Source organism: Ambystoma mexicanum, chromosome 6p (genome assembly GCF_040938575.1).
Source record: "Ambystoma mexicanum isolate Mex_15411 chromosome 6p, UKY_AmexF1_1, whole genome shotgun sequence".
Taxonomy (NCBI): domain Eukaryota; kingdom Metazoa; phylum Chordata; class Amphibia; order Caudata; family Ambystomatidae; genus Ambystoma; species Ambystoma mexicanum.
Window position 1 is genome coordinate 482503172 of NC_090935.1, and position 144179 is coordinate 482647350.

Below are 144179 nucleotides of genomic sequence, written 5' to 3' on the forward strand. Positions count from 1 at the left end.
GCTAAGGTCACAAATTGAGAGAAGCACCGAGAGCCTGAGGGGGGAACTGCATGCGACGTCCAAAGACGTATGTGCCGAACTTGCCGCAGTGCGCCGTGTGCTCACTGAGCTCTCGCAAACCCTTAGGGACATGCATGGACGTGAGCAGGCAGACACATCATCCGTTGCAAGTTCCGTCCAGGGCAGCCCCCAACGTAGATCTGGGAGGACCCGGCGCTCCACAGGCAGGGGTGCCCCTGATACCCGCAGAGGGGGCATGCAATAGCGACAGCCCACTGACAATGAGCATCTTTGGACACTGGTGTTCGGGGGGGAGGTAGGAGGGTGGAGGGGGTGTGTTGGGCTCACTTGGGTGGCGGGTCGATAGGGTGTTCAACATAATATCACATATGCCATAAACAGTGCACGATCAACCAATGAGATGTGTGGACATTGATCTTTGTGTACTAGGCCATCATAGGCGTACAGTCCATTTTGTGCATGTTCCAGACACACACAGTGCCACGTGTCCCGTGTCCATGTATCAGCCACCAGGCATGAGTGCTAGAAGCATACATCAATGAGATGCTGACGAATGTCACGGGCCTCCGGTGCCTCGCAGACTCCTTGAGGTGCTGCCACATCCCCACCCTCATCATGACCATCATCCGGTGCTTGCAGTTCTGCGTCAGGGGGCATGGGCACATTTCTACATACGCACATGTTGTGGAGCATGACACATGCCATCACCATCTTTGCAACCTTCTCATGGCGGTACAGGAGTGCCCCGCCAGACCTGCTGAGGCAGCGGAAACGGCCCTTCAGTAGGCCGAATGCCTGCTCAATGACTACACGGGTACGTGAGTGGGCATGGTTGTAGTCCTCCTCATGCTGGTCCCGTGGGTTCCGGACTGGTGTGAGGAGCCATCTCTTCAGTGGATATCCAGCATCACCTGTATGTGGACGAGAAACGTAGGATGTGGAATGCCATTGATACGTACGCACACCCCCCCCCCCTTCCTGCCAGTACATTGCCAAATCACATACCCCACATCATCATGCATGCAATGAGACTCACCGAGTAGCCAGGATCTGTTCCCTGCGTGTCGCTCCATGTAGCGTGGTATGGTAGAGTTCCTCAAGACCATGGAATCATGGGTTGATCCAGGGAATCGGGCACAACAATGCGTAAAGATCCTGTTGGAGTCACACACCATTTGTACATTCAGGGAATGAAATTGTTTTCGGTTGCGGTACTGGGCCTCCATGGCATGTGGGACGACCAATTCAACATGGGTGCAGTCGATGGCACCAATGCAACCCGGTATGCCGGCAAGTGCATGGAATCCCACTTTTGTGTTGGTTATTTCCTGCTCCGAGCGTGGTAGAGAGATGTAGTCGTCTGCGTGCTGCAGGAGGGCATCGAGCACTTGGAATAGTGTCCGTGAGAACAGTGGCTGAGAAATGCCATGCAACTGTCCGACTGTGTGCTGGTAGGTGCCTGTGGCCAGGAAGTGGAGTACAGACACCACCTTTATTAGGGGTGGGATGGCTGTTGGGCTATCTATCATGCTGACTAGGTCAGCCTGTGTCATGTCCACAATGGCGGCTATGGTGTCCCGGTCCAGACGGTAGAGGGTGTGGATCTGCTCATCAGTGAGGTTGAACGGATGTGCTCGGAGGCGTGGGATTGCGGGCTGCCTGCGTGGTGGTAGTGGCTGTGCTGCTGGGCCTTGCTGGGCCTGCCTTGGCCTCCTCCTCCTCCTGCGTCTCCTCCGTGCGGCTGGTTGTAGTTGTTGTTCGTCTTCTTCTTGGAGTCGGAGCACTTGCAGTGCTATCAGGTCCCCCAGGGCCAACATCGCGAGTCCTGCCGGTAGCATTTCGGTGTGGTTGTGGGAGGAGACTGGGTGTGCAATTTATGTGTTTCCAGGCTGTATGGCCTCCACCTGTGGTGATTGATTCCACCTGTGCAAACTGCTCTCCCCTTTGGCCGAGCATGTCCCGCGCACAACGCTGCAAATCGGGTAATTGTATCTTGCTATTGCATTCATGTATTTGTACCCGATGGCCGTGTAAGATTGGTTGATATGTTCATTCTGCTGTGGTCCCATTGTTTCCCATACTATCTGTGCAGTCGCGAACGGACTTGTGAAGGGTCAGTGGAACGTAGTACTCGAGTAACGGTGGGCCCTCATGCATCACTGTACCGAGTTGCAACGACGGGCGTGGCTTCCCATTTGTGGGTGAAGGCAGTTGCCATTTTCACACACAGCCGCACTCGATGGAATAATTAGTGATCTCAAACGGCCACAGATGCCTTCTCGACGTGATGTTGCAAATGAGGAATTCGAAGGGCGGCGCTTTCGGTTTCCAGCTAGCGGCGAGGAGATGCCCACAGGTCTGACTGCAAATATAACGTTCTATTGTTCTATGTCCTTGAGACAAGGCCCATGGCGAGGGAGCAATGATTGATATGAATAGTTTGGGATGCGCAATGGCTACGTGGGCGATGAGGCCGGCCATTCCCAAATACATGTTACTTCACATCACTGGATTTACGGGCTGGGGCACTGTGGATTTAGCAGGCTGCATTACGCACAGACTCAATGGATGTTTCTAATGTCATTTGAGTAATCATTCAGGCGTTTTGATCCCGGGATGAGGGAATGATGAATGGATGCATGGGCAGGTGATTTGATACAGAGTTTGCCATGTACAGGGCTTCTTGGGATCTATCCGCCTCCCCTACGCTATGTGATGCAGGGCTGCCATAGTGGGACCATCGTCTATCTGGCCTTGTTGGGCCCTCCCTGTCTCGACGCGCCCTCAGACACTTGTGTCCATGCACGTTAACATTCCCATCTGATGGATTCTGTTTTGGCAGACGCATGCACAGGTACACTCGTTCGTGATGGTGTTTACACCTAGGTATAGATGGTTATGAGTCGCAAGTGGCTTTGGGGTGGTGATGATCCTTTTGAGTGGGCTAGCATGCATATGGCTGTGGATTTCGTGTGCTCATTGAAGTGAGTTGTTCGAATGTAGTTCTGATGGCCATTCTGTTCTTGTTCTTTTCTTTTGGTTGACAGGTATCTCCTCCCCTTTTGCCACTGCCATCTGTATGCCACTCCTGCAGATGGATTTTACTCCCGACACCTGCTGCTTCGTGTTAATCGGTGGAGCAGCATTACGATCTTATGGGACGATCGCCAGTGGCCCACATGCCCTTACGCAGTACTGGTGGCTCGGAGCAACATTTCGGCCTTTCAGCTGGACTAGTGCCTCCCCATTGGGACGGCCCTGCGGTTGTGTGCGCTTCCATGTTGCCTTTTCGTACGTGAATGTGGCTCTGTGTACCATGATGGAACAGGGCGTCACACAAGTAGTGGCTGGTCATTTCTTGCGGATGCAGCCCAAAATGGTGAAATGTGTTTTGGAGTTCATGGCCTGATGGCTGTATGGGCTTGGTGATTTTGTTGTGCATTAAATTTCTATTCTGATTTGGCCCGTGTAGCGTTTTTCTTTGCAAGTGATGTGGCATGTGCCTATTTGTGGGGCGATGTATTGTGAGGAGATCTGCATTGGGTTCCTGCTTCGGGGTTTAGTTGCGTGGTACTGTACTGGGCGCGTTTGCCTACTGAGCCCGTGAGGTCAGGGATGGGGGCTGCCTATATGACAGTTTGAATGTTGTCATGCTCAGGGGCGGGGGATTGGGTTTTGTGTAACAGATGGCGGTCAGCCAGGTGGACTGGTGGAATGATGTGATTTTCGGAATGTTGCTGGGCACAGGTGCCTGTGTTTGCGTGCGTTTCTTGGTGGGGGACTGTGGTCATGTCCATTGGGATGGCTTCTGTATTCGTGCCATCTGTGACCTGCAGCTCCCATTGGCCCCTCTTGTGTTGCTTTTGTTCGTTGGCATGCATGGGTGCTTTGTACATTTCAATGGTTGCATTGTGACTTCATTGCACCTACAGGGAGTTGTACTTTGTGGGCAGGGAGCGGTGTACAGGCACTCAGTGGGGCCGTTTACGGTTGATTCGCGATGCCGTACTTCTCGCCATGGCGGAATGGTCCATTCCGCCATGCCTGATGGCGTTAGGTACATGTCCGCTAGGGTCGGAATTGGCGTACCGTTGCACCATGGTGGTGTTTGCGGTTTGGCATGGCGCGCGCGTGCTTAGTGCAGTTAGCGTTGGCGTTCACTACGGTGTCGCTAATGGCTTCGTACTTTGCGGTGACGGGTCATAGTCGCACCGAGCGCTATTCGATGGCGGTATTGCATTTCCGCCATCGTTTTCCCCTTTCCGCCAGGGTCGTAATGAGGGCCATTGTCTTGCGGTGCGGCGTGCTGTCAGAGAACTTTGGACGCGCCGGTGGTTGGCTGGAGGGAAGCATGCTGTGCGTCAACAATGTTTGCGAAACGCTGCCATGGTGTCTCGGAGGACAGTGCGCCGGCGAAAGGGTCTGCAAAATGTAACGTACGCCATGTGTTGGCCGCATCCATCAAAGGATGGAAAAGGTGGGGGAGTGACAAGTGGTTAATGTGACATATGTAGGTAGGTGGAAGAAGACAGAGGATTGGCTGCTGTATTGGTGTGAATAGCGCGATTTTCCGGGTACCTAGACAGCCGACAACTTTGTGTGGGGATTTTAGCCATCTGTTGTAACGGCACAATAGCTTCTGCCGAGAGCGGTTTGCGGCGGCCTCTTTCCGTGGTGAGTGGTGGCAGGTAATTTTAAGAAGGGGAGTGAATTGCACATGGCATAGGGTGGGTGGGAGCGCGGGTGCCTGTACTATGCGGATGGATTGCGGTAGTTGGGGACATGGTGGCATGCATGGGTGCCTGTAGTTGCAGTGGATCTGTTGAAGGATTAGACTATTGGGTGCATGGCCGAAGCCCATAAGCCGGACCCCATGCTCTGATGAGCCTTGGGCTTCAGCTCACCGACCGCAACTATGCATGTGCTACTCTGTATCTGGTAGAGGGGGGTGCTTGCATAGTGTGGTGTGTACAGATTGGTTGGAGTAGGGCTAATGTAGCGAACACTATGTAGGTAGGTTGGCAGTGATACCATACTTTGTGAATGGAAATGGTTACAGATAATAATACAGGGTGCCTGGCTAGGCCCTGATATGCCCAGGGGGGTGAACGTATATTAAAAAAAAAATCATTGCTTGTCGGCTCGCGATACCCCACGGACAGTGTTTCATCCTTCACCTCCATCCTGAAGAAGGCCATCCCAGTCACCTACGTCCAGTCTTCGTACCCTGTGGCCGAAACACTACAGTGTCGATCTATGACACAACTCCACCCCTTGCATACTTGTACACACCTGTTGTTGTGTTTTTTCCCTATGACAATACCCATGGACCAACCGAGGTCCTGGGCTGCATTCACTCTTGTGTTGTAAACCCTTGTTAACTGTGTATCCAAGAGATCTTGCACCATCAGAAGGCTTGCACCCTCCACACTCTTGAGGGTGGTACCTAGTGGCACACCTACATGTCAAAAGTACAACTGTCCGTCTGTCTGTTATCATGCTAACAATTGATATATTTTATGTATCATCACCAAAATTCAGAGATTAAACTAAAATTATCCTGAATCTCAAAAGTGTGGGTCTCCCATCCTGATTTTTTGGAAGTGGTTATGTCCATAGAATGTGAATGAAAGAGCGCAGGAGTTTTGGTTCTATATTGGCGACATGTCTGCGGCGAGTGGTGGCAGGTGAATTTCAGAAGGGGAGTGAATTGGTTATGGCATAGGGTGGGTGGGAGCACGGGTGCCTGTGCTATGCGGATGGAAGCGGTGGTTAGGGACATGGTGGCATGCATGGGTGCATGCAGTTGGGACGGGTTTGGTGAAGGATTACACTATTGGGTGCATGGCTGAAGGCCATGCTCTGGGGAGCCTAGGGCATCAGCTCACACACCGCAGCAAAGCATTTGTGACTCTGTATCCGGTATAGGGGGGTGGTTGCATAGTATGGTGTATGCAGATTGGTTGGAGTAGGAGCAATGTTGCAAACAGTATGTGGGTAGGTTTACAGTGACTCATTACTTTGTGAATAGAAGTGGCTATGTACGTACTATGTGAAGGAAAGTGCACAGGGGTGCAGGAGAGAGTGTTGTGTTTGTACATTGTGGTAAGTGTAGCAATCTTTCCTGTATAGCTGTATGACTGTGTGGAGGTTGGGTAGGAATGCTGGTGGCAGTGCTGTGTACATGGATTGTTGTAGTTGGTGACATGGTAAAATGGATGGTGCCATTATGTAGCAGTGAGAGTGTTGAAGGCCTGGACTTTTGGGTGCATGGCCGAAGGGACACACATGGCAGTGATGCATTTTGGATTCTGCAACAGTTAGTGGGTGGTGCCCTGACGCAATAGAGCAGGAGAAGTGAAGTGCCATACGTGCATATTTGGTTTTGCACGTGAGGACACTGTTACAAAATGGTGAGGTTTTTGATGTGTACATGGCGATGGTGGTGTGAAAGGGCATGCAGTGTGGGCACTGGGTGCTGGGTTTGCATACTGGCAGTATGGAAGGCGATATGGTAGAAGTGCACCTTAAAGGTGCTTGCTTACTATGCTGTGTGTTGATTTGTTGAAGTAGGTCCAATGTTGTGAAATGGTTGTGGGTAGGACACACACAGCAGTAATGCATTTTGGATTCTGCAGCAATTAGAGGGTGGTGACCTGTGAAGAATGGGTGTGGAGCACATTTCAGACGTAATAGAGCAGGAGAAGTGAGGTACCATGCCTGCATGTTTGGTTTTGCAGGTGAGGACACTGTCACAACATGGTAAAGTTTTTGATGTGTACTTGGCGATGGTGGTGTGAAAAGTCATGCAGTGTGGGCACTGGGTGCTGGGTTTGTATATTGTCAGTATGGAAGAGGATATGGTAGAAGTGCACCTTAAATGTGCTTGGTTACTATGCTGTGTGCTGATTTGTTGGAGTAGGGCCAATGTTGTGAAAAGGGGAAAAGGTTGTGGGTAGGTTGGTAGTGACACAATACTTTGTGAAAGGCAGTGGGTAGGGGTGAGGGAGGCTGTGGTATGTTTGTGGATGCTGCTAAATGCAACCTGTTTTCGTGAATGGGTGCTTTATGGTGTGAGGGAGTTGGGTTGAAGTGCCGATATGTATGTTACGTTTGTGCACAATGTTAGCTGCCCACATGGTTGCATGCATGGATTCATAGTGTTGTTCTGGGTGTGGGGGACTGTTGTGTGCATGGCGAAAGGTGTACTGGGTGTGCTGCAGGATCATTGTGGATGCTGAAATAGGGCATCCTGTAGGAAAGGTTTCTGGTGGAGGGCCTTTGGAAGCAAAGGGAACATGTTCTCAGAGTGTTTAACTGGAAATATGGAGTTGTGTACAGATATGATAGTGTGCAATGCCGAGGTTCAGTAAGTGATAGGAGCAGGCGTTTTTGAAAATTGCATAATCGCCAATAGCGGCCAGTAAGGGAGTGTTGGAAGATTCGAGTGCAAAGGGAAGAAGTGTTGTGTCTGCTTTACTGGGGCGTTGTCCTAGCTGTAGCTGGGAAAGCGCATGTGCCACATCATGGCCTTCTGAGCATGGAGCCTTCGCAAATGGAATTGTGGGGATTCTCCAATGAGGATTCAAGGGTGTGGTTCACCGGAAGGGGCGGTGACATATTTACCCAAAGTTGGATGCAGTGAAGTTGGCAGAGATGGACAGATGGTGAGTGCTTATAGTCTGTGATACCTTTGTGCACGATCTGCACAGGTATGCCGTCGAACGAGGCTTTGATACTGACTTTGAGTTGGAAGGAGTGTGTGCTTTTTGGGGCACAGTTTATGAGTGAGGTTTCGGGTGCATGGATCTCCTTTGCAAATGTGTGGCCTCTGTTGGTACTGTAGATGTGGTGGTCGTGCATTTTGGAGGACCACATTTGGGGCACATGTCGTGCTCACGTTTGCTCGCTTACTTAAAAAAGTTGATGTCAGCTGTGATGCAGATATTTCCTACTGCAAAGGTGATTTTCTCATCGATGAAACCAAGAGGACATTGGGAGCATGCTGGAGTAATTTGTCCACAGCCAGAGGTTGGGAGATGTTGGATAAACAGAAGCAGGTGTAACTTTATGTGCAGTGCTGTGATGTTCTGCACCGACTATGAAAGCATTAATAACCAGAAAGATTTCTAGTGATTCCAAGGAAATGGAATTTTCTTACTTCTATTGGCAATGTTGTTGTGCCTGCCACTCTGCAAAAAGCTTTGCAGAGAATCCTATAGCAATGTAAGATAACTGTTCATCTTCAGTCCAGAATAATGTCAGGAGGAGAAGCAAACAGACAGTGACCAATAGAGAGAAAAACAAGAAAAAAAAATGTATGAATGCACGTACATAAAAAACACACGACAAAATAAAAATATGTTTTAGAGGCAATCCTAAAGATACAATCCCGACCCCTGTCTTACATTCCCACCCCCCCCCCCCAAAGCTCCCTAAAGCCCTATCCCCCTCCAGTTTCGAGCATGGTAATGCCACTGATTCCACTGGACTTTGAGGATTAGACGTGGCAGATCCAGCTGTTTTTAGGATGGCACCTATAGCATTGGTACTGTGGAAGCTAAGCCAGAGGGCAATGTGGTTGCTAGTTGTGGTGTGTACACAAAAACTGTGACAGAAGGTCTGTTTGTACAGATACATGTAGGAGGCTATGGTGAAAGTGTGCAAGGTAAGGGGCATGCATCCCATTTGTATGCATGCACTGCACACACTTGCTTAATGTTGCTAATATACATTCCCTGCTGCTTTTGTGGGATCGCTTTTCTGACATTTGTAATACATGCATTACAATGGGAAGACCATATTGTCAAGTGTACAAGGTACTTGGCAGGCATCATGTTGTTATGAGTGCAGTGTGTGCATCCTATGATATGATGTACTATGGTATTTGTATCTTACCACCATACAAGTGTGTGAAGGCACGCAGAGGAAAGGGAGGTGGAACGGAGACCACACAGAGACATTGATTCCTCTAGGCCAGCTGACATTGAGAGTGCGCAAGTGAACGGGAAGGGGGAGGGCAAAGTGCAGTACATGATAACAATAGAAAATAGAAATACATTCAACTACGCCCGGTGCTGGCAAGTGCAAGGCTAAGTGTAGACATCAAGTGATGGCTGGACAGTTAGGATTCTAGAAAACAGGGCTCAAGTGTGGTGGTTGGCAGAAAGCCAGTACAGGGGTCGCACTGTAGGAAGGGAGGTGGACTAGGACACAGATTATAGGGTGGGTAGGAAACCAGTACAGAATACTTTTTAGCCAGCAAGTGAGTAGGGGAGAGGAGGGGAACAAGAAGAAGCATGTGGAAAGGTTTTCAGGTGCTTTTAGAGCCTACAATGCTTCTCCTCAAGGTCCACAGAGACAGAGAGATTGTTGCACAGGGAGGTCCCAGCAGAAGAAACACATCTAGCACCATCTGGTTGCATGTAGAAGCAACTGACCCGGAGGGAGTAGGAGGCGGATGAGGGATGAGCTAGAGAAAACAGATATTTAGGAAGTGAGAGTGCAAGGTATTGCAGTCCAGGGACTAGACGGCCTTCTGCATAATGCAAGGGGTTATATTTTATTGTTCACAGCCACTGGGAGCTATTGCAGCCATTTTAGTCGAGCAGAGATACGATCCCTGCCGTTCAGGCGAAGGATAAGTTGCGCACTCCTCTTATGGATGAGTTGCTGAGCGCGCAGAGTGGAAGCTGGCAGATTAAAAAAGAGCATGTGTCAACAGTGCAGCGTACAAAGAACCACACCCGAGCAGGAACTGACCTTTTGGAAAGTGACTGTAGGTTGCTAAGATATATTCAGTGGTGGTTTTAGTGAGTTCTTTTTACGAGTTATGTAGTAGGTGGGTTAGTGGGGAACAATTTGCATATCATTGTGGGTAGGAAAGAACAGAGTTCCTGTTTCGCTAGTATAGTGTATGAAATGGGTAAATGAAAACATTGCAAGCACATACCAACAAATTGCCACTTCATGGTAGGAGAGGGGAAGCACATCAGTTTGCGTTTTAAACACATAGTGAATGCTTAGAGGCAGATATCGTGCGCAGAGGCACTTATAACAGAGTTCGGACCATACTGCCAAAAAAATGTTCATACATTTGTTTTGTGGTGATTGGTGCTTATGTGGATGAATGTGCATGTATAACTACTGGAATGTTTCACTAAACTTTTCACTGAACGTGTTTCCCAATAACAGCACATGTGCAGGCTGATTCTGTAACGGTACATATGAAGTCTTGTGGAGAACTGTCATTGTAAAATGGTGAAGTCTTGGAGGGCATTGGTGGATGTGTGTGAGTACTTAGCAATATCTAATAAGGGCGTGGCGGGAAGAGGATAGTGGAAAGGGAAGAAAGACTGTTCATGATTTACTGGGCCGCGCCTCTCACAATACTTTGCGAGGCGCAGGTGCTACATTCTGCGCTTTTGAACATGCTGACCAATCGAAATGCGATTGTTGCAATTGTCCAATCAGGTGGTTAGAGTGTGTGTCACAGGAAAGGGCTGCCATATTTGGTTTCATTACTGTGTGTAGTGAGGCTGGCAGAGCTGGCGAAACGCACAGTTTTCTTAGTGGGTGATCACTTTGTGCTAGATCTGCTCCAGTATGCCGTGGAAAGAGGCCTTAATGGCAATTTTAATTGGGATAAAGTGGACACTTTGTGGTGAGGTGTCCCTGTCCGTACGTACGACCATTTGCTTGCAGAATGTCGACGAGCGGCCACTTTATGTAATGTCCACGTTGTGGTAGTGCACTATGGAGCATTGCTTTTTGGTTCCATAGTGTGTACCATCAACTCAAAAAGATGATGAAAGAAGTGCAGCACATTTTTGCCAGTGCAAAGGTGCTTTTCTCATGTATACCACCAAATCCAGTATATAATTATTCCAATGAATGTGGTCCGCCGCCAGAGGTGGAAGGCGTCTTATCAACAGAAGCATGTGTACGTTTTTGAGTGCTGCTGGAATGTACTCCTGTGAGAATAACAACATTGGTCATTGATATGTGCACGTTCTCAATGGAAATGGCATTTCATTGTAGCCCAGTGGCAATGACATTTGGTTTTCCAATCTAAAGGCTGCACTGAAGACGCTATTGTAAGAATATGAGGTGCTGTGCAACAAATAAAAACAATTATAAAACCCCGAAAAAAGAGTTGTTACTGTGGAAGCTGTTTTAAAAAATTCAATAAATAACGGCTCTTTTAAGAGCCACAACTACAAAGGACATCCCCTACCCTGGTTAACATTTATTCCCCTTCTCCCGCATGCGCACACCTGTAAAAGTCCATGGACATCGGGACAGTTGGAGGATTGTACGTATAACATTTGCCCCTTTTGCATATGGCCATCATATATGTGGGATTGTGGAGGAGACGGTATTGCGCAAAAAGCTTTCTGGGTGTGGAGTTCATGCACAGACTGTGGTATACGATATATTTGTCGACCTACATGCAGAGGGTGAGCTTATGGCTATGTGTTGTACACGCCACTGCGTATGCTTTGTGGGTGAATTGTATGTACATTACTTGACAGTGAATGGAAAACAGAGTCTGGTGGGAGTTTTGTGCAGTTTTTGTGGGTTTGTACATGTATCGAGCACCTACACTGCAGTGATTGCTTTTTGTTTGTGTGTGTGAGACTTTGGTGACGCTCGATCCTGACAATATTATTGTTGTTGATTGTGGAGGGACAAATGCACACCATGTAACACAATTTTCAGTGGCGTTAGTGCTGAGGGAGGTAGTAGGTCAGTTAATGCTTCTGTTTCCGATCTCCTGCATAATTTTGCATCCCAATATGCAGACACCCATGTAGGCGCGTTATTTTCTATTTTGTCCAGAAATGGTGAAAGCGCAGTACATTGTGAAGAACTGTATTTGTGTCTTTTTACAAATTGTTCCATCGTTGTACTGTAGAAATGGGAATCTATTGTTTCACAGCATGAGCAGTTTCCCCCACAAATAGTGTTCTTGTTGCTATTACTGCATTTCCGTATTCTGCACGCTCTTTACACATTGCCTTGCTGCCCTTTTTGGAAGTATAGGAATAATGTTTGTGCTTGCTGTTGCGCACTTGCGCTCTTGAAAACGCACTGTAACACGCACAACCATCTGTTACAACAGCCACCAATGTCTACCTGTTAGCACTGCAGTGTTTTCCACAGTACCACGGTTCCTTCCATTTAGCACACAATTGTGTGGAGGGTATACGATGCGCGTCGCACTGCCTCCCTTCATTGCCACTTACATTCTGACACTCTACAAGAAGCTTTATATCATAATCAGCCACACAAAATATTGCTAAAGGGACGTTATGGTGTAGCTGCGGTACTACAAACATGGCATCATTTATAAATACACTATGGTTAAGCAATGTTTGGCTTAGAGTGCCCTACTAAAAACCTATGAAATTCACTAACAAAAACGCTGTTAAAGGGACGTTATGGTTAAGTTGCACTAGCAAAAACCTATGAAATTCAATGGAAAAACATTGTTACAGGGATGTTATGGTTACAGGTAAAACAGAAAAGAAACGAAATTTGACAGTTATGGTCAGCTAAGCAACCATAACTCGTGCCACCAGTGCACTGCAAGGACTAACACCCATGACATCAAAGATGCCATCACAAATCTCATTCATGACATCACTGATGACATCACATGTGTGGCTCCCTCTGTTTTGTTCACTACCCTAAGTAGGCCAGGTGCTTTTCTTCGCTAACAGTCAGGAACAAACAATTCAAAAGGTTCTACATTTGTGTACGACACCCTTCTCATATATTCTTACACTACTTTCTTTATGATTCACTCACATCATATGATACATAAACATATAGGGGAAGAGAAAAGTGTAAAACACAACACTGGTTTCTGTGCATGAAGATAATCAGTTACGTTATGAACAATTTCTGGTAATATTGTCATGATGCCTACCCCCGGAGCACCAGGCCAGGCCCAGCACCCCCGGGAGCAGGCACCATGCCCCCGGGTAAAAGCCCAGCGGCCCATTATAGGGGCTCTTTGGACTCTGTCCTGGCGCATTTGGCGCCAGGCTCATGTTGGACATCAGTCCTGGTGCCATAGGCGCCAGGCTCAAAAAAGAAAGTGTTTGGTGCACTTACCTGATGCAGACCATGCTGCATACTCACCTGATGCAGACCATGCTGCATGAAGACCCAAGCCAAATGAGGCTTAGGAGGGACTATTTAACTGAAGGGACTATTTTGTTACTTGGGTGGGGCTGTAGATGAATACTTACCTAGGACTTCTTCCAAGGCTATTTAAGCCACGCCCGCACAGCCACACGTGCTTCGCGTTGTTCTGCATCCCAGCAGCTGAACGCTCACCGTGTCTGCTCCTGCACCTGGACTCAAGCCACGCCCGCCTCGAACCTGGAACACCTGTAAGGAAAGAAGAGAAGAGAAAGGTGAAAACCAAGAACTTATTCAAACTTCTTACCTGCATCCGGAATCTTCACGCCAGCATTCTTGAAGAAAGACTTCCATTTAAAAGCATCGCTTTGCTTGCTGCAGCGCTGCGCTTCACTCACATGTCCTCGAGACATCTCCCGGCTCCATCGAGGCTGTCAGCACCGGTCGCCACATCTCTGCACCTAGGGGAGAGAAGAAGAGACAAAAGGTGAGCAGAGGGAACACAGGAGGAAAGCCGAATTTTCAGCCATAATACTTACCGGCTTTTCTTGGTGAACCATTCCACATTTCGGGTCGGCGCCGCTTCGTTGGCAGGTACCGCACCCCGGCCCCTATGGGGAAAGGACAAAAGACATTACTGGGGAATTATAAAGACATTTAGAGGGGTCGCCCTCATCACTAACTCACCTGATTTTACCATCGGCAATTTAACCCCTCAACGCATCGCCTTCGTTCTGCACCTGAAATAAAGGACAGATCACAGGTTAGGAAGACAACAGAAAAAGAGGCTCACACTTGAACTTTTGAATCTTCATACTTACGGCGTATCGCTCAGAAAAGTCAAGTGGATTTTGCCAGCGCCATTCTGAAAACCAGTGAAGTAACTGGACGAACGCGCGCCCCTGCACCAGAAGCAGGATGGAGAGTTCATCCTTCCAAACCATAAGGTGAGCTTAAACCAGGGGTTTTGGAGGAAGTCAGAGAAGAACGAAGGAGGATAGGGGGGAGCAAGCACACTATTCTGCAGACAGTTAATCCCCTTTCTCATCTGCAGAAGGATATTCCTACGGGCCAGACAAGCAAGATTTGGGGGTCCTGTTCAATCGGTGGTCCGAGTTCTGTGCATCACGCTTGAAGAGGCCACAGCAACCCAGACTAGACCAGCGCCTCCGTGGGAGCCAGGGGAGCGTTACATACTGCACCTTTTTAGCTTTCTTTAATTCCCTTGTATATGGTCATGTTTGTATGCATTGTGGTGTCTTTATGGTTTCTGTGCAGTAGTGCAATTGTGTCGTTATAAAGGCAATGGTAGCTACTTCTTACATGTTTCACAGTACCCGAAACTCTAAAACGAATGCATTCATGATTTCCCTATGTAACATGGAAAGATTTTGACGGTTACACTTCCATGAGGCATGGTGCCATGGGTGTAATTGTAGGGGGGACAGGGGTGTTTGTCCCCCCCACCCCCAACTTTCATGGCACACCATTTTGTCCCCATTCATTTGGCTGGGGCACCTTTTCTTCAGATGTCATATCCCCCCAACATTTTCAGCAAAGTTACTCCACTGCATGGCGCAGACAATGGCTACGTTTGCACATAAATTCCTTTATGTACAGGCTCCATAAGGTAGGGTATATTTTCTGGTTGGCCCACGAATAAAAATAAAATGGAAACTGATAAATTGATGATTTTAATTTCAAAACTTTCTAAGGTCCTAATGACCAGTGCATGATGGAACATACATGAAAGATTTTGGTGCTTGGGGTACCCAACTCTTCATTAAATTATCAAAAAACTATAGGACGGATTTACACCAAACCACCAAAAGGCACATCTGCACGTCTTTGTCCCACTCATGTTTGAAATTTGAAGCAAAACAATGTAGCGGGTTATGCAGTGCATCTGTTCAATGAATGTACATTTTCCTGATGGTAAAACCATTGTGATAAGTAAAAAAACACCCCTCTTTTGACATTTTATAACCATTGGACGAATTTGGTGCCCGGGCCAGATAACATCTTTATTAGTGGAGTTTTGCAAAGTCAATGGATGTTATGTTTCACTTCGGCGGGTGAGGGGTGGGACTGTTTTTTTGCAAAAGTTGATCCTAAAACAAAACAAAAAAATGTTCAGTGTGCTAACACTGTAAACTGAGTCTTTTCAAAACTTTACCATCTTCATTTCTAATGCTCACTTCATTGCATATATTAGTCATAATTAGAATGTTACCCTTGTCTTACTGAGAAAAGCACATTATCGTAACCTTCAATAACATTGTTTCCTGATGCGAGGTACATCCCCATTGTACTCGTTCGAAATAACCCTATGACAGAGCCGAAAAGGAAAAATAACAGCCTGCTTTGCAAAAAATCAAACATTATGGGGACATAAACTTGACCACACATAATTATATTTGGCAAACATTTCTGTGATAAAAGATTGAATCACTAACTACATAATGCACACTGCGACTGGCGCGCATTTCATGTTTAACAAGGCCCACCCTAGCATTAAAATTCTATCACATACACATATCCGGACAGTGGCAGGACCTGAACATGTGGACATAAAATGATTGCTACATCAGGTACTTCCTTGGAATCCAAGTTACTCCATTGGGATGCAAGGATGCCTGTCTCGTGCAGAATGTTAGGTCTCAGGAGAATGATGACAGCGCATATGCTCAGTTTTGAGAGGCGCAAACACGTTTCAGTGGTGGACTACTGCAACTTAAGCAAATAAAGGCAAGCCCAAACAGCTGCAAAAAGCCTTGGCTGGCTGCTTTGTGACAACACTAGCCCTGGCCCAGGATTAATGTAAATGAGGGTACAGGGTGTTCTCCGAAACAGAGCAACTAATGAGATGCAGATGCACCGATGCTTCTTAGCTGATGCCATTACGTAACTTAACGCAACCTTCCGTCAACTTGGCAGCGTGTTTACTTTCTGCCTCGGGTTCAGGCACACAGCTATTGGTCGCGCTTTTAATAGCCACTGTGCCATGTTACTTAGCAAAGCAGTGGACTAATGCAGCAAACAATGTCACGTTTGCATGGAATTTTGGAAGCATGCCTGCACCTCTGCTTTCTGTGTTAGTGCTAATGTCTATGCATAACGTGTAAACAAATAAAATATTATAACCGTAGCAACAAGGATGAGCTGTCAAACAAACGGTAAAAGGCTTCCAGAAGCCTCTGCATATAAAACACAGGGCAAGGAATCGCCACATCATACAATGACGCACCTCAACTCTTTAAAGGCTTATATTGTGGTGTAAAGTTATGTAAAACGCTGTAACGTGTGAGTAAAAGTCCCATCGGCATACACTTTAGTCATCATCACCAAAGGCAGAAGTTAACTAAGAGACGATACTTATTATCTAGAGATGCCAATAGTTTGCTATACACGAAAGCATGTCAGTAAAAATAATTGGGAACGCGAATAGTGCTTAGTCTATGAATAGTGGAAGGTAGCGGGCTAACATTGATTCCCACTCTCGGTGTTCAAACCCCTGACACAGGAGTACTAAGTAAACATGGTTTTAGAAAGCAGGTAGGAAAATTGTTAAACAAAGGGCCAGCAAACAGTATTAAAAACACAATACTGGGACTGGTGAGTTCTCAATTCAGCCAACAAAATCAGTAGAAAAACTGTAACCGCAGTAACGGTTATTACTACTATGTTCACGATGGACAGTTGTGAGTCTATTAAGGGCGGGGAGGCTCCTTTTATCTACTTCTCTTTGCTTTACTTTTTGACGGCAGCAGGACAATTTGAATATAAATAAAAACTACCACTCCCACAATCCTTAGTTTCAATGCCCCTCCCCCTTCTCAGTACCCGAAAAGGTCAGTGAAGCTTCTTTGGCAACCTTTTTAATAACTATGGAATGGGGGGGGAGGAGAGGGAATACGTGTTTCAGTGCCATTAATTGAATCACAACTGTCCACCATAAACATTATAGGACTGACTAATCAGTATTCCCAGGCATAGCACAGAGGCTTGTATTATGCACACTTTAAAGCAGCGGAAGAGCCCACTGCATACAATGAACCAAGCCCATTGCCGCCTGGCATAGAGTATTGGGCTGGCACAGCCTTGAACATAAAAAGAGGGCTTTGTTGAGTGTCCCCTTTTTCTTAGCAAAGCATCCTTGGTGACATAGGTTCCCTAACATTTTGGTTTACATGATGTCAGGAGAAAGGATAAGAAAGCTGCTTAACTTCCCCCTTTTGGTTCTGAGGCACCTATAGGATCTGTAGAGCGGCAGAACAAATTGGCCACTTTCATTAATGAGCCTGTGGTACAGTCATTAAAGACTGCATGGCTGCTATGGCCTTGAGATTTGGTCAATGTGTGGCCTCTGCACTGAAGCAAGGCCTAGCAGAGAATATGGATGAGGGATTTGAGGATAGACGGGATGACGCTGGGATTCCCTCAGTGTCACGGAAAGTGGCGCAAAAGCGCCACCATGTTCGAATCAGCCAAACACCAGATATGATATGACTGTGGCATTAATAGAGCATCAGTCCCATGTGACCTTGTTACACCACATGGGCTCCCTTGTGGAGGGGATGACCTAATCCTCAGAAGGCTCTAGGCTCATCATCTGGTAGGGAATGGTGGAACCAGTATTGGTGTGGTGCAGATTCCCCTCCTTTGACTGATTGGGCTGACACTCCCCTAAGTGGGGACTGGGTAGACCTTACCCTTCTACATCTGGAGTGGTGGATCGCAAGGTGATCCTATGTTCAACCCCTTTGGAGTTACTCATCTGTACTAAGAGTGGTACGTCCTCCCAAACGTTGAAAGGTTTGACCTGTTTTTCCTTCGAAAAAAGCTCAGTAGCAGCTGTAGAAGTAAAATGAGGACACCATGTAATATGCCCTCTATGATGTGCAAACAACAGATGGTGCCTAATCTAGATCTTAAACTGGCCGTTTTCTTCTCTTGTGATGGGAAAGATATATCCAAAGGGGCAGATAAAGCCTTGGCAACCTGCCAGGTTCATCTCTTGAACAATGTTGGTCCAATTATGAAGGTCCTGGACCTTGCGGGAGAAGTACGTGTGAGAGTGGAGCCTCTGCATCTGGAAGTCATTTTAGACTTGGGCAGGAGAGTCTTATGCATCGCTGGGGACACGAATACCCTTATTATCCAGGAATGCAGAAAGCACATTCTCATGAAAATCGATCCCAAACTGGTGAGTCTAGCTGATGACATCTCCCCAGGTGTTTTGGAGGAAGTACCTTTTGGGGACGGTTCTGTCAAAGAGATTGGTAAGTTTCTTTTGACCTTCACCATGTCAGATAGAGCACAGATATCCCTGAAGAAAATGCTTTCCGGGCCGGTGATCCTGGTTCTCAGCCAGCCGGGCACAAGCCATTACGAGTGGCAATTACAGGTCCTCCCAACAGAAGGTTTGCAAACCCCAGGGGTTCAAACAGCAACCAAAAGACAGAGACACTTTCTTTTACCAGAGATGACAATAGGGAAGGTGATCCAAAAGGTATGCCAGGCACTCCTCATACAATTGTGTGTAGGTTTCATATTCCTCTGGCACACATTCAGGTGGAAAACAAATTCAATATTTCTATGGAAATTGGTTAAAGGTATTTAGAGATCCCTGGGTTTTGGATACCGTAAGGGGATTAACCCATAGAGTACCTGAGGAAACCTCACCAGTCGTATCCTCTGGCCTCACTCAGGTTTGATCAAGAGCAGGAAAAATCAGTATAACAGGAAATAATTCAACTACTAGTAAAAATACCAATAGAGGTTTGGGAATCTATACCTTACTTTTTTATCAGCAATATATTTCTGGTCCAGAAAAAGGATCAGTCTTTTCGACCAGTAGTTAATCTTCGGTCCCTCAATCCTTTTGTCCTGTATTGGCATTCCAAGATGGGGACAATTGCTTTGTTGAATGATGTGTTGAGGCCCAAAGACTGGTTGGTTTGGTTGACGTCAAGGACACACAGTTTACCATCCTGATTGCACTAAACCGCAGGCAGTTTCTATGCTTCCACTGGTGTCAAAAGTTGTTTTGCTTCACCTCCTTACCCTTCGGTTTGGTTTCAATGCCATGGTGTTTTTCCAAGTTATTGCAGCTGATTGTTGGTTTAAGATTCAGGGGACTTACGCTGTTCATCTACTTAGACGATATTCTTATCATGGTTCTATCTCCAGAGTTACTTTAAAATCACCTTTTTTTCAAAGTCAATTTATTGACATCACTTGGTTTCCTCATCAACTGGGAGAAATCGCAGATTCATCCTGACATGAAACTACAGTTATAAGGGTTCATGATAGATTGTGTGCTCTCAACCATTCGACTTCACAGAGAAAAGGTGTATGGCCAAAGCGTTAGCCGGTGCACTCCCCAAGGGCTTGTTTCCTGTCCCTTCGACAGGTGGCTAGGATTGTGGGTCCTTTGCGGCCTTGATTCAGGCAATATTTTCAGCCACTCTACACTACCAGGCCTTACACAGGCTAAAGATTCAAAAGCGTTGCGAAGGAACAGAATAATCCACTTGGTTAAGACTTTCTTCAGAATCACATGATGAGTTGCACTGGTGGCTCCGACATAGACCAAAACATGTCTGGGGATGCTTGTTGTCTCAGTGCAGAAGGGATTTGACCTAGCAAGCTGAGCTGGACTGCCCCTTTTGGGGCAGGACCAAGCCTTATTTGCACATGGTTTTTCCCCTTTTGTAATGGCTTGGCAGGCTGAAGAAGGATAGTCTAGAGGGTTGCCCAGAGCAATGCCAGAGATTAGGATTAATTCCACACCTTCCAGCCATCACCTCTTTCGTTTTGCATTCGACATAGGCATGCCTGCAACTTCGGTTCTGCCCCAGATCTTGTTTTAGAGTAGGATGCCAGTCTCAGTGGATAAGGTGCTCGCTGCAGTGGGGTCTCCACTGGCAGTCTGTTGTTACACAAGCAGTTATGCAAGCACATCAACTATTTAGAGACGCTTGCTATGTCCTATGCAGTGTAGAGCTTTGCCTTGAACAAGTGGAATTGCTCCATCAGACTTTGGATGGACCGTCATTCAGCGGTATGATATGTCAACAAGTTGGTGGGCACAAAGTCCAGGGATCTCTCCGATTTGGCAAAGAGATTTTGAGATTTCTATCTTCCCCGCCAATTGAAGTTATGGGCTGTTTAATTTCTGGGATGTCCAATGTGATTGCAGATTGGTGCAGATCGCACCCTGCAGCTTGGTACACTGGTAGGGACCAGCAGTTTGGCAAATATTGCCTGGAGTTTTTTGCATCGTTCAAGGTCTATGGGGTCCATTGCGGAAAGATCTTTTTGCATTCTGACTCAATGTCCAACTCACATATTTTTTCAGCTGGAAGCCGGATCCGGAGGCATTGGCAACAGACCCCTTCATGCAAGTGTGGGTTAAGTGCATTGTATACGTGTTCCCCATGTTTGCCCTGAAACCCAGGGTTATGTTCCATATCCCGGAACAGACAGTCACACTGGTACTGATCTCCCCGTTATGGCCATCTCAATAATGGTACCCAATGATCCTTCACCTGCTAATAGACGTCCCTTGGCTATTAGCAGCAATTCCTGACATTCTGTAAGGCCAAACGTCTCATTTCAGAGGGCTCCCTACAACGGACCGCTTGGCTGATATGTTGGGCCCCACATGGCATTTCTGGCTCAGCTGCAATATTCATCAAATGCTCATGGGCACCTTTCAATTACATAATTCAGCTTGGATAATATGGGTTCACTGGTGTTACCGAGAGGAATTGAATCCCCATCAGGCCCTTGTATTGGCAGTCAAATTATTTAGCTGTACTTACAGAACTCACTTCATACCGCACCATGAATCTGTATCGCTCTGTAGTTTGAATACATTATGCTCTGGTGGATGGGTTTCTGGTGGATGAACATCCATTGGTTTGTCGATAACTGAAAGATGTTCCTATTATGACACCTCCAACTCAGAGTTATTCCCTGCTCTCGGATGCTAATTTTGTGCTTAGCTGTTTCAAAAGATAGCTAGCCAATGGTCACCCATCACTGAAACTACTTTCAGGTCACATATTTACAGCTTCTGCTGTGTATCTATATTTGTATCACACACAAAAACTACATCTAATGTCATTGATTTTCCTGCTTTCCTTAATAAACAGCTGTGTGTGGTCCACTGCTTATGGCACTAGGAAAAGGCAACGGCTGGTTTGAGAAAATCCCTGGGCTGGTTTGTTTCTTTTCATAAACCCTTTTGCCCAGTTTCATCCCCTACTTTGGCTAGTAGGTTGTGGTTAAGGGTGTCATGAAGGAGGCTGGGGTGGACACAGAGATATTTGTGGCTAACTCTTGTGATGACTCTGACAGATCCCTCACTGATACCCTACCTAAAGTCTCCTCCCTGGTGGCCAGGGAAAGGTAGACGCTTGCTGATCCTGACCTTGGGGGTGGTGTACTGCAGGAGGATCACCTGGGAGGAGAAAGGGCCAGGGTGGTGAGGAGATCCCGTGGGATGAGACGCTTAATGTGTCCTTTGAAAGGGAACATCTTTCTAAATTGACAAAGCAGGTAATGGCTTATTGCCATTATAATATATATGAACTACACATACAATCTGTGGGTCTGGGCACAAGTACTATAACATCTGAACAAACTTTACCCACAGAAAGACCCTTAAAAGTATTTCAGGATAAACACCCCCCTTACTCCGAAATGTATAAGGGAAAGGAATCTAGGATAGCCTTACATAGACTGGCTTCCTCTCTAACTATATATTCTAATAATGTGTCCTTCAATAACTTTAAGGGGACTAAATCTATCCTTAACAATCAACAGTTATTTAAAAGAACTAACTTTGTTGTTGAGGAAGAAGACTGAAGAACTGAAGAGGTATGATGTTTATCTCATGCATTTTAGGGCACATTATTTGAGTTAGATGTGTATTATCAATTGTCTATATTCGATCTTGTGGTCTATTTTAACAGTTTGCTAAATGATTGGATAGGAGTGCTTGTTTGCTTATTTAATAAAATGTTTGTAAATTTATGTTTTAATTTTTTCTATTCGTGTTGAATTTGTGAATTTGTGAAAGGTTTTCTTTTGTAAAACTGTAACCCAATAAAAACAAATACTCAGTGATATGTCTGGGTTGAGGCCCTGTTTTAAAGATTGACCACCCCCCGCCCAGACCTTAGTTAAGAGGACTGTAGAAAAGCCACCAACTGACTGAATAGGACAAAGTGGTATTTAGGCATGTAGATGCAGGCTCTGAATAGCTGAAAGTGGAATGATTATGCAGGACAGATATGCATATATGAAAAATTACCTTCATGGTGATTGAGGTACTCTTAGTTCGGGCTCTCCCTCCTTCACAACTAGTTGGGAACACCTGCATACGCAGGCGGGCCGAAAAGCTGGCCGAAAAAGATAGCTGTCACTTTAAGAGTTTTAGAAGCGGAAGCGCCTACGTCACGCGTGGGTCCCTCCGCGTGCTGGTCCCACACCTTACCCTCACGTCACCAACAGTCCACACCCAGTTCCTGTGGTTCCGCCGAGGTGGTAGAATTTAAGTACACGTGTACTTTAGGGGCTGGCTGGGTGGGTGTTGTGAAGCAGGGAGAGCCCGGACTAAGAGAAACTGAATCACCATGAAGGTAATTTTTCATTTCTCTGTCGCCCTCACTCTCTCTCCTTCCCAACTGGTTGGGAGCAGACTAAAAAGCATTTGAATAAGAAAGGGTAGAGGAGACAGTATGTAGGATTCAGGTAAACTAGTTGCAGGGAACCTCTTTGTTGAATTTTGCATAATTTCTGGACGATGTGTCCATAGTATAGTGCTTGCAAAAGGCAAGCGGGGTAGTCCAGGTATCTGCTTTACAGATGTCTACAATGGGAACGTGCCTGGAAAAGGCTACAGATGCGGCCATGGCTCTAGTAGAATGAGCCTTAAGTCTCTGCGGAGTCCCAAGCCCTTTCAAGTCATAAGCCTTTGAGATACAGGAGACAACCCATCTGGCAATAGCAGCATTTGCTGCTTTATTGCCAGGAGAAGAACCACCATAGGTAACAAAGAGCTGTTTTGCTTTTCTTTTTTTAAATTTAGTTTTTATTTGGTTTTGAACACAAAAGATTAATAACTTACATTTGACATTCGGGTCGTTATATAATCAGACAGTTCCCACCCATCCTCCTCCCTGCCAAATAAACACGTAAAACCAATGCAACCCCCTCAAAAATGATCTGCTTTTCTAAACGGATTGGTCCTTTCAAGGTAGAAATTTGAAGTTCTTACTACATCTAGATCATGCAATTTCTCTTCTGCAGCAGATGCGCGCAGTCTAGGAAGAAAATCGGGAAGACATATTTCCTGGTTTAAGTGAAAATCGGAAACCACCTTGTGCAGAAAGGAGGAGACTGTACGTAAGATAACTTTGTCTTTATGGAACACAATATATTGTTCCTTTGAGGAAGGAGCCTGGAGCTCACCAATTCATCTGGCCAAAGTAAAGGCCACTAAGCGGGCTGATTTCCAAGTTAAGAATTCTAAATCGCATTAAACCATAGCCCCAAATGTGTTTTGATTAGGGCTGCTAAGACGACGTTGAGATCCCACTGAGGTGGAGGTTCACAAATAGGGGAATGTAAACATAAAAGGCCCTTGATGTGCCTTTTAATGGCCTTGTTGCAAAGAGAAAAAGACTCTATTCAGGTAAGCACCGATAGTTGATAAGTAAAGTTTTCACATGTCTACCTTGACACCTGTGGAAACAAGATAAGACATGATGGACATGGCATTATCAATGGAGGCCTTTGGAGGGTTAAGATTTTGTTCTAAGGCCCAGTCACAGAAATGTAACCATTTGCTACGATATTGCTTTATAGTGGAAGATTTCCTGAAGGCCGACATAATAGAAATGTTTTGTTCTGACAAATGCAAGTGGGGGAAGGCTAGCTTTTCAGGAACCAAACCTTCAAGTTGAGCAATTGAACGGACAGGTGAAGAACCTGCCCCTTCTGTTGAGTCAAAAGATCTATCGAAAGTGGAAGATCTAAGGGGGGATTCCCTGCTAACTTCTAAAGACCTGGAAACCAAATCTGGCGAGGCCAAACCAGGCTATTAGAATCATTGTCAGGTTCTGTGACATTTTGAATTTCATCAATATTTTGTGAATTAATGGAAGAGGTGGGAAGGCATAACGTGTTAGATTCGACCAATCCAGATGTAGAGCATCTCCCAGGGACTGAGGACCCTGACCTTCCCTTGATGCAAACTGCAGGCAAAGTGTGTAGTGTTGGTTGTCAAAGAGGTCTACTGATGGATGGTCCCACCTCTGATGGTTTCAGCTCCCATTCTTGCGGAACGGACTGTAACCTGCTTAGTTTGTCAGCCAGGCCATTCTTCTTTCCCTCGGGATGGTACTACAACAAGAAAATGCGATTTTGAATGGCCCAATCCCAAATTTGTTCTGCTAGGAGACACAGCGGGCAGGAGCGTGTCCCCCCTGCTTGTTGATCTAAAACATTGCAGTAGTATTGTCAGTTTGGATTTTCACCACCTTTCCTTGAAGTGAGGGAAGAAAAAACTTTAGAGCGAAAAATATGGCTCTTAGTTCCAGGACATTTATGTGGTCCTTCCTTTCCTGTGAGGACCAAAGACTGTGAGCTGTTAGGCTTTGACAATGAGCTCCCCAACCATACTCTGAAGAGTCTGTTGTTATGACTATTTGGTGTGGGGGAGGTTGAAAGGGAGATCCTGTTAGAAGGTTCTCTGGGGAGTTCCACCAGTGCAGAGTCTTGAACTTGGCTTGGAATTTGAATCTCTATTTCCTGGTGATCAGAGAGCTGACTCCAGTTGAGAGCAAGATGCCACTGGGACGTTCTTATATGGCGCCTTGCAAAGGGAACTAGGTTTATGCAAGAGGCCATGAGGCCCAAGAGCCTTTGAAACCATCAAGCTGTCAGTGACTGGTGGGTGGAGAACCGAACTATGGTTTGTTGAATGGCTTCCACTCTTTTGAAGGGTGGAAAGACTCTGTGCAGAGTAGTGTCTAAAACTGGTCCCAAGAATTGGATCCTTTGCGAGTTGGGATTTTGTCACATGTATGCAGAACCCCAGGCTGAACAGAGTATGGTAAGTAATTTTCAACTTCTGAAGCAATATCTCCGGAGACTGGGCTTTGAGAAGCCAGTCGTCTAGGTAGAGATATAGATAAGACTGTCTGAAACCGAAGGTAGGCTGCCATTGACCCCAGAACCTTTGTGAAAACCCTGGGGGCAGAATTTAGGGTAGACATGTGAACTGGTAATGAGACCTTCCTAAAGTGAATCTCAGAAACTGACAGTGGTGTTTGTCAATGAGGATGTGAAAATAAGCATCCTGTAAGTCTACAGATACCATCCAATCATTTGGATGTAGAGAAGCCAGAATCTGAGGAATGGTTATCATATGGAAAATATCCAGAGACAGAAATTGGTTAAGGTCTGATTTCCTTGGGATCAGGAAGTAACGCAAGTATAATCCCTGACCTACTTCCTCTTGGGGAACCAATTCTATCGCTCCTAGAAGAAGGAGTTTTTGAATCTCTTCCAGGAGCTCCGAGGATGATTTCTGGAGCTTTGGAGGAGAGGAAGGTGGTATAGCCAGAAGGGCAAAGCGGTAACTATGTTGAATAATATTTAGAACCCATTCCTCTTGAGTAGCGGTTTTCCAAAAAGGCAGGATGTTGGAAAGCCTTCCTGCTACTGGGGAGGTATCCTCCTGGATGATGGTTGGAGCGGAAGGTAAGTACATCCCTGGGGAGTCAGGGGGGGGTCAAATAGACTTCTTTTGCTCCTGAACAGAATTAGAGGCAGAGGGAGGGGTCAATTTATTCTTGGGTCTATACTGTCTCTTTTTGGAAGTGTAATGTGATTTAGCAGAAGTGGAAGAACCACTGTTGCCTTGTGTACGTGGTTTAAATGCCTTGAAGGTTTGGTGATATAGTTGTTTCACTGAGATGGAGCTGAGAGTTTTAGCTTCTGTGACATTGGCCTTACATTTCTGTAGGGCTTCATCTGTAGATGGGTCAAACAACGTTTTGCCATTGAATGGAAAGTCAAGCACCTTCTGCTGGATATCCTGGTGAAGGGAAGTGGCAGACAGATATGCGTGCCTCTGCATGCAGGCCGCACTAGTAACTGCCCTAGCAGTTGTATCAGTTAGGTCTTTAATGACTTGAAGCTGTTGCAGAGCTTCTCTGCCTTCAGAGATCTAGAAACTGAACTCATCTGCGGCTTCCTGAGGTAGCATGTCAGTGAAGCTCTCCAGATTCTCCCAGTTAAGGATATTAAATCTCGCCAGAACTGTAGCAGTGTTAACCTGCCCAAGTTGTAAGGTAGAGGTGGTGTAAGACTTCTTACTTTGGGTCTCCCATGTTTTTGCATTTTTGTCAAGCACTGAATCTGGAGATGGAGAAAGGCCTTTACCCTTAGTGTCAATGGCAGCAGAGACTACTGCTGATTGAGCTGGAAGATTTCTCATGAGTATGAAGGGTTCATCCTTTGGCACCTTGTATTTATTGTTTAGGACCTTGGAGATGTGGGGATCGGAATTAGGTTTTCTCCAACAAGCTAGAGTTTGCCCCATAATGGACAATTCCATTGGCCGTAGAACTCTAGACTGCTGTGATGGTAGTTTCCCAAAAACACCAGCTGTATCATGCTTATGCTTTGGGAGGATTTCAAGAGCCTGCATGGCTTTAATGAAAATGTCATGGAACACCTTAGAAGGTGAATTAGTGGTGTTCTCCTCTGAATCTGAGTCAGTGTCCTTTGACATTTTCTGTTCTCTGGGTGGAGGAGCAGGGTCCACATTGTCCACTGGTACCGGTACAGGTTTGGGAGTAGGGCAGAATGGAACTGATCCCTGAGGTAGTACTCGTGACATTTTGTCCTTGATGCGTTGAGCCAAGACTTTGAGGAAGGGCTCAGAAAGCCTTGTTTCCAGCACAGTGTTAGTGATGTTGTTCGCCATTTGGGAAGGGCTAGGTAGAGGTTCTTACAATGTGATAGGAGAAGTAGAAGAATAAGCCCTATTGAGCAGTTGGCTAGGATTATAAATGTTCAACACCACCGGTCTAGGCACCTGAATGTTGGTTAGAACCAGTTGGGGTGCAGGTTGTGATGGCACCAATGTAGGTTGACCCAAATTGTCCTCAGACTGAGGAGAGAATTGAGGCACAATTTGAGGAGTGTGAGCTCTCACAGGAGTGGCGAAAAATTGTTCTGGTGGAACAGTAAAACATTTAGAAGCGTCAAAGTCTTCTGAGTTAGAAATTAAAGTTGAATTGTCTTTCTGGCTCTCTGGTACTGAGCCTGAGACAGAAGCCATTGGAGATTTCTTCTGTTTGTGTTTTCGTGGCGAATTCGGTACTGGACTAGATCTTGAGTGTTTATGCCTCTTATTCGGTACCGGGTGGGTCTTCTGTGACCCTTTGCCACCTGGAGGTACTAACACTTTCCCACCTAGAGGTACTAGTGTGTTCCCACCCAGAGGTACTTTCAGGTGAATAGGCCGGGGGTTTCCCCCTGAATGGTCCCATGAAGACACTGGAACAGAGGAGGCAGTCTTCCCTTGGGTACTGACAGCCAGTGCCGAAACTAGTACCTCACCTGAAGGTAAAGTCCCCCTCTCGGTCGCCTTCGATACTGGTCCCAGCTCGGACATAGAGAGAAGGCAAGTCCGCAAAGACCTCAGGTGAATTCCACAGCAAAATATGCAGGTACTCACCGGGCGATGTATACCCAGACAGCAGACGCAGGCATGGTGGGGATCGGCCGCTGAAAAATGCTTCCGGCAATAGATGCACTGCTTGAAGCCTGTTGCATACGGCGTGCGTAGAGGGAGGCACCACAAATTGAAAAAATCAACTAAAGAATCAATCACTAAGAAAAAAAGGGATGGACAGCCAGAGGAACGCCCCGAAAAGGGAGTTGCAGCGCAGCAAATAATTCCGACCCGCCCACTAGGTGGAAAAACCGGAACTGGGTGTGGACCGTTGGTTACGTGAGGGTAAGGTCTTGGTTTGGCACACAGAGGGACGCACGCGTGATGTAGGCCCTTCCCCTTCTAAAACTCTTAAAGTGACAGCTATCTTTTTCAGGCAGCTTTTCAGGCCCGCCTGCGGATGCAGGTGTTCCCAACCAGTTGGGAAGGAGGGAGAACCAGGACGACAGAGAAATATGGTTTGCCAGTTTCCTTGATGTAAGTTTCTTTGATTGTGAACTAGCAGAACTACCCGTTCTCCGAACGGGTTCTGTAGACAGACATGATAACACAGATCCTGTAGGTTGCTGTTTTGATTTGCTTATCGCTTGATGTGCTTTGCACCCTAATGTAAACTGCACTGAGAATGGGCGCATGTGGCTGGCTGGCATACTCCAAAACAGATGCTGGGGGCATACTGGGCCCTTCTGTGCTCTCCCCCACCTGTTACCTCACCCTGGCATGGTGCAGTTCATTGCATTGCAGTGCAAATATCTTGGAAACCATGCATCTCTTCCTGGACTTTGAGTTTTGTTCCTCATGTTGGGACCGGTCCTTCTACGACCACTTTGATGTTTGGCCGATTTCAGACAAACGTCTCATGTGTGAAGGTGCTGAAATCTGGAGAAAGGGGTGAAGTGTCCAAATGTCATGTAACTAGCAAGGTCCGGATCGTCCTAACAGGTAACTATGCACAATTTGGTGCAGATTAGCGAAGCGGTGTGGAATTGTATAAGAAACAATGCTTTGCCAAGCCACAAACCCACAAACACATTTTGATTTGTGCTGAAATCCAGGGAACTAGGTGTGGTGTCCAAATGTCATGTAGCCGGTAATGTCTGGAGGGTCCTAACAGGTAATTCACAATTTGGTGCAGATTGGTGAAATGGTGTGGAATTGTGTAAGGAACAAAACTTTGCCAAGTCACAAACCCACAGACAAATTTTGACTTGTGCTGAAATACGGGGAACGTGTGGGGTGTCTAAATGCCATTTAGCCAGTAATGTCCGGAGGGTCCTAAAACTTAAGTATGCAACCTTTGGTGCCGATTGGTGAAACAGTGTGTAATTGTATAAGGAACAACTATTTGCCACAAATAAAATTGTGGGGAATGCGATAAGTGTAAAATACTTTCATAGCGAAAATGGTTTCTTCTGTGCATGTATTTTAAGATTTAAGGTTGTGCTTGTACAAGAGTTTCTAGAAGGAAAGGATTGCTGACATGCAGTACTTTCGCATGCGGTCAATGCTTGTGGGTTTAGGCTGCAAGTACCTCATAACCCGATCCGTTCAGCTCATTATCTCAGAGTAGAAGCAGTAAGCATGCTACGTGGATGTTTCCGCTACGTCAGACTTAGTTTATGGGAGTTTCAATCAATAGTAATCATGAGTGGGTGTTATCTGCCTTCACTGTATGTTTAAGCAACCAGGTCAGAAACGCGGATTGAGAAAACATTTCACATGTTCTCCTTATGTTGCTTGTCACACTCACTCAATAGGTGTAGTTCAGTTGGTAAAGGACTGGACTCTCGACCTCAAGGCTAGGAGCTCAAGCTGCAGGTGTGACTGAAACATGAGACAGTATATTTGAGAACTGTGCACCCAGTCTTTACACAGAGGAAAACGAACAGTTCATAACTCTCATCTCCCGTTCAAAGGAATCTGTATATCCGCTCGGATTGCTATGTTGTCAGCAGTCTGTATGGTGTAGAACGATCAGTGGCTGTACAAGGAGCATGTCTGGCTCAGTGGGTAGCAGACGCTGACAATCATTTTTAGTTTGGGCTATTAGGTGGTGCTGAGCGCCAACTATAAGCCGAAACGATTGCATTAAAGCGATATGGAGAAATGGCATACACGAGAGGCTTAAAGCTTGTAGGTGTTGTTTGCTTTTTTTGCCCACCCATTGACTGCCGATAGCAATGCTAATCCCTATGGCCATTACCACTCAGTTCCTTGCCCTCCAGCTTCAAACCATCTCCTCGTGGGAACTCTTTCAGCTCGCTTTAATCACACCTTACCATCAAACTTTGCACTGACGACGTCTTCTAAGAGTTAATGACTTAATTGGATCAGGGAACACCTACTGGTGTAATACTGTACTGTTCACAATTATCTTGTAATTATAGCTCTCTGAAGGATCACTTAAAGGAGCTCCAAAGCTTCCTCCTGAACGTGAGAGCTGCCGTCAAGAGTAGGTTTTAAATTCATGATTTCATCTTGAATCTAACTTGAACCTTCTCTTTCTCACAGAGACTTGGATCCAGAATAATAACCCGTTAATGCACTCAGAATGTACACCTAGTAACTACATTTATATTTCGAAATCCTGTGTAAGGAAACACGGTGGAGGTCTTGCTGTTACATGTAGAAGTAATGTATGCATAACAACCTAATCGCTCCCTGCAACCCGCAGTATTGAAATACTGCCTTCACAACTTACATCTGGACAACATGTAGAATTTGTTATTAAAATATATACCTTCTGGCCCTAGATGGAGTTTTCTCGATGATCACCTACAACCCTTAATAGATCTCTTCATGAACGATGCTAGAACCATAGTCTTAGGTGACTTTAATTTCTGGACTGAATTAAGCTCAGATAGATAGGTAACCTATCTCCTGAACGTATTACAGGACTTTGACCTTGCTCCTATGATTAGTTTTCCCACACACAATAAAAGCCAATACAGTAAATCAGGTATTTTCACGCCCCTCCGATATATTAGCCGCCACACCTATCACATTGTCCTGGAATGATCATGGTGGTATTATTTTCCGAGTACCTGTGTCACTGACACAAAGCAAGCCTTCCACATCTAATTCCCCCAATGCTCGGTCGATGCTGGGCCAAGATTACATGTCATTGCATTATTGGCATAAAGGATTCCAATATACATCCAAATATTCGTTTGGGGAATTTTGATACTTTGAGGATGGACTTCACAGGTGATCTTGCCCCTCCTGTCCTTTTAAGACCACGATTGGCTCTGACTCATAAACACAATTTTCTCACCTCTGACCTAAATATTCAGCATCGTAAAATAAGGAATCTACAAAAGAAATGGTGTAGCTCCAAGATCGAAGATACCCTTAGAGCCCTAAAACAACACTAATTTGCCTATAAAAAGAACATAATTATAGCAAAAAAGTGCTCCTTCAGACACAGGATCGAATCAGCTTCCAATACTTACATACAACTATTCACAGTGGTGAAGGATCTCTGCAAGGATTTCAATGTCTCAGCCATTACCCCATCGCGTACCAATTGGCTTCATACTTTACTGGAAAGATTGAAAAATAAGAACTACTCTATCTCATACCGATCATGTACCTGAGTGGTCACGAGATATTGACCAGAATAATCTTCCATCTACGGCCATTATTGACAACTTTGTCAAGCTCAGTTCTTCATAAATTGGTCATCTGTTGACCACAGTGAAAGGATCTGGATCTCCTCTGGATCCTGTTCCCCCTAAAATTGCAAGGGAAATCTGTCAAATTTTTGCAGATAATATTCGTACAATTTTTAATGCCTCACTCGATTCTGCGACGGTCCCTTTAACATATAAACGGGCAGTTGTTAAATCCTTATTGAAAAAGCGGAACTGTCTAATTTTAGACCCATCTCTTAACTGCCTTTCCTCTATAAGCAATTTGAGAGTTGTCGTTTCTCAGTTACAAAATTTAATTGGATCCTTCAATTTATTGGACAGGGCCCAGCTGGACTTTAGATCAATGCGCAGCACACAATTAGTGCCCATATCAGTCCTTGACAACCTATGAAGTAAGGCAGACAACAAAATTAGAACCCTAATTCTGTTGGCAGGGGAGTTGCTAGGTCTGGAAAAGACCCGGGGCTAAGCTGATGTCTGAACTGTTGGGACTGGGGGCTAGCTAGTCATTTGGCTGTGGCTCCTGTGATTCTATCCGGGGCTACAACCAAAAGATCAGGGGCTATAGCACCCTTAGCCCCCCCTAGCAACGCCCCTGTCTGTTGGACCTGTCAGTGGCATTTGATACCATGACCATTTACTGATGGACAGGCGAAATAAATTGAGGAGCCAGGTGACAGTGCTTAGATGGATTGAATCTTTTCTGGCTGATCAGACCCAACAGATTCAATTGAGATACTTCTTTTCCTCTCCACAGTCATTGGCCTGTGGAACCCACCAGGTCTCTGCCTTGCCCCCTCATGTTTTTAATTTGTATTGTTATCCCTTGATGAATGTTCACCAGCAAGCGCCGGGCTGGACTGGGAACTAAAAGAGGCCCTGGAAATAATTACTGGGGACCAAAAAAGGCCCTGGAAATAAAGTTCAAAGTGGCCCCATATAACACATTTTCAGCAAGCCCAATGCTTTTCCTATGAGAAAATTTGGAAATACCACAGAAAAGAGGCCCAGGTTGCAGAGGCCCACCGGGAAATCTCCAGAGTTCCCTATAGGTCTGTCCACCCCTGAGCAAGCGGGTGTGAAATGTTTTAATTATGCTGACGATACTCAAATCCTTGTAGACCTTAAGGAGAATGACGATGCCACATCTGACAAAATAAAACATTGTCTGTTGATGGCGAAGGCTTGGATGGACACAAACTTTCTAAAAACAAATCCTGATCATAAATGAAAAAAATCAATGCATCGACCCCTCTTGTTGGCCTGATTCATTTGGCAATTGCCATCTGCCTGGGTCCGAAGTTAAGAACCTGGGCATCATTGAAGATAATAAGCTTACACTGAATAACACAGGTATCAGCGATAACAAGATCTTGAAAGTACACTGCCAGGAGAATAAAGAAACTCCTCCCTTATCTGTCCTTTCCACACTGGGTTCTGGTTATGAATTCTTTGGCCATTTCCCACCTTGATTTTAGTAACGTTACATACCTTGGTCTACTAGGCTATATCATATCCAGATTGCAGAGAGTACAAAACTTCATCGCCAGATTATCACTGAAATACATGACATTTGAACATATTACCCCAGCACTGTGCTCTCTCCATTGGCTACCAGTGAGGAGTCACATTTCTTTTAAGAGTATGTGTATTATTTTTAAATGTCTTAAACATCCGACACTGACCCCTGTCTTTGAAATTCAATACTTGTCTATCAGCATGAGCCTCTAGATTAAGAGCCGACAGAAGACTAACCCTGTCTGTATATAGTAAGGACAGGCTGGGTGGGAGTACCTTTCTGATCCAGGCAATCAGACAATGGAACACCCGACCGGTCAAATAGTGTAAAGAATCCAATATTTTACCCTTCAGAAAAAATCGGAAGACCTTTCTCTTCAATCAGTTATTAGTTCTTCTAACACAGCGACTACACTGACTTAGTTTTGGTTCAAGCTAATATTGCACTGAGATACCTGTTAGGTGAGTGTGCGCTCAATAAAACCACCATATAACATAAGAATGTCTTAACCAGGTCTGCCTTCAGCCACTCAATTTATAAGCCCTATTCGTGTACTTCTCTGAAATCCTGTTAGAAATAAGCATTGGCAAACACCACCGTTTTGGCATGTGTATAAGTATCAGGCATTTGCCAGGCAGTGCTATTAGATGCCCAGGTACTTGTACCATTTTGCACCTGCTACCACCAATGGCCAGTTAATACCACTAGGGCAGAGCCTGCCAAGTGCCTTTCCATGCCTACACAAACGCCCAAACCTTTGGCATGGCCAATGCTTGTTGATGGTTGAAGCAGGTCCCAGACTAAAACGTGAGAAAAATGTATCATTGCCATGGTGTTTGACCACACGTATGGCAAACGCAATGCACATGTTCCTGTGCTCGCAGGCATAGGCGACTTCATTGTCTGCATTCAAGGCATACAGTGTATTTTAGATCTGAGTGTATCATGTTCTTTACAAAATGCCAGAACCATTCAGACCGTTGATCTGATTATAACAGGTGTTTTTTTTGTTTAACTGACATGTTATGAGGTTTGCAGTTTGGCTTTCAGGATTTCGGATTTCAAGAGTGTATGTCCTATATCCTGTAGGGAGGAGGTATTGGGCATTTACAATTATTTACTTAATTGGTTGATGTTATCCCACCTGGAGGTGGCACATGTCTTTCTCGCCTAAAAAGATTTTTGAATATTGGTGCTGTTGCTTTTTGTAAACAGAGATTCCTTTTAGAACTTTGGAGCGATATCGGGACACATTTGGGGATCCTTTTCTTACCACACTAAGGTGAGTTACTTTTCTTTCATTGTCAAGGAAAAGGGAATTGCCTTTTCTGTCCCACCACGTTGTGGAATCGTCCCGTTAGCATGCCAGAGGGGTCCCTCTGGAACTATGAGAGAGGAATTATTGTACTGTCAACTTCATGGTCGGTTGGGCCTTTGTTGGGCGGTTTCCATTGGATGTGTTTTGCATAGAAAAACTGCCGCCCATCCTCCCATATTGTTTCCTCAACTTTGTTTTCTATTGAAACCTTACTCATAATTGCATTTATGCAGATGGTGACATCTGTATATTTCAGAGATCGGATTTCTATCCCATTTACTTCCATTAGATATTATAAATAAAGGTCCATCAACTGGCTTTCTGTTTCTAGTCTTTGGACATCTATCCCATTTCCTTCATGTATATATTCTGTGTACTATCACTCAACCTTATGTTATCTTTCCCCTTATCTGTCCCTTCTTGTTGTGGCGTGTGTCTGTTTTATTTCATTCTCTGACTTTCCCTCTTTGACATTTCCGCTTAACTTTTATTTTTTGCATCTCACCGGCCATGGTCTGGTTTGCAACCTGGTTGGGGTCACAATTCACCCAATACAGACATTGTTTCAGCAATTAACGGTACTGATGTCTGTAGTATAAAAGCCCAATAACATAACGAAACCTAATGCAATATCAACAGGCTCCCTGATTCTAGTGTTTGAAGGATAAAGTACACGCACGCAAAGCCATGAGGTTGAAAACCCAACAAGAGCATATTACAAAGTCAGTAAGGGTTTTCTTCGCAGGATGCAGACCCCTCGTCCAAACTCAGAATGTATATGATTGCTTCACTCTGGTTTATAGGTCATGGGGCTGCCTCTTCTTTGGCTAAGCCTTGGGTAACAAGAAGGTTGGAGCTGGGGAGCACAGCGTCAGTTGAGCCCAACTAGCTTCACATGTTTTGCTCATTACTTGTAGATAAGAGGATACATTCTCAGCATTTTTGTTAAAGTTCATTTGTAGGAATCCAGAGGAGGGTGTTATAAATAATATGAGGTGAGGCAGATCTCTTCTTTTATGTGATTTTATTGTGCGAGCCTCCGGGGCAACGGCCTCCGAAGACACCACCACTTAACTTGAATTGGAATGCGTGCATTCCAGAACCACACGTACAAGAAGTAATCTAACATAACATCTCCCCCCATAGCCTTTACATAGAAATGAAAAGGAAAGAAAGGAAACAATCTAACAACACAAAACTGAAAATACTAGGAAAAGGTTACACAGCTCCAGCAGGTGGAACAGTGCACGAAAATCCTCAATAATAAATGAAATCCTTATCAAAGTTCCAGATCACTCTGTGATTCTCCATGATAATGCACATCCAGGCTCAGCAATCTTTGTTCCAAAGTCTTGAACTTCTTTATTACACTCACAGCATGCTGTTGTAGAATGTTCAAAACAAACCGGCTCCTGTGGTTTTGGCTGAAATGTATATTCTTTTATCCTCACCACATCATCACAAGACCACCTCTTGCCATCCTCTAATACTACTGATTTCCTGGAACAGCTTATTACCTTCTGTGGGGACCTGAACTTGGACTCTGCTTTCAACACTTTCCTCGGTTCCTTCACACAAACTAAGTTTTCCACTTCGATATTACTCTCCATTACCCCATTCTTGCAATCATAATACCTGTTATATCTGGTCTGTTTGTCTTTCACTCTCCTGACAATCTCCTCAACATTTATATGAGCGTTATCATTGTTCGTAAACAACCACGCAGGCCTCGAATGGTTGGAGGCTACTCTCCCTCGCATCATAGTGAATGGTTCCACCTCAGTTGTGGAATGTGGAGTGGTCCTGTACGCGCATAGGGCTTCCCTTAAGGTTTCTCTCCATGGAAGTGCATTCATCACGGACAACTGTATAATGTTCTTCACAAAACTGTTCATTCTTTCAACAAGGCCATTGGCCATAGGGTGGTATACTGACATGGTTACGTGTCCAATTGCTCTTTCCTTCAAAAATGATTGAAATTCCACAGAGGTGAATTGAGCTTTATTATCATAAACTATATCCTTTGGGTCACCTTCTCTGTTGAATATTTCACTTAAGAAATGTACAATTCTCCCTGCAGAAATATTGTCTTCAATGACACCCCATTCCACCCATTTAGAGGTGTAATCCAACAGTACCACAGTATAGATTTTAAAGACATCTAAGTTCTCATAGGGTCCCATAATGTCAATCGCCAGCTTGGACCAAACCTGCGTTGGTATCATCACCGGCTGTAGAGGGGTTTTCCTCAATCTCTTAGTCTTGTCACTTGCAGCACAGGTAACACAATTCCTGACAGTTTCCTCCATGTCCGCCCACATTTATGGCCACCAATAGCTGCTTCTCACCCTTTTCTTTGTAAGATCACTTCCCATGTGTCCTTCATGTGCCAGTGATATTATCCTTTCTCTAAGACTGGCCGGTGGAATGACTCGATCACCCCTGTACACATGGGATGCATCCATCGAAATTTCATCTTTCATCTGTGAGTATACACCCACACTTTCATCATAGTCTTTCCACTCATTGCCTATTGCTTTTCTAAGGCTCTCTTGTTCAGGGTCTTCACCTTCTGCTTTGCACTATTCCTCTATTCCTCCTTAGAAATGCTTGGGTTAATCATGGCCACAATGTCATCTGGTTTAGCATTACTTTAATTCTCACCACCTGTCGAATCCCATTGTAACCTAGAAAAGCAATCAGCGACCATGTAAGTTTGCCAGGAGTATAACATATGCATATGTGATATTGCATAATGTCCAGTATCCAGCCATGAATTCTTGGCAAAATGAGATGCAGTGTCTTAGATTGTAGTACATGGACAAGAGGTTTGTGATCGGTTTTAAGCAATATTGGTAATCCCCATAATAGGTTCCAAAAATGCTCCAGTATCCATTTTACACCAAGCGCTTCCCTCTCAATTGCCGAGTAGTTCAACTCTGCATCTCTTAAGGTCCTTGAAGCAAAGGCAATGGGAATTGACCCTCTGGCTTGCACTTGTTCTAAATCACCTTCAAGCCAAATCTGGCTGGCATCCACTGAGATGATTGTTTTCGCTTTACAGTCAAACATACCCAGTGTGGGGGCGTTGTTTTTTTTCTGTCGTCAGGTTTTCACACTCAAGTTTACACCCATCTGACCATATCAATTTTGCACATTTCTTCATCACTTCTCTCATATGCTTCGTCTTCTCTATGTAGTTTGACAAAAACTTAGAATAGTACTCAGTCATACCCAAAAAACTTCTCAACTGGCCCTTGTTATTCGGCTCCGGTATGTTCATAATGGAATTGACTAATTCCCTCTTAGGGGTTATCCCTTTGGCATTTATAGAATGTCCCAAATACGATACTTCCTCTTTCTTTATCTTGCACTTTCCCAATTTCAGTGTGATCACTCTTTCTTGGATAACCTGTAATACTCCCACCAGTTTAGCATCATGTTCTTCTTCAGTTTTTGCTGAAACTAAAATGTCGTCTTAGAAGCAATATACTCCCTTAAGGCCTCCAAATAAATGTGACATGAGTGTCTGGAAGACCACTGCAGCCGAAGCAAGGGCGAAAGGCATCCTCCTGAACATGAAAGCACCCAGCGGGGTGACAAAAGATGTTAAGTGCTTAGATCCTTCCTCCAGTTATATTTGATGGTATGCCGAGGAAAGATCCAATGTGGTGAAATATCTTGCCGGGGCCATTGTTGTGAGTAACTCCCCTATGTTCGGTAGTGGATGTCTGTCCACCCAAATGTTCTTATTTAAATCCCTTAGATCTACACACATCCTTATTGCTCCATCAGGTTTCTTCACAAGAACAATAGGGGACAACCATTAAGAACTTTCAATAGGTTCTATTATCCCTTGCTCACATAACTTGTTGAGTTCCATATGCAGAGCTTCCTTGGTTCCAATGGGAATTCCTCTTACTTTGTGTGTTACAGGTGTCACACCCGTTTTTAGTATTATTTTGTGCGAAAATCCCTTTGGGAGTCTGATGGAATCCTTGAACATTTTGGGAAATTGTTTGGCCAACTCATTCTTAATGTCATTATCTCCTTTCAACACACTCAGAATGGGCACATCGTCACCAGGGTGAATCCTAACTCGAAGGGTGGCCTGTTCTTCCCATCCAACAACAGACGACCCATGTTTTTCCACATATAGTTTGCAGAAAGTCTCTTTCCTAAAATCATAAGTTTCACCCAGGTGTAGCCAATAATGTCTATTGGTGATTTACCATATCCTGTCGCTCTCACCTGTGTACACATTAGTTCTCCAGGATTGCCTTTTAACTCCCCAGTAAAAACATCTATGTCAACCATCGTATACGGTGATCCAGTATCTACCATAATGGTAATGGACACTCCATTGAGGTATGTAGTTCAACTCTGCATCTCTTAAGGTCATTGAAGCAAAGGCAATGGGAATTGACCCTCTGGTTGTTACACTCACCTGGCTCCCACAGAGGCGTCGATCTGAACTGGACAGCTGCGGTCTCCACCAATGTGACGCGTAGGCCGAGATGACAGACTGGACTGGCCCACCTAACTTCGTTTGCTTGGCCCGTAGGAATATTCTTCTGCAAATGGAGAAAGGGAATTAACCACCCGTGGAGTTGAGCGTAAATCCCCCCAACCCTGCTGTTCTCCCCACTGATCACCTTTGATGTCCCCTCTTATAGTCTGTAAGAGGATTCAATTCAGCACTACAGCCAAGTCAACGCCTAGTCTAGAATACTGAATGGAAACCCTTATTGATATATCTTAATGTCCAGTTCATGCGTTCTGGATGACTACCCCTATATAACACCCCTCTCTTGGAATCCCCCTGACCCCACTGAACCAAGAAGTAGGTTTGTTTTGCAAGTTAAAAGGTTTAATTGATAGTTTCAACAATAGGTATATATATCACACTTTAGAATAAATTAATAATTGAATAGCACACTTAATCTGATATGATAAAGATTAACAACGGAGAATCTGGCACTAGCACACTTCTTGATAATCACTAAGGAGTTGACATGAAATGGATAAGATAGCAACAATACTTTTATGGTTTCAAATGGATGCAATGTGGAATGAAATGCAGTACAGAAAATAACTTGATAGGATTTCAGCAAAAGACAATGTAATCATTTTCTTGGACAATTCACCCCCCCCCCCTTTTATGCTATGCAAGGAAATGGAAGGAAGGCACACAGTTCTCAGAAATGCAATCAAATGTGATTCCGTTCACCCAGCAACTTAGACTACAGACGTTGAAAACACAGGCCCAAATGCTTTTAAATGTGCTGGCGATGTAGAAAAAAAATATGCTAAAATGCTTTTAATTCCCTCTAGGAGGTTCAGGGTGAGTGAAATCAAGTTAATATTAGTCCAGGCTCACTTTAGCAAGGATCTAGGAGTAATTGGTAGGTTAAACGAATTTTTGGCAAATGAAAGCAAGAAGCTTCTGTTTTCACACGTGGCGAAATTTGCAAATCGCGGCAAAATTCGCGCGTGCGTTTTACGCGATTGCGGCAAAACTATAGGGAATCGGAATGCGGTTCTAGGTTCGTTGAAAAGCTACGATTCTCAGCTTTCAGAGGAAAGTTACTGCAAGTCTCTACAAACAGTCACGGAGATATGAGCGATTAAATAAAGGTCGTTTTTCAGATTTGAAATTTTAAAGTTAAAAAAAAGACAAGTGCAGCTTGCAACTAGAAAATGACAAGTGACAGCTTTACAAATGACAGGTAACAGTTAGGAGGCAGTTCTACTTAGATTAAAATAGCTTGGATTATATTATCTTAACTAAGAGATTGGCTCTGCACAGTTTTCTAGGTACTCACACTATATTCTTGAGTGAAATGGGCCTCGCCACGGATCTGGTCAGGTTTTAGACTGGACTCTGGTCTCTGCACTTCACAGTGATCTGGGTCAGCTCTCTCTGGTTCTGCTAACAGCGGTCTGGGTCAGCTCTCTCTGGTTCTGCTAACAGGTCAGCTCTACTCTGCTGGTCTGGTCTGGGTCTCTGAAGTTTGATGGAGGTAAAGTATGGATTTTCCCGGCAGAGCTTCCAGCTGCAAATGGATTTGAAGGTCCCTATCTGTCCTATCTGTCCTGTCTGTCTGCTTTTATGTGTTTTTTTTATGGGTGTGTGTGCAGCATCACTAGACCCTACCCCTCTCCACTTATCATTGGCCAAGCTTTCATTTCTCCCCTGATTGGGGGAGCTAAGTTGTGTCAGAGTGATGTCATTTTACAGCCTGCACAAAGTCCACTCCTCCTGTCAACTTACACACAAATCTAGATTTGAACCAAATACATATTTGCAGAGGTACATATTGTTTTAAAATCATATGCACCCCTCACATATCACAGGAGGTATCCCCTGTTCAAACTCTGCTCTTCCTGGGAGCTTGCATTCAGAAATGGCAATATTTTGCACTTTTTAACTGGTTTGCAATACCGGACATTACCCCAAATTTACACACATGTGCGCAAGGAGTATGGACATTAGTTGATGAAGTGTCAGATTTTTCACATGCACACATTTTGAGTAATATCCTCTTTTCCGCTAAAACCCCCCTGAACATGCCACCGGTTCTAAAAACCTCTTAAAATGTGGGCAGAAAAATCACAAGAATTATGGTGTCATTTAAATAATTTTCACAAGTCCGTACTATGAGTTATTCATCTTTTTAGAGTTATGTTCTGGCCCCAAAGGGGTGTGGTTTTCCCCCAGCACAAGGTTGAATTTCTGGTTTTTCCAGTTCTGCCAAGCCAGCTTGCTCTCACAGGCAGTGCCCCTCCTTTGTCCTTCCAGGAGGTAGCTACATTTACGACATCTGCAATAAACCATCTGCCTGGGTCAGGACAGGGCTTTGTTCAGAGCTCCTGTATTCTGTGGGGGCTCCCCTTAATTCAATTATCAGAGAGATGGCATATCCTTAGTGTGGCCAGCAAAAGGCAGATAGGCCTGGGAACACAGCTGTGACTCAAGTTCCACTCCTGATGGGGGGTAGTTGGCAGGCAAAATTGGAATCTCTTTAAGCCAGTTTTTAGCTACATGTCATTTCTGTTCCCCAGTCTTCTGCATTCAAATAAAACTGAACATTTTTACATATGCAGCTAGAATGCTGATTCTAAGTTTAAAACTATGACATTTAAACAATTGCAACCTATGTGACACTCAAAGTAGGTCACTCATTTCTTTTAAACATTTAGATTTGTAGTGTCTTTCAGTCCAAATTTACTTAAACTGCTGAAATCCACAGCTCAGCCAGTCTTGTTATAAACCTTCAAGTCACTTCAGAATATAACTTTACATTGGATCCACCTCTCAGTAAGTCTTTCTTTGGCATGTTTTAGGTTCATTTATTCAGTTTTCTACAAAAAAGTAAAATCTGGTGTTGTTTTAAAACGCCGGCTTTTGGATAGTGGTGAGTACTGGTACTGCACCCCTTTTTGGGATTTAAGAAAATGAATTCCCAACAGTTATGGGTGTGCTTTTGGCAATCAGCATTGCCACTCCCAATGGTTTCAGACTACTGTGTGGGTAGTCCAATGGTGGTTTTAGGCAGCGTCCTTCTGTGCCCATAACATCGGCAAAAATGAGTGGCAGCCTATTCTTCATGCATTTCCCTGTGCATTTTCTGGGAAGCTCTGGCCATCATGATGTTTTCCATGTCAGTACTGCACAGTTTTGAGGTAGGGCTCGGATGCATGGGTAAATACATCCCACAAGTCTCACCTGATGGTTTGAAAAGATGAGCTCTCCATCCTGCATTGAGCGCAGTGGCGCGTAGATAACCAGTTGCTTCACTGGTTTGAAGGAATTGGTGAGTTCCAGAACAATATTGACTCTGAGATTCCCGGCAAGACGCCGTAAGTATGTAGTTCGTAAGAGTTCAAATGCCTGACTTTCACTCTTGTCCGATTCCTTGCAGGTTGCAGCTTGACCCTAGTGAAGAGTTCCTCGTGGCAACCGGTAATATTCTGGTAAGGATTTGTATTATCCAACACAGTTCGATAAAATAATGTCAATATGTAACCTGTTGCTTTCTCCCTTATTTAGGCGCTGAGAGAAAGTATGAAGTCTCGGGGAATAATACCTCCGGCGGTAAAATCAGGTAAGTCTATTGTGGTGAGGAGGGTTCCCCTTGTTAGTCCCTTTGTTTCACCTTGCTGTCCTTTTGTTTCCCCTTAGGGGCCGGGGGTTCGGCGAAGATGCAGTGGAAGCTGCGCCGACCCGTGAAGAGGAATAGTACCCCCGGTGGTAAAATCAGGTAAGTCTATGGGGGATAACTAATATTCCTCTGTGTATTCCCTTGGCTCACCCTGCTGTTCTTGTCTTCTCCTTAGGTGCCGGAGTGCGGCGGGAACATGCAGAAGGATGCGGTGGAATGTGAAGATGCTGCGAAGGCTGGTGAGTTCAGCGCGGCGCTGCAGCAGGCGAGGGGACGCGCATAAAATAACTTCTTTCTTCCAGCTCGAAGGCGCGATGGATCGGGAATTCAGGTAAGGATCAAAGGTATTGCTCTTGTTCTAACCTTTTCTCCTTCTTTCTCCCTTTTTCTAGGAGCTCCAAACTCGAGGCGGGCGTGGCAGAAGGCTGGATGCAGACTTGCAGGCACGGTGAGCGTTACGCTGCTGGATGCAGAATAACGCGAACCGTGTGCTGCTCTTCGGGCGTGGTTTAAATAGCCTCCAAAGTAGTCCCAGGCAAATATTCCTCCACAGCCCCACCCGAGTAAAAAATAGTCCCTAGGTAAAGTAGTCCCTTCCAAGCCTCTTTTGGCTTGGAGCTCTTGCAGCATGGTCTGCATCAGGTAAGTTTTAATCTATGAGCCTGGAGCCTATGGCGCCAGGACTGACTCTCCATATGAGCCGGGCGCCATAGGCGCCAGGACTGCACCCAAATAGCCCCTAGCAGGGGTTGTTGGGCTTGCTTGGGATAACTTGATGCATGCTTCCGGGGTTGCTGGACTTGGTCTGGGTCCCCGGGGGTAGGCATCATTACACTGGTTTGCACTTGTTCTAAAAAACCTCCAAGCCCAATCTGGCTGGCATCCACTGAGATGATTGTTTTTGCTTTACAGTCAAACTTACCCAGTGTGGGTGGTTTGATGTACATGGTTACCCAAGGTCCTTTGTTAACTTTCTTTGCCTCAACTGTGAGAATTTGTATATGTTGGGCATCTTGATCAATAATGGACAACATACTACTATGTCCCTTGCTCTGTTCAGTTGACCTGACCATATACTGTTGTGGCTTGTTTATGCTTTGTTGTGGTTGTGCATATTTCCCTTTTTCTCAAACTTTTCTACACACTTTAGCAAAATGTCCAAGGTGACCACACTTGTAGCATTCAACTGCTGCAGCAGGACAATCTTTTTCAGGGTTGGCATGTTTATACCACCCACACTTTTGGCAGCGATTCTGGAATTGACTTCTGTAACTAGTCTCTCTATTTCTCCTGGGTTGTGTCCTTGAATTTCCCATAGTCATTCTCCTTAATAATGCCACCAAATGTTCTTCATTATCCTCCTTTTCCTTTATTTCTTCTTGGATAGCTTTTACTTCCTTCACTTCATTTCCCTCAAACCTTTCCTTCATGCATCGCTCCCCCATCTCCATTGTCCTAGCGATTTCTAACACTTATTCCACAGATGGGTCTTTGGCCTGCCAAAGTCTTTGTTGGATATGAGGGTCTGCTACGTTGAGCACTAACTGATCTCTCAGATATTCATCGGCTATCCCCGTGAATTTACAAGTGGACATGAGATTCCTCAGGGCAGCCATGTAGGTGTCCACAGACTCATTCTTTAAATGGCGCCTCGAAAAGAAATGATATGTTTCCAAGACAATATTGACTTTGTTCCCAAAGTGCTTGGCTAACTCTCCTAAAGCAAATTTTCTGTTGACATCTCCAGATCCACCTTGAACGCCATCTATTTCTGGGAGAACCCTGAATATTCTTAAACCTTCTGCACCGATGCAATTTAAAAGAGTGGCCTCCTCCAAGTCATCATTGTTCTTTGCCCCTCCAATGGCCCTCAAGTACACCTGGAAACCGTCCACCCATTGCTCCCACGGGCATATGGGATTCCCTGGTTGAGATAAGAACTGAATTGGGGCGGTGACATGTTGCATGGCCATGGTGATGTAGCAGGTACTTCAATCAATGTTCATGCTGAATTGGTAGCACTCCTGTAATATGCCAATGTGTGTGAAATCTAGTGTATCTTTTACTGTCCTTGTCTCCCCATATCACAAATCCCCATATCACAAATGTAACATTCTGGTGCCTACACAGTTTGTTTACCTTTCACAAGCTTTGTTGAATCCCCTTCGTGAGCTCCGTTATGTCTCAATGTCCTGGTTGTCACGGCAACCCATAAACATTTCTCAAGATGGCTGCCATGTTTGGACACACACGAGAGTCCTTTCCTCTAACGTGTCAGTTGATTGCCAGAGCCTTTGATTAAAGGAATGGTTTGGTCAAAATTTTTTATTGCCCCTACGGGTCAGCCATGAGTTTTTAAGCCTAAGTCGCTCGATTTTAGAAAAAATTCCTATGGACCTTACCTGAGTTTTCATCCATTAAACACACGCGAAAACAGGCATCAGAGAGCTGCCATTTTTTGATAATCCTATCATTTCCCCCATCGCCCTGGCTGACCTGCTTTTACGGCACTAAATCATATCCCCCGCCCCTGAGCCTGTCATCAGCAGACGCGTACCGCCCATTTCACAACGCCAAAGCACGTCTCGTGTCAACATTCGCTGCGCTTCAGCTAATGACGTGTCGCCATGGAAATGGCAGGACGCCTCTTTCCTCAATAAGTATAAACAGACCGTTTCACAACACACAGCAGCAGATTTTCGATTCCATTCCTCTCTCTGTGTTACTTTGAGTATTCTGTGACTCGTTTCTGTGCTCTGGTCAGCTACCTTCGTTGCTTGTAGCCCGTGTGAACAGATACCAGTACCACCGCTATCAATTATTTTAGTTTGTTTAACACACAATGGCTACAATAATGCCCTACATGTATGAGCCTGAGTATACCGAGGAGGAACTACTGGAAAGGGAAACACGCGAAAACGATGGGTCTTCGGGCGGCAGTTGGGAGGACGATTCAACAGCTGAAGAGCCTGGACCTAGTCGCATGGACGGTGTTTCTACCTGGTGCACATGCAATTGGTGCGAACTAATGCCAACCGAGGATGAGAACTGCTGCTGCTGTGAAAACTTGGGATGCGTGGCCTACATTTCTGAAGGCGAGCCACGACCGCAATGCATCACCGAGCTGCCAGACTTCAGGGCCGCCTGCCTCACACGGTCCGTGTTGAGGATAATGATGGTGCTTATGCACGGACTTCACGCAACTGTTCATCCTCGTAATCCGAGTAACGAGTAAGTATACTCTGCTTGTCATGCCACTCCTATTTCATGGTCTTCTACTATATCCAAAATTCATATACATATCATTGTAACGCATGAAAGTCTTTCAATAGTGTGCAGTGTCTAGATAGCATTTGTCCGAGCAGAATGCCATTAGTTACAAGAATTGACAACAAACGTTTATTAAACTTATCTTGGTCATTTAAAAACAGTTTGTTTCATTACTTTTCACAGGTGGTACAGGCTGGTGGCCTATCGTTCCTTTACATGGTGGCTTCACGGGAGGCTTGGACACCGCGTTCGAAGAGTGATACCCGCCTGTGCCGTTCGTGCCATAAGAGAAGCGTTCCCGAGTGACAGCGGTCAGTACAGGGGATTTTCTCTCGCTGTGCTGCAACCTGAACTGTACAATGTGTAAAGTTTTGTATTTTTGTGTCATCAAAATAGGATACAAAATAAAAAACCACATATATTTTAACAACGGTTGTTTCGATTTTTTAAATGAATCAAGTGTGTCTCCATTCAAGGATGGACGTCAGACATCTGTGCTCGGAATGGGTGAAGTTCAGGTCGCTGTGAAGCGGGGTGGTCACTATCTAAGCTAACATAATCTATTATCAATAATGCATGCACTAAATAACACTTGTTCAAAGTCTTTCAGTCGGTTATGTCTCTATAAAAGTCACACATATATCTATACTATCAATTAACATTGGATTATACAGGCCTTAGGTCAAGGGTCTTGACCACTATAATACACTGTTTGAAGTGTGGGTCTGTGCTCACAAGAATCTCCGGTATGTGGCATTTGTTATTGATAGGCAACAATATACTGCAGTAGGGGTCTAATGTTAGTTGGGGATCTGCTAGGTGGGCATCATGGCGTGGTCAGTGGTCTGGCACATGAAGAGTATACCTTGCAGGGACACAGGGTCAAAATGACAGTAAGTTTCCACTGGCGAGGGTGCGTGGGCAAGGACACGTTTGTGGAGATGAACGAGCTATGTGCTTGGTTCAAGCCGGTTCACATGCAGGACCGTGATCTCAGAGAGTGATGTGTTACATTTATTAGCTGTTGCAAATACCTCTGGAGTTTTCCAGTCAGGGTGGGAACGAGGGTGTGGGCCATGTGCTCTGCGTGCTGTACAATCGCAGTGAGGCCTGGTCACCAAGATGGAGTGGAAAGGGGGTACAAAAATGGATGCCCCGCATCCTGCTCAGTGTTCCCGTCTACGCGAATGTCATCCAAAGTTAACATGACATAAGGGCAAGGGGCAAACCCACTACTGGAGGCACTTGGTACGAGTTTCTACTGAGAAATAAAGGATGAGAGGGGCCTGATGGCCCCTCGCTCCCACACACTTGCCTGCACGCCCCAGGCCCTCTATCGAAGGCGGTTCGCACCCGGGGATGAGCGCTGGCATGGGGGGCTGTCACGGGCGCAAACGGCCAAGGTGCCAAACAGCATGTACACTTCAAAAGGTATCCCAAGCCCAGTGGCCATCGCTCACATGGCCTCCTCAGACCCCGTGTCTCCAGGCAGGCCTCCCCTGAGGCAGGCCGCCCCCCTGCAATAAACATAAGTGTGTCTCCATTCAGCAGTCTTCCTGTGCCTCATCTGCACGCCCCAGGCCCATCCATCCCACCCCCTCTATCAAAGGCGGTTCGCACCCGGGGATGAGCGCTGGCATGGGGGGCTGTCACGGGCGCAAACAGCCAAGGTGCCAAACAGCATGTACACTTCAAAAGGTATCCCACGCCCATGGGCCATCACTCACATGGCCTCCTCAGACCCCGTGTCTCCAGGCAGGCTTCCCCTGAGGCAGGCCGCCCCCCTGCAATAAACATAATACCACGACATACACACGTCATTCATTCACAAACACACCCCTGTTTCTAATACTTTATAAACCGCTTGAAATGTCTCATGAGAACATCTTTTGTGCTTTGCAAGTCAACTCCTGAACCTTCTACCTGAGAAGCACTGAGATCTATGCTAATCTGCTTGTCGCCGTGCTATCTGTGACTGCTTCGAGCAAACTCATCAGTGTGCTACCTGTGGCCATCTACCTGTTCTCCTCCAACATACTGCTCGGCCTGCTGAATCCAACTGTTTGTTGGTCAAGGTAAGGCCATGTATCCTAGTCATATTTCGGTCATTTGTACATTTCAATCTATTTGCTATTACAGTACCCAATAGAGCTATGGTCATTGGTCTCATTGCTATTGACTTGAGTTTCAATTGTTATGCTATCAATAGATCTATTTATTTGCATCTGTGTCAATTGTCATCGAATTGCATCCTTCGGGGGTCCATTCTATAATGTAAGCATGGTTCCTTTTCGTGCAAGATAGAACATCCAAGGGACGAGTCACATGTTCAGAGTTTAGTCACATAATTAAAAAAAAATCGGTAACTTATGCAAATACTAAGCCGCACATGATGAACTGGTATAGTTCTGGCGACCAAAACAAACCTTGCATTGAGCATGGTATGTTTCATTTACTTTTTTTATGACATTTTTATTCATCAAGGTTTTATAATAATCTTGATATTTACTTTTCAGAATTTTCAACAATGCCTGCCTGTTCTATTAGCGGTTGCCCTTCGAAGACCCATGCTAAATCTGAAGGCACTACAATGCATGTATTCCCGAAAACTGTTGATCGAATGAGAGAATGGGTCAGACATTGCGGATATCCACTGGATGAGCTGGAAAGTAGAGTCCAACAAGTCTTTGAGGACAAGAGTGGTGATCGAAACCGCATCTGCAGCCGGCACTTTCCCTCGAACATGTATACCACATCTTGTGTAACAAAGAAGAATAAACGGCGATCGACACGAAAACTGCTCACAAACGCTATTCCCACTCTATTCGTCCACAATCCGCCACTGGTGAGTCAAGTGTCAGTTTTTAGCTTTAGGCCTTGCAGTAGTGTGTAGGTAGCCGAATGGATTCATTGATATTTTAGGTGTTGTTTCCAATTTGTAATACTTTCGACATTGATATGAGTGTATAGCTTTTTGAATAATGACATTTATCAATATATTATTTTTAGATTTCATAACCCACAAACAGAAATCTATATATGGGCACAGGGAACTGTGCTATATTGCGCATTACTCAAGTATTCTGTCTCCTTACACGGCAATTTTAAAAGTTGGCTTTTCATTATCAAACAATTTACCTTTACAACTTCTTGACTATCCCTTGAATCTGAAGCAAGAACATTCTACTTCCGTCACGTGCTCGCAGTTATCAACCACTTCTAGCGCTTATCAGGTAATCATACTTGGCTATTCCGCTACAGACTTGTTTTATGCATGTCAAGTAAGAGTTTGTATGTATCGTGTGATTATTTTACCAATTGTTTGGTTAGTGCTTTCCAATTGATATACACCTTAGTTGTCATCCCCTGGTGTTTGTTTTCAGTTATAATTAGTGTTATCCATACTAATGCAAGTACTGTCTTTCAGGGAGATGCTGAAGCGTCCACCACATTGACAACAGCCCTAGATGTTCTTCAGCAGCACGAGGTATGGATACTGACAGCTCAATCGACCGTGATCATCAGGACTGGAACACTTGTCGTTTGATTGTTCTACACCATGTTTCATTCGTGGTTAGCCGTTGATATGTACCTGTGCGGTCTACCGCAAGCGTGTGTTGTGTTTTCAATATTGTAATCCTTACTAATGCAAATACTATGTTTCAGGCAGTTGTTGAATCGTCAACCCACGCACTTGATGTGGAGCCTGACATTCAAGTAATTCCGGTGGAAGCGGGACCATGCGGATACGAACCGGCGCAACAGCTTTCGGAAGTGCGCACCACATTGACAACAGCCCTAGATATTCTTCAGCAGCACGAGGTATGGATACTGACAGCTCCATCGAGCGTGATCATATAACGTGATTCCATTTGCTATACTTTCTTCCCCATTAACGCAAGTACTGTGTTTCAGGGAGCCGATGGAGCTTCCACTACAATCACAAGATCTCATTTAGATGATGCAGATGTAAAGAAATCGGAGAAATAAGTCGATTAAATCTGATCATATTTAAATATTCCTCGATTCTTTTAGACAATGCAACATTTGTGGTTATCTCTTTATATGTACCTGTGCCGTCGACACCAAGTGTGTGTTATGTTTACAATATTGAAAACCATACTAACGCAAGTACTGTGTTTCAGGGAGTTGCTGATGCCTCCTCTCCAATACAATCATTCATGGCAGTCCATGCAGAGCCAGAGGTATGGATACTGACAGTTCCGTGGAACTAGGTCTTCAGAGCTCGAATACTTGTCGTTTGATTGTTCTACACAATGTTTAATTCGTGTTGAGCTATTGAGATGTACCTGTGTGTTCGTCCTCACGTGTGTTTTATGCTAACAATATTTTGATACACAGTAATGAAAATACTATGTTTCAGGGAGTCGATGGAGCCTCATTCCGTGCTATCTATGCGGATACAGAAAATATAGTCGTTGCAGCGCAAGAGAAAGGGGAGACATGCGGATACGTATTGGAGCAACAGCGTACAGATGTTGAAGGTCGAGTCAAAAAAGTTGCAAAGAAAAGAAACAAAAATAAGGTTAGTTACAAACAGTTCATAACTTTAGAAAAATGTTTGTGCTGGGACTATTTTATGTTTTTTTCAAGTCAATTGTACTATACTTTATCTTGTGTTTAAACTGAACATCCCTTTTCCAATCTGTCCTCTAGTTACCCGTGGGTCTACGAACTATACATACACAGACAGTGAAGCGAATGAGAGATGTTGCTTGCCAGACCATTTACACTATGGAGGAACTATTAATTCAGACGCGGCATGTTGAGACTCGGGATGCTCATGTCCATTGGACCATTGCTACAGTACGACCGCACCACCGCAACAACATGATACTGGATGTATTGAAGATAGCTCTGAAGTAGTCGCAGATCAATTCACACAATCTACACCGGCCAATAAATTGCCACCAAAAAAGCTGTCAACATTGTTGTGTTCTCCCATCAATGTTGAGGTAGCAGATGTTGAAATGACAGAGAATGAACCAGCAGTAGCATTCACCGACGCATCAGAACCTGATATCGGCGATATTTCTTTCAGTTGTGGTGAAATGTCCTCAACGATGCAGTCCGAAACAAGTGTGACACCGGATGACAGTCTAATGAAAGGAAAATACATAGTATTCGACAGTTGTTTGATGGATATTATAAGTATGCTGAAATGTGGGCATTCTGTCAGAGGGAAAGTATGTGGGAAGCCATTGATTCATGTGACTCATCAAAAACAAGGCAGTAACGTCACAATACATGCCGCCTGTAGATTACATCATACGTTCTCATGGTCTGCACAACCGATGCTGGGGAAACTGCCAGCAGGCAATCTACTGTGTGCAGCTGCATCACTTTTTAGTGGCTCCAGTTTTAGAAAGTTAGAGTCTTTTTTTCAGTTTGTGGGACTCCATTTCATTTAAAAAACGCAGTACTACAAATACCAACATGATTATCTGTTTCCGGCCATTAGCGATGCTTGGAAAATTGAACAATTGTCTCTAGCAAGTACATTCGAAGGCAAACGATTCAGGCTAGCCGGCGATGTACAGTGCGACAGCCCTGGATTTTCTGCCAAGTACTGCACCTACCACTTTCAGGACATGGATAGTGAGAAAATTGTGAGTTCGGTGATCGTGCAGGTAACACAATGTACATCCTCAGTGGTCATAGAGAATCTAGGATTTATAAAATCAGTGGAATATCTACAATCAAGGGGAATGCACATCGACCTCATAGCCACGGACAGACACGTTTCAATTGCCAAGACAATGAGAGAGCAGTTCCCACATATTAAACATCAATTTGATGTATGGCATCTTGCTAAATCAATCAATAAGAAAATTTAGGCTGCAGGGAAAAAAAAGGTTTGGAAAGTATTTCAGAGTGGTCCCAGTCTATCAGCAACCATCTTTGGTGGAGCTCCAAAACTTGTGAAGGGTCAGTGGAAATACTACTTGAAAAATGGCAGTCACTGATGCACCACTGTACCAACGTGCACCGCTGGTCAGAAAACCTACATTTCCACCAATGTGAACATGGCCCTTTGTCCCCAGTGGAGGCACGGAAGAAGAAGTGGTTGAATCCATCTTCACCAACACAGAAAGCCATTGAGAAGATTGTTTTCGATAAAACTCTATCAAGAGATTTGAGGGGACTGACAGAATTCTGTCACACAGGTGGTTTGGAGGTGTTCCACAATATGTGCCTACAGTACAGTCCAAAGCGCTTGCATTTCAGCATACAGGGCATGAGACATAGGACTCTACTTGCCGTCTTGGCCCATAACGAGAATCTCGGCTGTGAACAATCTAGGACTACGGGTAATGTAAGGATGCCTCACTACACTAAGGCCTTTTAAAAAAGAAGTAAGCAATGGGTGATCAAACCAGTTTAGGAGGAAATGGAGTTCGACTTTGTCAAAAGCCTTATTGTTGCTGTATTAGAGAAGCACAGATATGGAATTTTGAACGTATCTGTGCAGAGCACTGATCCATTGCCACCCAACATTGCCACTGTGCCATGTCCACCCAAAGGAGAGCTGGTTGTGAAGTACAAATCCCGGTTTAAATAATTGTAATACGATTGTCATTTTGTAAATAAATGTTATTGTACAGTGTGCATACAAAGTACGCTAACCCTAACCCCTACCTTCACCATCCTGGGTGCCGAACAACCTGGGTGTCATCTCTGAATTCTCTCTCTATTCACCTCATATTGCTGACCTTGTCTATATGTGTATGTATATATTTTTGTTGATGTAACTAATTTTTGCAATCTCTTCTAAATGCTGGGCACTGTTAACCGAGGGGAGGCTTGCGTATTGCAAATAATAAAACAAACAAACAATAAATCTCACTTTCAACTCAACTCCTCGGGTACTTTATACTTTCCCTGACCTTCCCCAAAAAATCAAAAAATTAAAAGTCTCAATAGTAATGGTTCTTTAGGGCTTCAAAGCTCGCAGACTTTCGAGGACAAAATTGGGGGCCTTAGAACGCGCCAAGCGAGCCGTTGCAGATGGGAGAGAAGCCAGTTCGCATTTGCACATTGAGGCGCAGTACATAGATGGATTCGAACATTCAAGTTCTCACAGATGGCTTTACTATGGGATGTTGCAAAGAAAGAATGTATGCTCATTTCTAGTGAAGGTCAGCAGCTTTGATTTTCAGCTCGCGCCCTGAAGAGGCCCACAACTCGCACTGGCAGTATAAGGTTCTATTTTTATCTATTGTTTTTTGACCTTGAAAGACAGGGACCATGCCGAAAGAAATTCATTTGAAAGGGGGGTGGGGGGTGCAATAACGTAAGAGACAATAAGGCAGAAAAGTCTTAAACTAGACTGAGTTTCATGTTAGTTCAGTATACGCAAAATCGTTGTCAAGAGCACAGTGGGATTTACGGACTGCATTACGCAGAGACACAATGGAAATTGAAAATATAATGTAAGTAACTCTTTAGACGCTTTTATACCGGAATGAAGAATTAATGAATGGATGCATGAATAAATACTTTCCAAACCTTTTTTTTCCCTGCAGCCTAAATTTTCTTATTGATTGATTTAGCAAGATGCCATACATCAAATTGAATGAATGAATGAAGAGCTTTGAAAACGTTTGTGGGATTGTCCTTGTAGCGGGCACATGGGCATGCAGGTCCACATTCCACACGCATGTAGACAAAAAGTCGTTTCTCATTGTGTACTAACCCCGATTTATTTTGTTAGTTTTCGCATTGATTTTAGACCCGAACATACTCCATTGCACTAACCTTGAAAGCAAATAGTTTCAGCTCGGCCGTAATAAATAAAATGAATAATATTAATATAATAAAGATCGGCTGGCGAAACTATATAAATGTTATGTTTTCAAAACAGGTATATACCTCCCTTTTGCCACTGCCACCAGTTTCAAACACCGGCAGATGGTTTTTTCAACCGCCAGCTGCAGCTTTATGTAAACATCTGCACCATTCTGATGATCTTATGGGACGATCGCCAAGGGCCCATATGCCCTTACGCGGTACTAGCGGTTAGAAGCAACATATCAACCTTTACGCTGGCCTAGTGCCTACTTGATGGAACAGCCTTGCGGTTCAACGTGTGACAAAAGTGCTTCTTTGAAGGAAAACCAACACCCTGTGTACCATAAAGGAACAGCGCGTGACTCACGATAAGCTTTTACAGATTTGCGGATAGAGATAAAAGAAAATAAATGACTTTCGGAGTTCTTTCGGTAATTGCTGAATATTCTATAAACATTTAATGTCAAATAAATGTACTTTACCTAATTTACTGTGTTGATGTTTGATTTTAAAGTACAGTTTCATATTCCGAATTGTGGCGCGCTGTGTTGTGAGCTGATCTGTGTTGGTTTCCGGGTTCTGTGTGAAGTCGCGTAGAAGACGACTGGGCGCGTTTGCCTACGCAGCACAGAAACGTCACGGAGAGAGGCGGGGAATATGAATGTTTTGATAATGTCAGGCTCAGGGGCAGGGGATATGATTTAGTGCCGCAAAAGCAGGTCAGCCAGGGCGATGGGGGAAATGATAGGATTATCACAAAATGGCAGCTCCCTGATGCCTGTTTTCGCGTGCGTTTAATGGACGAAAACTCGGTTGAGGTCCATAGGAAATTTTTCTAAAATCGAGCGACTTAGGCTTAAAAACACATGGCCGACCCGTAGGGGCAATAACATTTTTTGACCGATCCATTCCTTTAATGTCATTCAAGACGACAAGGCTAAATGGGGTTCGTAATGTAATTTGCCCCCAACGAGCTCCGCAGGGTGTCTGCCCAATACACTCTCACCCTCTGGTCGAGCTCTGGTCTCCGAGCCGCTTCACAAACAGTTTGCAGGCTCCTCCCCGCTCAAGCACTGTCTCGGGTTCGCTGATCTCCCCGAGGCTCTTCCACACTTTGGCAGCCTCGTCACCAATGTTAAAAATAATACAAGGTGAGGCAGATCTCTTCTTTTATGTGATGTTATTGTGTGAGCCTCGGGGCAATGGCCTCCGAAGACACCACCACTTAACTTGAATGGTTCTGGAATGCGTGCATTCCAGAACCACACGTACAAGAAGGAATCTAACGTAACAGAGGGTAATTCGCATTTCTGTATGCTAGGCTGGCTGGCCAATATTGTCCAGATTTGTACAAATCATGCCTTGGCAGCCCGTGAGACGTTGGACGTCTTGCCCAGGGGTGTTGCTAGGTCTGTAAAAGATCCAAGGCTACACTAATGCCAGGACTGTTCAGCCTTTTGGTTGTAGTCCCTGAGATTCTATCTGGGGCTACAGACAGAATACCTATACTATAGCCCCTTCAGCCCACTCCCCCACCCCAGCAGCGCCTCTGCAACACCCCACCACTTCCCCAAATCCCAAAGTTAAAAGAAAATATACTTTAAACCCACACTTTTTGATCTTTGGGAGTCTTACTTTGCAAGATCACAGCTAACCAGTATTTCCTGTATTTGTCGTCTCCCTTCTCTGATTAATTATGCTGAGCATCAACACTGCCCTCCAGGAGGACACTAGTCCGCACCACACATCTGTCCCCTATATTGACCGCCTGCAATGGGATTCTATCAGAAAAGACCTCCCATGTAAAAGTGCAGCCACTAAATACAAGCCACCGCTCCCAATGCTCTGCTGGACTCGTACCTCAGCCGGATGTGTTGGATTAAGTGTCATGCCATTCAAAATTCCAGGCACACACAGTGTTTTAAAACATCAGCGTTTTGTAAGTAATATGCTTCATAGTCATTTATCTTCCTTTCCAGCTTCATAATCTGTGCCATCGATCCATCTCTAGGCCTGCTGGTGCACGCTGCACAGGCCTGCCTGCTTTGAGCTTGTACACTTAACATTATTCAGGGAGCCCCCACCCATGTGGCCACTCTCCTCTCCTCGTCAGAAGCTGTACTAGGGAGCTTTCAGTGTTAAGCCACCCCCTGCTTTTCACTGCCTCGGTCTCCCTTTGTGCCACGTCTGTTCTGCAGAAGGCCACAGGGATTCCTGCATCAAGGCTCCTGTGGTACTGGCCCAACTCACAGGAGGACAATGTGCCGCAGCCGTTTTGATGTATTTTTTCACTGCATTTTCAAGGGGGATGCAGCGTTGTAACGGATTTTATGACACAGCACACTCCAGCCAGGGACTTCTTCCACTGACACTGAAGGTGGCGCACAATAAAAACGCCTTTATATTTTTGATTCATGGATTCTTTCTTGAGAAGGCACCCAACCCATCCCACACCCACCTTAACAAATTCCCAGTGCCACAATGGACCATGAACCAGGCCGGTGTGTAACAATGAAATATTTATTTATTTTTAGAATTCAAATGAAAAATCAGAGAAAAAAAAATGAATGGCAGCAGCCACCCCGTTGAGGCAATACAAATGCAAAACCTTACAACACAGTTAATTCAACTTTCTAACATCATCTACATAAGCCTTTAATAAAAATGGAAACAAATCACCTTTCTTTACAATCACGGATGGCACATAGTTTATGCACGCCCCCTGCAACACTTCCCCCTAACGCCTGCTGACTAAATTCTGTGCGGATGCAAAGCAGTGGCAAGGGGTCCAAAAGAAGAGGGAAAAAATCGGATTGAAAATTCAGCTCACCACCCCAGAATGGGAGGCCAGAAAAGAAAAATGAAAACCCTCAAAATGAGCAAAACGGCATACTATAATTGTACTGGTTACTTATAGATCAGTTTACACTTGCGGTAGGATAGTTAGGACAGAAATTCGTGTGGCTACACTAAAGAGACAAGGAAGCTTATTTCACACAGGCTTTAAACTGGCAAACAGCTAAGAAAATTGGCTTAGCAGTCAAAATCGGAAATAGGTTTTTTGGATGGAAACAAAGATGCAGAACAGATAGGATACTGAGGGGATGGGATGACTCTTTATAGGATGATAGTATGGGTTTTTCTAAAGGAAATGCAAATTGGATTTTTAAAGAAAAGCAAAATACATGGGAAAATTCAGTTTTGGTTGCACGACAGGTTCTACTGATGTTATATTTGAATGGCTGTATCCTTAAGGAAATACACTGCGCGCAAAGGGTGTTAATTTCGAATTTTAACCAGCTTGCACTATGTACCTGCTTATAGGGGAATTAATTTAATTCAAATGATACTAAGGACTTACACAGCTAACTGAAATAATTATAGAAGGAATACGCTAACAGATATGAACTAACACAGGGTCTTCTAGAGAAAGGGTGAACAGAGGATACTGGCAGTTTGGGATATGAGTGGGATTTTAATGGGATTTTAATAGGATTTTACACAGGATGCAAGGTAAAAGAGCGGGATATGCAGTTTTTGGGTACTGGTTGATGTGATACTTACAAGGTACACTTGAGTTTGGTCTCTGGACAGTGGGCCCAAAGATCTGGTCACTGGGCAGGGGGTCAAGAGATCTGGTCACAAGGACAGCTGGGCTCTCCTGAATGGGAACAGCTGGGCAAGGTCTGGTCACTGTGGAGAGCGGGATGGGTGAGCTGTGTAAAGGGCCTGGTCACTGGATTCTCCTAAAGGGGATCAGCGGCCTCTCCTCTTTTCTCCATGGATTATTGGGTATGCCTGGATCTGAATAGGTGGTTCTGCCTGGATCGGGATGGTCCTACCTGGATGGGATCAGCTGCCTATGGATCTGGTTGTGGAGTCTTGGAATCTTGAATTTTGAATATCCCTTGTGTCTCTCTGTCTCCTGCTTGTATAGCCAGAGTGACATCGTCGAATTTTACAATTTGGTGGGAAGTACCCAGGAATTAGTCCTACCCTAGCATAGGCCAGCCTATCGGTCCTCCCACCTCCCTCTGGGCTGATTGGTTCAAGGGAAGTCGCATCACCTTATGTGTGTGCATTTTATGACTCCCTCTGTCTCACAAGCCTATTTTTTACAAAAATGAGTTATGAAACAAAACTTCATATTTACCCTAGCACAATTTTGCCATTTTCAGGAGAAACATAATATCTAAAATTCTGCAAATGGCTAAACAGATGCATACTTCTATTTGGCACATTTTCCCTAGGTTTAATGTCTGTGCCATTTATGCTTCACCCAGAAATGCATTTTTCCTGCCATTCCAGTTCACCACATGTCAGAAAGATGCAGATGGTCTCATTGTGCTTCTCCAAAAATCCCACAAAGTACTAGCATAATATTGCATTCTTGCTTATTTAGGGTGCTGAGTAAAAATGTCTTGATGTACAACAGTTTTTAAGATAAATGGGTCAGATTTGTCCCTTGTGTGGGCAGTCCTTGCACTCCCCCAGTCAAACTGTCTTCCTCCTATGGCAGCCTGAACGAAGGGTTTCCATGACTCCCATTTGAAGCCATTCAGTGGGTTCTGGGAATTAATGTATAGGAAATCACACCTCTGAGGCAAAACACAAGGCTTAACCCCCTTCCTTTGTCCTTGGGAGCAGTTCTGCCTGGCAGTCTGGTAGAGCCTGTAATTATCACACTGTCAGCCCCATAAGAACAAAGCACATGCCCATGCAGCATCAGTTCAATGGTAGGTGTGAAATTAGCCTTTATACCAAACTGGTTTGATAGGAATTCCTGGGCCTCAGCCAGGCTGATTGGTCTTTTTGGGGGGAAAAGAGGATAATATACATAGCTTTACAGCCCCTCTCCCTACATATACAATTGTGTTTATGTGCGAGCCACGTTATTATTTCATATTTAGTTTTCAAAATGTCATTTTCCTGCTTTTTCCCTCATGTTCATTTCACAAAATGCAGTTCTGCCACACACAGTTTTCTTTGCATTTACTTTCTGAACGGCTTTTAAAATATGGTCAGTTTCTGGACACATAGGGCCTCATTCCGAGTATGGCGGTAAGGGATAGCGGCCACCGCTAACGAGAGCTGTGGCGGTAATCCCTTACCGCCATACTCCGAGTTCCCTTTGCGCCATGGAGGTTTTAACACCTGCTTTTAGCAGGTGTTAAAATCCATGGCGCTAAGGGACCTTGATGTTAATTACGCCACCGTAATATACGGTGGCGTAATTAACGCCTTCCTCACTCCCATTATGCCCTATGGGGCAAGAATGGGAATGGGGAAGGGTAAATGGGGATTGGGGAATTACCGCCCCGCCAACCTTGGAATGGGGCGGTAATTCCGCCATCCACCAAGGCGCTGCCGGTCCGGGTACGGCGTCAACCAAGGCGTTAATAGCGCCATTGGTTAGCGCCGTACTCGGAATGAGGCCCATAGATATGCTGAAAATAGTTTATTGGTAATTGACACGAGGCAAGAGAGAGAGGCACGCTGTAGCTTTGTTTTGCAGTGATTTACGTGTGTTGGTTTATTTGAAAAGTAAATCCTAGCCACGCGGACTGAAACTGAATTCTTTGCTCTTCAGGAACTTTCTTAAGGAAAACAATGCCGTTCTGAGAGGCGTTGCCTTATTTTATGGCCATCAAATGACATACACATGCAGGGATGTGTTTTAATGGAGTACAACTGTGTGATGTTTAAAATGAAAGGAGGCACAAGTGTGATGCCGTCTTGAATACAGGCCATGTTCTTGTGCAGCCTGGAGTCATTAAATGATAGAACAGCAATGTAGAGTCTTTCTGAATTTAAGTTATTTTCTCTGGATTCACGTGAAGGAAAACAAAATGCAGCCATTCTTGGGGTGGCTGTGTTCAAATCTCGCCACACATGTGCTCAGCAGACAAAAGCCCAGCCGTTTTTGGGTAAATGCTGAAATGCGGTTTCGTAATGAAGGGAATTACTGCTGGGGCTGGGAAATGTACCCCACATATTCCCCCCAAACCCATGCTCTGCTGTGACTTTTTGTTGATTTTGTTGAGGGGGAGTAGGGCAGAGTGGGGTTCATTTGACAGAGTTCTCTTTCATCTGGGAGCAGCACACCAGGATTTCCTTCCGTCTTTCGACTGGAGGGTATGGAGCTACATTCTCTTTCCTTCCTTCCCTTTCCAGGTCCCCGGGGAGATCCTCACCAGGCTAGGAGGCAATGAAGTTATTTATCTAATAGGAGATAGATAAGAACAGGTTTTAGGATATTTCAATGACAGTATTCCTGGATGATTTACAATAGCGGAACAGTGTTTACAGTTACAATTTTCTGTGGTCTTCTCCTTACATTGGAACAATGACATGAAGCAAATTACTCAACAAGGCAAGGACACAATTTGACTTTTACACCTTGGTTTCCTTTTTCCAATACATCAAGCAACTTACTCAACAGGACGAAGACAGCAACTTCACTTTTACAACACCTTTTTCTTTTCATTTTTACAATAACAATCAAGAAAATACTCCCCGTCATATAATCAGCCACAATATCTGCGCTCTTAATGGTTATGGGGATGGGGCAGTATCGGGCAAGGCCTGGGATGGTGACCTCTTCTCCACTTTTGAACTTCAACTGCCTATGGTAGCAATGGGGCTGGAAGGCTTTCTTTAGGATTGCCAAGGCCCTTGGGGTTACCCTCCAGTTGGGACCGGGCTTGGCAATTGAAGAGATCGAAATTAATGGCGAGTCGGTTGAAAATGTTACTGCCTAAGTAGAAGGCAGAGGGAACACCTTGCACGACCCAACAATTATGCTCTATGCTTTTACCAGGGATAGACATTTTTAGCATACAACTGCTAAGCAGCAGGTTTTTGGAATAGGGAATTTCCAGGCCATATACCCACTGATAAACCTACTCAACAGTGGGAAGGGTCTGGTATTTTGGGAGTTTCCAGAATAACGCATCGCTGATGAAGCTTTCTTCACTATTCAGGCCAACACTGACGAGAACTGTCTCCCTCCCCTCATTTAACTGAATGGGGAGGAACAGCTGTGCACCCTTCTTCTGAATCTCAGCCAGGCTTTGAGCTGGTTTTTCATCACTTTTGACTACAGGACTTGGGACATTCAAATTGGGAATCGGTATAACATTTCAAGGTATTTCCTTCCAGTGTGGAATGCCACTTGAAACTGGAAGGAAGGTTGAATTTCAGGAATGGAGAGGAGTTCCCATCACCAGTTTGTTGTCCTACAGCAATTACAATAATGTCAGGTATTGTACTGTTTTCGAAATGGAACTCAATTTGGTCAGATCCTTGTTCGACCATGTGGCATGTGCCATTTAAACTGACATAGTTGATGCTTTGTTTTAATTTTATTTGCCGGTTAGTCCAGAAGACCTGGTTCACACAGTATCAGGGGAAACAACCTCTGAAGGAGGTTATTTCCCAATAGACAGGGGATTCCCTCTGGTGTCATGACTATTACCGGGTGCTTCACCTTGTGTCGCCCAATTTAAACTTCCAGATCTGCAATCCCCTCGATGGGAATTTCATTCCTGTCGAAGTTTTGGAGTTGTCCAGGAAGAGGGGTGAGCGGGATCTAGTGTCTCTCCACCCTTCCTGAATTTAGCTGCTCAAGGGCCCTTTTGGACAGAAGAGTGGCTATGGATCCGGTGTCCACCAGTGCTAGAAAAAAATGCACAATGTCCTTGCACTCGGATGGGGGCATAGCACCTACCTTCTTTCTCTTCCAAGGGGCTGAGGAAATGGGCATTTTGGGCAAGGTGTGCGGTTAGTTTCTTTATTTTGGACTCCGACACTGTGGGATTTTGGACAGTATTCTGTGTCGGAGTTCGGAAATCTGAAAAGAAAATTTGGCTTGTGGGGAGGAACCCTCATTTATCGTTATGGTCTGGGGTTCAGGGGTGGGCGATTCTGAATCAGTCCCCACACCTACCCAGCCTGGTTTGTGGTCCTTTGGGACCCACTTTTCTTTGGGAGGAATTCCCCCGTCCTTGAAGGAGAAGACTTTTTTCCCAGAATCCTCCAAGGATTCTTCCCCTTCAAACTGGAGGACACTGACTTCCTCCACAAAATGGAACTTTTTGGTCTCATTGTTTCTCCTACCCACCCTCTGTTCCCTGGGTGGCAGATTTTCGGGGGCAGGAGATCTTAGTTCCGGTTCCAGGGTGTCTAGGGGCTTTTCACGGGTAAGGAAGGAAGATTCCTCTAGGACTTTGCATTCCCCTTCCTCCTGTGCCTCCTCCTCTGGAGCCAGTTGGTTATCGGGGTTCTCTCCCAGGCATTGGTCTGGGTTGCCAGACCCTTTGTTTGAGTTATTCTGAGCCACCATGTTCATCTGAGGGTTCTGCTGAGCCCTCAACATGCGACTCAGATCTTGAGTTAGGTTCTGGACCTGGCGGTCTAGTTGGGACACCGGCTTCCGCTGATAATGGGGTCTGGAATCAACTCTGGATTGCTCTGGGGAAGGGTAACTATCCCTTCACCCAGAGTAACCTGGGTATTGGGGGTTTCCCTGGTAGCCCTCCACCCTTGGCCTCCCCTCTCCCAGATTTGGTGGTCTGGAGTCCTGAAAGCGGGGAAGAGTAAGAAGGGTTGTCCTGGATGTTGGGGTTTTGAGGGTACCTAGGGAAAAAACTTAAACCAGAATTTGGGAGATTACTGCCCTTCTGAGGGAAGTTTGGAGGGACGTTTCCTGGGGCCGTACTCACCTGATTGGATCCCCCTCCCTGGGTCGGGGGAGTCCACACGTACCCAAAGATGGGTCTGTTGCCCATGTATCTACGGCTGATGTAATTGGCAGTTAGAGGGCACATTTGTGGGGTACCCTACCTGACTCCCACCTGTTTGTGATTGGTCAGAGGGACTTCTCTGCCTCTGATTGGGTTGGTTTTGGGAAGGTGTAGTTTTAGGAACCCCCATTTCTAGGTCCAAAAGGGGGGCAACCTTCACCTCTGCCACCTTGGCAGCAGCGGGGGTGTTGGTTGGTTTGGTTTTTTTGGTTGGATTTTTGTTTTCTACAGGCTTTTGGGTCCAGGCATCACGAAAATCCCTTACCAGCTGTGTCATGATATATTTTGGGAGTGCAAAAATAGGTATTTATAAATTCCCTACTATTCGTGCACACCAACCTAGTAGTTTGCGCAAATGCCCGATTTAGCTCCTGAACAAATTCTCTTGGGGCCTGATCCTCTCCACACTGCAGATTGTGGGCTGCCTTGCTGGCCTCCTGGGGGTTTCTGTGTCTGGAAAAGTGCTTCAAGATGACCACCTTGTAGATGGACCACTTTGAATGGTTCTGGTCTTCCAGCCCAGCAAAGAAGCTGGAGTACTCTGGAGAGAATGTCCATTTTGCAAATTCTATGTCAAAAGAGGTCGTCATCTGTTCATATAGCTCCAGATGCTCCCAGACAGAATATTTGGCATTCTTTTGTTACAAAGTCATGAAACTTCTAATACCTTTAATCTGTTTAATGGGGTCTTTCACCAGAGTCCTCTTTTGTTTATTAGCCTTCTTTTGTCACTGCACCCGAGTCTATTTGCCCTCAGACTCACAGCTGCTGCTATTTGAGGTGCCCTCATTATCCTCTAGGTGCTCCCTAATTCTTTGAGCTTGCGAGTTTCTCCCAGAATGATGGGGCCTAGGCTCATCTCCCCTGTTGTGCCTTGGGCTCTCAGGATCACTCCCCTTGGACTCCCTCTTTCGCACAGGAGAGTAGTCTTCTGACTCCTCCCTGCTTCCAGGGTTGGTGGAGAACCCCACTTCCCTGATTGGGTGGAGGTTTTCAGAATACTCTTTGGGGGCCTCAATTCAGACTTCTTTTTCTCTGCAAAGCTAATTAAGTGGTTCTTTTGTAGGTGATGTTTCTGCAGGTCTAGCTCCCTGATTTTCCTCATGGGAGCTTTCCTGGTCAGATCCATCAGCCCTGACATTTTTGAATCTGAACATGGACGCTCGCCCATCAGTCTCTTATGGACACTGACCTGCCAGCTCAATCATGCTACGCCTATTTAAGTCTAGCTGCCGCATGGTTTCCGGTTCATGTGAACCTGTAGACATGAAGTCAGCATGCACAAGGTGGTGAATGGGTTTGAGGCGCTTGGTACAGAGTGCATCACACTGTGATCAGGGGTTGTCCTGCCACTCCCTACCTGTTCGGGATCCCTCAAGTTTTGATTCAACCTAGCACATTCTTTTTCTAACTTCCCAAGATTCTCCTTCTCGGCTCCTACCTCTTGATAGTAGGCAAAGGCCTCAGCCTTTTGGTCTGCTATCAGGGCATGGATGACCTCTATTACCTTATCTTGTGCTGCTACCTGGCTCTGGAGTCCACTGTTCTCCCCACAAAGGGCTTCATTGTCTTTATGTGCTTCTTGCATTGACTGGGAACACTGAGACCATTTTTGTTGCAGGAGATACATCTCCCGACTCTGCACATTTTTTGGCTTGAGTGGTCTCTTCTAGAGCACCCTCTACTTGTCTCATGCGCTCTAATACATTTTCATTTTCAGTTTGTAGGTCAGTCAGTTCCTGGAGGTCTGACTCTCTTTTCTGTAGGACTGTTTTTAATTGGCAAACTTCCTTACATAGGGCATCTCTTTCCTGATACAGGGTGCCCATCTGTTCAGTCATGTCATCCCTCTGTTTTATGGTGCCTAACCTCTGGCGTTCATGGTCAAATTATGTTTGGGAATGGAGTTCTTTAATGATCAACTTATTACCCTGCTGTTCCAATTTCTCTATCTGTTTTTGTAAAGTGGTTATCTGCTCTGAGCAGGCTCTGTTATATTTAATTTGATTATTCAATTTTAATTGACTCTCTTCGAGAGAGTCAACCTTTTCCTGACACTCCTCTTTTAATGTTACTAATTTGGCCTCTTGATCTAAATTGTTTTGTCGTTGTACAGCCAACTCTTCTTTGAGCTGCTTGGTGTGGTTTTCAAATTCTACCTCAGAATTTTGGCTCTCTTGCAATTTTTCTTCTACCTGTTTTAATTCACTCTGGGGTTGGTTTAAGAGCTCAGACCGGTTTTGCGCAAGGGTTATACTTTTTTGGTGTTTTTCTTTCATAACCACCATGTGGAGGTATTTGCAGGCAGTGAGTCTGACCATTTTAAGCTGCTCCTCTTTCATATTCTGAGTCATGTACAACTCAGTCAATGCTTGATGTAACAGGCCATGTTTGTGGAGGTGACCTGTTACATCATTTTGGATAGCCAGGCTCCCTGCTCCTGTTCTGCCCATTCTCCTCTAAGGAATAGTTTGGACAGAAGATGCTGCCTAACTATATTAACCTCTACAGTGCTCATTATGAAGAGTGTTCTTCCTTTGTTTAATTATCTATGCAAGGACAAATCTGTACTCTGCTTTTGTCTAGTTTACTTTATTTTTACACACAGGCCTGATACCTAGGGTATACGTTTTGGGATGGTGCTTTTACAGTGTAACACAGGTTTCTAACCATTAAAAGTATCACTACCTTTGCTGAGTTAGCCTGCTGTGTTAAGCTGTCATGGGTGGAAACACTTACTTCAATCCCGGATGAGCCCCCAAAGTGTAACAGATTTTATGACACGGCACACTCCAGCCAGGGACTTCTTCCACTGACACTGAAGGTAGCGCACAATAAAAAAACGCCTTTTTATTTTTATTTGATTCCTGGATTCTTTCTTGAGAACGCACCCAACCCATCTCACACCCACCTTAACAAATACCCTGTCGCAATGGACCATGAACCAGGCCGGTGTGTAACAATGAAATATTTATTTATTTTTAGAATTCAAATGAAAAATCAGAGCAATACAAATTTTAGGGCAGCAGCCACCACGGTGTGGCAATACAATGCAAAACCTTATAACATAGGTAATTCAACTTTCTAAAATCATCTACATAAACCTTTAACAGAAATGGAAACAAATCACTTTTCTTCACAATCACAGATGCCACGTAGGTTATGCACTCCCCCTACAACACTTCCAATAAACACCTGCTGACTAAATTCTTTGTGGATGGAAAAGCAGTGGCAAGGAGTCAGAAAGAAGAAGGAGAAATTGGATTGAAAATTCAGCCCACCACCCCAGAATGGGAGGCTAGAAACGAAAAATGAAAACCCTCAAAATGAGCAAAATGGCATTCTCGAATTTTACTGGCTACTTATAGATCAGTTTACACTTGCGGTAGGATAGTTAGGACAGAAATTTGTGTGGCTGCACTAAAGAGACAAGGTAGCTTACAGGCTACTGAGCAGGGCACTCAAGCAACGTGAACACAGGTGAGAAAATCAAATTTGGGAGGAAAACCATGCACAGGAAAACAGACATGGTAGGATTCCACCTTCTTATTTCACACAGGCTTTAAACTGCCAAACAGCTAAGAAAATGGGCTTAGCAGTCAAAATTCATAAATCGGTTTTTGGGATGGGAAACAAAGATGCAGAACAGATAGGATAGTGAGGGGAAGGGATGACTCTTAATAGGATGATAGTATGGGTTTTTCTAAAGGAAATGCAAATCGGATTTTTAAAGAAAAGAAAAATACCCAGGCAAATTCGGTTTTGTTTGTACAATCACAGGTTCTACTGATGCTATATTTTAATGACTATATTCTTAAGGAAAGACACTGTGCACAAGGGGGTTAATTTCGAATTTTAACCAGCTTGCACTATGTACCTCCTTATAGGGGAATTCATTAATTTAATTCAAATGATACTAAGGACTTACACAGATAACTGAAATAATTATAGAAGGAATACACTAACAAATATGGACTAACACAGATTCTTCTAGGGAAAGGATGAACAGAGGATACTGGCAATTCGGTATATGAGTGGGATTTTAATGGGATTTTAATAGTATTTGAACAGGATGCAAGGTAAAAGAGCGGGATATGCAGTTTATGGGTACTGGGTGATGTGATACTTACAAGGTACACTTGAGTTTGGTAATTTAGACAGCCAGCAGGGTCTCTGGACAGTGGGACCAAGGATCTAGTCACTGGACAGTGGGGTCAAGAGATCTGGTCACTGGGACAGCTGTGCTCTCCTGAATGGGGACAGCTGGGCAAGTGCTGGTCACTGTGGACAATGGGATGGGTGAAAGATCCAATCCTGGAGAAGAGAGGAAATCCCCTTTTTCATGTTGGTCCAGAATGTGTTGCAGCCTGACCATGCAAAACCTCTGGGACTTGAGGAACTTGCTCATTTTCCTCAGGGTCTAGAATGGGTCTCCATCCGCATGTGTTTTTCCACACTAGAAATATCTGAAGTACACTCCGGACCCCCAGAGGTGCGATGGTATGGCTTCTACTGCCCCTTTCTTTAGGAAGGCCCATGCCTTTTGCAGGAGTAAGGATTGGTGTTGCTCCTTCTTTGGTATGGGAGGGATGGAGGGACATTTTCCCACAAACTCCAGGATATGGCTCTACTAATGATGTTTAGCACTCATTAGTGGGTGGTGATGTTTTCCCACTGTGTGACAAAGTTAGATATCAGCTGCCCTACTGGGGTGGTGAAGTGAGGGGGTGGGCGTGTGGACTGTTCAAGCTTGTTTTGGGGTTTGGGTCCTGGAAGAAACTCCACGCTGACCCTGGTTTCTCCTGTATGCCTGGGACCTCCCCTTGTATCTCTCCTGAGAGCCTGTGGTGATGTTTGCAGGATACAGGAGGATATGTATTCCCTTGCAGTTCTAGGAAATCTTGCTTTCCCTGATTGAAAGGACTGGTGGTGTTGTTGTGTTGTTGGAGGGTGCCTAGGGCACGGGCGGTGCCGGCTTTGACAGCCTGCAAGGTTTCATGTACCTTTTTCCCCAAACAGGTAAACCCCATCGAAAGGTATATCGACTACTTCCGATTGAAATTCCGGCCAGGAGTTGGTGGCCTTCAACCATTATTGGCATTGCAACACCTCTCCGTTTTCTATCTGCCGAAAATCAGTGTTACCGAGGTCTAGTGTCATGGTGATGTCATGCTCTGATGCAGCCTCTCCCTCATGCAATAGTGTGAAAGCTTCGGCACATTTATCATCTAGAAGGAACTCCAGGATGGGTCTGATTTTGTACCAAAGTTCATGATCATAACATGAGAGAATCGCCAATGAATTTGCTGCTTTAATGGTAGTGGCGGCAGTTGATATAACTCTCTCCCTAAAGGCGTCAAGCTGTTTTCCTTCCTAGTACGGGCTGACCACATAAGGGATGGTGGAACCTTCGGTGCTGCTACAGGGACAATAGAATCTGGGCAAGCTTGAGTGTGCAACCATTTTGTGCCGAATCTGGTACCAGGTACTTTTTCTCCAGGCGTTTATTTTTTTGGAGGTGCCAAGAAGGGATTTTTAGTAACAAGGAGACCATCTTCCCAGATATTATCTAACATTGAGATAGTTATGACAGACTTTCTGGAGGATTCAAGCCTAGAAAATCTTCTTTTCTTTGCTCCTGTGGTATGAGATCAAACAGTTTAGCTGCTTGTTACATTAGAGAATGAAAAGAACCAATCTCCTCTGGTGGTGAATCTCTTGCCGGCAGGTCGACCGGTACTCCATCGGCTAGTTCTAGGTCTTCAAACTCATCAATGGTGTATGTGTCTGGAGAGATCATCAGTGAGATCATCCTCCTCGATGTCGGTGTCTGTGAGGGTGGCAGTTGGTATAGCGTACCTTGCAAGAGGGTTAGACAGCCGAGGGCAGGCTAAGCCCTTTCTTGAGGGAAATTCTTGAGGGCGCTTGAGGAGGTAGTGAAGGGGAAGAAAGACAATGCTACAACTCTGAAATCAGAATTGGCATGATGAACAATATATCCAGGGACAAATCTCTGGGAGCCGGGGGAGTGTCCATTGGTGCACTTGGTGGTGCAGGAGGAGGAGGCTGAGTCTGAGTTTGTGGAAGACTCTGCTTTGGAGGGGCGGGTGGGGGCATGCACCTTCTCATGGTGGGAAAACACAACCTCCAGAGACTCAACAATTGAATCCTCACCCTGTTGAAGCAGTTGCTCAGGTGGAGCAGCGGATGCACAGGAGGTCTTGGGCGGCACATATGGAGCCAATGAAAATAATGTCTCAGCCTATGTGGGCCTTGGTAGAAAAGCGAAAGTGGATGGCACCTCCCTGTTGATGCTCACTCCTCTTGAGAACGTCAACACCAATGGTTTATGGACTGGTGTAACGGCTGTTGCAGATAAAGGTATGGGTGGTAATGTAGACTGTCTAGTTGTAGAACTGGTCAACGGAGTAGTAATGGTCTTGCTCGTCATAGATTCAGCCGTGGACGAGGTGGTTGACGGTGTCGTTGATGAGGAGGCCATCAAGGAGACAGTCGCCGGCGATGCAGTAGCAGACTGCGCGTCGTCGATGAAGATTATTTCATCATTGATGGGGTCATGCACAAGGTAGTCCTGGACAAGGTCTGTGGGCAACTATGGGTCATCGACAGGATAGACCTGGACGTAGTCGTGTTTGAGCGTCGCTTCTCCGAGTACATAGACGAAGAAGATTTTGGCACTGCCACTGTTGACGAGGTGGTTGTAGGTGTAGACGTGATCATCAACGAGGTGGTCGACGGTGGAGCAGCCGGAGCATGCAACCCATGTCCTTTTTTTGCTCTCTTACCCAGGGAAGATTCCTCATGGGACCTCAACCTCTTTGAAGATGGAGTAGGCTCTAGGGGTCTCTGTTAGGCAAAGTTTGAATGCAGGACCCTCTGGGAACACTACAAACAACTAGGACTACAGGTATAGGCAACCCAACCTTTTGTATAAGCTTGTACTACATGTTTTGGTAGCGTGTTGAGCAGCCAGGCTTATCTCAAGAGGGGAAATGTGAGCTGTAGTGGAGTTACACAAAGATTTACAGTTATATGTATTCAAATAAACTCTGACGCTCAAGGTTTCTTGCATAAACTATTATTAATTTATCAGTCAGTTATACAGCCTTCTTCAGAAGGGAGCAATAAAATAGTAACACACAAATATACTTCAATACTGTTCACTTTGAGTTTCTGAATCAGACAAGACCCTTTTGGGATGGCCCACAGACATAACGTACACCCACAGGTGACTTCAGTAACAAGGGTGCTAGGGACATTAATATCTTACTGTTGGCATTCAGAACACTCTTTAAAAGTTGGTAAAAGGCAAAGGTTATTAGAACATACGAGATTACACATATCTTAAGCAGTGCAGATACTTTTAGAGTTCACTAGAAGAATCATTCAATTCAATAGGCTAAGCCAAAATCAATGGGCAAAAGTCTTGGATAGGATAAAGCACTTCTGGTAAGTCAATGGAAAGATTTTACACAACTTCTTAGGAGTCTTTAATGAAGAGAAGAATCAAATGTAGTGCCACAAGCTGATTAGACTTGTGAGTTGTGGAAGTTACAAGCACTTATACAGTAAGAGGTAAGTTCTCTTAGACTTGTTTTATAGTACCTTGGTAAAGAAGAAAAGATGCAGCTGATGACTTCTGTTCCTGTGCAGCTCTGCAGATCTCACTGTTCTTGGGCCTCAGACATGGGGACAAGAGGGAGGACGTCGGGGGGGGGAGGGGAGACTCCTGCACTGCACTGGGACTGCCAAAACCTGCAACTGGCAAACTTCACTTTCAGCGGCTGTTTCGCGTTTCAGCTACCGCAAATGGCAACAACGCAGTTCCTGGCTGTCAAGGTGGACTGTCCTTGCTTCTGGGGTCCCGCACTCTGCTGAGGGGGCTCAGGCTTGGTCAGTCCTGCTTCATGGGAGTCCAGAGGATCTTCCAAAAGCTTTAGGCCAGCATAAAAGTAACGCACACAGTATGGTGTCCCTCTCCCTGGCTATATGGTCTTCTGCAGCAACTCTGAGGAAATTCAACCTGCTCCGAGATGGGTGTCCCGGTGGTGTACTTTGGAGGTGATTGGTCCCACCAACTCAAAGGGAGAAGTCGTCCTTGCAGGTGCTTCTCTGTCAATGCGAACTTGGCAAGTTGGCACTGCAGCAGGGCATCACCGGGCAAACCAACAGTCCAGGAGTTGCAGCAGGCATCCTCTTCAAGCTCTTCTTCGCTTCCTTCGTTCCAGTGGTCGACTCTGCCTTCCAAACCAAAAGACTCACCTTTTATTCAGTTCTCTCCCATTCATTCCAGCCCAGCTGTCACTCACCCAGCAGGGTGGCGGTCCTTGCCAGACAGTCAACCAGCCAATCACCAGAGAGTGCATTTTGGTCTCCTAGGAGACCAAGCACAGGGAGTTTCGGGTACCTCCCTCACTTCCTGCCTACCTCAGACACTCTGGAGCCAGAGGCGGGATTCGCGAAAAACAAAGACCGGGGACCATTTTGTCAAAGATGGCACAGTGCCATTTTGAAAAAGATGGCTCCCGCGGTTAGCGTTACCGGAGCTGCGAACAGCCGGGGTAAATGCAAACCCTGGTGGTTCGGAACGAAACCACTGCCACCAGCCATTCTGTGATTAAAGGGCAACAGAAAAATGTTACATGAGCATTTAGACACGGGATATATGTTTGTTTGTTTGTTTGTTTGTTTATTTTATTTAGTGTAGCCCTCCAGACCAAGGGGTAAGTGGGCGCTTAAGGACAGGTTACATGGTTACAGTATTACAGTATATATAGAAAATGATTGCAATTATACATTTGTGGCGGTACTATGCCATATGCAGTATGTACAAGCAGGTAGTTACCCCTCCAGCACTCTATTGTAAGATAGGGTGTGCTGGGTTTAGCAGGTACAATGCTAAGTAAAGTCAATTTCACTTTACTGTTCTGGGAAACAGTAGTTTATCATAGAGAAGGTATTTAACCATGGGAAATCTAAAAGACTTCCCTGTGCCACTGCACTGTAGGTGCTGTGTGACACAATGTAAAAGATGATGCCTATGGAGTTTGGCAGACTCCATAACCAAAAGAAACACAGAGGTAAAATTCACACAAAAATACATGAGAGAATGGGAAAAAAAGGGTCACACTGTCTTCCAGGTAACAAAATCAAGTCCTCAAAATCCAACAAAGTTGCTGGCGGTCTCTAAGGTGGAAGGAATTAGCACATTTTTGAGAATTCTCCCTAACACTCGTCCCCCCAGACTAAGGGACAGGAGGATTTAATCCACCCCTGGATGAACTCCTTACTCCAGTCAGTCATACTTTCTGGAGTGACCATCAGCATTTTGGTGATTACACCCTGACCTGTGTTCAATGGTAAAATCAAACCACTGTAGGCTGATTGACCATCTTAACAATTTAGGATTCTCCCCTTCATCTAAATTAACCATCTCAAGGGTTCGTGGTCTGTTTGAATCACACAAGTAGATCTATACAAGTATGGTCTAAACCGCACAATGGCAAAACATTCACATTCTATGGTTGCCCACCTTGTCTCAGGTTCCTTCAGTTTTCTACCGATGAAGGAGATTAGGTGCTCCCTGCCTTTCTCATCCAGCTGACTCAGAACTGCACCTATACCTGTATTGGAAGAATTTGTTTGTACAATAAAGTATTGGCTGTAGTCAGGAGTGCTTAAGACTGGAGCTCGACAAAGGGCTTGCTTAAGTCCTTCAAATGCCTAAGTGCACTCCTCATTCCACCTAACCTTCGGGGGGAATTTGGGTGAGATCATCACATTCAAGGGAGAAGCTATGGACCCATAGTTCTCAATGAAGTTCCTATAGTAACCTGTGAGACCTAGAAAGGCTCTCACTTGGGTTTGAGTAGTAGGGGTGGCCCAGTCTTGTACAGCCTGTACTTTGCTAGGCAATGGCCTTATTTCACCTCCTCCTACCTCATGTCAAAGGTAGACCACTTTACTCTGACCAATTTGACATTTACTTGCCTTTATGGTCAGATTGGCCTGCTCAAGAGCCTGCAATACATATCCTAGGTGGTCAATATGTTCTTATCAAATAGGGCTGACCACTGAAATGTCATCCAAGTATGCCATGCAGAAGTCCTCCATCCCATTTAGAACCTGATTCACCATCCTTTGGAATGTAGCAGGTGCATTCTTTAATCCAAAAGGCATAACCTTAAACTGGTAGAGGCCTCCAGGGGTTGAGAATGCAGTTTTCTTTTTGGCAAGGTCTTTCAGAGCTATTTGCCAATAGCCTGAGGCTAGGTCAAATGTACTGAGGTACTTGGCTGAACCACGTTTGTCCACCAGCTCATCTGTCCTATGTAAAGGATGGGCATCAGTCATGGTGACTGCATTAAGGGCTCTATAGTCCACACAGAATCTCAATTCCTTGGATCCTGCCTTTGGTATTAGCACAACTGGACTAGACCAAGGACTTGTAAATGGCTCTATTACCCTGAGATCAAGCATCGTGTTGACCTCTTCCTTTATGTGAGTTCTTACATGGTCTGACATTCTGTAACCTCTACTTTTAACAGGTAAACAGTCACCAGTGAAAACAGAGGGGCAAACCGATTTAACAGAGCTTTGCACTCCTCCTGTTCCAGTGTCAGATCAGAAGAGAGATTAACTTCTATCTTTCCATCTAAAGGTTGTCCCCTGAGGAGGTCAGGTAGAGGCTCACTCTCCTCCTCCTCTTGATCAGAGGCTAGAAGCAAAGCTCCCAGGTCTGGTCTAGAGACATATGCCTTTAGGCGGTTGGTGTGAAAGACCCTGGGGGCCTCCTTAGGATTGGCTAAGTCCACCAAATAATTGACCTCTCCAAGTTTTCCCACAACCTTGAAGGGTCCAATCCATTTGTCCTGTAAGGCCCTCTGCCTTTTAGGTACCATAACTAGAACTAGTTGGTCTTGAGTAGACTCAACCATGTTGCCCTTCTGGTCATGCCAATGCTTCACTGGAACCTGACCTGCTTTCAAGTTTTCTGAAGCTTCTGTCATCATGTGTGTCATTCTCCATTGGAGACCTAACACATAGACTCTCACTGGCTTGTGGGAAGGAGCATTCTCCAACCCCTCCTTGATTAGGGCCAATGTACCTCTAACTGGATGACCACAGAGAAGCTCAAAGGAACTGAATCCAACCCCTTCCTGAGGGACTCCTCTATAAGCAAAGAGAAGGCATGGCAGTAGAAGGTCCCACTGTCTTCTAAGGGGGTCTTCTAAAGCACCTATCACGCTCTTCATAGTTCTATTAAACCTCTCTACCAACCCATTCATCTGGGGATGGTAGGCTGTTGAGAACTTGTAGGTCACTTCACAGTTTTACCACATGGCATGCATGTAGTGGGACATAAAATTGGATCCCCTGTCGGAAATAACCTCCTTAGGAAAACCTACTCTGGTAAAAATACCAAGTAGGGCCTTAGCCACGGCTTGAGCTGTGACAGTCCTCATAGGTATTTCTTCAGGAAACCTGGTAACATGGCCTACCACAACCAATATAAATCGGTTGCCTGAAGATGTGGGAGGGTCTAAGGGACCAACAATGACGATTCCTACCCCCTCAAAAGGAACTCCCACCACTGAGAGGGGCACCAAAGGTCCGACATTCTTGGCTCCACTCTTGCCAGATATCTGACAAGTGTGACAGCTTCTACAGAATTTATCTACATCAGACCCCAACTTAGGCCAGTAGAAACAAAGAGAAATCCTTTTCCTTGGTCTTCTTAAAGCTTACGCGACCAGGTAAAGGAATCTCATGGGCTAACTATAGAAACTGATGTCTCGCCTCCTGGGGCACTACACGTCAGCTGTAGTCTCCTGGGGTAGACTCAGTAGGTTCACTGTAGAGGAGGCCATCCTCCCAATATAACCTGTGCTTCCCTGGCTCTTGCCCTTCCACCTGGGAAGCTGCCTGTTGGCAAAGTCCTTCAAGAGTAGGAAACTCTCTTTGACCTCTGCTGAAGTCTGCCCTACAGTGGCCACCTTCTGTCAGTAAAGACTGCAGCTCAGGATGGCGTTTAGGATCCAGATTTCTAACAGGGGAAGGTCTTCTTCCAGCTCTGAATCCTCAGTAGATGACTCAAACTCTCCTGGTTGGATCTCACACTCCGCCTCAGCTGGTGGAGTAGTCACAGGTGTGACTTTGGACTGTCCTCTCGGGGATGTCCTGGTGTGATGCACAGGAGTGCTATCTTTCTTGTTTCCTGAGACCTTGGGTTTCGCCTTTGTCTCTTTCTTCCTGGAAATAGAAGTTGGCTCTTCCTGTGGACTGGGTGTTATAGGTTCTTCTGTAACAACCAACTGAGATTCATTTAAAGTGAGCTCTCTGGCCTTCCTTGTCTGCTCCTGTTTCCTTTTACTGGGAGGCCTGGGGGTGCTTGATACAGCTCCAAGAGTGTTTAAGTCATTCCCCAGCAGGACTCTCCCAGGCATCTCACTTTGTACACTAACAGGTATTCTTACAGTCATGTTGTTGCACTGGATGAGAGCTGGTAGTATTGGAACCATTTGGACAGGGCCTCCAGCAAGCATTAGTGGGATCTTTGGGTGCCTTAGCAACATCCTCAGGTTTGAAAAAGGTTTCATCCACCACTGTGATGCTGGACCCAGTGTCTCTAATGGCAGGGGTCTCCTGACCATTTACATGTATACTGTCCTTGTAGTTTATATTGTGTTATCTGGTATAGAGATATACACATCTACATTCTGCTGTTCCCACAGACACAGGGACACTAGAGAAACACTGGCAGAGACTCCAATGGGGTCTTCAGCCAATAGTTGAACGTTTCCACTTGCCATATGTACTTCTCCCTCGGGGATGAAGGCTAAGGAGGCAGTGTGGACCCCTGAAGGTTTACCCTTGCATTTGGGATCCCCGTTCACATGGTCAGTAGACCCACAAGCATAACATTTTCCAAATGTTTTGACAAATGGGTGCTTCTGCTGACCTCCCTCTGGTTTGGCACCAGAGGTTTCAGTAGACTGACCTGGTTTCCCATGTGGCTTACCCTTCTTCTGTTTGTAGCCCTCTTTTGGATTGGAGGTTTTAGAATCCTCTTTGTCATCTTTCTTGTGCTGCTTCCCATCATCTTTTTGCTAGCTTTTGCTAGCTTCCTGGGATCAATCTCTTTAGAGCCAGCCAAGTGCTGTCTCAGCTCAGGAGAGCAGGCATCAAAAATAGATTCCAACAAAAACAGATCTCTCATTCCTTCAAGAGAGTTCACTCTGTAACCCTTAACCCAACCATCTAAGTTTTTTCAAATATTCACACACCCAGGTAGCCCTAGGGGCACCGTCAGTCTTTTTGAGGGTCCTAAACCTCTTAAGGTACTGGGAAGGAGTTTTCCCAAATCTAACTATCAAAGCTAGTTTCACATTTTCATACTCCAATCTTTCAAGTTCCCCCACCTCCATTACAGCATCACTTGGAACCTGGGGGAGCCTAAACAAAAGCCAATGAATCAACTGATTCCCTGTGAAACCATAACTCCCATAGCAATATTCAAAAGCACCCAACCAATCCAAAATATCAAGTTTCACCTCATACATACTCACTGCTTCTTTAGGCATGCAAGGTCTTTTAGGACTGGAAGACCTAGAAGACTCGGGGATAGAAACATTTTCAAGAGACAATTTCTTCATTTGAAGAGCATGTTGTAATTCCATTTCCCTTAGTTTGAGATCCTGATGTTTGTCTTCAGCTTGGACTTGTAATTTTTTTAAATCTAACTCAACACTAATTGTTTTCAAGAGAGACACATTCTGGACTCAGTACTGGACCTGGTAGGGTCCCTGTTGCAAAAGGCTGAGGCATAAGGGCCTGTTTAGGCAAAGAGGGGCTCTCTTCCTGAGACTCCTCTAACTCTTCTGACTCTTCAACAATATTAGAGTTAGACTCTGAACTATCATCATCCTCATCATTTTCCACATTTCCCGGGATAGTAGGTGTGACAGGCCCACTACACAGACTTTGATCATTCAACAGTCTTGCAATTAGTTCATTTTTCTTTACTTTAACAGGGAGAGACCTGACTTTGCACATTTCTTTCAGTTGCTCTACTGTTAAAATGATCAGGGCTTCCTGTCTGAAGTTATCCATATCTGGCATGTTACAATTGATTTTCTAGTGGAGCTTAGCCTTGTGAAGGTTTTTAGTTGAACAAAAGTAAAGCAAACTCTCAATATAACAACTCTACAATATATCCTCACTGCCTGCCACCAGTGTTAGGCAACGTTTGAATGCAGTACCCTCTAGGAACATTACAAACAACTATGACTACAGGTATAGACAACACAACCTTTGGTATAATCTTGTACTACACAGTTGTGGTAGCGTGTTGAGCAGCCAGGCTTATCTCAAGCAGGGAAATGTGAGCTGTAGTGGAGTTACACAAAGATTCACAGTTACAGGTATTGAAATAAACTGTTACACTCAAGGTTTCTTGCATAAACAATTATTAATTTATTTATCCGTCAGTTATAAAGCCTTCTTCAGAAGGGAGCAATAGAATAATAACACACAAATACACTTCAATACTGTACACTTTGAGTTTCTGAATCAGACAAGACCCTTTTGGGATGGCCTGCTGTCATGATGCCTGCCCCCGCAAGACCAGACCAGGCCCAGCAGCCCCGGAAGCAGGCATCATGCCACTTGGAGCATGCCCAAAAGCCCCAGTTAGGGGCTGTTTGGGTACAGTCCTGGCACCTATGGCGCCAGGCTCATAAAGATAAAGTCAGTCCTGGCGCCATGGGCGCCAGGCTCATTATTGATAACTTACCTGAAGCAGACCATGCTGCATACTCACCTGAGGCAGTCCATGCTGCATGAAGACTCAAGCCAAATGAGGCTTGGAGGGACTATTTTACTGAAGGGACTATTTGTTACTTGGGTGGGGCTGTGGAAGAATACTTACCTGGATCTTCTTCCAAGGCTATTTAAACCACGCCCGGACAGCCACACGTGCTTCGCGTTATTCTGCTTGCTGCAGCGTAACGCTCACCGTGTTTTCAGCAGCTCCAGTCTTCAGCCACACGCGCTTCAGTCCTGGGACTCCTGAAACAAGAAGATAACAAGGATAAAGGTTAGAACAGGAGTTTTAACTTTAATCCTTACCTGAATCCTGATCCATTTCGCCACGGAACTGAAAGACAGAAGTCTTTGAAGCATCGCTTTGCATTCCTACGGCGCCGCGCTGAACTCACCTGCTTGGCGGTACTTCAGCATTCCATCACGCTCTCTCCATCTCGCGGCCGCCCTCCGACACCTAAGGAGACAAAGACAGCAAGGTGAGCAAAGGGACTCTCTAAGGCTATACAAGCTACCCCCAGGATTTACCTGATTTACCACGGGAGGTACTCACCTCATCTCGGGTCGGCGCAGTCAACTCTGCTTCATCGCCGTACCCCGGCCCCTAAGGGGAGAAAACAAAGACAATACCAGTTACCCCCCACAAAACTTACCTGATTTACCACGGGGGTCTCACCTCATCTCGGGTCGGCACAGTCAACTATGCTTCATCGCCGTACCCCGGCCCCTAAGGGGAAAAACACAATAGACTTACCTGAATCTTACCGAGTGCCATTTGGAAATCTTCGAGTGGATTAATCGGCAACCTGCAAGGAATCGGACAGAGTGAAGATCAGACATTTGAACTCTTATGAAGAATTGGACTTTAGAGTCAGTACTGGAACTCACCAATTCCTCTACGCCAGTGAAGTAACTGGTCATCAACGCGCCCCTGCGGTCAACGCAGGATGGAGAGCTCATCCTTCCAAACCATCAGGTGAGACTAAGGAGGGGACATCAAGAGTGATCTGTGGGAAGACAACGGGAGTGGGGAAGGTGGGTTGACACTCAATTCCACGGGTGGTTAATTCCTCTTCTCCTTTGCAGAAAAATATTCTTGCGAGCCAGACAAACTAGGCTGAGCGGGCCAGACCAGTCAGTCATCTCGGGGCTACACGTCACGCTGGTGGAAATAACAGCGGCCCAGTTCCGGTCGACGCCCCCGTGGGAACCAGGTGAGCGTAACAGAACGCGAAGACTACCCACAAATACCCACCTGGGCGTCATGGAGACCTCGGAAACTGATCAGTTGGTCCAATTATTAGGGGAATTAAGGGCCGAAGTGCATTCCGCCCGCCAAGAAACCAATGCCGTCAGGAGGGAACTGATAGTGTCAAAAGAACGAACTGATGAGTTGGCCAGACAACTATTACAGAGCCAGGCTGGACAAACACCTCTACCAGGACTTGGGGCAAGTCCAGCTCCTGTACCATCGAGTAACCCGGTGCAGATAAATTTACCTGGAGCCGTTCCTTTGGCTCCGCCTGAACGCTTTGCCGGAGACCCAAAAGGGTTTGCAACATTCATGAATCAATGCCGCTTGCACTTTTTATGTAGACCTGGAGCTTTCCCAAACGATCAGGCCAAGGTAGCCTTTGTACTGTCATATCTCAGCGGCAGTGCGGCGGATTGGTCCATTCCACTAGTTAACCAGGATGACCCGATTCTTCGAGATTTCCAGGGTTTTCGAACAAGCATAGAAAGACTATTCGCCCGACACTCCCGAGGACAGGCTTTGGACAACAAACTTTTATCCCTACGTCAAGGTAACCAGGATCTTTTATCTTACATTGCAACTTTCAATAGATTAGTAGTGGAAACCGAATGGCCTGAAGCCAAGAGAATCACATTATTCCATCGAGGACTTCGGGGAGAACTCAAAGATGTTTTGGCCCAAATCGTGAACCCGCCTCAAGACTGTGCTGAATGTATAGATCTAGTGGTCCAGCTCGATCACAGACTTCAAACTAGGAAGGCTGACCGAACCAAGTTTGAGAACAGGGTGTTGGTTAAAACCCACGTAAGGTCCAAGGGAGTAGATGTCTCAGAACCTATGCAAATTGGGGGGGTTAAAAGACCCTTAACCCAAAAGGAGAGAGATAGAAGACGGCAACTGCAATTATGTTTATATTGCGGAACTACTGTCATTTTCTTCGGAACTGCCCTGTAAAACCACCCAAGAAAGTTATAGGAGCAGCAGACGAAAACCATGTGAAATCTGACTCGGGAAACGACCACGCCCGGCAAGCGTAGAGGTCCGCTTGCCGAGCTTAAAGAAGGACACTCTGACCTCCCATTTCACCATACCCATGGTCCTTGTAGATCCAGAGCAGCCATCACGCATGCACGCGGTAAAGGCGTACATAGACAGTGGAGCCATAGGAAATTACTTGGACTGGGAATTGGCTACCAGGATGAATCTATCTCTCACCCGCAAGACCTCGGCCGATGTTGTCACCACTGTAGATGGAACGGAAATTGCCTCTGGACCCGTAACTCATTCCACTGCAGAGATGACATTGCTGAGTCAAGATGGGCATCGAGAGGCTATGATGTTTGACTTAATCAAGGCCCCACAGTTTCAGCTGATACTGGGGATACCTTGGTTGGAAAAACATAATCCCTGTATTGATTGGCGAGAGAAGAGACTAACCTTCCCAGAATGTGCTCACACCTGCTACCCAAGGAAAACTCAAAACTCAGTCCTGGCCCCAGTAATTATAGTAGCCATACAATTACCTGTTGAATACCAAGACTTTCAGGATGTCTTCCAAAAGGAACAGGCAAACACCTTACCACCTCACAGATCGTATGATTGTCAAATAGATCTTGTACCTGGAGCACAACCACCTTGCAGCAGAATCTGTGCCCTTACGGACCCCGAAAATCTTCATTTGCGCCAGTACCTAGACCAGTACCTTGCTAATGGCTTCATTCGCCCGTCCAAATCCCCTGCATCTTCAGCTTTGTTCTTCGTACCAAAAAAGGAAGGCGACCTTAGAACATGTATAGACTACCGCGCACTGAATCAGATAACCATCAAGTATCGATACCCACTACCTTTGATCCCAGAACTACTAGACCAGGTGAAGGACGCTTGTATATACACAAAACTAGACCTTCGGGGGGCATATCATCTGGTACGTGTCAAAGAGGGTGACGTATGGAAGACTGCTTTTCGCACCAAGTACGGACTATTTGAGTACCAGGTGATGCCCTTCGGACTATGCAATGCACCAGCAGCCTTCCAGTTCTTCATGAACGATGTCCTCCGAGAGCGTATCGACGTTTGTGTGGTCGTTTACATCGACGACATTTTAGTATACTCTTTATCAGAATCTGAGCATGTAAAACACGTCCAAGCAGTCCTAGAGAAGTTACGCCAGCATAAATTATATGCTAAACTGGAAAAAGGCATCTTCCACACTACGGAAGTGGAATTCCTTGGATTTATTCTGACCCCGAGAGGAATCCGGATGGATACACGAAAAGTGGATGCCATTCTTAATTGGCCTTCGCCAAGTTCAATCAAAGGAGTTCAAAGCATGCTTGGCTTTGCCAATTTCTACCGCAGGTTTATCCCGGACTTCTCGCACATTGTACATCCCATTACAACGCTATTGCGAAAAAACAAACGCTTTGTGTGGACAGAGGAAGCCGAGAACGCCTTCCAAGAGTTAAAAGCTAAATCCACATCTGCTCCCATATTGACACCCGCGCCCCGAGCTTCCCTACATAGTGGAAACAGATGCATCCAGTTCAGCCATCGGAGAAGTCCTTTCCCAAAAGGATCCCGAAACTAACCAGCTTCACCCAGTGGCGTTTTGGTCAAGAAAATTTTCAGCCCCCGAATTAAACTATGCCATAACCGACAAGGAGCTGCTGGCCATCAAGTCCGCCTTCAAGGCTTGGCAGCACTATCTACTGGGTGCCAGACTTACCATCACGGTCATCTCCGATCACCGCAACTTACAATACCTAAAGACAGCCAAAGCCCAATCTTCACGCCAACTCCGTTGGGCATTGTTCTTCGCCGAGTTTGATTTTGTAATAACCTATCGACCAGGTTGTAAGAATGGTAAAGCAGACGCCTTGTCCCGGATTGGAATGGGAGAAGCAGAAATAACTTTAGAACCCGTACCCATAATTCCGGAACAGAGAATCCTTGGCCTGACATCTATACAGACACTGGAGGACGTTCAAAACAAGATCCACCAACTCTTTGATTCCGTTGCCCTACAGGACTGGGCAAAGAAAGGTCCAGAGTACTCTGTCATCAATGATTTACCTTATTACCAAGGTCGGCTATTTTTACCGCAAAAGGAACTACAGGAACTTGTTATTTCCCATTACCATGACACCTTAATAGAAGGGCATCCGGGTATTGCAAAAACCGAAGCTAAAATTAGGAAGCAATTTTGGTGGCCCACCTGGCGAAAGGATGTCAAGTCATTTGTCATGTCTTGTGGCATTTGCGCACAAAATAAAGGGCAAAAGAAAAAAACAGCTGGATTATTGCAACCATTAGACATACCACCTACCTCTTGGCATACCTTGTCATTAGACTTCATCACGGATTTACCCCCGTACCAAGGTTACAATACCATTCTAGTTATTGTAGATCTTTTTTCTAAAATGGCCCACTTCATTCCTTTAAAAGGGATACCTTCAGCTTCAATCCTGGCCAAGGAATTCCTTGAAAATGTTGTCCGCCTGCATGGCTTTCCTTCAGTGTTAATTTCAGATCGGGGCAGTCAATTCATTTCACATTTTTGGAGGAAATGCTGCCAACTGGCACAAATTGATGTTAGGCTTTCGACCAGTCACCACCCTCAGACCGACGGTCAAACGGAGAGGACCAACCAGACTCTTGAACAGTACCTCCGTTGTATGCTACATCAGTCTGAGAGGAATTGGAAAGACATTCTGTGGATTGCAGAGTATGCGTACAATAATTCCGTACACTCAGGAACTGGACAAAGTCCTTTTTTTACCATTTATGGGCACCATCCTCGAACCTCGGATTTGGACTCACCCCAGCATTTAGAGATGCCCGCAGTGGACCATCTCCACGCTGTTATTACACAAGCCTTTAAAGAAGCAACCATCCATTTGCAAAAGGCTAAGGAAAAATACAAAAAGGATGCGGATCAGCACAGAAGTGAAGCTCCTCAATACCAAATAGGGGACCAAGTATGGTTAGCCACTAAGCACTTACCACTCAAGGGGACTCGGACCTTTAACCCCAGGTATTTGGGACCTTTTTCTGTCAAGGCAATTATTAACCCAGTGGCCGTCAAGTTGGACCTACCTGCTCATATGCGAATCCATCCCGTCTTCCACGTGTCTCTTTTGAAGCCAGTGCAACCAGGAACTAGGCTAACCACTCCACCTGAACCTACCTTCATAGACGGGGAGCCCGAGTTCGAAGTCAAGAATATTTTGGACTCAAAAAGAGTGAGATCAAAACTCTTTTACCTAATTGACTGGAAAGGTTATGGTCCGCAGGAAAGGTCTTGGGAACCTAGTGACCACGTGCATGCACCTCGTTTAGTGAAGAGGTTCCATCGGGAATTTCCAGACAAACCACGGCTAAGGGGGAGAACGACTTTAGGAGGGGCCTTGAGGGGGAGTGCTGCCATGATGCCTGCCCCCGGAAGACCAGACCAGGCCCAGCAGCCCCGGAAGCAGGCATCATGCCACTTGGAGCATGGGCGCCAGGCTCATTATTGATAACTTATCCGAAGCAGACCATGCTGCATACTCACCTGAGGCAGACTATGCTGCATGAAGACTCAAGCCAAATGAGGCTTGGAGGGACTATTTTACTGAAGGGACTATTTGTTACTTGGGTGGGGCTGTGGAAGAATACTTACCTGGATCTTCTTCCAAGGCTATTTAAACCACGCCCGGACAGCCACACGTGCTTCGCGTTATTCTGCTTGCTGCAGCGTAACGCTCACCGTGTTTTCAGCAGCTCCAGTCTTCAGCCACACCCGCTTCAGTCCCGGGACTCCTGAAACAAGAAGATAAGAAGGATAAAGGTTAGAACAGGAGTTTTAACTTTAATCCTTACCTGAATCCTGATCCATTTCGCCACGGAACTGAAAGACAGAAGTCTTTGAAGCATCGCTTCGCATTCCTACGGCGCCGCGCTGAACTCACCTGCTTGGCGGTACTTCAGCATTCCATCACGCTCTCTCCATCTCGCGGCCGCCCTCCTACACCTAAGGAGACAAAGACAGCAAGGTGAGCAAGGGGACTCTCTAAGGCTAAGCTACCCCCAGGACTTACCTGATTTACCACGGGAGGTACTCACCTCATCTCGGGTCGGCGCAGTCAACTCTGCTTCATCGCCGTACCCCGGCCCCTAAAGGGAGAAAGCAAAGACAATACCAGTTACCCACCACAAAACTTACCTGATTTACCACGGGGGTCTCACCTCATCTCGGGTCGGCACAGTCAACTCTGCTTCATCGCCGTACCCCGGCCCATAAGGGGAAAAACACAATAGACTTACCTGAATCTTACCGAGTGCCATTTGGAAATCTTCGAGTGGATTAATCGGCAACCTGCAAGGAATCGGACAGAGTGAAGATCAGACATTTGAACTCTTATGAACAATTGGACTTTAGAGTCAGTACTGGAACTCACCAATTCCTCTACGCCAGTGAAGTAACTGGTCATCAACGCGCCCCTGCGGTCGACGCAGGATGGAGAGCTCATCCTTCCAAACCATCAGGTGAGACTAAGGAGCGGACATCAAGAGTGATCTGTGGGAAGACAACGGGAGTGGGGACGGTGGGTTGACACTCAATTCCACGGGTGGTTAATTCCTCTTCTCCTTTGCAGAAGAATATTCTTGCGAGCCAGACAAACTAGGCTGAGCGGGCCAGTCCAGTCAGTCATCTCGGCGCTACACGTCGCGCTGGTGGAAATAACAGCGGCCCAGTTCCGGTTGACACCCCCGTGAGAACCAGGTGAGCGTAACACCCACAGACACAACCTACACCCACAGGTGACTTCAGTAACAAGGGTGCTGGGGACATTAATATCTTACTGTTGGCATTCAGAACACTCTTTAAAAGTTGGTAAAAGGCAAAGGTTATTAGAGTTATTAGAACACAAGACCACATATTTCTTAAGCAGTGCAGACAATTTTAGATTTCACTAGAAGAATCATTCAATTCAATAGACTAAGCCAAAGTCAATAGTCAAAGGTCTTGGATAGGATAACACACTTCTGGTAAGTCAATCGAAAAGTCTTTGCACACGTTCTTAGGAATCTTTGATGAAAAGAAGACTCAAATGTTGGGCCACAAGCTGATTAGACTTGTGAGTTGTGGAAGTTACAAGCACTTCTACAGTAAGAGGTAAGTTCTCTTAGACTTGTTTTACAGTACCTTGGTAAAGAAGAAAAGATGCAGCTGCTGATTTCTGTTCCTGTGCAGCTCTGCAGATCTCACTGTTCCTGGGCCTCAGTCGTGGGAACAAGAGGGAGGATGTCAGGGGGACTCCTGCACTGCACTGGGACTGCCAAAACAAAGAACCGGCAAACTTCAAACTTTCAGTGTCTGTTTTGATTTCAGCTACCACAAATAGCAACAACGTGCTTCCTGACTGTCAAGGTGGACTGTCCTTGCTTCTGGGGTCCCGCACTCTGCTGAGGGGGCTCAGGCTTGGTCAGTCCTGCTTCGTGGTATTCCGGAGGATCTTCCAAAAGCTTTAGGCCAGCTTAAAAGTAACGCACACAATCTGGTGTCCCTCTCCCTGGCTATATGGTTTCCTTAAGCAGCTCTGAGCAAATTCAACAAGCTCTGAGATGGGTGTCCAGGTGGCTTATTTTGGAGTTCATTTGCCCCACCAACTCAAAGGGAGAAGTTGTTGTTGCAGGGGCTTCTTTGTCGATGTGAACTTGGCAAGTTGGCACTGCAGCAGGGCTTCACCGGGCAAACCAACGGTCCAGGAGTTGCAGCAGGCATCCTCTTAAAGCTCTTCTTCAGTTCCTTCGTCCAGCGGTCGACTCTGCCTTCCAAACCAAAAGACTCACCTTTTACTCAGTTCTCTCCGATTAATTCCAGCTTAGCTGTCACTCACCCAGCAGGGTGGCTGTCCTTGCCGCACAGTCAGCCAGCCAATCACCACAGAGTGCATTTGGGTCTCCTAGGAGACCAAGCACAGGGAGTTTTGGGCCCCTGCCTCACTTCCTGCCTACCCTAGACACTCTGGATCCAGAAGCGGGCTTCACTCCTGAAGCCCGCCAAAGGCGAAATGAACAAAGAGATCAAACCTGGTTTGGTGCGCAGAGAAACTCTTTAGAAGGACCTTTCCACAAAGACATGGTGAAAAACAAAGACCGGGGACCATTTTGTCAAAGATGGCTCAGCGCCAATTTGAAAAAGATGGCTCCCACGGTTAGCGTTAACGGAGCTGCGAACAGCCACTGTAAATGCAAACCCTGGTAGTTCGGAATGAAACCACTGCCACCAGCCATTCTGTGAGGAAAGGGCAACATAAACATTTTACATGAGCATTTAGACACAGGATACGAAGAAACCCCTCCAGCACTCTATTGTAACATAGGGTGTGCTGGGTCTAGCAAGTACAATGCTAAGTAAAGTTAATTTCACTTTGCTGTTCTGGGAAACAGTAGTTTAATCCAGCGAAGGTATTTAAACCTTGGGAAATCTAAAAGACTTCCCTGTGCCACTGCACTGAAGGTGCTGTGTGACACAATGTAAAAGATGATGCCTATGGAGTTTGTCAGACTCCATAACCAAAAGAAATACAGAGGTAAAATTCACACAAAATACACTAGAGAGTGGGAAAAAAAAGGGTCACACTCTCTCCAGGTAAAAAAATCATGTCCTCAAAATCCAGCAAAGTTGGTGGGGGTCTCTAAGGTGGAGGGAATTAGCACATTTTTTAGAATTCTCCCTAACAGTCTCTGCTGTGCCTGACAGAGGCATAACTGCAGACTATGACCGAGTCAGTGGCCCTAGCGCCCTCGTCCAACCATATCACTAACCTGCGATGGCAGTCTATGTAGATTTTGGATGAAAAGTATTGGCAGATGGAACAGCCATTTACATCGTGGTCAGGAAAAAGGCAGCACAAACATTTTATGGAGATGGAACGTGCCGCCTTAAAAAGGCTTTTCTTCGTCGGGTCTACCATGCAGTGGACCAATGACAAAAAGGCCTTAGATGGGCTGGAACTCCGTCGACTGGAAATAAAATGGAAGACTTCACTGGTAACGGAGCACCAGCATTGGGAAGTGATGGAGAACTGAACCCCAAGAAATTGAAGAATGAAGATATACAAAATAGAACACATGTCGAAGTACTGAAGAGAGAAACCGAGGACTACCAACACTTTGACGTGCGGTAAAACATCTGAAGATGGCCAGAAGAGGTGGAGCCAAGGAGAACCTGCTTCATTGGCTGACATGATATGATATGGCACTCATAACGTGCCTATACACAAGTGTTTCAAGGCGCGACGAGGCAAGGGAGGGGAAAGAGAGGGACGACAGAGACAATGATCTTACTAGGCCAGGTGAAATTGAGATCGTGCAAGTGCAGGGGAGGGGGAAAGTGCAAGGGGAAAGGGGGAGTGGGCAGTGCAGTACACAGGATCAACAACAACAAAAAGAAAAAAAAACAATAAATAAAAAGTGCAGCCAGCTGGTGGCAAGTGCAAGGGTAAGTGCAGACATCAAGTGTCAAATGCTGGTAGGGGACTGTGGGGATACAGAAACAGCCTGAGTGCAAGGGTTACCAGGGGGGGCAGTGCAGGTGTGCAACGGGCGGGGAGGGGACCTGGGCCCGAGAAGAGGGTAGTCAGGTGACCAGTGCCGTTTCAGTTTCAGCCAGGAGTTCAGCGGGGGAGAGGAAGAGAGAAAGCAGAAGCAAAGAGGAAGGTCTTGAGGTGCTTCCGGAACCAGAGATGGTACTGCTCAAGTTTCAGAGAGGCAGGGAGGCTGTTCCAGAGGGAGGCCCCAGCCGAAGAAAGAGATCTACCTCCAACTCGCTGCTTGGAGAAGCGACTGACCCGTAGGGAGTTGGAGGCTGTGGGCGGTATGACCCAAAGTGGTACTAATAGACTACTAAAGACAACCTCTCCTGGAAGGATAGCTCAGGAGCAACTCGTTTGCCTGAGAAACAAGCCGATGCAGAGCAATACAGGTTCGAATCCTGTGTCAGTGCTTAGAAACCTCTGGGTATTAAGCGCGTTATAAATAACCAATTACAATTACAAAAAGTGACAAGCAGTTTTAAACTTTAAAGGTAAACTGCTTTAACATTACTGAGGATTCCCAGCCTGATGACATGGAATAGTCAATGAGCATGTGAATCCATGAAAGATCATATGCTGAAGAACTACACTGTACATTGATGCTAGGACCAATCATTTTTGAACATCTGAAATGGTTGCCGCAAGGTTTTCAGAACAGTATCTGTAGCTGGCGATCTGTACTTAAGAGTATTGCAAGAAGGGGTTATATATTTTTGTATATGTTATGTATTTAGTGTGACTATGTTTAAAATACATAATGTGATTATGAATAAAATATTTGATTTAGTTTTGTTTTTGATTTACACATGTAGAGAGTTTTAAAAACAGATATGATGTGAAATTAATTATCACTATAATTTATTTTGAATGAGGCAGAAAAGAAATGGGTAGCGTATTGATCTGAAGGAAATCAATTTTGTAGTTACCAAACCCACACTTTTACTATTCAGATTCCCAAATAAAAGCAATAGGGATATAGGTTTTTAAACAAACCTTTCTGAAAAACATTAGTTCATGGAGCAAGCCATTGCTGGCCAGCAAGTTTGGATGGTTCATTGTGATGTTTCTAATTTATAAAGGCAGCCATGAAAAAGACCGATTTATTTTGGCTGTTTTTTGTGCAGCTTTCAAAAGCGGAAATATCACATTACTCAGGTTTTCTCCGAAATTGGGAGGTTCCCCCCCAGACCTCCTTAACTCCACCCGCCTCTCAACTAAACCCCCACAACAGACACACTGATCCAGACACAACACATGTAAACATACTCATGTTTACCTGCTCCCCCGCCCCTTCCCTTCCGCCTGCCACAAACATTCCCTCTCCTCCCACACAGACACTCACTCACACACATAAAATTCCCAAAAACACTTACCTAGGGCACCTCTGTTTTTCCTCTCCCGGCCTTGCCACGCATGTCAGTCCCTTCACGCAGCCATCTTTGACAGTCCGATTTAGAAAGACCGCTCAGAGTACTCTTCCCAAATTGGTCTTTTAATAAATCGCTTAAAAAATGTTTTTATTTTCACTTAGTACCGAAATTGTTCTATGTGATATTTCTGCTTTATAAAGGCTGCACATGAAAAAGACAGATTTATTTAGGTTTTTATAAATGGTACAGCGCTGGTGAAAGTGTAGGGGGTCAGGGGAACGGTTATCGGAGATAGTTCCAAATTCTCTACAGGTCGTACTATACCCCAGTGAACCCCCCATAACAAACTCTAAGGCATCAGACAGATGCCGGAGTCATTGTTGAGATAGGAATACCCTTCTTTACATTATGTGGCCATGCCTGAGGCTAAAGAACTGTTGTCTGGAAGTTCGATTGAAAATGAAGGAACTTTAGGGGTGGACATTCTGCACGATTGGGGCTTTCATGCTGCTGGGGACGGAGCTCGAGGACTGCTACCCTTTACATTCGATAAGTGGAACCCTTCGCACATATCTTCTGCTGGCCACAAAGCTGATCATACTGAACTTCTGGACTAAAGCTACAAGTCCTACTTTGAATGTACGGTACATCCAAATATGGCATGTATTAGCAATGAAGCGGTTAACAGCCAATATTAGGGATTCTGAGAAACAATTTCTGAGAGCGTGGAAGCCCTTTCCAGAGTTTGTGAAAAATAAATGATTTTTTATCTTTGCCGAACAGGCTACACGCTCTCTTCTTATTTTATTTCATTGTGCATTGTAATAAGTAGATGGGTTTTTGTAAATGCTATAGCCTCTCTTTAAAGCTGGTGTTCGGAATAATATGGTGGGGGCCAAATTGCCCGTGTGGAAAAAAGTTGGGAGACTATTGGGTAATTAGATTTGCGTGAATTTTCAGCTTCACACATATATGTTTGTTTCCCACGCTTTTGGTGAAAAGTCTCATAAAAAGTAAGAATATGTTTGCGGCTAAAAGGCAGACTCGAGCTTATTAAACTGAAATAAAGGAGTCCCAGAACTCATATAAGGTAACATGTATTTCTATAGGGGCACAGGCAGATCTACAGGGATCATAAAGCTTTTGCAAAGTGGTCTATAGAGGTGCTCTCTCTTCACATAGGCACGGGCTAAGGCTTGGCAGCATCTACCATGGTGCTTGACTTAAAAATAGTATTACACTTGCTCTGGTGTCCCGTCCAATGGGCGGCCTCAGAACTCTTAACACCTCCCCTCTTCAGTACAGCGGATGCAACCTCGGGCCACAATTATTATTATTTTGTTTTACATTTATAAAGCACACAGGCCGGCCCTGGGGCATCGTGGCGCTGTTGCAGCAAGCTTACTTGGTTACATGAAGCACGAAAAAACACAGGCACACAACGTCTGAGGTTCATGGTTACATAGTGGGGTGGTTGAGGTATCATTGGCATGGTTACATTTCCAGGTTTGAGGTTACAGTGAACCAGTTAAAAGACAGTCGTTTGAGTTATTCACAGAAATAAGTATTGGGCAGAGTTTTGAGGTTGGTTAGTTGAAGAGCTTAGTTTTGAGTGACTTGCGGAAGGCAGGGTGGGAGGTCTCAGTCCTTAGAGCCGTGGGTGGGGCATTCTATTATTTAGTTGCTACAAATATGAAGCGAGAGCCTTTGGTTTTCATATTGCACCCGAGTAGGGACAAGAAACATGGGCCGAATGGAGGAAGCGAAAGTAAGAGGGAGTGTGGGGGGAGGGGGCAGAGAGATTGTTTAAATAAATAAAAAAAGACTCCCCTTCCTTTTTGTTCTATACCTCCTTACCATTTTTAAATGTTTTGCTTTTTTCCCAGAACAATTTACAAAACCGATGTGCATGCATTGATGTAAATGCATACATATGTAAATTGAATGGAATGGTGTAAAGACATATCACTGACCAAAGTACACAAGCAATGCCAACTCTGCTGCCATTTCTAGTTTCAGTGCCACAAGGTTCCTGATGTTTGTTTGTTTGTTTGTTTATTTGGTATGGCGCGCAAAACCCAGAGGTAACAGGGCGCAACAGAGGGCAGGAAGATAAGGTTACATAAAAACTTGGTTACAGGGTAGGCATATATTTACATATTAACATACAGTAATTACAATTCAGCATATACATGTAAACATTCAGATAGGCTTTAGTCTGGGTGTATGATCAGTCGTGGGGATCATTGGATCGTAACCAGGTAAGAATGTTACGCCTGAAGCTGTGGTAGGATTGGTCAGCTCTGGTGTTGAGGGGGAGGGCGTTCCAGTGTAGGGCTGCCATGACAGGGAAGCTACTGCCGCCCGTTTTCTTTTGTCTGAATTTGCGAACCTGGAGTTGGAAGGAGTTAATCATTCTGGTGGGGCGGGTGGAGGTCTTTTTTATGATTCTGGCAGCGAGGTAGGAGGGGGCTGCATTGTTCAAGCATTTGAAGGTAAGTGACGCTGTTTTGAGTGCGATGCGGTCGCACATTTTGAGACATTTGTGTTCTCTTTTGTTGGAGATGTGTTCTTTGGAAGGTAGGTTGAGGGCTGTTCTGAGTGCATTATTTTGCAGTGTTTGGAGTTTGTTAATTATGTGTTTGTTGGCTCCTAGGTACATGGTGTTACAATAATCAAGTTTGGAGAGTATTAGGGCATTAGCTATGATGATGCAGCTGGCTTGGGACAGGAATGCTCTAAATGCTCTGATTAACTTGCAGGTGTAAGCGGTGGAGGAAGCAAGTGAGTTTCCTTGTTTATTTAGTGATAAGGCTGAGTCTAGGTGAAAGCCTAGGGTTTTTACTGTTTTGGCGGCTGGGATAATATTACCATCGATGTTGAACGCTTTGTAGCTGGGGCAGAGTTTTTTTAGGTTAGCGTTGGAGCAAAGGAGCAGGATTTCAGTTTTCTCATCGTTCAGGCAGAGGCCGTGTGTGGCCATCCATGCCTGAATAATGAGATATATTTTGTTTACCAAGGCTGTATCCGAGTCAAAGTTGCCCGAAAGGGGTATGAGGATCTGGGTGTCGTCTGCATAGTTAGTGTATGAGACACCCAGTCTGTCCAACTTGTCAAATAGGGGCTTGGTAAATATGTTGTAGAGGGTCGGGGAGACGCAGGATCCCTGAGGCACACCGCAAGTTATGCTGAAGGGGTCTGCTGAGGCTATTGAGGAGAAGACTCTCATAGTGCGGTTGTCTAGGAATGATTGTATCCAGTTTATGGCCTCTTTCGAGAAGTGGGCTGCTGAGGCCAGGTGTTCGCACAGGACTCTGTGATCCACCAGGTCGAAGGCTGCCGACAGGTCGAGGAGGAGGAGTAGCATCGCGGTTTTACCTTTGTCATTGATTTCGTTGATCTGGGTTTTTAGGTCGATAAGAGCTGTCTCTGTGCCGTGTTGTGGTCTGAAGCCTGATTGGTGTGTGCCTAGTAGTTTGTGGATTTCTAGGTATTGCTGGATTTGTAGGTATGCTACTCTGTCTATTATCGTTAACAAGAATGGTACTGTGGTGATGGGTCTGTAGTTGGTGGGAATAGCGGGGTCTAGAGTTTGCTTCTTGAGCAGCGGCAGGACCCAAGATTCTTTGAGATTATTAGGTATGGTGTTAGAGGAGAAGGATGCGTTGATCAGTTTGGTTATAAAGGGGGCTCGATCCCTGGCAGCATCCTTAATTATTTGGGGTGGGCAGTTGTCACCTTTGCAATTCGATGGTTTAAGTGAGACTATGACCCTTTCAGTTTCTAGGATAGATATTTTGGAGAACCTGAACGGATTCGGGTTGGGTGGATTGGTTGTTTTTGCGTGGTGACTGGGTGATGATATGGTGGGGCTTAAGGAGTCTTTTTTTAGTTTGATTTTAGTTTGGAGCATTGTGATTATGTTAGAGAGAGCGTTTTGCACGCTAGTGCACCATTGCTTGTCCTTGGTTATGTTGTCAGGTGGGGGTATTGGGGATTCTAGTTCCCTTAGTATAGCAAATAGCTCTCTTGTATTGGAGTTGGAGTTTTCTATTCTTTCGTTGAATATGTTCTTTTTAGTGAGAAGGATTTCTTTTTTGTAATTTTTAATTTTACAAGCATGTCCTCATGTTACAAGCATGCACCACAATTCTTTGACAAATGAACGCAGCAAGTCAAAGAAAGCAAACTGAGCAATTAGAAATCAGTGGGAACAACACACCTTATGTCTTAAGTTGCTTGTCATTAACCAATGAAGTCACCAAAGCAAAAAATAGTTATCTCTGCTAATGTTCTTCCTGATGGATGTTCCTCCCACAGATTCCTCATCTTCGACATATTCTGGCAGTGGCAGCTGATCACAGACACCTTTTCCCAGCAGGGGCCGCCGTGCGATCTCTGTGGAGGATCACTATGCCGGATGTGATGTCACCATCCACACAAATAGAAAGCACTGCGCCTGGTGACCTAAGATTCTATTCGCCCCTCAACACCCGTCCTCAGCCACGTTGGGGTATCAATCAATATTTCTTTTAGATGAGCATTCAATCAGAGGGGTAGAATGGGAGAGATATGAGGAATTTGTGGGAGGAACATTTATCAAAAAGACAATTACCAGAGGTAAGTTATTTTTTCTTCCAATGCATAGTATCCTCCCACATATATTTCTCATTTTAGATAGATTGCCAAAGCAGTATGTGGTTCCTGGAGGAGGAGAGTGTGAATTTAGAGGGCACGATTAGATTAGAAAAAGTGGTGAACAGCCCTGCCAAGCATAGTCCAGGTAGTAGTGTTTCAAAAAGGTGTGTTAAGGTTGTTCGGGTTTCGACTTGGCAGATGCCTAGCACAGGAATCCTCTACCCTAAAGTCCCTTCTTCTTGAAATGTAGAAGCTTAGGTAGGGCCTTTCTCAGGTTTGACCTATGAAATCTCTCCTCTTTAGATGGGTGAGGCGAAAAGTAGAAGACGGTCAGGTAAATCTTTTGGGAAAGATGATTCTGTGACCACCTTGGGCAGAAAGGTTGGTGTAACTCTTTATGTTTGGAGAACACTGTAAATTGTGGCTTGCAGCAAAGGGCTTACCCCCAAAATATGGTGTTCTACGTAAAGAGCCTGAGTGGGTTACCATTAAGAAGCTCAACACCAGTTTTAAATCCAAGGCCTGCACAAAGAAGATATTGACGGGTGCATATTTGTCATGCCCTTAAGGAATTGCGTTACTGTGGGTATGATAAAGTATGACACCTGCTAGAGTGTGACCCAAATAAAAAATCAATAACACAGCCACCCTTTTACATTAGTCACTGGAATACCTTGTTGAACAAGGTGCAAAAGAAAAGGCAGTTCCTGTTGCTGTGTTGCATAGATCGGTCAAGTTCTTTAGCCCTGCACCAGCTGCAAAACATTTTCCAATGGCAGCCATACAGTGACTTTGTTGCTGGTCTTGCCGAAAGCAACAGCTCCATGATGTCCTCCAGGAGGTCTCACTCCTAGTTCCTCATCCTATCAGAAACAATGTGTGAAGGCTGAAGGTGCTGATACTCAGGTGCAAGACCAGGCCTCCCGCCTGGGAGAGCAAAAGTCTGCTCTTTGTGGAAGACTCGGCAGGCGACAGATGGCCATGTCCAGAATTTCCTGGTACCATGTCCTCCCGGACCATTCAGGGGCAATCAGAATCATGGTGTTTCCAAACCTCCTGAAAATGTGAGTAATGATGGGGATCAGTGGAAACGAGTATAGAAGTGGAAAATTCCAGTCCACCGTAAACAAATCCCCCGCATGCTCCTCGCAGGGAAAATTCTGTTGAGCAGAAAAGCTTGCACTACTTCTTGGAACTGGAGGCAAACAGCTCCACTTAGGGGGTTCCCCACAAAGGGTGAAGATCTTGGAAAGAACTTCATGGACCAGCTCCCATTCCTGGGATACTGAGCCCTGCCTGCTCAAGGTGTCTGCTGCAGTGTTCTCCATCCCAGTTAGATGAACTGTGACAAGGAGATTGCATTCTGTAATGCCCAAAATCAGAGCTGCATTGCTTCCCTGCACATGAGCAACTCCACACCACCTGTTATGTTAAGGTAATGCACGGCCACGTGTTGTCCATCATGATCACAATAGTATTCTCCTTTATTTAAGGCAAGAAGGGTGTCAACGCATGTCTAGCAGCCCTCACCCCCACTTGGTCTATGTGAGGTTTTGTCTCTGCCAGGAACCACCAGCATTCACAGTCAACTTGTTCTGGTGCATGCCCCAGCCTTTCAGGGCACGATTGCCAAAAGGGTTCTCCCATCATCCAGCTCTCCCTGCAGGACCACAACAGTTGGTCCTCTGAGACGCTGTTCAGGACCTGATGAAAATCCATCATTCTGCCTGAAAACTGACGACCAAAATCTGAGGGGGCAAGTGACCTCATTCTCAATCAAGCTTCTAGCACCAGAAAAAGGCAGGATGCCATGAGGCCCAAGAACGTAGAAGTCTAGGGAGGGCAGAGTGAGGGTGCTTTGAAATTCCATGACCATCTGCTGAATGTAAGTGTATTTCATATAAGTTTGGCTAGGTTCACACACCAAGGTAACACCCCCTCATGTATACAACCCCACCCCACAATTCAAGGCAAAGAACAGACTGAGGTATTTAAAAATCAAAATGTATTTAAAATCATTAGATCAATTAAAGAGAACTGGGTCTCCAGTTTTGCTCTGGAGCCCACCACAATGTGATATATATAAAACCTAAACCAAATTAAATTTGACCTGTCTATATGAAGCTCACTATTATATAAATCCACAAAGGTATCCACTTTCAATCACAACAATCTCCATATAAATATGCTATATTCTAATAGAAGCTGAACATAACAACCTTACACTTAACATGGGGTTCTCTATTCTTTTGAATGGAAAGCTTCAGACAAGTAGGGTTAAAACATTGACATGGCACCGGAGAAAAATTAGATCAATAAACAAAATATACATATGCACCAAGTCCCCTGTATATATGGAGTTAGTGAACAAATTTGCTATGCAGAGGTCTCTTGACAGACAGGCAATTATCAGCTAACATAAACCTATGTGTTAAGCCATTTATATGCAGAAGGCAACTTGTTTGCATGGACTCATGTAAGTTTGAATTAACAGGTAATGTGCGATTTACAATAGTAGCATGTTTGTGGATGGGTGCGTGTGTATTCCATCTGCTGGTGTGCTCATCTTTCAATGTGTATAGACCTGCACAATATCAATGCACTTATTTATGCAAGTTTTGCTAAACTTAGGTATTTCAAGCACTGGTCCTATCCCACCTTCCCTATCCCGTCCCATAGTAGACTCACGCTCCAACCCCACCCCTTTCCAATACAAAGACTATAATTTCCAACACAAACACATTTGTATTCCCAAGACAACGACTAATGTAAAACTTGTCTACCTGACATGTCCCAAACCCAACGTCAGGCAAGGTCAGGCAATTGACCTGAAGCACGCACACCTGATGGCCCTTTCCTTTCCCCACAGGGATAAAGGGTGGAGAAAGAGAGTACGGGATGAGGAAGGCAAGCATGACAGACAGCATGACGAGACGTCTAAGCAGGCACGGCAGTTCAAACGAAGGAGAAAGGCGGCAGGAATCGAGAGGGTGGGGAGGAGAGAAGTGACCTTGTCTTTTTCATCCCAGGCCCTCGGAACCTTCGTGGAAGAAAGCCTAAGACTGCAAACAATGGCACAAGTGTTTTGCAGCAGATGTCAACGGTTCCACGGGGCAAGCTTATACCAATAAACAGGAACGAGGGAAGCTCCCGCGCCCGTGGTACCGGCCTTGACTCCAGGAAAGCCAAAAGCCAAGTGGTTAATGAACTGTGTAAAGAACTGTAACAAGTATTGAAGGGGAGACCAGCTGCAGAGGGAAACCCACACCACGTGAGTGCTAACTGGAGATACTCTGGTCGGGCCACATATGAAAGAAACTACAGATATCAGAAGGCCATAGGAGAACCAGCGGAATAGGTCAAAGTGGTCATACTGACGGTCAAGCAAAAACACTGTACAATCGAAAGACTTTGATCTACAAACGCTAGAAAGCAAGGGAAGTGAATCCCACATGGTGAAAGTAAAAGGCAAGTGAATCCCGTGAACACTGAGATTAAACCGGCAAGCGTGAACCCAGAAGAGGGGTGCTCACGAGAACTGGTACATTCTAAAAGTCCAGAGAAACAGGGTGTTGACAACAGCAACGTGGCCAAGGGATGTCCACCAGAACTGTTTAAAAGGACATTGGAAATTGAGAGGGGTCTGCACCCGGAAGAGGGGGACCCAGAGGTGAGCCATTATCGCCCTGATCAAGTGAACGTAAAAAAGAGAGGTTCACAGCAGACTAGTTGAAAGGCATTGAGCAGTCAAGGGGAGTGTATCCCGTTAAGGAGGAGACAGGAGAAGTACACTGTTCCACTGGTTGTTTGGAATCTGAGCCCGACTGAGGGAGAAACCCAGAGACATAAGAGATAGGAGAAGTACACTGTCCCTCTTGTCATTGAGTGTCTGAGCCTGGCAGAGGGAGATCCAAGGGTGAAAGCTAACACCTAGAAAATACATGAAGCAGAACTTTAATGTTTGTTTGTTGTTAAACCTATCGGGTCATCGGGATCAGGAACCCTTAGCCCAAAGACCTGGATATTGATAGGAACTGTTCAAGGGGTCAGCGTTAGGAAGAGGGGGACCCAGGGGTTAAGTCGTCACCCACCGTGAACTGTGGAAGAGAACTTTGTGGTTGTTTTGTTAGTGGATACATCAAGCTCTCCAAGGCAAGAGACTTTCAAGAGGAACGAGACTTGGCCGTTGACAGTCCTGATTGCTGCCATTGCAACTGTTAACTAGTGCTGGGAAAGCTCAAATGTATGCTGTGCTCCAAGCTCCCATTTTACCCCATGCAAAGAATCATGGGGAAGGGAGTCCCAGGCTACCGCATCCTGACATTATTTATGAACACTTTTTCCTTTTCCTGAAAACTATTCCACACCCTTTCTGTATTAGTTGTGAGGTTTGGCAATAGGTTTTCTTAGTATATGTCTTTTTATGTTGACAGAACGCCACTATGACTGCCTTATTTTTCATTTGATGGTTGACACTCGCTCCCATCTTAATTTTAGGTTTAGATTAGACGTTTTTCCAACCTGCATACACCATTTCATTGTTCAATAAACACCCTTGAACTGTGATCACTTGCGTCTGTCTTACTTGTTGCCACCATGAGTTTCTCACAGCACCCACTCTGTGGCGCCATTCTCCGGCAGGGAAATAATCTAATGCTGTAGCAGCAGATCCAGTGGCTGAAAGACTTGTAAAGATGGAGGGTAATCCAGAGCGTGTTTTAGGATTAGAAGGCAGCAGGCCAGGGTTACCACTTGGTAAACCCATGCTTCTGAATGAATGTGTAACCATTCTTCGGAGTGCAGGGCTATACTCCCTCCCACTGCTTAGGCATGTGAGAACACCAACGTAGTTTTGGTTCAGATGCAAATCTTGAGGGGACAGTAGTGGTGGCTACTTTTGTTCATTTTCCGCCGCTGCCCCTACCATCGTCTAGAAAACCTTTTAATGCTTTGTTGAGGATTGACCCCTTCCTCTTTGGCTGAAGGCACTGAAATGCCTAAAAAGCCTGGCTCTCCACACCTATGTAAGTGTCTGTCCTGACTGCTGTTTTACTGCAGCCTGTACCTCGCCTGAAAAAGGAATCAGGCCACACAACATGTTAAATTTTAGTTTTATTTAACTTAAAAGAAAAAGTCTCACTGACCCTACTACTAAAAGGTAGTTTCCTTTCTAGCCAAACTAAACAAAGTTGCTTGTCTATAGTCCAAAACAAAACTAGTCGTCGGACCAAACCCATCTACTAAACTGGCCCTACCACTTGTCAAAACGTAAATGAAATAAGGTGGCATGCCATGCACTTTGGACCGCCACACTGGTCTGTCAGTCTTTTGTAGGAGTCCCTCCTGGATCATGATCCAATGTTAAGAAATTTGCAAAGGTTCCTCTCAAAGAAAACAGTTCTCATCAGTCTATCAAAAGTTCCTCCAAAGATTCCCAAAGCTCAAGATAGTCAGACGTTTCTGAAAAAACGAAATGACCAAACTTCTTTTGGTGGAGGGATATTTCTCTGACTCCTTTCCACCAACCTGGTCGGTCCATCAATACTTCGACCAACTTTCAGGCGCTCTTGTGCTCCCGTGAGATATATGTTTTCCGTTCTCCTTATTGTGCCCCTGTGGCTTGCTTGGGGTCCCCTGGCCCAATATATCACTTAGTTTGTTAACAGTGCCATTGCCTCTGTCTCCCCACACCTATAGAGTCCTATGGGACTCTATGGGAATGGGGACTTACACAATCCGGTGCCTGACTTCCCGCTCCGTCGGGACTTGTAAAGTCCCGGTTGCACCGGGAAGTCAGGTGCTGAATTCGGTGTTATGGGTTACCGCCAATCTCGTAATGAGGACCTTATTCTTTCTATAGGGACAATAGCTAGTGAGGAATGGTTCCCCTCTTTCTTAATTCAATATTTGAAGAAGAGTTTCTCCAAGTAACTAGACTAAACTAGAATGAGCATTTAGGAGAACCTATGACTTTCTTTTGTGGCTTGGCACAGCTAGTGAAGACATGCTTTGCCTATTGGTTTCCAGTACACAGGATATTTTGCAATGTCTACAGTATCTTTCCTCTGTCTCCATACCATATCGCGGACCACAAAAAGCCAGGGTGGGAAGCTGGCTCAATCTTAGTAACAGAGTATCCTTATCTGTGGAGATGGACATATGATATGATATGATATTCTATTTATATAGCGGCTATACACACTGTGTTACAAAGCGCTTCAAGGCAAAGGAGGGAACAAGGGAAAATACAATGACATTCTTACAGGCCACGAACAGTAAGGATGTGAAATTAACTATCGTATTCAGCCTGACGACATTTCAGATAATGCAAGAGCTAAGACATAGATAAGGAAGCGAGGGGGAGAGAGGGAAGGAAATGGAAACAGACATGCGACTTCCGTCCTAGGCCTGATGACATTACTGGTAGAGCCGGAGAAAAACAAAAGGTGAGAGAGAGGGGTGCAGAAAGGGAGGGGAGGAACAAAACAAGCGACTATATTGTACTAGGCCTGATGACATTTCAGATGTGCTGGGGGGCAGGGGGACAAGTAAGGGGAGTGGGGAGGAGACAGGCGAGGTTGCTCTCATACTAGGTCCAGGGACAATTCTGATAGGGTAAGTGCATAGAAGAAGTAAGGGGAGGAGGGGAGAAGATAGGAAAAGGGAGAAAGGGAGAGGAGGAGAGAACAGAGAGTAAGCAGTCAAAAAGAGTGGAGAAGCAAGAGGGGAGAGCGGAAAACAATTGAAGTCAGTGGTAACACAATGTTGCAAGCCAGGATACAAGATAAAGATGGGAACAGCATGATTCAGGGCCACCACGAGTACAAGATGCAAAGGAAGTCCAGCATGAGAGTTGAGAACGGGTGACGCACAGTGAATCAATGAAGTCCATAAAAGTCAAATTCAGCATTGGCCACAAAACGGTGATGGTGAAACCAGAATGTAAGAGGACAGACTCCTGCAGAAGTAGGCTGGAGGTCTATTTCTGTTACTGCATAAAATCGAAATGAAGCCATGAATCAGGCCCGGCTCCAGTAGGAGGGGCAGGAGGGGCCAGGCCCCCCAAAGGCCACCCCTTGGCCCCACTAGAAAGGAGGCCTTGTGAGTGGTGGAGTTTTTTCTTCCTTTTTTCATTTGTTTCCTTCAAAAGGTTCGAAGTATTTTAACAATACGCAATTAAAAACATTTTTAAATAAATGTTAACCACCACTAGGACGCCTGGGGTGGAGGGGGGGATTAGGGGGCGTAAAACAGGCAGGCAGGATTTCGCGATTAGCATTCTGAGGAGCTGCACTGCAGGCAGCCTGGTCAAGATTTGTTTGCTTGCCCTGGATAATGATTTATACCCCACAGCCATGAAAGCAGAAATGACCAGGGATATGGAGGGCCATTTATACCTCTAATTAAGATAGCAGACTTGCACAAGCTGTCATCCTACAACTTTAATCTTACTTACATTTCAAACCTCTCATTTATAAAGCAGCTATTGTTTCAAACCTATTAAGTGGATATCTGTAATTTAATGTAGGTCTTTATGTGTGGGACTATAACTGTTGTTCCAATCATGCCTAATAAGATGGTTCACTGTAGAAAACAATAAATGGCAGGTGATGATGCTTGGACACAGATTTCTACACCCAATGCATAAACGGCTGAGGGCCCTGACAAATTACATTCACTGGAACACAAGATACCGCAAGCATTTTTAGGCCTTGTGGTCAGGCAGTTTGTGCCAAGGCTGATTTGTAAATAATGGTATGGACGCCTGACCGAAGCAATGCCAGTGGTTAAGATTGATTCAGAGACTTACATCCATCAGTCTCAGGGCCCTTACAAATTCCATTCAAAGTATACATTCTGCTGGGAAATGGACAAAAAGATCAAATCTAAAATGCTGAATGCACGTTTAGTGTGCATTCGGCATAATAGATTGGATCAAAGCCCATAATACAGAACAGGGGAGCAGGGTTGCGGGGGTGTCCCCTGCTGCTCGTATTCGGTATTGTGGGCCGCAGGGGTGTCCCCCGCAAACATTAAAGGCAAATGGGCAACATCTCAAAACATCGAATTACAAGATGCGGGCAAATGGGCTCTGTAATTTTGTAATTTTTTGGTATACGTTCTTTTAACGTACAGCCATTCTGCTGCATGAACTACTTGAGAATAAGTGAAACAATAAGGTTGGTAGTAAGAAAAATGTAATTCTGGAGCGGAGAGTCTAGTAAAATCAAAGTGATTTGATGCCAGGCTTTGAAGTAGGGTATTAGGTGGAAGCCAGAACAATTGCATTGGACCACAGAAAGGATGGAGAAAGGATGTTAGGAGGGACACACACTCAGTGGACGCATTTCGTTGTTTACCCATCCATTGCCATGTTAATCCCTATGGTATTCCCACCAACGATATGCCCTCTCCCTGCCGAAACATACCCTCTTGCATACTCTTTGAGCTAGCTCTGTCACAAAGCAACATCAAGCGTTGTCCTGTACTGGGCCTGCTTGTGGTATAGCTAAGCATTCTTTTGAGTGTGTAATGACTTAATTGCCTCTGTAAATGAGATCCTGTTTGCAATAAAAAAATCTCTTAACATGGTGTGCCTTCAGCCAGTAGATTTACAAGCAACAAGGGGTCCTCGCATATGTTCCTGGCCCTGGAATCCTAAAACAAGCAACCGCAAAGCCAACCATTTTGACATTTGTATAAGTATTACCCAGGCATTTTCCCGACAATTATATCATATGCCTAAGTACTCACACCATTTTCTAGATGTTCCCACCTTATTGCCAGGTGGTACCCTTATGGCAGTGCCTGGCAAATGCCTTTCCCATGTGTATTCAAAGGCCTTTGCCGATGAGTGTTGGTTTCAGTTTATCTCCCTAAGTGAAAGTATATATGTCCTGATGTGGAAGGCTTGTTTGCAATGCCCAGGGGCTCAAACTGCACCTCACTGAGTTGGTCCAACAAGAACCTACCTGAACATATCAAGGCTAGGATGGCAAGTATGGACCAACTTCAGATAATCTTCTCATGCATACTTACCAGTGGGGTTCTGACCTAAATAGTATGTATCTTTGTCTGTGTGGAAGCCTAACCTGCCTGGACAGAACTTTTAATGAAATGGGCATATGAGTAGTGCCTTAATAACATCATACTATTGGAGTAGCAATGAACAATGTTTGTATGCAAACTGAATACTTTGTGTGTATTGTGGGTCTTGTTTGAAAAGTATGATATGACTGCAATCAGAGGTGGATTTAACAGTCGGACAATGGACAAATGCCCATGGGGCACCCTTGCTCTGCCTTTCTCCCCTTAAAGTCAGTCAGGGCTGCACAGGTGCTCCCAGTGAGGTCTTATCTTTTTAACATGTCTCAGAAGCAGAGTATTTAAAATAGGAAGTGATTAGTGATAGGAAAAGGTACTTTCAAAAAAATTATATACGCTTTTAATAAGCTATTTAAGTGTGATTGTTGGGTGATTAGAAATGATAGGGGAGCAGATTTCCGTCTGTATGGAATTAAGGTCTCATTAATTAGCATTCCGGAGCTTGTAGGGTTCCAATCAGGACTTGGAAAATTGCCATATTTGATTGTAGCTTTTTTTGGTAAAAGCAAGCAGATTCCAAAACGTTAATTGTGGGAGAAATTTACACTTTTCCAGACACCTAGTGTAAAAGTGAAGGGAAAAGGCATTTTTGCCTGTGGTTTGCTATTTACTTTTCCAGTACTTTGTGGAAACAATTCAAAGTGCGGGAAGGGGCCCTTTTGCAAAGAAGTGCAAACAGGAGCATTCCCCTCTATGCAATTTAGGATTCAAAACATTTTCCCAATACTCGTTTTCATCAACCCAAATCTACAATGATTAGCACACTGTCGGGTTGTTTTATCATGAGACTTGTGTATTTTTAAAGTAATCTGTATACAAATGAGTATTATGGTTTATTACAAACCTTTACAAAAGAAGTTAGCAAAGGATGAAAAAGAAACTAAATAAATGGAGAAAAAAAGTAAAGAGAAAATCGAACACAGAAACTTACAATAATAAACAATACTTAATTTTCATGGCTTTCAATCATTGGTATAAAAGTATGCAATTAATAACAATAGAAAATTATTTTCTATAAATCATCCCTATCACTTAAAGTTTCAATTATATACAGAGTAGCAGCTATGTTAAGCAAGGTATAAGTACCATTTCAAATTCTGTACAAAAAGTGACATGTGTGCAAAGACTCAGAATTGTAATATTTTAGGTATTTAAAACCAAACTTCAATACATATTTGTACCAACTTGAGCTGGGAAGATGTGTGGTCTAGCCCCTAAATTTCAGGCTAGGCTCAAATTCTGGCTTTATCACTTAACCAAAGTGTGTAATCCTGGGCAAATCATTTAATCTCACTGTGTGGGTTTCCTACCAAAATCAGGAGCCCCTAGAAGTGATTCAGTTTGTAGTATGGTTTAATTGAAGGGCAGCGCAGGGGTCAGGGCCATCCAAGGAGACATACACACACATTTCTTTAGAAAATATAAGGCCACATTTATTGATCAAAATTGTGACATTCATTAGCAAATTAAACATGTCAAAACAGAAGTCATCATGGACAATTGCACATTCTAAACAGTATGCACCAGAGAATGATGTATATGGCGGGGCAGGAGAGCAGCGGCCCGTCTTTCCTGCCACATTCAACCGGGAGTGATACCAGGATGCCGGAAACCCCTCAACCTGCACTGTCTACCTCCTGACCCCACTCTCATCTGCATGCTAGAATTCCCACACACCTTCAATTAAAATTAGATGCAAAATTGCAACAATAAATACAATGTTGTGCTTTAAAATGTCATTTGGAAGAAAACAAATATCCTATTCCTTGCTTCAATATTTATCGAGGAGGAGGGGGCTGTCTTTCACCAAAAAAAGGCTTGACCACAAGCACCTCCTACGTGGCCTCCTGTGAGTAGCCACAATATTCAGGGAGGTATTGTTGAGCACACACCATCTTAGATGGAATAAGGACTGAGGGCCTCGTTGCTCAACCCCTGCAGAAAAGGAGGTGGCATCATCCTCGATTCACACTAGCCAGGCCAAGAAGACATGGTGCGGGAAGGGTGGGGTAGGTGAGAGTGATTGTAAATGGGAATGGTAGTCCGGGGGAGCCGGCGGAAGGTGACAGGGGTGATCTTGCCACACTATTTTCTCTGCTTCTCTTTTGCTCTGTACTGTTTTTTATATCTCAATTATAATATGTTAAAAAATGGTACAAAGCATGTGTTGTATGGCATGAATAATTGGGATTCATCTCTCAGACTCTTGTTAAGGGTTCTGCAGTATACAGCTTTCATGTGTCATGCTTTGGCAATAGTTTTCCTAATGGAGATGGGGGAGCATATGGAAGATGATATGAGTAGCCAATGGAAGTTCAAAGTAGTGAGGGATGGGGGAGCATATGGAAGATGATATGCGTAGCCAATGGAAGTTCAAAGTAGTGAGGGAGCTTATGGAAGGAAACAAAGGAGCAAATGGTAGAAGAGAGCAGAAGGCTGTGGAAGGGATACTTGAGATCCTGTGATTTCGTAAGGATGACCCGGTGGAAGGCGAGGGCAGATTTCCCATTGAACAAATTGAGTGAACATGGGCAAATCACCTCATGTCAGCAAACCCTGATGAGGTGAACAGGCTGTTTCCAGCCAGAGTCATACCCCTAAACATACAGCTCCAATAGTAGAAAAAGACAACTTAAAAAACAGGTAACATTTGTTGCACTCATGACAGCAATTAACCACTCCCACCATAAGCTCGACACCCATGCCCCACCTACCCGGGACCATCTATCAGCCTTGCCCAAGAATTCATTTGCCTTAAATCTGCCAGAGAGTACAATCCTAGCAAGCATCTTTATCAGAAATGCAAGTAGTCTTACGAGTAAATGTGTCATCCCTGGTCCCAACAGCCAGGGTTTGAATCCAGGCGTGTGCACCTTATAAAGCAGTCCAACAATCTAAACCAAATTAAGGGCAAATGGATTTTGCAGATCCAGGAAGACATTTTTTTGCTGGATCACAGATCTGAGGTAAGCTGCCCCCCCCTGATCACAAACCTGGCCCCCCCCAGATAAACATTTCTGGAGCCGGGCCTGCCATGAATACACACTTAAGCCTTTTAAGCAGGAGACATGCCCATGGCTTTTACACCAATACAGCTCAACCTTTTTTGTGTATTCTTGTTTCAAGTGGTAATATCAGTTATCCCACTCTGGTTCCCATCCTATCTACTTAAGTTTTTAAAATTATTGTAATGGATAAGTTGTATTACTTTTCATCACTGCACCCATGATCTCCAGTAATGGGCATATTAGGTCCTTCATGGCTTTTATATACAATTTACCCGTTTTGATGATATGCCAATAAAGCAAGGTCATGCCCAATTTTAAGTGAATAGCTTCCATTGATATGCATTGTATTAGTCCCAGTAATTTCATCCATACGGAGCCCTCCAGATTGTTCTGCCAGTTCTCATAGTTCCAGTAAGTGGCCCCAGGGCCATACAATATTGTTGCTATAAAGCTCATATATAGATATATATATATATATAGGCCGATATGATACCCTTGTGATACCCTTTAAGCTGTAACCTGCAGCCTTCACCACAATTTTATTTTAGTACTGCCATTAGCCGCTGCCCCTTTATTTACACCAATTCGATGTTCTTTTAACCAACTGAAATGTCTTGACCCAGAAAAGTATAGGAGGTGACCTGATCTATATTCCCATCAGGCAGGTCTAAGCGGTTGAGACTTCTGTCTCTACAAACCAAAACACATATTTTGTTTTGTTTAAGTTTAACTGCAGACAATGTTCCTAAGTGTAAACATTAAGGGGCTGATTCATGGAAATATTTGCGCCGAAAACCGGGGATTTGTGCGCCATTCTGCCCGCGAATCCCTGTTTAACAAATGAGGATTTGCGGGCAGGATGGCACACAAATCCCTGTTTTTCTGCACGGATAATTCCATGAATCAGCCCCTAGGTAAGCTTGCAGTTCTCTTAAGTCCTATATGTGAGGAGTCAGAAATGCAAGACAGACAGAAAGGTAGAGTTTTCTCACAACATGCCATTTTATTCAATAAAACAGGGTGAGATAAAACTCTTTCTTTCAATAGCCTAAGAAGGATGTCCCTGCCTAACAAACTAAGAATTAAGAAAAATGACCTAGTATCTGACCACACACTAATATACACAACAACATTATACAGGGTTAGTTTGGCTGTCTTAAGTTCCACAAGATAACATATCAATTCAAACTCAACAGCTTTAGAAAATACTCCTTGTGACCTGGGTCGAACTCCCTTCCCCTGTATCAAGTCAGGAATACCTTGAGTAAAGTTCAAGCTCAGGAAAGTTCTGTGCAAGAACAAAATTCCATTCAACGTAGCAACAAAAAGTATTTTCCATGCAATAGATCCTTTTACTTGGCAAAGTGAATATCTTTCTTTCCAAAGGCTTCTTCACAACTCAGAACTGATAATCTTGCACAGTCTCTTGCTTGGAAAAACAAATGTCTTTTCTTCAAAACAAAATTTCATAACATAGGATAAATGTTCTTTCTCAAAAGGCAAGCAAGTATTAGCATATCATCCTTCTTCAAAATAAACACTTCAGTCAGGATAGCTTAATAATCATACTTCTTCTTTAAAGGAAACACTTTCCAAAATGCAATGTTCAACAAGACAAGGTGATGGATTGAACACTTATTTTCCAACACCTCTTTACCACAACCACAGTACTTTAAATCATCTCCTTCTGTCCTGCCAGGACTAACTACTAATGGTCCCTTTCCTGGTTTACTCGCCTGCCAGGATAAAACTCCTACTGTTACAATTGTACTCGGTGGTAATGCTTGATCCAAAATTCTCCACACCAGGATTCTAAGTGAGGAGGTTTGAACAACAACTGCTTTTCTTGACAGTCTCAAAATGGGTTACACCTCTTCCCAAATTGGTATGGTTTCTGTATCATTCTTTTGTTGCCTCTTGGCTGTTGTTACGCTCACCTGGTCTCTGTGCGGAGGTGTTGGGGCATGGTTGCAGCCCTCCCAGGAACTAGATCACCCCCGTCAGGCCTCTCCCTCTGCAGATAAGCTGTGAGCAGCGTCAATTGGTGACACTGCTCCTGCGTGGATATGAGAGAAGGTGAGTGCGCTGATCAGTGACTATTGTACCTCTCAAACTCTTCTCCCCAAGGTGTGGTGTCTGTGAGCATGTACCGGCCTATAAGGCTCACTTGTTAATTATTGATGATAAGCTCTCCGTCCTGCTACTTCTGGCAGGGGCGCTTGTCAATGGGACCTAGTTCCTTCACTGATCCCCAGTAAGTAATAGTCCAGTCCAGCTGCGACTATGTTTCTCCTGGTTGGTAGTGTCTCTCAATGTCTCTTATCTCTTTCCCTTTCTGTTTTCTCTTTGTCTCTTCTCATTTTAATGTATTTGTATTATTGCTCCCAATATTGTTGTCAATTCCTGAATAATGTCTCTTTTCTGTTTTCTTCCCAATAGGTGGAAATGCGGCCCAAAAGCAGCTGTGGGGCGTGGGACGCGGCCGGGTGGAAGATGGATTAATCCGCAATGTCCAACAGCAGGTAAGTGATGGTTTAAGGAAAAGCGCGAGGTTCGTTGGCAGTGCAACCTTAAACTGAATGTCTTAAGTGTCTAACCTTGTCTTATGTTTTTCCTTGTAGGTACTGAGGTTGCAGACAGAGCGCATCGTGCTGCGGTGCCAAGATGAAGATTTCAGCGTTCTGGAGGATTTGAAGATGAGCTGCGGTGCAAAGATGAAGATTTCAGCGTTCCAGAAGATTTGAAGATGAGCTGCCGGACCAAGATGAAGATTTCAGCGTTCCAGAAGATTTGAAGATGAGCTGCGGTGCCAAGATGAAGATGTCAGTGTTCCGTAAGATTTGAAGATGAAATCCAGAATCAACGAAGACGCGCTCAAGTGACAGCAGATTTCCCCAGGTGGTAAGTATAATGGCAGGAAGCAGGATTTCCAAATGTAAGTCTGATCCCAGGCGGCAGTGAGCGTTACGCTGCAAGGAAGTGCAGAATAATGCGAAGCATCTGCATTGGGTTTGGAGCAGCTTATATAGCCGCGATCGTGGGCATGCCCACTAGGCCTGGCTTGCCTGCCACACCCTGCCACTCCTAGAGAGTCAGCACGTGCAAGGCAACCCAATAGCAGCAGCCAAACCCAAGAGTACACGTGGGGCTGCTTTAGTGAATGGGAGTTCCCATGTTAAATACACTTTGCACCTAAAATTAGGTGCTATGTCCATAATAAAGCACTCTTATCCCAAATAAATGTTCTTGCTTACTGTTATTCATGAGACTGGCGCCAAAGGTGCCAGGACTGTGTCCATCCGGACCCCCTGTGAATGTGGCCCTTTAATGTTTGCGTTCTCGGCCCGATGACCATGACAGCACTCCCCCTCAAGGCCCCTCTCAAGGGTGGTCCTCCTCTCGGTCCTGGTTTGGTGGGATTATTACGATGGAACTGCCTGATTAAATGTGGAGCATGGACGTGTTCACTTGGTTCCCATGTTCGGTCTTGAGGTCCGTAACCTTTCTAGTCTATAAGGTAATACAATTTGGACCAAACCACCTTGGAGTCCAGGATGGATTTGACTTCGTACTCCGGCTCCCGATCTAGTAATTCGGGCTCTGGTGGAGGGCTAATTGGTGTCATTGGTTTGAGGAGAGAGACATGAAATACCGGGTGAATCTTCATGTGAGATGGTAACTCCAATTTCAAGGTGGCAGGATTGATTATTTCCTTGATAGCATAGGGGCCCAAGTATCTGGGGCGGAAGGCCCTTGGCCCTTTCAACGGTATGTATTTGGAAGCTAACCAAACTTTATCTCCAATCTGGTAATCAGTAGCTTCTTTTTGGTGCCGATCAGCAATCAGTTTTTGTTTTTCTTTGGCCTTAGTCAGATGTTCTTTTGCTTCCTTAAGAACCTGAGTGACGGTTTTATGCAAGGTTTTTATTGCTGGCATTTTCAAAGTTTCGAGTGGATCAAACACTGATGTCAGCGGATGTCTTCTGTGCACAGTATAGAATGGAGTTTGTCCAGTACTCGTGTGAACAGAGTTGTTGTATGCATACTCGGCTACCCAAAGCATGTTTTTCCAGGAGTCCTTGGATTGCTGTAACATACACCTTAAATACTGCTCTAACGTCCGATTAGTTCATTCGGTTTGCCCATCAGTCTGAGGGTGATGGCTTGTGGACAACCGGAGGTCGATTTTGGCAATTGTACAACACCTTCTCCAAAAGGCAGAAACAAATTGAGTTCCACGATCAGATATTATTATTGATGGGAATCCATGCAACCAAACCATTTGTTCTAGAAACAGAGTAGCGAGAGTCGACGCAGTTGGGAGTCCCTTCAGAGGCATGAAATGGGCCATTTTGGAGAATAAATCCACAATGACTAAGATGGTGTTGTATCCATTTGCAGGGAGGAAGATCCGTAATAAAGTCTATTGACAGGGTATGCCGAGGTGCTGGCAGTACCATTAAGGGACGTAGTAAGCCAGCAGGGTTTTTCTTCTGAGACTTGTGTTGTACTCAGACAACACAAGTTGCAATACACTGGCCAATAGCTTTGCTCCAAGTTGGCCACCAGTAGTTTTGCTTTATCTGGCCTGAGTTTTGGCTATTACTGGATGTCCTTCCACTAATGAATCATGGTAGTTTGTGATGATTTGATTTTGCAGTTTCATGTCCTGAATATATAAGCGTCCTTGAAAATATGGTAGGTTGTTTTCGATGGTGTACCGGTCTCCCTTGAAAAGCTATTCCTGTTGTGTTGACTGATTCATCTGGGATTGCAAACTGGGTTTTAAGTCATCTACACAGGTGGTGGCGGCGATCTTGGTTTGGATTCGTTCTTTGGGAATGATGGCCACGGGATCGGATGTTGTAAAAGCCTCTTTTTCTTCACTCATGCGTGATAGTGCATCTGCCTTTCCATTCCGTACTCCAGGTCTATAGGTAATAATAAAGTCGTATTCCGCGAAAAAGAGAGCCCAACGAAGTTGATGCGAGGATTGTGCTTTGGTGGACTTCAAGTATTGTAAGTTACGGTGGACCGTGATGACGGTGACCGTATGTCTTGCCCCAAGAAGATAATGTCTCCATGCCTTGAATGCTGCTTTAATCACCAGTAATTCCTCAGCTGTGATCGCGTAGTTCAATTCGGGGGCAGAAAACTTGCGGGACCAGAATGCGACGGGATGTAACTGTCCTGTTTCTGGGTCCTGTTGCGACAATACCACTCCCATTGCTACATTTGAAGCATCTGTTTCAATCACGTATGGCAGGTCTGGTCGAGGGTGTCGAAGAACTGGTGCTGTGGTAAATGCTAGTTTCGGCTTCCGAAAGGCTTCTTCAGCTTCTGCATACCAATAGAATTTTTTGTACTTTCTCAGCAGGGAGGTAATTGGGTGTACGATTTGTGAGAACACAGGTATAAAACGACGATAGAAATTGGCGAATCTTAACACACTTTGTGATCCTTTCGTGGATGTTGGTGAGGGCCATTGGAGGATTGCGACCACCTTTCGTGTGTCCATATGTACGCCTTGTGGTGTGAGCATGAAACTGAGAAATTCAACCTCGGTCACATGGAAGAAACATTTTTCCAACTTGGCATACAACTGGTGTTGTCGAAGCTTCTCAAAGACTGGCCCGACATGTTCTTCCTTGGAATTTGAGTAGATGAGAATGTCATCTATGTAGATAAGTGCGCAAATGTCCAACAGTTCACAGAGCACGTCATTCATAAAGAATTGGAACCCCGCAGGGGCGTTACATAACCCGAAGGGCATGACCTGGTATTCGAAAAGGCCATACTTCGTGCGGAAGGCCGTCTTCCACTCTCCTCCTTTTTTGACTCTCACAAGATGGTAGGCCACTCGTAAATCCAGCTTTGTGTAAATCTGAGCGTGTTTCACCTGATCCAGGAGCTCTGGTATAAGTTGTAAGGGATATTGTTTTTTTATTGTGATCTGATTGATTGCTCTGTAGTCGATACAGGTTCTTAGGCCCCCTCCTTCTTAGGCATGAAGAAGAGGGGCGAGGAAGCAGGGGACCTGGATGGATGGATGAAACAGTGTGCCAGGTACTGATCCAGGCAAGTTCTAGGAGGTTGGTTTTCCTGCTCTGTTAGAGCGTAAATCCGACTGCAGGGGATTTGGTCTACAAGCATGAGATCGATTTGGCAATCGTAAGGTCTGTGCGGGGGCAAAACGCTGGCTTGCTCTTTTTGGAAGACATCCTGGTAATCCAGGTATTCAACTGGTAAAGAGCCAGTGAGGCCCAGCACAATTCCTTTCTTGGGTTTCAGGTTGACAACGTCTTTGTTGTAACAGGTGTCGGCATAGTCTTAAGGAAAGGTGAGAACTCGTTTTCGCCAGTCGATCCTAAGATTATGGGTCTCCAACCAAGGCACTCCCAATATCTTCTGGAACTGAGGAGCACCAATGAGATCAAAGGAAATGTCCTCTTGATGCCCGTCCTGACACAGAAGCTTGACTTTCTCTGTGTATTGTGTCACCGAGCCGGATGATAGCTGAGAACCATCCAGTGCAGTGACATTTTCTGATTTCTGCTTTTGTTGGAGAGGAAGGCCTATTTGTATAGCCAGATCTTGGTCAATGTAGTTTCCCACAGCTCCACTGTCAATGTATGCCTCCTGTATCTTTGACGGTTGCTTTTGATTCACCAAAAGTACTGGAAGGACTAGGTGTGAGGTCTGCACGGATTCCTCTTTCTCGCTCGATAAGTGGACCCCTGCGCTTGCCCGGCATTGGAGTTTCCAGAGTCCTGTACTACTTCTTCTTTGTCGTTTTTGTCCATTGCTCCAACTATTTTCTTGGGTGGTTTTACCGGGCATTCACAGAGGAAGTGACTTGCTTTACCACAATATAAGCAGAGCTGTTGCTGTCTTCTTTTCTCTCTTTCCGTCTTGATAAGGGGACTCCGTAATCCACCAATTTTCATTGGTTCCGACTGTTCATGTGGTTTGGTCTAGTTCTCACAGGGATGCACATAAACTGACCGTCCCTCTGTTCTGGCTCGATCCATTTTCCTATTCTGCAACCTATGATTAAGTTGCACTGTCAGGTCTATGTAGTCCGCACACCCCTCAGGTGGGTTCACAACTTGAGTCAACACATCCTTAAGTTCTCCACATAGCCCTCAATAAAAGAGCGGAGTTCTCTTTTCTTCTGGCCAGTTGGTCTGGGCTATGAGACGATTGAAGGTTGCAATGTAGGTTAATAGATCTTGATTCCCCTGTCTGAGTGACACCAATTTGTTGTCCGGAGCTTGTCCTTGAGTATGTCAGGCAAACAATTTCTCCATCTCATGCTGAAAATCCCCAAAGTTCCGAAGCAAAGGATCATCTTGAGTTACCAATGGTATTGACCAGTCCGCCATGTTGCCTCTTAGATATGAGAGTACGAATGCGACTTTGGCTTGATCGTTAGGAAAGGCTCCTGGTCTGCATAAGAAATGAAGGCGACATTGGTTCATGAATATGGCAAACGTGTTTAGATCGCCGATGAAGTGTTTGGGCGGGGCTAGGGGCACCACCCCTGGAAGAACCACCTGAACCGGTGTTGATTGCTGTGGTGTGGAAGAATGGGTCATCCCAGGCAAGGGAACATGTCCTGCTTGTGCCTGTAGCATCTGTCTTGCCAAGTCGTCAGTTCTTTCTCGAGTTACAATAAGATCCCTCCTTAATGCACTGGTTTCCTGTCTTGAAGCATGTACTTCAGCCCGTAATTCCCCGAGTAATTGGGCTAATTGCTCTGTTTCTGAAGTTTCCATAACGCCCAGGCAGAGAGTCGTAGAGACTTTGCGTTCTGTTATGCTCACCTGGTCTCTGCAGAGGCATAGGGGCATGGTTGCAGCCCTCCAAAGAATTAGATCACCCACGTCAGGCCTCTCCCTCTGTAGATAAACTGTGAGCTGCAGCAATTGGTGACACTGCTACTGCGTGGATATCAGAGAAGGTGAGTGCGCTGGTCTGTGACTATTGTACCTCTCAAACTCTTCCCCCCAAGGTGTGGTGTCTGTGAGCATGTACCGGTTCATACGGCTCACCTGTTAATTATTGATGATAAGCTCTCTGTCTTGCTACTTCTGGCAAGGGCGCTTGTCGATGGGACCTAGTTCCTTCACTGATCCCCGGTAAGTAATAGTCCAGTCCAGGTGCGATTATGCTTCTCCTGGTTGGTAGTAATTGTCTCTCAATGTCTCTTATCTCTTTCCCTTTCTGTTTTCTCTTTGTCTCTTCTCGTTTTAATGTCTTTGTATTATTGCTCCCAATATTGTTGTCAATTCCTGAATAATGTCTTTCTTCTGTTTTCTTCCCAATATGTGTAAATGCGGCCCAAAAGCAGCTGCGTGGCGTGGGACGTGGCCGGGTGGAAGACGGATGAATCCGCAATGTCCGACAGCTGGTAAGTGATGGTTTAAGGAAAAGTGTGAGGTTCACTGGTAGCGCAACCTTAAACTGAATGTCTTTTAAGGGTCTAACCTTGTCTTCCATTTTTCCTTGCAGGTGCTGATGTCGTGGACAAAGCACGTCGTGCTGCTGTGCCAAGATGAAGATTTCAGCATTCCGGAGGATTTGAAGATGAGCTGCGGTGCCAAGATGAAGATGTCAGCGTTCCGGAAGATTTGAAGATGAATGCCAGGATCAATGAAGATGCGCACAGGTGAGAGCAGATTTCTCCAGGTGGTAGGTATGATGGCAGGAAGCAGGATTTCCAAAGGTAAGTCTGATCCCAGGCGGTGAGCGTTACGCTGCATGGAAGTGCAGAATATCGCGAAGCGTCTGCCTCGGGGATCGGAGCAGTTTATATAGCCGTGATCGTGGGAACGCCCAATAGGACTGGTTTGCCTGCCACACCCTGCCACTCCTAGAAAGTACACGTGGGGCTGCTTTAGTGAATGGAAGTTACCATGTTAAATGCACTTTGCACCCAAAATGAGGTGCTATGTCTATAATAAAGCACTCTTATCGCAAATAAATGTTCTTGCTTACTGTTATTCATGAGCCTGGCGCCAAAGGCGCCAAGACTGTTTCCATCCGGGCCCCCTGTGAATGTGACCCTTTAATGTTTGCGTTCTCAGCCCGATGACCATGACAGCTGTTGGCAATGCAGGTTACAGTTCTCTTCGCTACAAGGAGGGCTTTTCTCCTGCTGCCTTTGTTTTATATTTCTGCAACCTGTTGGCTGCTGGTAATGCGGGTTACAATCACCCCCCAAGTGGTATCCCTTGTCAGGAGGGTTGTTGTCATGCCCCAAGGCTGTCACTGCCATGACCCACGGTCCCCCACCTGGCGCTGCTACCCGTGGTGGTGCTTTGGCCACGGGTGAACGAGGAGATGCACCGTTGGTCGGGCTCTGAGGTCTCGAGTTGAGCCGATGTTCAGCATTCCCTCTGCGTCCTGTTGCCTCCAGCAGGCATGCGCGAGGACCCGTCGATGGTCTCTCGTGCATGCGCAGTACAGGCAGCATCAGGCAGCACCATGCCAATGCCGCCAGCAGCGCTGCACATTTAAACGCTGCCTCCACAGCTGATGGATGCGTCTGAACACGCGCCATAGTTAGTTGTTCTTTTCTTGCCTTACCTTCCTTGATTCCTGTCAGCCTTAGGTCCGGCCGGCTCTCCTTCCTAGCCTTCTTCCTTGGACCTCTGTCTGCTTGTCCTCTTCTGGCCTCCCCTTGGCTCTTGCTCTCTGCCTGCCTTGTTTCTTACCTCCATTGCCTGCCATTGCCTGAGTGGCCTGCCTTGCCTCTGGGGTACCATCTGCAGTTTTCATCTCTACCCAGAATTTGTGCTGCTGCCCTCAATCTGCTGCTGCACCTATGATCGTGTGCCTTGCCTGGCCAGCGTTCCGGTGTTGTCCCCTCACCACGTTAATTCCGGAGAAGCTATTCCATGGTGTGGGGAGTTGTTTTCCAAGCTTCTCCCCTCGCTTTGTTATAAGTGGTGAGTTGGGAGGCTGGACAAACCAACAAAGGCCAGGATCGCAGCGGAGACTGCACAATCATGCCAGCAATGAGACCAGGTATTTGACAGGTTCATACACCAGCAATCCCCTGATGATATGGAAGCCATCCAGGAGCTCTCCGAAGAACTGCAAGCTCTGAGACTAGAAGTGGCTTCATTAAAAGAAAAAAACACAGTGTTACATGGGCCTTTGACCCGAGACCTTGCAGCGGTATTGGCGGAGAGTGCTGTGGCGCACACCTCTGCTCTCAAGTATGACTGGGACCCTAGGAAACTAGTTGAATTCTGCAACTACTGCAAGATACAGTTTCAGTTCCGATCAAAGCATTTTCAACAGGACCAGGCTAAGATCGGTTTCATATTGAGCAACGTCACTGGTAGTGCTTTGGCTTGGGCTGCCCCGTATATATCAACCAACAGTCCTATACTAGAAGAATTTTGTGAATTTGAAAAGGCCTTTCTAGCAGTCTTTCAGTCTCCCAACAGGGCCGCAACATCCCAGTACCAACTCCTGGTCCCCAAACAAGGACACATGGATATATCTCCTATTTGAGTCGCCTCTACCAGCTTGCGACGGACTCTCAATGGCCAGAAGTTACACCGCATATTCTTTTCCAGAGAGGTTTACACTAAGAATATAAGAATGAGCTGGTCCCTGCCCCGGAACCTGAATCATTACAGGGTTTAATCGACCATGTCCTCCAGATAGACCACAGCCTCGCAGAACATTGAGCGGAGCTGAAGAAAAGGGTTGAAGTAACAGCAGGACGATACCCCCTCCTCACCAATCCCATTCAAGTCAGCAGAGAGGCTACAGAGGAGCCCAGGCAATTCTATGCCTTACGGGGACCACTTTCCAATGCAGAACAAATAAGAAGATGACTCAATCGTCTGTGTTTATACTGTGGAGGCAGCAGCCATTACTTGGGTTCCTGCCCCCTACGACCTTCCAAACCTGTGGGAAACTGAAGGGCTCATTGCAGGAATTGGGGGGGAGCAACAAGCCCAAAATATATCAAGCAAGACCATTCAAACACAGTTGGGGAACATATGCCTCCGGTTCATCTCCTTTCTCTGTCGCTACAACTGCCCTGGGACCATGGGCAGTCATCTATTCCGGCTCTTGCTCTACTCGGCTGTGGGGCTTCTGGGAACTCTATTGATGCTCCCTTTTGCACATCTGTTTGGGATATCTCTCACAGACAAACCAGTTGCTTGTTTGATCAAAGTGTTAGACAGTACCCCATTAATGTCCAGACCAGTGTGCCAACAGTCGGAACCACTTCTGTAGCAGATAGCAGATAGCAGATCACAAGGAACATCTCGTGTTTGATGTCATCCATACACCATTGTATTCAGTAGTGCTGGGACTACCTTGGTTATGCCAACATAACCCGATAGTTAATTGGACAACAAGAAGAATGTGCCTTCCAGAGACCTCTGAATTGCCTGTACCGTTGAGCTGGGCCACGGCAGGTACTTCCACCGGATCCTCTTCAGCTGCACGGTACAGAACCTACCAGACTATATAACCGCTTCTCTTTTTTTTCTCTGATCCAGAGTGTATATCACTACCCCCTCATCAGGAACATGACCTGGAAATATAACTACAGCCAGGAAAATCCATACCACATGGGAAGGTCTACTCCTTGACTGTACAAAATAGAAGAACTACGACGTTATATACAGGAATGCTTGCAAAAGGGGTATATTGTCCCATCCAAGTCTCCGGCGGGGGCACTCTTGTTTTTTCTACCAAAGAAGAAGGGCACATTATGACCATGTATCGACTACCACCTTCTGAACGAAATAACAGTAAATGATCGGTACCCCCTACCTCTAATACGGAATAGATTGGAATCCCTACGTACCTCTACAATATTCACCAAACTGGATCTGCGTGGAGCATACCACTTGATACGCATCAAGGAGGGGGAATGAGTAGAAGACAGCATTTAAAATACCCTTGGGGCGCTTTGAGTATCGGGTTATGCCTTTTGGGCTCTGCAATGCCCCTGCCTACGTCCAACGATTCATGGACACAGTGTTCTCCGATCTGGTCGGTATATAGGTATGGGTATACCTGGATGTTATTCTCATCTACTCATCATCTGAATCAGAACATATCAAGCATGTGTCTGAAGTCCTTACCCGCCTCTCTACCAATCATCTCTATACCAAAACCGAGAAATGCGTTTTTCATCAGGCTCATATGAGGTCTGGGTTGTGTGATCAGTTCTTCCGGCATACATATGTACCCTAGAAAAGTGGAAGCCATTAGGGACTGGCTAGTACCTCAAGATGTGAAAGCCACCCAACGTTTTCTTGGCTTTGCCAACTTTTATCATGGCTTCATCACCGGATACTACACATTGACGGCCGATATCACACATCTTGAGTTCCAAGAAAAACATCGCCAATACAGCCTTTCTGACACTTAAGACCGCCTTCGCGAAAGGCACATGTTGTACAACATGCGGACGTATCGTGCCCATTGTGAAAAACCTGAAGGTGTCTCACCCGCTAGTCCCTGGGGATCTGTCATCCAGGTGGCCAGGACACGGTCATCACATTTGGATCCAATTCCTGGGGGTGGACCAGTGGAGGAGGTTCACCTGAATTGGGGGTGTTCGGGGAGTGAGAGTGGGTTACCGGACGGTGAGACGCGCTATACCCTTCCCTGTAACACCTTTACCCCATCCTACCTGGTAGGATATGGAGGGTCTCAACCCTCCCGCCTTTTCAACACAAAAGCTTTCTCACAGACAACTCACTATGAGGGAAAATGGACTAACACCTGAGACGTATACCTGATATGTCCCACTACAATGGTCAGGCAGGGTTAGGCAATTACTATTCATTACACATACCTGACTCCCATCGCACTTCCCCACACAGATAAAATGCGGAGCACGAAAGCACACCCTGAGCAAGGCAAAGCACATGAGGAAGCAGCAGTTCCAAGATGGCAGTTTAATACAAGGCGGAAGAGGGCAAGACCGAAGAGGATTGCAAGGAGAGAAATACCCTTGACCTTTTCACTGACAAACCACATCTTTCATGAGCCTTCCAAAGTAGGAAATGTAAGACCTGGAATTAAAGCTAAAGAATCCTGCATTGTGGGTCAGAGGTACCTGGGGCTCTCCTGCGTCGATAGTCAAGGCGAGGAGAAGCGCTTGCCATCATGGTACAGTCCTTGGTTCCCACAACAAAGCAACCCCAGTGAAGACAGCACATCCGGTGAGTTGGGGAGACCTATACCAGACAAGGCTGTGCGGAAACCAAGGTTGCAAACAGCAACATTGTATGAAGAACATTAAGACAGCAGATGAGTGAACAAACTTTGAAGCTAAAATACGATACCATAGACAGAGTGGTCCGGAATCATGTGGGTGCTCATTCGAAAATCTCTGTTAGGTATCCAACTGAAAGGGTGCGAACGCTAAAAGATAGAATTCTGAAATCAAAGTGGTCCTGCAACAGGTCAAGCCAAACCCTGTGCACATTCAAAAGTCTTCGATACTTGATGTAAAATTGCCATTGGTCCGAGCCCGGCTGAGGGAGACTATTTGTGTAGAAAGGATCTGAGCCCAGCAGAAGGGGATCCGGGGTGAACTGTGAGTCTCCCGAAAAGGAAGAACCTACAAACATTGTGCGATAAAGTGAAAGATGAAAGACAGGCTCGAGCCCGGCAGAGGGACGCCTGTGTGGAATTTTATGCTAACAGGTTCTGAGCCCAGTTGAGAGGGGTCCGGGTGGATAATGAATCCCCTGATGTGAATACTTGTGAAAATCTAGAAGGGAAAATAACGTATTATCTATTTGGTTGCATCAGGCCCTTTGAGTGAAGAGACCTTTGAGAAGCAAGAAGACTTATGCTCTGGAGGCCCAGATGCTGATGAGTGAACTATAACCTTGTGCTAACAAAGCCAGAGAACCACCTTGTCCCATGCTAAAAACATGGGGAAGGGAGGCCAACGGCCTGAAAACCTGACATATCATTTTGAACACTTTCTTTTTCATAACATTATTTCCCAGACCATTTGTATTTAGAGGTAAGGATTTGCAATAGTTCTTTTTAGTATAGGCCCTTTATTTTTGACAAGACACCACTAGGACTGTGTTATTATTATTTGATGGTCGTAGCTTGCTCCCATCTGTAGATTTAGGTTTAGATAGGCGTTTGCCATACCCTTTTTGAAGTTCAATAAACACCCTTGAACTGTGGTCCCTTGTGCCTTCTAACTGTTGATGCCATGCCTTGCTTACACCATTCATTATCGAAGCCGTGCCTCCAATCAGGCCACTGGGGCAGTCCTCTTGCAATTCATTCTGATAACTTCTGTTGAACACCCCATTGCATATCATTCCTGAAAGCTGACTGCATGTGAAAAGAATTACTCTGTTATTGAGAAGGAGATCCTGGTCATCAAAGAAGCATTCAAAGTACATAAGGTTGAAGTGAGAACTTACCACCAGAATTTACAATACCTCAAAACTATCCATTGTAGCAACAGCAGCCAAGCATGATGGGCCTACTTTTTCTCACAATTCAACTTCTCCATATCGTACATACTCAGAATAAGAAGGCTGATGCTCTTTTTCGTCTGCACGAATATGCAACCTCTTATGTGGCCTCCAATGAACCAGTATTGCCTGTCAAGCATTTCCTGAATGGCATGGTACCATACCTACAGCAGGTGAGGGAAGCGTTGGGTTGTGATCCAACGGCTGCTGCTCTTTGTCAAGACCCGTCAACGTGCCTCAGGAATAGGCTCCTCTTTAAGGAGAGTCACCTGTACATACCCTCTAGGGCTCTTCGTTCAACGTTATTGTCCTGCTTCCACGATTCTAGGGTCACAGAGGCATAAAAACTATGGCAGACCTGTTACGTCAGTTCTGGTGGCCCGGTTTACATCAACAGGTGCAGGACTATGTCTCTCAGTGTCATGGCTGTGCTCAAAATAAGAGCAGCCGTGAATACCCAGCCGTGAATGCCCAGCCCGTTTGTTACAGCCTTTGGAGAGACCACCCTATCCCTGGCATACCATTGCCACAGATTTTATTGTAGACGTACCCGCTGACTGGTACACTTGTATCATGGTGGTTGTGGACTGCTCCTCTAAGATGGCTCATTGCATACCCTCGCCTTGGTGCCTACGGCAGCCCAAATGGCTCGGGTCTTTTTCCATGACGTATACCGGATACATGGGCTTCCTGCAAAGGTTGTTTCTGACAGGGGACCGCAGTTCACTCCCAGGTTCGGGAAGGCTCTGTGTGATCTTTTGGGTATTCATTGTGCTTTGAGTTCTGGATACCATCCTCAAAAGTAATGGTAAAACTGAACACACCAACAAGACCCTGGAGCAGTATCTCCATTGCTATGCAAACGCCTTACAGTCAACTTGGAGTGAACATTTGGATACTACCGAGGTGGCTTACAATAACACTAGCCATTACTCCATCGGGATAAGTCAATCTTACTGTAATTACGGTAAGCATCCCAAAGCCCTGCCTCTCACCTGCCAAGACACTGCACTGTGCCTTCAGTCGAAGACTGGCTGCAACATCCCACTCAAACTCTCCAGACGGTGTTACGAGTCCTGGAAAGTACCAATGGTCAACAAAAAGTTGCGGCAGACCGCAAATGGTCCTTGCACCTGTCTATAACATCAGCAATATGGTTTGGTTGTCCAGAAAAGATCTGCCTGTTCGGAACCTGTCTACTAAGTTGGCCCCTCATTTCTTGGGTCCATTTTGTGTTCTTGCCTGTGTCTCACCTGTGGCTAATCGGTTACAGTTACCTGGATGGTTGGCGTATGCATTCTGTGTTCCACGTCGCCTTGCTGAAACTATATCTGGAGGACACCTTCGGACGTACCCCTTCCCATCCTCCACCTGTGCTCGTTGATAGTCAGCTGGAATATGAGATCCAGGACATTTGTGATTCCAAGTACGTCAGGGGCCGTCTCCATTACCTGACTGATTGGAAGGGGTATTCGGCCTGTAATCTATCCCGGGAACCTGCTTGCAATGTTCAGACCCCTCGTCTGGTCATGCGTTTTTTTCATCTTTGTCCTTGGAAGCCTGGGTCTCCCAGAGGGGGGCAAGATGTTAGGCCTCGAGCCTGTCACTGCCACAACCCACGGCCCCTAACCTGGTGCTCCTACCTGCAGTAGCACTTGGGCTACAGGAGAACGAGGAGATGGTCCGTTGGTCAGGCTCTGAGGCCCCGAGTCCGAGCCGATGTTCAGCATTCCCTCAGTGTCCTGATGCAGGGCATGGCCATGGTGCCTCCAGCAGGCATGCATGAGGACCCGACGCTGGTCTCTGGCGCATAGGCAGTAGAGGCAGTGTCAGGCAGCACAACGGCAACACCGCCAGCAGCACCGGGCATTTAACCCCTTAAGTGCCAAGGACGAGTTATCTCGTGCTTGGCATTACGTTTGCAGTGCCAAGGACGAGATCCCTCGTCCTTTTTGGCACTTCACTTTGTGCGATCGCAGCAAAGCAGCGATCGCACAAAAGTGAACCCAACCCGAGGGCTATGTGAGGAGGATGTTCCTCCTCACGGCCCGGGGGTTGGATTTCCTTCAGTTTCACGTCAGCGTACGTAATGCAAGCTGACGTGAAACAAAGTAAATTTCACTGCGGCAGCCTCTTTTGGTTGCCGCAGTGAAAGAGAAGGTAGGTTTTCACCTTCCTCTCCCTTGATCTCCAGCATTATTGTGCCATTGAGATTGAGGGAGGTGTAGTTGGAAAGGGGGAACTCTCCCCTTTCCAACAACACCTTCTTTGAAGCATTACTGGGCGCGGATCGGGCGCTGTTTGCTCAAGCCGCATCCAGCAATGCCACTAGACCACCAGGGATCTGTTTTTGAAGTGGGGGGTGGGGGCAGCTTACTATGTAAGCAGCTCTCTCTCCTCCGGCCCCTAAAGCATGGGGCAGCCTTTTTTGCCCACCCTGGGGGCAGATGGGCACACAAATGTGCCCATCTGTCCCTAGGGAAGGGGCAAAACGAAAAATAATATATATAGAAATACACATGTGTTTGGTGGTGGGGAGACACTAAACCACCATGGATGGTTTTGTTGAAAAGGGGGGTGACCCTCTCCCTCCACCCCAAATGGATAGGGGACCTCTCATGTAGCACTCCCTGGGGGCAGATAAGTAGTGTAATCTTCCCCTAGGAAGGAGGACATAAGCTGTCCCCCATTGGGGACGGTTGACCCACATGGTAGACAGTTGCCTCATGCCAGGGACATCACCCCCACCCATCCTGGAGCGCTGGCTGGACTGCGTTACAGAATTTCCTGTGGGGAGGGAAGGGGACCCTGCCAGGGGCTACCTGGCGCCGCCTCTGTGGTTGAGGACGGTACACCCACACAGGAAACGGATGCTCACGGCAGGGGACATCACCTCCAACCGTCCTGGAGTTCTTGCTGGACTGTGTTACAGCTTTTCACCTCCAGGGAGCCCGCAGTGTGCCAATACCTCCCCAAAGGGAAACGCTGTAACGCAGCCTAGCCAGAACTCCAGGACGGTTGGGGGTGATGTCCCCGGCCTTGAACATCTGTATGCAATGTGGGCATACCATCCCCAAGCACAGTGGCAGGTCCAGGGAGCCCCGGCAGGGTCCCCTTCCTTCCCACGAGGGAAATTCTGTAACACAGCCTAGCCAGTGCTCCAGGATGGTCGGGGGAAATGTCCCTGGCATGGGGCAGCTGTCTACCATGTGGGTCAACCGTCCCCAATTGGGGGAATCTCATTTACTGATTACACTAGTAATCTGCCCCCAGGGAGGGCTACATGAGATGTCCCATGAGACTTTGGCTTTCCCACAAAATCTGCTCTGCCGACAGACTTGGGGTTACCAATGGTTTAGCCTTTTCCCTTTTCGCCCAGGTAGGTGCACCCACACATGTGAGGTACCGTATTTGTTATGACACCTGTGGGAATGCGGGAAGGTAGGACATGTGTTGTTGACGGCTTATTTCTGTGGTTTGGCGGTGGGAAATGTCTGAAAAATGTGTCTTTTTCACTAGATTTCTGACTTTACCGGGGCTTGTGGGTAATACATTCTGGGGCGAACCGCGCACGTCATACCATTGTGGATTCGCACAGGTGTCCTCTTTTCAGAAATGCATGGGATTCCCTGTTTTCCTTGGTGGCTGCAACACCCCAGGCCCAAATATTTAGGTTGCCCCCAAGAGCAAAATCTGCTCTGCCAAAATACTTGGGGTTACCAGTGGTTTAGCCTTTTCCCTTTGTGCCCAGGTAGCTGCACCCACACATCAGAGGTAATGTTTTCGTCAGGACACCTGTGGCAACACAGGAAGGTAGGACATGTGTTGTTGGCAGCATGTTTCGGTGGTTTGGCGGTGGGAAATGTTTCAGAATTTGCCTGGGATTGTGGGTAATACATTCTGGGGCGATAAGCGCAAATCAGACCTCTGTGGATTCCCACGGGTGTCTTCTTTTCGGAAATGCATGGGGTTCCCGGTTTTCCTTGGTGGCTATGACACCCCAGGCCCAAATCTGTAGGTTTTCCACAAGAGCAAATTCTCACAAAATCTGCTCTGCCGAAACACTTGGGGTTACCATGGTTTAGCCTTTTCCCTTTGCGCCCAGGTAGGTGCACACCATACGCGGGAGGGTAGGACATTTGTTGTTTTCTCTTGGTTTTCATACATTTTCTGCTGCACTTTGTTACGCAACCCTTTCATTTCCCAAATTTGACCTACATTTAAGTTGCTGCTTTAGGCACTATACGCTTTTGTAACCTGCACAAGTCACCTACCCTTCAAAAGTTTTGCCTGTGCCCTTTCAAGAAATGTATGCTTGCCATTCCTGACCACATTTGTTTTCCTTATTTACATATGCTAAGTACGTCTGTTTAGGCCGCAAGCATTAACATCCTGTGTACCATGGCTCCGTTTTTGGTTGTGGTATTGCTTGTTTTGTGAAACCTTATGAAAAATGTGTGATTTCCTAACTGGAAGAGTCGGGGGAATTATCCCTACATAGTTGTTGCCTGACCTGTGCAAATCAACCCTTCATAAACTTGGAATTTTGTCTACTTTTCAGAAACATATGCCTTCTGTCTTCCCATTCAGCTTTCCTACCCTCCTCTTCCATTCTGTCCACGCATGTCCTATTAGACAAAAAAGGCAAAATCGCCTACCTCTCACAAAACTGATGGTAACCTTTTTTTCCATTTGTTTCTAGCTCTTAAAAGGAAAAAACCACAGGCTTCTTTGTATATCATTTTATTGCCATTTTCTGAAAAAACACATTTGCTCCCTTTTGGGTTATATTCTCTCACCCCCATACAGAAAATTAGGATTCCTTGGTGGCATTATGACCGCCCACATGTGGAAAGAAAAGGGGCCAAATTTGGCTGGGATATCACATGTAACAAAAAGTTACAAGGGATTGAACGGCAACATACCGAAATCACCAAAAAAGGCTTGGCACTGGGGGACGGGGAAAACCTTGGCAGTTAAGGGGTTAAACACGCTGCCTCCACAGCTGACCGATGCGTCTGTACATGCTCCATAGTTCGTTGTTCTTGGCTTGCCTTACCTTCCTTGATTCCTGTCAGCCTTTGGTCCGGCTGACTCTCCTTCCTAGCCTTATTCCTTGGACCTCTGTTTGCTTGTTCTCTTCTGGCCGCCCCTTGGTTCCTGCTCTCTGCCTGCCTTGTTTCTTACCTCCATTGCCTGCCTTGCCTGCCTTGGCTCAGGGGTTGCATCTGCAGTTTTCATCTCTACCCAGAATTTGTGCTGCTGCCCTCTATCTACTGTTGCACCTGTGATCCTGTGGCTGCCCCGGCCAGCGCTGTCCCATCACCACGTGAATTCCGGGGAAGCTATTGCATGGTGTGGGGAGTCATTTCCCAAGCTTCTCCCCTTGCTTTGTTACGATGGTAAGTTGGGAGGCTTTTCCTCACACTACCCTTACATCATCGCATAGCCTGGACAAACCGACAAAGACCAGGACCAGAGGGGAGGCTGCACGATCTCGCCAGCAACGAGACCAGGTTTTTGACAGTTGCGACCAGTTTGCCTTAATATCTCTCTTCTGTGGCTTTGGCAATGCAGGTTACAATTGTCCCCTAATTTGAATCCCGAGTTGGGAGAGTTGCGCCCAGTTTGCCTCTGGCTGCGGTTCTCTTCAGGTCCTTCTGCACTTTTGTCCGCTCTGATTCGACTGACTAGGTCTGCGCAAGTCCTTCAAAATGAGCTTGGACGGGGCGTGGCTTGGAGCCGACGCGATGCAGTCGCTCCTCTAAAGCCGCCCGTGGATCGCCCGCTGCTTCAGCTAAAACCGCGCGGTTCCTGCGGCCTATACGACCCACCGACGACAGCTATGTGGATCGGAACCGATGGGGCTCTAGCGACTCAAAGATGAAAGCTGGAAGAGGGAGCACTATGTCCGTACTCGTCGCCTGAATCCCGGTCCCCCCCTCTGCGGCTCGGAGAATCCAAGATGGCGGGCGCACGTATGATGGCAGCCACAGTCAGGAGTCGGAGGCGATCCTCCCCGTAACACTCGAGCCGGAGGGCACAGACGGACATCCGGATATCCAGACAAACGGGGACTATTTCCATCGGCCGGCGAAGGCCCCCCCTGGAATCGGCAAGGAGCCCTGCATACATCGGCCCTGTTTTGCATACCCTCTCCCTTTTCCTCCTGGGGCGCCCCGGCCCACGCCGCCCTACACACTTCCAGCGGACGGAGATCTACACGGCTGCGTTAATGGCCCACCTGGATGCTCGGTGGGGCCTATCTTCCTACCTTCCGGCTCATGGACACAGATAGGTGCGTCTCAGTTCCTGAAGCGAAGATGAGAGACCCTCCCCCCAACGGTTGGCCACGGGAGCCTTCAGCGGGAGCCCCTTGAGAGATTTAAGGTAGGCCTAGCTTGCATGCGCTTCTCCCTGAGCACTTCCTGGGGCACCCCGGCCCACAGTCTTCACCACTACATCGCTCCCAGCGGCCATTGTCCTGCCTCTAACAACTAGCGCGATGTCCAAGCAACAAAAGACCACCAAGTCTTTGGACATAGCAACTCTGCTGACCGCTTCCGACAAAGCTAAAAAACAAGATTCCTGCTCCTCTATCCCACGGGAATCCCTAGATAACAAGGGACCTTTGGCGACCAAAGAAGATATCCGTGAATTCATGGCAGATATCAAATCAGAATTCCGCTCTTGTATGGCAGAACTCACAACTAAACTGGAAAGCACAGACCAAAAAGGTCTCAGAGGTTGAACAAAGAGTAGGAGTTGTTGAGGATCATATCCAAGACCATGCCTCCGCGCTAACAGAGGTCCAACGCTCAATCGGACTACTGCAGGATATGTGCGACATCTTGGAATACAAGCAAGAAGACCTCGAAAATAGGGCCCGGCGCAACAACATCTGCATTCGGGGGGTTCCCACTTCGATCCCAGACAAGGGGTTAGCTGAATATGTGGGCCTCTTTTTCCAATCTCTTCTCCCCGACCTCGAAGATTCACTGCTTCTCCTGGATCGCACCCACAGGCTGAACCCCCGACGCGGAGTGGAATCGGATGGCCCCCCCGACGTCATTACTAGGGTGCACTTCTTTACTACGAAGGAAGCCATCTCGGCAATAAACCGCTCCAAAGACGAGATTACATTTCAAGGGACTTCTCTCCAGATCTTCCAGGACCTTTCTCCGCTTACTCTTCAGAAGAGGCGAGCCCTTCGCCCTTTAACCGCCCTTCTTCAGGCTCAAAAAATCCGCTGCAGATGGCTCTTTCCCACAGCTTTGCAATTTTCCTACAAGGGCTCGCTCAGGAAAATTAGCCACCTGGAAGACACTACCGACATCCCACGTCCAGATGCTTCCGATCCCTCGTCTCTCCCACGCTCCGAAGCAGCAGCTGATTCAAACCTGATGGCCTCCTCTAATCCCACACTAAACTCTTGGTCGAGGGTTCCCAGATTCCGGAAGAGGAAATAGCCAGAGGCGACCCCATGAGGGAGCTTTCACCTCGATCCCGGCTCACAGTCCGGCACCATGATCCGATCTACACCCTCAGGAACACAGATAAGCTTTATTCTTTAAGCAGCGGGCATTATTCCACGGCCCATGCCCGGTTCCAAGGCACAATCCATCTACGAGTCCTTGGAACAAACCGCTAAGATTGCTCATAAGGTTAGCCATGTTGGCTACACACTGTTCGATGGCCCCGTTGGCCAAGGGAGGCATTAGACCCACAAAAGGTCAGCCACCCTCAGTTAAAACTCGGTCCTCCCGTTGGCGGCCCGAGAAAAAACCCCACAGGCAGGTTGGGGAATGGCTACACACTCCGCGACGTGATGGCTGATTCCTCTACATCTCTCCCCCTCCCCCAAGACTCATCAACCTCCTCGGACCTGGTCCCGGAACATCAAACTTTAAGGTTCATCTCCCTGAACGTCAAGGGACTAAATTCATCCGCCAAACGCAAGTCTATCCTACAGAAGCTTCAGAAAGACGGTGCAGCTGTGGCTATGCTACAAGAAACCCATCTGCTGCCGGCAGACCACAGCCGCCTGCGCTCCCGAGACTTTCCGAAGCAACTTTTCGCGTCTGGGAACTCCAAGAGGGGTGGCACAGCTATCCTATTCGGGAGGGGCCTGAACCCTCAGATTCTGGACTCTATAAGCTGCCCAGAGGGGCGATACATGGCAGTGAAATGCCTATTACTAGGACAACTCTATTCTATAATCTCTGTATACGCACCCAATTCAGGCCAGGCGCTGTTCTATGAATCCCTGTGTACAACCCTCGCCCCGTTTTTGGAAGGCCAGATAGTGATTGGAGGAGACTTCCATGGGGTCCCGGACCCCTCGAAAGACAAGTCACACCCACCCAGCGCTGGAGACGTCACCATAGCCCTGGTTCTCCTACAACTATTTAGAACCTTGGGGGTGGTGGATTCATGGAGAGTTCTCCACCCATCTGAAAGAGACTTTTCTTTTTATTCCTATGTCCACCGGACCTTCTCCAGGATAGATCTTCTCCTAGTGTCCCCACAAATCTTTACATTTACGAACAATGTGACAATTAGCTCCAGAATCTTGTCCGATCATGCTCCAGTGACCCTGGAAATCCGAGTGCAGGAACCAGCTAACCCCGAACAGCGCAGATGGACCCTATATGATCCGATTCTCAATGAGATGCCACTCAGGGACGCAATCGCAACCACGATCACCAACTTCTTTAAGGAGAACCCCAGTGAGGACACCTCTACTGCCAACACTTGGGACACAATGAAAGCAGTAGTGCGGGGTGAACTGATTGTGCAAGGAGCGGCCTATCATAGACACAAGCGTCAAACTCGCCAGGGCCTTGCGGAAGATCTTAAAAAACGCAGAAAGGACCCATAAAGAGAAGGGCTGGACCCCTAAAACTCAGCGAGCCACAGAAAAAGCACAGAAAAAGATTGAGGCCCACTATGCTGAACATACTGCCCACCAAATGGCAAAAGCAAAACAGTTTTATTATGCTAAAAACAACAAAGCAAATAAGCTACTAGTGGCCAAACTTGCCAAAGCGAAGAGGAACAATACAATTGTAGGCCTGCGGGACCAACAAGGCAAGGTCCATTACGCTGACCAGGACAAACTGCGACTCGCTGCGGCCCACCTAACTCAGGTGATGACCGCTCCAGCGCGGGACATGGAGGAACAGAAGGAATACTTACGGGGTGCGGCTCTTCCCCGGCTAAAAAGAACAGCCCGTGACTCTCGGGAGGTACCGATCACTGACGAAGAAGTGGATGAGGCAATAAAAGCTCTCAAATCCCGAGCCCCTGGCCCTGATGGTTATACAACCAGGTTCTATAAGATTTTCAAACCCCAGCTATTAGCACCTTTGGTACAGTTGTTTAACTCGTTCAGGACCACGGGCACTGTAACCCCGTCCATGCAGGAGTCAATTACGGTCTTACTACCTAAACCTGGGGGCGATCCGAAGAACCCTGCATCATATAGACACATTGCCCTGCTCAACATAGATGCCAATATTTACTCTAAAATCATGGCGTCTCGTCTGTCTCGATTCTTGCCGGAGATAATCAGTGCGGATCAGAGTGACTTCTTCAGACACCGCTCCACAGCCGACAATATCCGAAGAGCCTTGGATCTGGTAGAACTCGCTTCCCGAGATTCCCGGGAGTTGGTGCTCTTGGCCCTGGACGCGACCAAGGCGTTTGACAAAGTGGATTGGACCTTCATGAGGCTCACCCTGCAGGCTTTTGGATTTGGCCCGGAATTCTGCACCATGATGCTGGCAAATTACAAAGCCCCCAAAACCCTTCTTAGAGTTAACAGCACCCTCTCCTCCCCCATCAACCTAAGTTGCGGAACCCGACAGGGATGCCCGCTGTTGCCACTTCTCTTCGCTTTAATCATGGAACCGTTTGCCCAGCGGATCAGGTTGAATCCTGCAGTCGAAGGCATTCAATCAGGCCCGGCGCACCACAAACTGGCCCTATATGCAGATGATGTCTTCCTGACTATCACGAAACCCCGCTCCTCCCTCCCTCAAGCCCTGGCTGAGATAACGAGCTATGGCAGGGTCACAGGCTTCACAGTTAACTACCGGAAATCAGTCGCCATGGGAGTGGGCTTGACCCGAGAAGCCCGAGAAGCCCTGGTTCCGCTTAGCTACTTGGGAGTTCAGATCCCGGCCAGTCCAAGCGAGACTCATATGGCTAATTTTCCCCCATTATTTACAAACTTGGAGGCAGATTTGAGACGCTGGGCGACACAGGAGATATCGCTGATGGGCCGTATCACAGCCTGTAAGATGAACTTACTACCGAGATTTCTGTATGCATGCTCCACACTCCTGGTGCCGGTCCCGGTGCCAGCCCTTCAACGCTTACAGAAGAAAATGCTGCAGTTTATTTGGAGGGGGGAAAAAGCCCAGGATCCCTAAATCCACGATGCTGGGCAACGCGAAATTGGGTGGGCTCGGGGTCCCCGACTTGCAGAAATACCAAATGGCGGCTCACCTGTCTTGTATCCAATCATGGCAAGTCCTTACCAACCGCCCTAGATGGGTAGACCTCGAACAAGCGCAGCTGCCCCTCCCACTACGCTTTCTCCCGCATGTCCCCTCTCCGGAACGGCGACAGTGGCGGAATCTCCTGGCATCCACCAAACACACCATTTCGGTGTGGGACAAGGTGTTGAAACAGAAGAGGATCCTGACGGGGCTCAGCCCCCTCTTCCCAGTGTTCATGAACCCGACCTTCTCTCCTGGTCTGTCTCCCCGGAATTTTAAGGCCTGGATTTCAGGAGGCCTAGAGACCCTGGGTCAACCTTTTGAAGGGGGCAACCCTGCACCTTTGAGCGATGCAAAGAACTCTTTGGGATCCAGGAACGAGATAGGTTCACATATTCCCAGCTATGCCACTGGTGCACCCATCCTCAGACTCGCCAGGAGGCTACTCGTCCTCCCACAGCCATCGGATTGACCCTTAAGGAGCTTCCGCCTCGAGGAAGAATCTCCACTCTGTACAGGCGCCTCCAAACAAACTTCCTAACCTCCAAGACCCGGTATATGGCCCTATGGGAAGCGGACCTGGGCCATCCGATTGAAGACCAACAGTGGGTTGACATCTGGTCCCGGGCTCCCACCTCCTCATCATGCATCACGAATAGAGAGTGCACCTACAAGATACTCCTCCAGTGGTACTACCCTCCCCTAAGACTCCACCACATGAACTCCACGATCAACCCTCAATGCTGGAGGCAGTGCAGCCAAATAGGCTCCTTCTTCCACATGTGGTGGTCCTGCCCCAAGGCCCAAGCCTTTTGGAAACAATGCCTGGCGACGATAGCGGACATCATTCAGGTGCGACTGCCCTTGGCCCGTGAGCCTATCCTCCTTGGAGCGCCGATCTCCGGGATCTACCCCAGGTCTGGCCCCAAGGCCAAACTATTGTCACAATGCCTACTTGTGGGTAGGAACGTGATAGCCCGCACCTGGAAAACGACGGAAGGCCCTCTCATGCCTTTCTGGTGGATGAAAGTCTGGGACATCCTGATCGCCGAGAAGGTGGCGGCTGCCGGAGCAGGCACCTTGCATCGCTTTTGCAACATCTGGGGTCCGGTATTGGAATTTGACCAAAGATTCCCAGCCCTGACTTTTAAGCCCCAACTGGCCAGGAGAACTATTCGGGATGGAGACCCCCTACAGGGAAGTGAAGAAGGAACTTGAGCCCGAGGGGTGGGGTGGGAGGAGCGTCAAATGGTATTACTGTATGCTACATGTCGCAAGTGATTAAGCTTTGTATCGCCATAACCTGCCTGTTTTAAATAAACATGTTTTAAAAAAAAAACAAAATGAGCTTGGACAGCTCCGGGTGATATCCAGGTGCGCCTTCCGTACCGGAGCAGTCCACAGTGTGTCGGGAGCTAGTCTCCACCACACGGTGTAGCTTCCTTCAGAGCCGCTTCTCGCTGCACATTCTCTGCAAGTCCCCGCTTTTTCTGCATTTACAACGTCTCCCAATCAGCATCCTGCTACTGCCACAACGACACCATCAGCTTCTCCTCCCTCCTGCACCTGGAACCCATTTATATATTTAAAAGTCATGCTCGGGTGCCATCTAGTCCAGCTACTGCTACTACACCATCAGCTTCTTCTCCCTCCTGCACCTGGAACCCATTTATATATTTAAAAGTCCTGCTCACGTGACATCACAACAACTAGACCGCTCACAACACTTCAATTCGGAGTCCCTCTTCCTCGTCCCAGTACTACGAGCATTATGGCACTTTAAGTCCATAATGTTTTTGTTCTTTTTATGATCAGTTAAACTTAAGCTGCTTTGTTAACTTAGAGTGGTCGGATTTATGTGAGGTTGTTAAAAGAGTGGGTGGTTTTCCTTTGGGTTTTAAACCTCAACAGAAGGCAGAATCATAACAATTAGAAGTTGTGATTTTAACTCCCTGAACCCTCACTGTACCACTTTTACACTGGCTAAAAGAGTTTTCATGTTCTGTACTTCTAGGAGAGGGAACCGTACATTGACAGCATGCCAATAGATATTTAGGTCTTAGGGGAATATTAACCTTGGAAGAGGACGAATACTGCATCTCTCCTAGCTGAATTACCACTTCCCCTTGACAGCCGTCTCTTCCCATGTGATCCTCCCTCATGTTACCACCCCCAGGGCTAGTATCAGGTAGCGGCTGTCTTCTCCTGGTCAGATGGGAGGGAACTCTAGGCTGTAGTTTAGTGATGTCTGCAGGATTCATCACATATATATGTATGGTCTAGGATGATGACATCATGCACATGCGCGAGCAATAGTAAATTACCCCGACCAATCCTAGGGGGAAGTCATTAACCTTCTCAGGTCTCCCAGCTCACAGAGGTTGAACAGCATGAATGGGATCCAACACACATCCCTGTGTTCCAGTCCTTTGTGCATCACTATTTCATCCTTACCTGTATCCTCATACCATCATGTTGTTGAATCAAAAGTGTCAGCAGGCCCTGTGGTATATTCCACCTCTTCAATTTCTGCCATAATAGATTGGGTTTAGTGTATAAAAAGGTCCCACAAAATCAATATATAAAGCAAATAATGGTGGTTTATTCGAGGTAAAGGCATCATTAATTAAAGCATTCAAAGTTGAAATGTTATGGAAGGTAGCTTACCCAGCTCGAAATTGTGTCTGAAATCTACTCAATAGATGTTCTTTATATGTCCAGCGTTGGAGTTCTTTTAGTGAGAAGGACATCTGGTAGGCATAGTTCGTCGGATTTAGTCGAGCAACCTTTTTGTAGACTGCTATCAGTAGAGCTTTTGTCAATGAGTCCGGTACCTTCCCAAACTCAATAAATGTGTTAAATAAAAGAATTTCAACCCATACCTCTGGGTTTTTCTGCAATACGACATTGGTGAGTCCATCTGGGCCCAGAGCTCTAGACTTCAACTAATAAACATGAATCCATGTGCCTTGCTAATGGGATTATGCATTAATAAAGGTTTATTTCCCTTAATTCTATTTAAAAAGCTCCATAATTTCTTGGTGTCACGGTTCCTCAATATTTTATACATAGCCTGCCACTGGGCATTGTTGGCAGAGTATTTATGTCTTTTTTCTCTCCCTCCCTCCCTCACTCCCTCCCTCCACTCTTCCTCCCAACCACTCACCCCCTCGCAAACACAATGACAGCCGATCCCTCCCCCAAAAGTCTCCCCAGCTCGTCTTCAAACCAATTCCAACATCTGCAGTCTTTGTGGGCAAAAGGTCACTCTAGAGTCCTTACGGAGAAAAGATAAGACAACATCCCAGTCCGGCCAAACATTTGTGAGTCTCCCTGCACCGAATTTGTCACTCGCTCCAGGGCATCAAAGTTCTGAATTTTAGCTATCCACTCTTGTTCCATGGGTATGGCCCTATTTTTCCATGTCTGTGCCACAAGCAGCTTTGTTTCTATGTTTAGGATCATATAAGCCTTCCTCTGGCCTTTAGTTAGCAAGCTCTCCAGGGGACCACTCATCCACAACATAGCCTCCCCCAGGTCTCTGTGAACCTGTGTGCCAAAAATCTCTGATATTACTTTCTTTATACTGTCCCAAAATGGCTGCAATTTACCACATGACCGCCATATATGATCACAGGTGCCAATCTTCTTACACCCTCTCCAGTAACCCTCTGGGCCCACCGAATAGAACTTGTGTAGTCGTCTCGGGGGTGAAGTGCCACTGCATCATAACCTTAATCCACACCTCCCTGACCTGCACTGCCCTGGTCAGCTTGGGTATATACCCCCATAGGCATCCCCATTGGTCCCCCTCTGTTTCATGGCCCAAGATGGTTTCAAATCGTAGCATATATGGCCACTTCATTGCCCCTAGCGGAATAGAAAATATTGTATAAAGCACTGCCATCATGTGTGTGTGTCCATCCTTAGTTGTTACATATTTCTCGAAGGGGGTGAGCTCTCTGCTCTCAGCTTTCAAAACCTCTGGATTTTTAAGCCAATGCTGAATTTGAAAGTACCTAAATCTTTCCCCCTCTCACAGCTCAAAGTTCTGCTTGCACTATAATTAAGTCTTGACATTCTGCTCCTCCACTATATCCCTCAGTTTATGGCCCCACACTGCCTCCCACTTGGCAAAAGCTCCTACCACCTGTCCTGCGGCAAATTGTGGGTTTCTAAATATTGGCATCAATGGTGACCGAAAGGTGGTCAGCCCCACCATCCAAATCAGGGAATCTCATACCTCCCCCACTGGCGCTGTGATTTTGCCCACATACATGTTCTTAGGCCTGTCCCCTCAGGGGCACCAAAGTACTTCATCCATGGGCTTCCCAGACACTGCTCTATCCATCTGCCTCCATATCCTGCCCTGTCCTTCCATAAACCAAAAACAAATTACCTGGACCTGGGACGCCAAATAATAGAGGCAGAAATGTGATATCCCTAGGCCACCTTTACGAGTGGGTGTCATTAGCAGTTTTGTGGAAGTCTGCGGCTTCTAATTGAGCCAAATGAAGTTATGCATATGTTTTTGAAAAGCCCTCAAGAATTTCTGCGGCACAGGCATTGAGAGAATCTGAAAATAGCAGAAAACCTTCGGAAGGATCATCATTCGTTGAATGTGTTTATTCCTCCCAGCCACGATATCGACAAGGGCCCCAGTCTGGCAGCAGTTGCCTTACCATCTCCAGGAGCGCAGGATGATTGGCCCTGTAGAGTGCACCAATAGTCCCTGTAAGGTGTATCCCCAAATACCTAATGCTGCCTTCCACCCAAACATACAGACATATATCCCTCAAGCCCTCCACCCGTTCCTCCGGCAAAGTCAAGTTGTCTGTCTCCATTTTATTGGCGTTTTTACATCTGCCTTATTTGTTGCCTAACTGCCCTCTTGGCATCTCTTATAGATCTGTCGAAAACATCTTTGTGTGTCTTACCACAAGTATAAGTATAACATTTGCGAACTCATCAGGTTCCAGTTCATTCAGGTGTTGTATATCATAATAGTCTAAGAAAGCAATATGTCTACTTATGGTTTTTAAATTAACTTCCGTCCATTTAATACTACTAGCACCATTACTGATGTTGACGTCTCATACTCTCGTTGAATGTTCATTTGACGGAGCCAAGGATAGATTTAAATTGACTACACCATGGTTGCCAAATTAACTACATTTTGAACTGGGAGAAGTTGCGCAATCAGCTGCCTTAATGTTGCCAAAAAAGTAATCATAGTGGCCAGCTTCTTTCTGGCTTTCGAAGTACAATTATCCAGCATATCTGCCTGAAGTTGGCCATTCAACATGATCTGGTCCCAATCCTCAAAAAACCTCAACTTGCCTGCCTCCAACCTTCTGCAACATTGTGCTTCATCTCCTCATTGTTTTAGGGACACTAGCTTCATGCTTGTCAATGCAGAGAGCATTTAAATCTCCCCCAATAATGACCATTTCCTCTCCACTATTCACATACCTATTCAATAAAATATCATATACACACGATTTAATCTTTTCCACCCTACGGGTCATCGACATTCAGCATGAGGAGCTTTTTACAAACACAACCATGTGTGAAATTGATTTCTATGGCAATGATGGTAGATTAATTTTCAGGTGTTTTAATTTCAGTCTTCACACAAGAGGAGCACAATGGGCTGCCGGACCGTACACAATGCTCCAATTATCTCACACCGTTTTCTCCCCCCTGTATCTGTTCACTGTAAGGAAGGAATGGTATGATATGATATGGCATTTATAACGCGCCTATACACAAGTGTTTCAAGTATGACACAAGAGCTACAAGTTTCAAAACCTTTATTAAATTTGCCTACTTTGCTTTATAGCTATGATGGGAGTGGTCTCTACCAAATAATCAAGAAACCACAGTGCTGGTAGGTTTATGTCAAATCAAAATGGCCTATGCTAGAACAAACCTAATGCCTGCCCTATCTCTAATATAAAAAGTGTGTAACGGGGAAGGTGCATGAAAAGGAAAGTCAGTGTTATAACATAAAGGATCAAGATGGCTGAGTCAGCTCTCCTCCCCACGTTGGAAAGCACGGAGTAAGACAGGATGACACACTCTGGCTCAGGTTATCAGAAAAAGGCAGTTCCAAAGGTGGGACGAGGCCTGCTTGGCCTTTCCTGTTAAAGTCACTTGAGTTCACGTAAGTCGCAAGGCTTGGATCACGCGATCACAGCACTTCCAGGGGTTCTCTTCCACAAGCTTTATTCACATTCGTGAGGTGTTCCCTTCCCCTAACATATTTCATGTTCCAGGTCTTCCTCAGTCGGGCTCGGACATTTAACTGATGTTGAAGACTTTTGAATGTGCAAGGCTTTTTCCATAGACCTGTTTAGGACCACTTCGACTTTCACTTCAGCTCTCTCTTATGGTATTTGTCCCAGTGTCTCTTGGTCTTGGTAGTTCCATAACACAATCAGAAAAGTTCAAAGAAATCCTTCTCTTAAAGCAATCACCTTTTAACTTCCCATTTCGTCGGGGTTAATCTTGACCTTTGCTCATTTCAGAGTTTGTTCACTTTGTCACTTTATAACAAAACATTAAACATTTCTCAGACTTTCGAGTGGGCTGTTTCCTTTCATTGGACCACTCTGCCAGTCTGTTTCACTGGCTTCACAGTTACCGCTGACTTTGTAGTTCACTACAGGTTTGTTTTCTTTTGCGTCTCATCAGCACACGCAGACCCTTCAATTCAGAGATATACCGTTGCAACATCAATCTTCCCTTGACACAAACCATTTAATGTCTTTTGCTAACTCACCAGTTGAGTGCATTTCTTTCTTGTCCCTGCAACTTTGATTCACGAGTCAAGGTTGATAACACAGGATTGGCCACGCCTCCCCAACTCGGTCGTTCACCTGGGATGGTCACTGGCATCCTTGAAACAATGCAGGTTTCTTCTTGTCTGGGATTTGTCTTTCTCCACATATCCTTTGCGGTTCCCCAGAGGCCACAACCTCCTGCAGAGATCTGCAGGGTTTCCCTACCCTTTGCTCTGGTCCTTCAATCAGTCGTCCATCTCCAGTGGGTTCAGCTTCGCCCCGGACGATCTGCTCCTTCTCGTGTCTCACCTTGCTCAGAGTGTGTCTCTATATTCCGCCTTTTATCCGTGTAGGGGGAGCTAATGGATATCAAATGTATGTGATTAAGGTCAAGTGGCTGACTTTGCCTGACTTGATTAACGGGACATGTCCAATGAGATATATGTGTTAGCCTCTTTACTCTCAGTCGTCCTCTTCCTCGGCCCAGTGTGTGTAGAAAGGGGGCTGGGGAAGTTGGAACGCAGGAAAATCCTATAAAATAGGATGGGGTATGGGCACGGGAAAGGGGGGTATACCTTGTCTCACCATAGGTTGTCTCACCCCCTTCCCCTGAAGATCCCTCCCCCAGGTAATCCTCCCGCACTGGTCCACCCCCAGGGTTTGGATCCAAAGGTGTTGGCCATGCCCTGGCCACCTGAGAGAGGGATCCCCGGGTACTAGCAAGTGCGACACCCTTTGGTTTCTCACACCACTCACCCTAGATAAGCAGCACATCAGCACACTCTAGGGTCAATTTACATATGTAGGGACAGTTTGTGATGGAGGGACGTGTGAGCTACATGGTAATTATTAGCTGAAAAAACTAGAGGAATAGAAATCTTGAACCAATACTCCTTTCTTGTGTTTTCATTTCAGTAACAGAAAAGTTAGACCAAAGTTCTAGTTATTAGACCCCCCACAGGGTACCCAGCCGGTCCTTTTTTGTAAATGTTTGGTAGGTTTTATATCTGTACAAATAGAAATTAGTAGTTACGTAGCTTTCCTGGATCATGAAGATATCGGTGTTAATCAGTACCTTGTGTCCTCCCTCTCCACATGTAAAAGTGTATGCCCATGGTTTCACAGTCTTTAAGGACAACGCTGGCAGAAAGCCCAGCAACCATGCCCCCTTTTGAGTCACTGGCTTCACTCAATACTATTCTTCCTTCTTTCGAAGTTGTTATTTTTAGTTATTTTTCTTTGGTCATATCTTTAGGGTAATAATCCAAATCAAAACCCATCTTTGAAATACTATGCAGATACGCTTTTATCATGCTCACTGTGTCAGTAGAGGCTCAATGAACACGAGAGCGGGTCGAGGTACATTTTCTATACATTCAGCATAGTGTATATCACTAGATGTTAAAACCCTTGAAGGAGGGACAAGGCCTAACTAATACAAAATATATGAACGATTTAAAAGAAGGTCTTTTCTGTCAGAGAAATCGTGAAAGGGGAGCATGTTGTTGCTGTAGCATCGCCATTTGTATTTGTCTCAAGTGTACACGGCTTAGCATCCTGCACATTATTACACCCTGTGCTGTGAACCTACGATGCAAATAAGGTGTAGCCCACTAAGGGGTGGAACATCACTTCTCTGTGTGGCTTCCACTTTCATCTAGTGTGGTGATCGCCTCCGAGGACAGATTTTCGTAAATTTCCACACACCGCTTAATTACCCAATCAGCTAAAGTTACCTTAAGTTTTATCATCTCTTTTCATGCGTCTATTAGCTCTTTTCCTTGCTTTTTCAGAGTGAACGCGTTCTGTGTCTCTTATCAAAACCTCATCACCCGTATTTAAACTAGCAAATTTATTGGCACCTACCTTTGATTTTCTTATGTTGCGCTTTTTGAACCGCCTTCGCTCCTTTTGTGCAATGTATACGTGCCAGTCTTTATTTTGATCTGTCAATACATTTGTGGATTCACATACGCCCAATTCTAGAGGCAGCCCTTTGTTTTTATTTGTATTTTATGTATCATTTTTTTGGTTTTGTGCACATGGCTCTCAGACTGCAGTGAATTAATAATAAGGGGATATTTATCCTTGGTTAGCCTCAATGTGCTGCAAAATGCTAGTTTGGTGACAAATGTCCTCCTCAAGTTTATTACATAAGATAGTCCTGGCAAATTGTATTGTTCCAATAGTAGCAACCATTGTAGATGTACTCATTTTTGATGACTTGTGACTGTCCTCCCATGAAATATGAACACACAATTCTGGGGTAAACGTCAAGCTATTATGCAGTGAGCCCTTCACCCTAGACTGTGGTTGCCCTTCATTGTTTGACGTCAACAATTCAACGCCTAGCAATTTCTGTTTGCAATGAATACGAAAGATTCAATAAGGAATTGTTGTCTATTGGTGTTAATTTATAAGTTTCCATTAATGTTGGTTGTTCCTTAGTGGGTTTATGCAAAAGGACCTTAGTTGTGGTGAAGGTTGCAGTTATTTTTCCTTTCAGGTTGTTTACATCATTTAGCATTTGGTTGTTATCCGCACCTTCCTCGCTAAGTAAATACCGTAAATTAGCTAAGTTAGTAGTTGTAGTTAATGTGGTTTTGGTTGCTGTGTCAGTTTTCTTGTTTCGTAGGTGATAATCTGACTTTTTAGATGTAGGTTTCGTTGGCATAATTAATGAGTAGCAGCACGCACTTGGAAGTCTTATACAACAACATTATTATCTGCCTCAAAAGTGTGTGTTTTTTTTATTTTTTTTTATTGGAAGACTTACTTCTTAGGGGTTTAAAAGTCTGTCCCTGTTAGGAAAAAGGGCTGGAGCAAGAAAGGCGTGTGTAAAAAAAAAATGGAATCTGGAAATAAACTACAACTCCCAGCAGCACCTGGGGAAGGTTGTAGTTGCTAGCCGTGCGGCCGTTGGACCAGCTGTGAATAATCAACAACAGCATAAAATGGTCAATGGCAGGTGTGGCTTATTTTGTGTCGGCAACAGGAGACGGGCGTGTCAGGACTACGGTGTGCAGCGGCTGCAGTACGCCCTATGAGGGAGCACAGACGGCGGCGGACGGAAAAGTGAATGCAGTAACTGTTGCGTCTGGGACGGCTCACAGGCCTCCCGGACATGAGAGAAGTACAGGGAAGGTGTTGGAACATTGGGCAGCGATGGGCGGATTGTTTCATTGCTGCCAGGGCGGATCACTGCTGCGTCCGGGATGGCCTGCGGGTCTCCCGGACTTAAGATAAGTGGGCACAAAGAGTGTGTTAGGATTTGTTACTTATATTCAACTGTGGATTATGATGAATACGATGCACGTCATTTCACGTGTTCGGTAATATGTGCGGGTTGGAGTTTAACCCTTTTTGAGTACTGAAGGACGCTAATGGGGGTGTAGGAAAGTCTCTGCATTCCCAAAGGGCATACTACAAGTCCCTGTTGCATATTATGTTCATGTTCATTGCTTATACGTGCCTGGTGGCCATGTGTTTGTCTATCATTGTGAGTGTTCACCCAATTATGTAGGGGTAATCTACTTACCATTTATGTGAATCTTTGTATGCGAGTCTTGCACCCCATGAACCTTATATACATGTAACAAGGTGTATGTATATTAAGAAAGTATTCTGTTGCAGGTACCCTGTGCTCACAACACGTATTAAGAGTTGTCAAAACACAGGGAGGTATACGTAAGATCTGATATGACTGTTACACGTACAGAGTGTTACAAGTAGAGAAAATAGGTAGGGTTTTTTTCCCATTGTTTTCCCTCGTCCTATCCAAATTAGGTACTCGCTCAACCACTTTCCAGTGTTCCTACACTCCCCTACCCATCCACAACCTCTCCCTAACTCCTCTTCACCCCATTGGCTGCCACGTGGTGTCCTGTTTTATACTATCAGGCATCTGTGCCAACCACGGGTGGAGGGTCGACTTTCATTCGGCTTCTGTGGTTCGGGAGAGAGTGTCAAATTCTCTCCCCTTGTATTTTGTGTATCATTGACACCTGTTCACTGTTTGCTGTAGCTCCCTTTTGAAGAGCCTGTGCTCCCACCTCTTTTGCAGTCCAGCAGACTGCAAGACACTTCGATGCACTTTGCTGCTGATGTGTTCGCACGGCGTGAAGGTCATAGTAGGCACCAGGTAGCCACGTCGAGCACAGAGAGGAAAAGGCAGGAGCCGTCCACTGTAGAATTCAACGGGTACAGGTCTGCAAGACTGCAGACCCTTAGCCGCACTATTAACAAACCCCCATGGAATGATAACTTAAAAATAGAATGTACAAATGTTGTCCATGGCATGAGAGTGGTTCTTTGATAGTGTAAGATAAATTCAGTGCAATCAGATACTTTAGATAGATTGATCTTGGTTGTACACCACTTTAAATACCATTGCCAATAAGCACCTGGTCAATATCCGTCATCTTTAGAGAAAACTTACACAATCTTCTATTTTGGAACACGCAAGGCCACTCATCTCTACACTATCAGGGGTCCTGGATAATCATTTGCCTTCTGTAGATATGTTACAGGAGGTTTGGCTAAAAGAGCCCACTTTGTTAAATGGCTAGACAATTTTCCTATAATCAGCTAAACAGGGACAAAGGGGTCGCACATATGGGGGCCTCTTAATAGCTATTAAGAACAGTGCTGGAATCCTGATGGAACGAAGGCCTATGGAGAGATTTTCAGTATTTTGTGGGTAAAACTGCAGCATCCACAATTATCGTGTTCTCATCTACCTGGTGAAATCTTACTCTTGAATATTTATTGGAACTTTCATGCAGAAGAATCTAACCATTTTCTCCCAATAATTACTGACTATGACCACTTAGTTGGGTACACAAAATGTCCAAAACATTCTTAATGAGGGTGATCTAAATTGTTAATGTTTAAAATTGGGGAAAGTGCCTGAATGAGTGATTATCGGTGCTATTGTAGTGATTTAGTTAATAATCCCCTTACTTCTAGGGAGAAAATTAGTTGTACCAGATGAATTTGTGGGAACTCCATGTATTCAATGGGAATTTTGAAGATGATACTGCAGCAAAGGCTATGTGGCGTAATGGCCACCTTAGCTAGACGTTGGATTACATATTTTCCCCTATTTATCCTTTTTTTGTATTTAAGTTTCAGTTTAACCCACATATTTGAACAATCATGGGATTCTTTGTAGTAAATTTAAAAACAAGACTAGGCTCGTTAGTATCACTCTTGGACCATCAGCATTAATAGCTAATGATTCAGGTCATTGACTAAAATGGAAATCGCAAAGGGTGGGTCGTTTCATGCAAAAATTGGATTCCCTCTATAATCTTCTTTCAGATCAGAGAAAAGATTTCTTTAACCCTAAACATTTTGCAAGGAACATAAAAACATTTACACATTTGTTAAATAGGCGTAAATCTGGCCTATGTGATGCAAAATGTTCCGTCGCACCATATGAATTTGATTCGGTCATCCAACAGAAAAAAACGGTGTATTGAGGCGATCTATATGTGACTAAGAAATATTGTTCCCCTACCAATGACATTGTGCAGAAAACATTAAAACAAATCTATGAAAAGTGGCCGAATCCTCATAAATCTTAGCTACTTTGTAATGAAAGTGAGCTGATTCTTTCGGTGTGGGCCCACAATCGGATCTCAGATATCTGGAATATAATGAATAATGCTCTAAATTCTCAGTGGGGCATTCAACTAAACAACAGAGTGTTAGATACGCTTTTATACAACTTTATTTGCCAGCTGTCCTAATGAGGTTATCTATACCCTCCCTGTTCTTAATCAAGGTTGGGATTTGAATATGAATTGGGACAGGATTCTAACATTGATCAATAGTTTTAAACGTTCAAGGGCGTCATGCCCAGCTGGTTTGATGTATGTAACTTTTTTTTTAAAGTCTTTATTTATTCTTTTGTATACACACTTAACAAACATACACCTCAGTTTGGCGGGTTCTCTATTTGAAACATAACAGTGCAAAAGTATTTTCCAAATTTCGGCCTCCCTCCCTGTGAGCAGCCCCTCCCCCACTAACCCCTGGCCACCCCAAGGACACCCCCTCTAATTCCCCCAACAGCAAGTGTCCAATCAAGGCGTATCTGGCCCGTGACGTCTCATAAAACTATTTACAATTTGTTAGATGGGAACATCCTACACTTTACACAGCATGGTCAAGTGGCCGACATACGTGACTACAGTCTATTTTGGGGCTGAGGTATATTTTTGCAAAAACGAGCACCATTCCATCTCTCTTGACGCTTGTACATCATGCAAGGCCCCCATAATATTCTCCATCTCATACATTTCTCTCGCTTTGAGCACCCACATTCGGTCAGTAGGTGACCTGGAATTTCTCCACCCTATAGCGATACATGCTCTAGCCGCTAGGAGCAGGAAATGTGCCATGTGTGGCAGACCCTTTAATTTACCCTCTATCGCTTCTACCTCAAACAACACCAGCAACACTTCCATTCTTCTCTCTACCCCGTCATGGCACATGATCCAGCCTTGGACTTCCTTCTAAAACCTGCACACCTCTGGGCATGTCCACCACATGTGCCAGTAGGTGGCCATCTGGCTGCAGCCTCTCCAGCAGGATGGGTCTACACCAAGGAATTGGAAGCTCCTTAAAACTACTCTTTACCTCCTCCTTCCCTTCTTCTCTCCCCTGTTCATCCCACAGTTGCTGCCATTTGGTGTCCTGGGCCCTTATGCATCCTCGGGGCCCTGACCTCCCACACCCAATCGGCCCAGCTCCTGTCTATCTGCACTTACACCCTCTGCCCTGGTGGCTCGCACTTACACCCCTCGCGGCTCCAGGCCGTTAGCACTTAACATTCCTAGCACTTCATCTGTGGCTCACCCATGAGCTTAGACTCCACAGCACTGACCCCCCTGCCCTAGTCCTTGCTGCATTTGCACCTTTTGAATGCTCACAAGGCATAGTAGGCTCGTCCTCTTTTCCTCTTCTCCCCACTGCTCTTATATATTGTTTTTAATATATTTTAATGTATTTCCCACTCCTGCACCCTCCCTTGCCCTGTGGGTGCTTTGGAACAGTATTTTCTTATAGGATAAGCGCCTAACAAGCAAACAATAAATAAATC